Source organism: Thamnophis elegans, chromosome 2 (genome assembly GCF_009769535.1).
Source record: "Thamnophis elegans isolate rThaEle1 chromosome 2, rThaEle1.pri, whole genome shotgun sequence".
Classification (NCBI taxonomy): Eukaryota; Metazoa; Chordata; class Lepidosauria; order Squamata; family Colubridae; genus Thamnophis; species Thamnophis elegans.
The window spans coordinates 27,332,580-27,464,845 of record NC_045542.1 but is presented as its reverse complement, the minus strand read 5'-3'; the positions used below and the strand labels follow the sequence as shown (position 1 = coordinate 27,464,845).

The 132,266-nt window shown below is 39.6% G+C and overlaps 5 protein-coding genes across 7 annotated transcripts; 2 read left to right on the top strand and 3 right to left on the bottom strand.

Annotated features, from left to right (window-relative positions):
* The first annotated feature begins 1,712 nt into the window (after positions 1–1,712).
* On the top strand, positions 1,713–23,618 carry COQ10A (coenzyme Q10A). Its single transcript, XM_032209138.1, has 5 exons — positions 1,713–1,939; positions 9,768–9,929; positions 12,941–13,133; positions 13,610–13,711; positions 16,031–23,618. The coding sequence occupies exons 1-5, from the start codon at positions 1,860–1,862 to the stop codon at positions 16,196–16,198; spliced, it is 705 nt and encodes a 234-aa protein (XP_032065029.1). The 5' UTR covers positions 1,713–1,859; the 3' UTR covers positions 16,199–23,618.
* Positions 23,619–23,968: 350 nt separating this feature from the next.
* On the bottom strand, positions 23,969–59,661 carry CS (citrate synthase). The gene is made up of 11 exons (XM_032209137.1): positions 59,353–59,661; positions 42,448–42,495; positions 41,151–41,258; positions 36,695–36,760; positions 36,465–36,596; positions 36,104–36,292; positions 31,183–31,382; positions 27,960–28,089; positions 27,752–27,853; positions 26,291–26,500; positions 23,969–25,411 (listed from the first exon to the last, which is right to left on the bottom strand). Exons 1-11 carry the CDS (start codon positions 59,629–59,631, stop codon positions 25,241–25,243), a joined length of 1,635 nt encoding a protein of 544 aa, XP_032065028.1. The 5' UTR covers positions 59,632–59,661; the 3' UTR covers positions 23,969–25,240.
* Positions 59,662–62,718: 3,057 nt separating this feature from the next.
* Positions 62,719–79,216, bottom strand: CNPY2 (canopy FGF signaling regulator 2). Of its 2 annotated transcripts, none has more exons than XM_032211644.1 (6): positions 79,146–79,216; positions 77,073–77,183; positions 75,207–75,322; positions 74,414–74,611; positions 72,130–72,226; positions 62,719–63,875 (listed from the first exon to the last, which is right to left on the bottom strand). In XM_032211644.1, exons 2-6 carry the CDS (start codon positions 77,158–77,160, stop codon positions 63,832–63,834), a joined length of 543 nt encoding a protein of 180 aa, XP_032067535.1. In that variant the 5' UTR covers positions 77,161–77,183; positions 79,146–79,216; the 3' UTR covers positions 62,719–63,831. The 2 variants fall into 2 exon arrangements, with proteins under 2 accessions (XP_032067535.1, XP_032067534.1); XM_032211643.1 differs by lacking the exon at positions 79,146–79,216 and adding an exon at positions 78,872–78,977.
* A 1,542-nt stretch (positions 79,217–80,758) lies between these two features.
* Positions 80,759–95,850, bottom strand: NABP2 (nucleic acid binding protein 2). The gene is made up of 8 exons (XM_032211376.1): positions 95,732–95,850; positions 95,294–95,388; positions 93,739–93,843; positions 92,440–92,578; positions 90,974–91,045; positions 87,386–87,467; positions 84,965–85,028; positions 80,759–82,626 (listed from the first exon to the last, which is right to left on the bottom strand). The coding sequence occupies exons 3-8, from the start codon at positions 93,815–93,817 to the stop codon at positions 82,430–82,432; spliced, it is 633 nt and encodes a 210-aa protein (XP_032067267.1). The 5' UTR covers positions 93,818–93,843; positions 95,294–95,388; positions 95,732–95,850; the 3' UTR covers positions 80,759–82,429.
* A 5,406-nt stretch (positions 95,851–101,256) lies between these two features.
* RNF41 (ring finger protein 41) lies at positions 101,257–128,368 on the top strand. 2 transcript variants are annotated; one of them, XM_032210455.1, is made up of 7 exons: positions 101,257–101,351; positions 107,497–107,638; positions 113,886–113,998; positions 121,486–121,757; positions 122,405–122,540; positions 124,202–124,305; positions 127,075–128,368. In XM_032210455.1, the coding sequence occupies exons 3-7, from the start codon at positions 113,909–113,911 to the stop codon at positions 127,424–127,426; spliced, it is 954 nt and encodes a 317-aa protein (XP_032066346.1). In that variant the 5' UTR covers positions 101,257–101,351; positions 107,497–107,638; positions 113,886–113,908; the 3' UTR covers positions 127,427–128,368. The 2 variants fall into 2 exon arrangements, with proteins under 2 accessions (XP_032066346.1, XP_032066347.1); XM_032210456.1 differs by lacking the exon at positions 101,257–101,351 and adding an exon at positions 103,565–106,133.
* Positions 128,369–132,266: the final 3,898 nt, after the last annotated feature.

The following is a 132,266-nucleotide window of genomic DNA, read 5'->3' as shown; positions in this document are numbered from 1 at the left end:
AAATCACTTTTCCTGATAGGGTCTGTTCTGGGCCTCTTCCTGACAGTTGTACAACACTGACTTACATATATATACTGTATATACTCGAGTATAAGCCTAGTTTTTCAGCCCACTTTTTGGGCTGAAAAAAGCCGCCTCGGCTTATACTCGAGTCAGTGAAAAATTTGCCCGAAATGGAGGAGAAAAAGGGGCGGGGCCATGCCGCTGGGTGACACTCGTGAATGGCCCAGTGCCCCTGTGAGTTTCCCCTCCCTCTGTGTCAGTTTGCCGCGCAGCGCGCACTGCACCATCCCCCCTCCTCCCTCCTCACGTTCTAATGTAATGCAGGGCTGTCTTACGATTCCCCTTCCTCCCCCTCCTGCCGCTCTGCAACGATGTCCCACCTCCTCCTTGTTATGGCAAGCAGCCACATAGCGATGTCCCACCTCCTCTGGTACAGTGATCCAATGATAGGAATCACTGTGCCGTGTGTCATAGGAGGCGGGACATCGCTCCCGCGGCTGCACGGGACATCATCATCACAGCGGGACATCAGCATCATGAGGTGAGTGAAGTATTTCATTGAATACACCGCTAGTTTACTGTTTTTCTTTGAAATAAATATTCAAAAACATTATTGGTATCTATTTTTATTTTTGAAATTTACCGGTAGCTGCTGCATTTCCCACCCTAGGCTTATACTCGAGTCAATAACTTTTCCAGTTTTTTGTGGTAAAATTAGGTGCCTCGGCTTATATTCGGGTCGGCCTATACTCGAGTATATACGGGTATATATAATGTATTTAGTGTCACAACTCCTGGTATGCCCAAATATGGGAGGAAGCAAACTGCTTCCATTCTCTGTCTATCGGCTCGTCACAAGAGACCATCACAACAGAAAGTCATTATTTTTACTGTTGCCTTTGTTACATTTGTGTTGCATTTGTGCTGATAGTCTCCCTTTATTTATTTATCAGCACAAATGCAACACACACACACGCACACGCACACACACATTTCTTTAAGTTAACAGTAGTTCAGAAATGGTTTGCCATTATCTTTTCATATTTCCCCAGCTTAGGGTTAGTTCTCCCTCCCATTTTTTTCTCTCACTTTCCAATCTCCTCCATAGATCTGAGATGGCCTCCCATTCTAAACCCTAACATATGCAAGCTTTTGGAGAAAAAGGCGACTTTAAAGGGAACCTCTTCCTGCTTATGACTATAACTATGTTGCTTGTGTCTTTAAAATTTATATTGTTTTATTTGTTTCCTAGTATAATTTGATTGCTTATTCGTAACCTATGACTTTCGCTAAGTGTTGTATGTTATGATTCTTGATGAATGTATTCTATTTTAGTTTTCTTTATGTATATTGAGAGCCTATACACCAAAGACAAATTCCTTATGTGTCCAATCACACTTGGCCAATAAAGAATTCTATTCTATTCTATTCTATTCCTACTTTTATTCTATTCCTACTCCTACTCCTACTCTACTCTACTCTATTCTATTCTATTCTAAAATAAGTCAACGATCATCGTAAACAGCCCACGATTGGAAGCCGGCTGCCCTCAAAAGGAAGAGAAGCAGCAATTCGCATAATTCATGCGGGCGGATAACCTTTAGAACCACATCTCCCACAAAGCCTTGCGCTCGCTTCCTCTCCAGCCCTTTCCCCCCTCCCGCGCTGTGACATAGCCAGGGCGACGCAATGACATTGTGACGCGGACGGGGGAAGGTGGGGTGAAAGTTCACGCCGGTGCCTGTCTTATTTGCTGGCGGAATTGATACGGTCGAAAGAGAGAGAGCGAGAGAAAAAGAGAGAGAGATAGGGGCATTTCCACTTGGTCTACTCTTTCCCCCCCTGCCCCGCCCTCCATGGCGACTCGCTGGCTCCGGGAAATTTGGCAACTGGGAGTCCGGGGAGGGCTGAGACCGAGAGCGGCCGCGGCCGGCTGGTGAGCAGAGCAAAGGCAGAAGTAGCCGGGGGCTCGCTGGTTGGGGGGGCGGGGCACGGGACGAACACGACATTATGGGTTAGGAACCGGGGTGAAGAACCCTGGGAGGAAAGTGAGTCGTTGGTCAGCTCAGCCCCCCTTTCAAAAGAGAGGAGCAGAGCCCGGGTTGCCCCCTTTTCTTATTGGCCGGGCTTCCTTCTAGGCAGGGGGTTTTTCCCCAGGTGGATGGCGAGCAGATTCAGCGGGTGGATCTCCCGTTGCGTCTATAGGAAAAGGTCAACTCATTTCTCAATCGGGAAACGGGGGTGGGTGGGGAGTACCCTGGCTGTTTTGTTTTTTTTTTGAGATTTTTGGGGGTGTAAATAGCATGTGACGCCTGGAAAAATGGATGGAATTGAACAGGGGTCTGGGACAGCTTGTGAGTGGTTTTAGGCAAGGACGAGAGGGACCAGAAACACCTGTGCTCCTTGCTCTTGGTTCAGCGGGGGAAATTATTGGTAGAAGGGCATCGCAGAAGTAAATGGAGAGAGGCTTTTGGCGGGGGGGGGGGGGGAAGCGAAATAGAGGTTAAAATGGAAAAGGGAGGCTCCCGAGTTAGATTAGAAGAATCCTGCGGGACTTTATGGGGAGTTACTGGTGATAATGGTGATGAGAGCCCAGGGGCAATAAAAGCGGGACTATTACGTTATGAGATAGTATCTGTTGATCTACCGATTGTCTTTCCCTGGATGTTGTAAGACGTTTCTGTTAATGAATGTGTGTACCTGCAATGAAGGAAGTAAATGGAAAAGATTAAGCCTCCAGTAAGATAAGGGTTGGGATTTTTTTTATAAGCAAAGAGCAGTGTGTATAATGGTAACCTCTTTGCAGTTCAGGGCAATGGTGCTGTCTTCTAACATAACAGAAACCTATGTGCCATTGCAAATATACAATATATATATATATATATATATATATATATATATATATATATATATATATATATATATATATATATATATATACACACACACACACACACACACACACACACACACACACACACACACATACATACATACTCGTTTTTTATACTTCTGACAAATGTGGCTACTTTAGTAATGCTTTTCTGGCAGCTGTTTCAGTTTGTGTTCCTTTGATTTTTTTAATGCTAAATGTAAATCTAAGAGCATGTGATTTTTATGGAACAATTTATTTAAACAAGCCCCTGAGGTCTTGTTACATCTCTCGATAGAGAATTAAGTCTGTGGAAAGGAAGCAAACCAGGTAGCTGTTTTTTTTTTTCCAAACTGAATTCATGCTTTATTCATCCATCTCTGCTTGTGTGGGTGTATAAGAAAAATGTGTTTTGTATTGGTGAATAGTGGTATTGAGTTGTAGAAAGTAACTGGAAAGGGGTCTTTGTATCAGCTTTTGCTTGCCTTTGTGTGATTTGTAGTGTCTTGGCAGATGGTAGCAACTGACTCAGAAGCAAGGCTGAATTTGTTTGGTCTACTTGGGTGGGAGGCCATCAGAGAATCACAGAGCTGTAAACTACACTGGAAAAGTCTAAAACTTTGTAATAGAAAATGGTGACAAATCATTTCTGTACTATGGTCAAAGCAGCAAGATCATACCTTTTAATCTGTTAGTTTTATGTCTCACCTTTCTTCTGAAAGTTCAGAGCGATATATTTGTTTATTTATTATCTGTATATTTTTATGAGTTCAAGGTAGCATACATAACCCTCCACCCTCTATTTTCCCTCACAACAACAATCCTATGAGAGGTTTGGCTGAGAAACACTAACTGAACTAAAGTCAGTCAATCAGCTTCACTGCCTGAGGGTGGACTTGAAGCTGTGATTTCTCAGTCCTAATCCAACATCTTAACCATTGCACCACACATATACAGTAAGCATCAAGATCCATTTGAGAACATTTTCAACTGTGTCTAAAGTACTCTGTGAAACATATTGAAATGGGTTTTTTAATTCATGTAACACTGGTTTATTCAAAATAGTAAGAAAAGAGAACTCAGAATGTGCCTAGTTGTTTTTGTGCTGATCTATAATTTTTGTAAAGAAAATTACTTGGGGCTTTTAGACCGATGTTTGATTCCTGCTGGCTTGGTAAGTTAGTTCCAGCAGCAACTTTAAAAAGTTTCTAGAAAAGGGAGCTAACTGGTCAAGGCTGCATTTTGTTTTTTGTTTTTATCTGGGAAAAGTTTCTTAGCAAACACCTCAGGATGAAATGTTATAGAATTGAGGAAAAGCGGGTACCAACAGAGTCACTTCCATTATAGACACTAACATCTGTGCCCAAATGCTTGCACCTTTTGAACTTCTTCCTAATAATTGGCATTCTTTATTTCTGCGCTAAATGAGTTTCCAAAGAGGAAGCACACTGTATGCAACATATGTGTGACTGATCATGCTTTTCTGTAGTAGTACTAATGACTAGTCAGTACTATGCCAGAGCAAGGTTTTTATCATGCAGAGAGGTTACAGAGTCAATAATTACAAACTTTCATATTTAATCCATATGCATGTATGAATTAAATTATGAAGACCCCAGTAGCTTTTTTTAAGCCTTCTATGAATTAAAATGTGATGGTATAACCTAAGGAGAAGGGCCATTTTGTTTTAGGTATAATGGTCTTCAGTCACCATAAGGACAAGGCTCAGAGTACAGTATATGGCTTTCTAGATGTTGAACTACAGGTTTCAGCTCCCCATCTGTTTAAACCAATTTTAAAGGCATTGGGACGTTGTTGTTCTTCTAGGTTCATGTAATGAGTTAACAGGATTTTCAGGTGCATGACCTATGAGCTACATATCCTTAGTTCACGTCAACACTCAACTATACATTCAGCCTACAGCTTGATACAATTTGTGTGTTTGAGTTTGAATTTTTCTCTCTTATGGAAGGAAATTATTTTTTTTGTAAATTTCATAGGCCCTTTATACAGTAAGAGCTAATAAATTGAACAGATTCATGTCTTTTAGAGGAGGATTTTTAAAAAATCTTGATGGATATTTTAACATTTATTTACTATGTTGTCTCAGATCTGGAAATGAATGTTCCTTACCAGGACTCATTTGCTCCAGAAATATCCTTAAACCATTTTTTTAAAAATCTGAAAATGAATTGTCCAGTAACACTTTGAATACATAACCTTTTGATTGTACTGTTGCAACAATGTTTGCCAAAGGCTTCCAAACAGGATTTGATTTTGGATTTGGTTTCTCAGTGAGAACATACTCAAAGTACTATTTTTCCATATAACCTTTTAAACTGGAATTAGTTGTGCTTGAGAAGCCTTCCTAAATAATAGTGTAGTGTAGTGGGAGTGAGAAACTATATGCACGGCTCTTCTTCTTGGTTCCCCCTCCCCCTCTGAATACTACATGCAATTGTGTGTGGGGTTAGTTTGGAAGCACATTATGTGTGTCTAACCGGATGTGTTTGAAGAGATTTTAGATTTTTATTGGAACGATGTTAATATGTAGATATTTAAACTTGAAATTTTAAAAAAGTTGTAGGATGCTTTATTTGGGGAATTAATTCTACCTGGGATGTGGTGGAGGTGGGGGGCAGGACCTAGGGAGGTTAAAAAAAATGAACCAGCAAGTACCAGGTAAGATTATAAAGAAATAAGTTTTAAAATGGTCTTTTGAGATGGGCTAGATAAAAATACATTATTACTTAAGAATTCCAAGATGGTGACTTAAGTGCAAATGTTTTTTTAATTCACAATGTGGTTTGTTTATCTTTGGCTTAGCAAGGCGATGATTTCCAACCACAGTTATATATGAATCATAAATTACACCTTGGCAGGACGGATGAGCTAGGGTAATAACGGCTTATGCAACCAACTCAGACAAAATTACAGGCAGTCCTCGACTTCCAACAATTTGTTTAGTGGCTGTTCAAAGTTACAACGGCCCTGAAAAAAGTGACTTGTGACTGCTTTTCACGCTTATGACCGTTTCAACATCCCTAAAGTCATGTGATCAAATTTCAGACACTTGGCAACTGGTTCATATTTATGACGGTTGCAGTGTCCCAGGGTCACGCAATCCCCTTTTGTGACCTTCTGACAAGCAAAGTTAATGGGGGGAAGCCAGAGTCACTTAACAACCACGTTGCTAACATCACAACTGTGCTGATTCACTTAACAACTGTGATAAGAAAGATCGTAAAATGGGGCAAAACTCACTTAACAACTGTCTGGCTTAGCAACAGACATTTTGGTTTCGGTTGTAGTTGTAAGTCGAGGACTGTATGTCTTGGCATGATATGTGAGTCCAGTTTCTTAAATTAGAAACCTTACTTAGATGTGGTAGCTCCCTCCACATCACTTTTAGAGACATTTGAGCTATCCTCTGGCAGTGGCACCAAAGGCTTATGGGTATTAGAGTATGTGCTTAACAATTCCTGAATGTTTGTTACTCTGCAGCGTTCATGCCTTTCCCTCTGACTGTTTTGCTGGGCTATTGCACCGGGCCGAGGCATCACCTTCAGGCTTAGAGTCTGGTGAAACATCTTGACTGAGATAAGGATTCTGGATGCCCACAAGTTGCTGGTGCTGGTAGATGCAGCTTAGTGTTAGAGTGAACTTTGTGGGGAACAAACTGATGGCATTTAAAACTTCCTGCCTTCAAGTAATTATGGTAGATGAAGACATTCATCTGTGGTCTCTACAGGATTACTGTTGCTTTAACTTTTTTTTAACGTAATGTTCCTATTCACAATGGCTTGTTTGGCAATGTTCCTAAGTAAATGTCTTAGCTAACCTGCCGGGCAGCTATTCTGTAATTGCCATTCTTTCCGCATTCTTTTTGTCCTTGAATATGCTGCAATATACTCTTTGTACGTCTTCGAAGTTAAATTCCATGCCTCTTTTTGATCTTAGCTCTAGTGGCATCCATCATACTGTGGTATATTGCTACATTTTAATGTCCCCCCTCCTCTTTTTTTTATTTATGAAAAAAGGCATTAAGGCAGTTAATGCTAATCTCACTTTTAGCTCTAGATGTCTCAGGCTGCAAGCTTTATTATGCTCAGCCAGCATGTTGATGATAGAAATTGTAGTCCAATGCACCTCAAGGGCACCAGATTGGAGAAGGTTGTGCTAAAGGTTGTGATAAAGAAAACCCGACTGCTTTCTGATGCAAAAATTATCGCAGACCCATCTTGCTCATGATGACGTTTAGACTAAAGAGGGGACATTACAAGGACTTTCCTTTGAGGCATTGGCTTTAATAGCCTGCAAACTTGTCGATCCAAGCAAAAGGCATTTTTTTAAACCTCTAGTGACATTAACTCTGACAGGAAATCTGTCCCTCTTTTCATAGATAGCCTTTCCACTTGGCATCCTGAATATTTACTTGTTGAAAAAACAGCTTAGTTGCCTGCTGGGGGGAGGGCTCACTGGCAATAATTATGTAAGTTAAGCTAAGCTGGCCTGCAAACAAGATAGAAGCTGGCCAATATGGAAGGAAATGTAAAGCCTTTGCGTTAGCCTGGCTGCTCATTCCTCCCAACTGAATTTTAGGAAGCATCATAGAAAATTGAGGAGGAAAATTGCTATCTCTTCTTTAATTAATGTAAGTAAAGGTTCCCCTCACACATATGTGCTAGTCGTTCCTGACCCTAGGGGGCGATGCTCATCTCCCTTTCAAAGCCGAAGAGCCAGCACTGTCCGATGACGTCTCCGTGGTCATGTGGCAGGCATGATTAAATGCTGAAGGCGCACGGAACACTGTTACCTTCCCACCAAAGGTGGTCCCTATTTTTCTACTTGCATTTTTACATGTTTTTGAACTGCTAGGTTGGCAGAAGCTGAGAAAAGTAACGGGAGCTCACTCCGTTTCACAGCATTAGGGATTCGAACTGCTGAACTGCCGACTTTTCTAATCGACGAGCTCAGCATCTGAGCCACTGTGTCCCCCTTAATTAAAGTATTAATATAATTAATAGTTCCAGTTGGGAGTCAGCCACTGAATGTAGGGTTTTCTGGGCAGAAAGACCTTGCCATCCAAAACACAAAACAGTTAAAGAGGCCAACATCTAAGATCCTATCCTCAGTTGCATCTTACTGCAACACAACTATATCTCAGCAACATCTCTCCACCCCCCTATTGTGTCCTCACAATGTTGGCCTCATAGAGGCAAGTCATTCTTAAAGTAGTATTGTCCCTGTTATTTTGATACAAGTTTTGCCATGGATTCAATCAGGTGCACCATTTTTTCAGTGGTGCAAAGCGAGGATTTTTGGAGATGGGATCAGCCTAGCACCATTGGCCAATTCAGATTGGTCTGGCATAATTCTTTTACACTAGCTTCTACACTAAACGCTATCTTCTGGACTATTCTGCATTGGGTAGTAGACAATTCCATTTTTTTTCAGACAGGGTTTCTCCCTGTACCTCTCGGATTGCTGGGTCTGATCTTCTGTGGTCCGCCTGAATAGCAGGTGATCAGCAATGGCAACAGAGGTGGGGCTGCAAGGTGAAGTGAGAAGAAGAGAAATGACTCTTCATTAATTAATGACTTCCTTTCTGGACCTTTTAAGGCTGCTTTTGAAAACACATTTAGCCCTCTTCTTTAACAGCACTGAACTTGTATCTAAAATTGCTCTCTGACAAGTTGTAAAATAGGTGGGATGGAAGGCAGCAGCCAAGGATTTAGAGAAATGCACATGTGATCAGATTCACTCTTCCAATTTCTGCAGGAGTGAAGGACGGTATTTGATATATACAATTTATCCTGACATTTATGATGAAATTGAGATTGTAGTAACTGTTGAACAACTTGTACTTTGTGGAGAAGGGTAATGTTTGCCCAGTGCTATTAAGTTTAATTTTCACAAGTACAGATGATAATCCGAGGAATTGCAGATGCAGAGATACAAGAACTTCAGAACCAGAAATAGATAATCAGAGACCCTCTGAAATTCATAGACTATGACTTTTACAATCATAGTCTACCCCTCCTACATCTCAAGAGGAACAAGAGCATTTGCCTTTAGAAGTTAATTACCGTACTCCACAGTTGTATGTGTTGTGTGGATTTCATATGATTGTGAAAATCAACTGAAGATAAATCAGAACTTCCCTCCCCTTATTATTATATTATATTATATTATATTATATTATATTATATTATATTATATCAAATTATATTATATTATATTATATTATTATATTATTATATTATTATATTATATTATTATATTATTATATTATTATATTATATTATATTATATTATATTATATTATATTATATTATTATTATATTATATTATATTATATTATATTATATTATATTATATTATATTATATTATATTATATTATATTATATTATATTATATTATATTATATTATATTATATTATATAGCTGAGGTGGAGCAGTGGTTAAATGCAGCACTGCAGGCTACTTCAGCTGACTGCAGTTCTGCAGTTCGGCTGTTCAAATCTCACCGGCTCAGGGTTGACTCAGCCTTCCATCCTTCCGAGGTGGGTAAAATGAGGACCCAGATTGTTGTTGGGGGCAATATGCTGACTCTGTAAACCGCTTAGAGTGGGCTGAAAGCCCTATGAAGTGGTATATAAGTCTAACTGCTATTGCTATTATCTATGAAGATTTACCCACAATGTACATGTAGGTCTTCAGTCCAGGACACCATGCTAGGTCATGCTTGAAATATACTTTACTTGCAGTTTTCTGAATCAGTGGGTGATGCCTCTGTTAGGTTATTCAAGATCAAAAGATGTTGCATTTAGCCTCTGGGAAAGTTTGGTAGACTTCTATTCAGGCCAGCTAATCCTGAGGATCTTTCAGTTCCAGGTATATGCCATGCTGTGGAAATCTGGTGATCCGAGACCCTCATACTATCAGCAGTCTTGATTGGGATCTCAGTGGTCAGCACAGCCGGACATTTATCAGCTTTACAGGACCTTTCATCAACAAACGGAAGGAATATTCAGAGAGGAGGATCATTGGGTGAGCTAACATGGCTTGCAGGAGGGTGATTTTTTGAGGGAGGGAAAATGTGCACATCTCAAATGTCATTTTGCATGACCTACACAAGCCTCATTTCCTACTAAAATACTACCGTATTTTTCAGAGTATAAGACGCACCAAAATTTTGAAGAGGTAAATTAAAAAAAAAAGTTTTTGCACTCTGCAGACCTCCCAAACCCACTGCACACCTCATTTTTTATCAAAAACGGGGCATGCAGAGAGTTTGAGAAGCCTACAAAGTGCTCCTGGGGATTGAGGGGGGCAAAAACAAGCAAAATAATGGGCCATTTTTCACAAAAACTGGACCGTTTTGTGCAAAAAGAAGGGCATGCATAACCTTTAGGAGACTTATAGAATGCTCTTGGGGGCTCGGGGGAGGCAAAAACGAGCAAAAACCAGCCTGTTTTTTGCGAAAACGGGCCCGTTTTTTGCCCCCCCAAAGGGCATGCATAGCCTTTAGAAGACTTGTAGAGTGCTCCTGGGGGTCGGGGGGGGTGTCAGGAGCACTTTGCAGATCTCCCAAACCCTCTGACGTCCATTTTTATGAGGGGGGCAGGGTTTCCGGAGGCCAAAAATGCTGTATTCATGGTATAAGATGCACCCAGGTTTTCACCCTCTTTTTTGGGGGGGAAAGGTGCATCTTATACTCTGAAAAATACGGTATATAGAACTCTAGGCTTCTAAGGCTAGAAATTTCATTGTCCAAAGCCACTGAAGAAGACCTATTTCTAATGAAAGGGATAAAAGCACAAGGCAGAGATCTGTGGTATCCAAGTTATGGTCTGCCTTAATCCAGTGTCCTCTTTCCCACAGGGACCAACCAAATCTTACAGCAAGCTAAAGCAATACAGGTATCCCTTGACTTATAACAGTTGGTTCAGTGACTGTTTGAACTTACAACAGCACTTGAAAAAAATGACTTACGACCATTTTTTACACATGACCATTGTGGCATCCCCATGGTCATGTGATTTACATTCGGATGCTTGACAACTGGTTCATATTTATGACAGTTGCACTGTCCCCGGGCCATGCGATTTCCTTCTGTGACCACCTTCTGACAAGCAAAGTCTATGGGGAAGCCAGGTTTGCTTCACAACTGTGTTACTAACTTGACAACTGCCGTGATTCACTTATCAACTGTGGCAAGGAAGGTCGTAAAATGGGACAAAATTCACTTAACAAATGTCTCACTTGACATTTTGGGCTCCATTGTGGTTGTACATTGAGGACTACCTGTACTGTACATAATCAGCAAACTCTTGAGGAAACTGCAGGCTGCCTGCTTCAACATAACAGTACCACCAATCCCCTTGTATTCTCCAGAAGGTATTATCTTCCCATACGTATGCAGAGCTGGAGATGTACAATCAAGAGCTGATATGTGCAGATTTATCTAGACTGTTATTAGTTTAGATTATGCAACGAGGGATTAATTAGCTTAAATTCTTCTTTCCAGCTCATGGGAAGGGAAGAATTAACTTGGATAGCGCTATTGTTATTCTTCCCAGCTGTCTTGATATTTGGAATCTATAGATAACACAAAGTGATTGGCCAGTAGCCCTTTCTAGCCTTATCTTCTATGAATATTCTCCATTTAACCACATATTCATTCTGCCTAGCTTCCTCTTCAGCAGTTAGAAATGGGTTATCAACAAGAGAGCTGAACTTTGCTTGCAATTGATAAGTGATTTGGAAAGATGGATTTTATGGATTTCTTTATTTGTAGCAGGCTTCTGCACTGCTGCAATCCTATCCAAGATTGTGTGATCTTTTTTTGTTAGAGCTCTTCTGCAGTTTCATAAGTAGGGAAAATATTTGGGAGGATTTGCTGATCAAGAGAGAATCCCAATGACTTTCCCTCCTCCTGTTACCTTCCTCCTGCTCCATTTTTCCTGCCTCCTTTTCTCAGTTCTGTATCAAAGATCTTACTGCTTTTATATTTTTTTAATTTAAGTTTTTACCAGATTTTTAGAAAGTTAAGAATGCAGAGTAGAAAGAAAAAAAAAATTAGAGTAAAAAAGATTCTAGAAATAAGCTTTAGCCATACTTTTCTCCCCTTCCTTTCCATTTGTTTCCCAATAGCTAACCTAAATATTTCTACTTTTCCCATTGTTATGCTGTGGTTACTTCTTTGAATCTTAGTGTTGATTTTATCAGACATTTATTTTATTTGTTCCATTTCTGTGTCATATTTCAATAACCATTTATAGTTACAATAGTCCCAATAGATGATCTTGGGTTTGTATGAGTGCTCCAACTTCTGTATTTTTCTCAAGGTTCTTCCTCCTCTCTTGAAATAACTTTTTATCCTCCCAACAATCATAGTAAATTTGTACCCATGCTGAGCAGTTTTCTCTACCTCTTTAGTCTTTTTTCTGATTCTAGATGTACTGTACCATATGTGCATAAGTAATTAAACCTTTCTCACTGTTTAATAGTTGCTCTTGAAATAGGCATTTGAAAATAAAGCTAATGGTGAGATTGGCAGACTTATCTTTGGCTTTAGAAGATTCCACATTTTTAACAAACTTTGTCTTATGCTGTAATAAATTATTTCAAATTTCTTCTTTTTAATATAACCTATAAAGTAAAAAATGAATAAGATTCAGAGCTTTGCAAAACTTGGGAAGAGGAAGATGATACATTAAATAATTTACTGCCTGTCTTGAATATCAGAATGCATAAAAACTTCAAACAGCAAAACATATCAATCTCTTAGATACAATGGAATCTAAGGGAATAAGTAAATGAAACCTCCATCCTATTTTCTTCCATTCTCTTCTAAAACATAAGGATAATAATCCATAAACCTGGATTTGAGAAGAGAAGAAATGAAATTTTGAAAAAAAAAATCATTTTTTACAGTATGTTCCACAGCATAATAAATATTCCAACATCCTTTGAAGTGCATGTGCCTGTGTCACTGTGGACTTGTGCATCATTGTGGACATATCATATGTAACGAGTCACCCTCTCTTTATTTGCAGTTATTCCATGCAGGAAATGTATGGCGTTGTGGCCAATGTGAATGAATATAAGGAATTTGTTCCATGGTGTAAAAAATCAACTGTTGTCTCTAAGCGAGCCGGTCATGTGAAGGCCCAGCTGGAAGTTGGATTCCCTCCTGTTGTGGAACGTTACACCTCTATTGTGACATTGGTGCAACCCCACTTGGTAAAGGTGAGTTGTGTACCTATGGGCTAACCAAGCTGCTGCTACTTCAGTGTCGCAATGACAAAAAAATAATGAGTATTGCGTAATTAATAATTTTTCCTGGTGCCTCAGATAATTTGGAGGGAGGTTTGATGAATGTGGCGGCCCTGGCATTGAGAGAACACTTAATAGAAATTAAAAATATCAAAAGTACTCAACAGGAAGTCCTTTGCCATAAACGTGACACATGAGGCCACATACTCATGAGGCAGACATGAGATACCTGTTTCATATGCAGGTTGGTGGGTGAATCCTTATCCAGAGCTGCTGCTGTTGGGGTGGGCTGGGAAATCCTGCATTTTATTGGCCCTCTCCATTTTGCTGTCCTCCATGTTGAGAATTCTGGAAATTGTAGTCCAACATATCTGGACGGCATCAGTTTGGCTAATGCACAATGTGGGAGCTTTGCTGTCAACATGAACCTTTGCTGTTATTTTCCCCAGGCAGTCTGCACCGATGGGAAGCTTTTCAATCATCTGGAGACAAGCTGGCGTTTCAGTCCTGGCATTCCAGGCTATCCTCGCACGTGTACCCTGGACTTCGCAGTAAGCACACACAGGCTAATGGGATTCCTCACCAACTCATTAGTTTTGCATAAATGAGGAATGATGTGGGGGCCCTGAATCCATCAGGCTTTAAAGAAAGATGGACCTTCCATTACTATTGAGGAGAGTGTGAGATCCTAGTTGTGAAGGAGCTAGAATCATATTCTGCTGGCAGTGATGCTCCTGGTACTGAGCATTCCTACCACAGACCTCCTTTTCCTGGAGCTGTTCCTTGAAGCAGAGTAGGGAACTTCAAGATCACTGGAGCTGTTCCTTGAAGCAGAGTAGGGATCTTCAAGATCACTGAAGTATGTTACTTCTCTGGTCTCCAAGTTCCATACTTCCCAAAGGGAGTCCACCTAGTACAGGACTGTTAAACACGTGGCCCACAGGCCAGATGTGTCATGCACTGGCCATGTCCATGCCCAGTTTAAAGGGAAAGTCATGATGCTTCATGTGACAACGCGGGTTTGACACCCCTGACCTAGTAGATACCCCTGTGGCACCTCTAATCATGGGAGCTATAGTGTAGAAAGTGGATGTGATGGCTCAGTGGCTAAGACGCTGAGCTTGTTGGTCAGAAAGGTCGGCAGTTCACAAACCCAAAAAACACCTTGGAAAAAAAAAGGTCAGCGGTTCGCAAGAGTGAGCTCCCATTACTTGTCCCAGCTTCCGCCAACCTAGCAGTTTGAAAGCACGTAAAAAATACAAGTAGAAAAATAGGGACTATTTGGTGGGAAGGTAACAGCGTTCCGTACACTTTCAGTGTTTAGCCATGCCAGCCACATGACCACGGAGACGTATTCGGACAGCGCTGGCTCTTCGGCTTTGAAACGGAGATGAGCACCGCCCCCTAGAGTTGGGAACAACTAGCAAGGGGAACCTTTATCTTTGACCAATAGTGTATAAAAACAAGAAACCATCCCAACCATCCTAATACCTAGATGAGTATGGCAATCCTGTACCACACATCCCATTATGTTACAACCTTAGCTGTAAAGATCTCTTAGATCTTTAGAATGCAGCATTGCAGGCTAATTGCCAACTGCCAGCAGTTCGATCCTGACCTGCTCAAGGTTGACTTAGCCTTCCATCCATCCAAGGTCGGTAAATTTGAGGACCCAGATTGCTGGGGGCAATATGCTGACTTTGTAAACTGCTTAGAGAGGGCTGTAAAGCACTGTGAAGTGATATATAAGTCTTAAGTGCTAAGCATAGGTAAAGTATGAACAAGTCATCCATGTGCTGCATTTATGGCAGATGCTGACTTAGTTCTCTGGAAGTTCTGACTTAGTTAGAGAAAGTAGTATTTCTAATAGTCAACCTTTAGCTACATGTGTGCCATAAACAGGAACTCTTTGGAGTTCTCTATCATCCAACTGGATGCTATTGCTTTGTGCGTTGGGCCACTCTTGATGCCCAACTGAGACTAAGTTGTCCTTTCCTTCTGCTGCTGCCTGAAGACTCAACTACTGATGGATGGATCAGATGATGTCCGGTGGGCCATCCCAATTTATTTTCATAGTAATACACCCCTTGGCAATTTCTGTAGGGGGGAAAAAATATGGGAGCCTCATTAGTTTTCAACAAGTAGTTGTAGATACTGTATTTTTAGAGTATAAGATGCACCAAGATTTTGAAGAGGTAAATTTGAAAAAAAAAAAAAAGTTTTGCACTCTGCAGACCTCCCAAATCCTCTGCACGCCTCGCCACATTTTTTGTGAAAAACGGGGCATGCAGAGAGTTTGAGAGGCCTGCAAAGTGCTCCTGGGAGGTGGGGGGCAAAAATGAACAGAAAACAGCCTGTTTTTTACAAAAATGGGCCTGTTTTTTGCCCCCCAAAAGGGTATGCATAGTCTTTAGGAGGCTTGTAGAGTGCGTGGGAGGGGGCCAAAAACAAGCGAAAAATGACCCATTTTTCACTTGTTTATGCCCTCCCCAGCCCCCAGGAGCACTTTGCAGGCCTCCCAAACCCTCTGCATGTCCATTTTTGTGAAGGGGCGAGTTTTGGGAGGCCAAAAATACTGTATTCGGTATATAAGTCGCATCCAGATTTTCACCCTCTTTTTTTGGGGGGGGGGGGGGTAAAGGTGCGTCCTATACTCCCCAAAATATGGTAGTTTTTATAAGTGTATTTATTATTTCTGCTTTTCTCAAGAATGCTTTCTGCAGTCTCTCCCAATTTGTAATTTCAAAATTACTCATCCACAGCAAATCTTTTCCAGCCCTTCCTCTGGAGCTTTCTCGTTGTAAATGCCCTAGCTCCACTGTGGAAAAACGATCTTCACGGTAGTCCAATGTGCTGTTCTTTTTCCTCAGATCTCTTTTGAATTTCGTTCCCTGCTGCACTCGCAGTTGGCTACAGTTTTTTTCGATGAGGTAGTAAAGCAGATGGTGGCAGCCTTTGAGCGCCGGGCCGCGAAGACTTATGGCCCGGAGACCCACATTCCTCAAGAACTCATGTTCCACAAAGTCCATCAGACGTGAAGGGTGCCTGCTGCTTTGGTCACTCTGCGGACACTTGACATTGGACGTTTGCTTACAGCATCCCCAGCTGTTTGTTTTTATCTTATTTATTTGGTTTCTCCTGATATCCTGTTTAATTTATCCACTGGGCCTGGTGTGATGACCAAGACTTATTCCTAAGGAAAGGGTCAGAGTGCCACGTTACCTCTGGAGCAACGTCTCAGTCTTCACTTTTATTTTACCTGACCGGGCTTTTATGCTGGGTTCTTTTCTTTTTAGCATACTTTATTTGAAGCTTCTTTCTATGAAACATACCACTGTGGCTGCCTTAGGTTGTAGTTTGTGCTGTTCCTTGACTTCTTGAGAAAGAGGTAGCCAAAGCTCATTAAGTTCTCTCAGTGGGCTTAAGGAAGACCAGTTGAAAATTGTGCCTCTTAAATTGTGTTTTAAAGGAAAATAACAGTCCACTTCTTGATAAAAGAGAATGGCCTACAGTTGTGGCCCTGGGGGTGGCTTTGGCAGTCAGTGATACATTGGGTTCTTCCACCTTTCCTTTTCATCACTGGCTTAGGTCAGAAAGAAATGGCAGCCACTTAGCTGCTCTGCGAGTGCCTTTTTTGAGAGAATGATGGGGGCCAAGGAAAGGCTTTCTTTGGGGGTTTGGGATTATTTTAGAAAACAGATGTTGCTCTTAATGAAAGTATTTTGAGATAGGAAGGAATGTGAGGGACAAAAGAGTGGCCCTTCCTATTGCAGGACCACTGAAGCTTTCTTTAATGTCCAGCTTGTAATGTCCAGCCTTCCAAGACGATTTCATACCAGTTTCAAAACTCAAATGTTCCCCGACCAGCGGATATTTTGATGGCAAGCACTTCAGAAGTTCAGCAGCCGGGATATTTCGGGAGCAATTAAAACAGCAAAGCCACTCTATGACCTAACTTTTTCAGTTTACTCAGCTCCACCTCTTTATGCTGCTCTGCAAGAAGAGACTGGAACATGGTGTTAGCAGGCCGAGGGCTTCTGCTCTGAAGAAACAGTTCCTGACTCTTCAAAACCACGGTTTGTCTTCCATCACATATTTCTGTGCCATGAGTGGCTGTATCCATTGTGGGCTTATATCCCCATTGTGGGTATACCCCGAACCCTCCCTTTTCCCACTCCATTAACACTAATTTTGTGTTGCCCAGCTTGGTCTGAACCCTCCATCTCCTTTCTAGTTACCCAAGGAGTTTTTATTTTGGTTAAAAGCACTATTTGCACAAACCACATGGGTGTAGGATTGCCAAGGCTAGGAAGAGAGTGCCACTTTGGCTGTGTTTCTGTGGAGGGATTGAACAAACTCCTTCTAGTGTCTCCTTTACCCTGTAGACCTGTGTCATCCTGAGAGAGATGCTAAAAATTCTGGTGTGTGTGTGTGAATGTGCAGTTTGGTGAAGATGCAACTTTGGGGGAGGGCGAGAAAAATACTAGTGGATCAATATGTATATTTTTTTATGGAAAGGGCTGGGCATCAATGTAAACTCATAAAAATGAATAAATGTTTTCCTGGGGGTGGATGGGTGTAAAATAATCAGCCTAAAAGTTAGGCCCTGCTTCAATGTGCCACAAGTTAGCAAAAGGAATGGCTCAGTGGGGATATGTGACTACAACGATTTTCCTCAGAACTTTCTCCTTAGGGTCAGAATCTCCAGGCTTCATTTGTCATAGATAAAAAGCCTAACAGATTTGAGTAATGAGGAGTGAGCAATGCATAGATCCAGGGGGAGATTTGAGCATTACTTGGGATACATGAAGCAGATTCCTTTGATGTACAGATGGCGTAAATCTGCCTGGGCTGCTTCTGTCTGTGGACTGTAACTCTTGCCAAACTCTGGAAGGAATTGCTTGCTGCAAAGCAGCTTGGCTTTGAGGTGGTTCCCATGAATCAGTCAGCTGCCACTTACTATTCCTGGCTTTTGGAGTGTTGGCTCCATTGTCGTAGCCGAGCTGTATGGATTGGGCCCTAGAACGGCTACCTTTTTCTTAGCAAATTCCCAGCTATCATCATTCATATTTAAATATGCTTCTCTTCCTTCCATCCTCACAAACTCAACTGCTTCATTCCTGTAAAATGCTTTTGAGGTCCTTGACTTATCTTAGTTTTGATGTTGTGTGCTATGCATGGCAAGCTTCCACACAGAGGGCACAGACTGCAGTAGTCTTTTCTTAAGTCTCAGACTTAAGAAGGCAAGATTGTGTTTGTGTTTTTAAATTGCGCTGCCTGGAATGCTTGCCTGAAAAAGTATGTTCCCCTCCCCCTGTTTTTTTAAGAGTGGTGAAATCACTCATAGGAAACTTCAAATATCTAACTGTCTAACAAAATCTAAGTTATCATAGCATTCTATCTTCCTCAGCAGGCCATATCTTGGGTTATGATTTTAAAAAGAAAAAATCCAGCAAATTTATAGAGATCTTCCTGACTAGCTGCCCTTGTTATACAAGGATGACCAGTTGGGCCAATAGTAAATAGTAAGTTTCAGTGACACAGAATGGAGCCTTTGCATTTAAATCCAGTAATGCATGGCAGACTTTCACACTGAATGTATGAGCTGGAAGCAACACACTGAAAGATCTGAATACAGGATATATTTTAACGAAACTCAGTTATTGTCTGGGAGAATGGGGCACGTTCAAATCCCAGCTAACCCTTTTTTCAGCTGTGTAACTATACTACGAGGAATAAGCATTTTAAAACAGTTGATATACTGGTAATAATAATGCAACTTAAAGAACCAACACTTCCCCAAGGATTTTGAAATATATTCTCGGTCACCTTAATTGACCAAAGCTGCAAACCCTATTCATGCTTCCTTGAAATTCAATCCTGCTGAACATGGTTAGACTTCTGTATAATCACATTAAGGACTGCCCACGTTTAGAACAACTAGATAGCTGTGCAACTGTCCAAAAGAAAGATTAAGGGCAGTTGTGACAGCAGCAGGCTTACTCCTTTGATTACATGCCGCTATTGCTGTTCTCCAGGAGTAAAAACCAAATCAAACCAGAGCTTGATGTATGTAGAAATCAGTTTCCAAAGAAACCTAGTATTCTCTTTTTAAAAAGTTTCTAGTTGCTAGGAACGTTTATTAATCTCAGAAACAAGCCAGTCATCTTGCCGCTGCCTATCTGTAATTTCAAGATAAAATGAAGAATTATGCAATGTCCATATTGTTCAGTAATAGAAATCCTAGAATGCTAGTTTAGAATAACACTTGCCCTGGCATCAATTTGATTTCTGAATAACAGTACACTAGTGCCAGGATTGTCTGCCTTTTCTTTTTCATGCTGAGATCAGCTGTTGCTCTACAAAGCTGGTTTGTTGGTGAGTATAAGGTATACCTCACACAGTTGTTTTGTAATAATAGTCACTATGAAGAATGCTGACTTCACAGCGGCCCCTTTTAGCACAGGTGAATACCCTTAAAACTAAAAGATAATTTTGCATCCATTAATTTGCCAAGAGGGGACCAAATCTGGCTGTTAATGAAGGCATGGCGGCTATTTTTAGTCACTTACAGGCAAATTAATCTTGAAATATATTAGAACTTTTTTTCAAGGAGCAGGATTCAGAGTTGCAGCTGTTTACTTTAAATTATTCTAAATGAAATCCTTGAATCATTGGAGTAATTGTATTTGTGACCACCTCCACTGAAGTAGCTTTTATGCAGATCCAGATACTTGAACGAGAGTCCCTTGAAATCAGTTGGATGTTAAACTAGGCACGCAATTGAAATTGGGTGTTGTGGCATACTTAACCAATTTATAAAGTGAGATTAAGCAGGCTATCCTGCCTGGGTGCTTTTTTTTTTTTTACATTTTGTTCCTGAAGTTTCCTATCGGTTTTAGCATGTGGTGTTTTATTTGCTGCCATCTAATGAACCTGAAGAATATAAGTTTTTTTCAAGTCCATCTGTATTAAATGCCTAATTTTGCTGCTGTCCTTTGTCAAAACAGATGTCTTAAATTTGTGCCTTCTGTTTCTCCCTCTGCACATATTTTTTATTGAATTAGCTCTCTTATGTTCCTTAGCCTGTTACGTGCTACCTCACATTGTAAAGCAAGGATATGTTTGTAGACAAAAAGAGTAGACAGAATCATGCAGAATCAGTAAATGAAATTATTTTCCCTATCCTTTTTTCCTTATTTGATTATTAAAAACTGAACTGCATTTTTATAGAGACTAATAAAATATGTTTGTGAAAAGATGCAGTAATTCCCCGTCAGATGTTGTGGCTTATATGAGGGCAGGGATGTGTTGAAAGTCAGCAGAACATCTTATGGGTCATGGGACATTAGATTGCAGTTGCTAAATGCGGACAGCAAAATTCCCCTTCTAGTGTAGGCAAGTATCCGCCTACGTCAACCACTGCTATGCTCTGGAAGTACGGGAGGCCTCTCTGGGTGCTTGTACTCTCATGCCCTCAATTCTATGAGAAATGTGGAGCACTGAACTCTTTTACAAAACTGATAGCCACCCACTGCAGTGGAAGTGAGGCGAATTAGCACTGGCCTTACAAGAAGTGAACATTAAGCATTGATTTTGCGTAGAAGAGAGACAGCAAATACTGCGGAACTGTAGCAATAGCCAACTCTATCCAAGCTAAGACATGGTTATGGATATGTTAACACAGCCTATGCATCTCTAGAAGAATGGGATGTTTCAGATTGAGACTTCTGGAACTCATACAGGTTTCTGTACCTGAAGCCATGCTCACAACTTCTGGAGAAAATATTTGTTAATGTTGCCACTGGCCACCTCACTGCTTTGATTTATTCAGGGGGAAGTAATCTTCAATAGCTGAAGGATTGAGGGGGGGGGGATGTGTACCATTTCCCCAGAAGATGTCTTGCTGATTCATTAAGAATTCAAATTTTTGTTATGCATATTTAGATCAAAGCACTAGAAAGGTGTTGAAAGAAAAAAAATACTTCAGCTGAATGAAATTGGTCAGCCATTCGAAGAATATTAACATTTTGCCTGACTCCCAGTGATATGTGTGCACACACAGACAAGAATCCCGATAGCTTAAATTGTATTTTATAAAAACCTATGCCACATTTAGCTCCAGTGGTCCCTAGCATGTTGCAAAATTTCCAGTCAAAATCGGAGTTGGGTCTTTTGTTACTTGGCTTTCAGTAGAGAGTTGACAGTCATTTGATAGTGAGATGGGCAGCATATAAATTTAATAAATAATAAAGCAAAATCCCACCAGAGAATTCTTCCACTCGTTTGGATCCTCGAGATTTTATTTGTATGGACCCATTCATGTGGGATTGACAGCTCAGCTTTCCCCCCCCCCTTAACTCAGTATCTGAGAGCCATTATCTATGGTTTTATGTGTGGTGTGTGACCTAGTCTATAATTTTCAATCACATATATACACTTTTGCTTATTGAAATACCACTATTTTAGTGATATATGTCACTTTCTGGACACATAGAAAACATACTGCTGTACATTTCATAAAAAGTAGCTTTCAACTTTTAAGTGTCTCAATATTTCCCAAAGAAAACTTTTAAAACAGAAGCTGAATAGATTATTAAATGTGCATTTTAAAGTGCTTCCCATCTTGAACCCTGTCCGGTTAGTCAACCTAATCTCAGAATGAAATACACATCTTTGAGCTTATTAAACCAAAGCTCACAATGGAGGTTTCAAATTCAGCAATATATTTCTTTAAAGCAAAAAACATTCAAAATAGGATAGCCTGTACAGTAATGCAAAATGGTGCTATTCAGAGGAAACCTGTTATCAAATGCTTTTTTTCATTAATATGTTTACTTAACTCTATGATGATGCTGGATCAAACAAAAAACTATAGTGATTTGAATTTTCAAATATAGCCTCTGCTTTCTGGTGTGTCCACAAGAGACCTAAGGTTATTTATAGAATGTTTCTGGGAAGTTCATTCCAGCTGAATTTCATTCCCCACTATGGCACACATCCAACCAATCTACAGCAGATGTTGACTTCTTGCCAGTGTGCACTATGCACTTCAAGGACAAAAAAAAAGTTTGTTCCCAAGTTGAACTGAGTTTTTGACTGGAAGATCTAATGTCAACTTTTGTACTACATCTACAAGCCTGCAGCCAAAAGTCTACAACCACTATGTTTTTTTTGAGTTTGCAAGAAACAATGAATCAATTTACTGTAGGTTGTGCATCAACATTTTAGTTAATGTTTGAATACCGCATGTAAACGCAGAATATTGAATAAAATGCAGAATATTGAATAAAACAAATGAGTGCTGTATAGCATAGCAAATTATTGTATGTACAATTTGTCACAGAAAACAATGTATGATCTTGTACCCAAAACTACTTTGATGTACTTTCTTAAACATGGGAATATTTGCTTCTGGAACGTAGAGCACTTATCTATGAGTCCCTGAAATATTATGGCAAATGACCAAATTTTGGCAATACAATATTTCAAAAACAAAGATAGGACCACATATAAATTTAGATGTGGGAAACCCTGGTTCCCATTCACATTTTTAACTCTCTCCAACCAGCACAGAATTGCAAGTCAATACTGCCATCTCAAAGGAATTAAGGTAAAACCAAATCTAACACTTTGCATTATCTTTTCAGTTTGATGACAAGCAACTCTGCAAATATTCCGTTCAGGGAAATAAGAGCATCAGCCCAGACCTAATTTCATGAGGGTCAAGCAAGCACATACATGAATCCTTCTGATTGGCTGAATGAGCCAAATGAAAAAAGGGAAACCATTTGTGATTTAGCATTATATGATACACTATATTGCCAAAAGTATTCGCTCACCTGCCTTTACTCGCATATGAACTTATATTGGCTCCCAATAGATGTTCAGATGTAATTCAAGTTTCTTGGTTATTGCCTTCAAAGCTTTAGATACCATAGAACCGAGCTACTTGCAGGACTATCTGCTCCCCTCAACCTCTGCCTGCCCCAGGCATTCCCATATGGACAGTCCACATGCTCCAGATCTCTGCTGACTGATGTCTAATGGATGTTGGTACAAATTCTCTACCCAATACTCATATTAATACAGAACAGATAAAATCAGTCTGATAAAATCCAGACTAACTGTAATTAGCACAAAGAACAATGAAAAAAGTTATTAAGTTGGAGAAGTCACATTATAACTGATATGCATCTGTAGGATAATAAAAATGAATGAAGCATGGAGTAGACTAAGGAAATATCTAGCCACATTATGGGCACTAATGCAGTGTCAGTGACTCAACAATGAATCCAAAGGGGGAATAAAATACTAACAGCAATTCAGTCGGGAAGACATAATCACAGGTTAAATACTGTTAAGTTCACATGTGAGTAAAGGCAGGTGAGCGAATACTTTTGGCAATACAGTGTAAGATCCTTGATTAGCAAACGTGCTTTCTGATCCAGTCTTCTTCAGAGAGTAAAAAGATTTCAAGATGGAAGTACTGAGGAAATCAACAAGAAAGCATGATCAGTATTGCACATTTTCAGGATCTCACACATTACTGCATCCAAAGCAGGTAGATATGAAACGATGAAAGGAAAAACTGCACAGGCCAGCCCTTCTCCCTATCCAGTCATTCTCAGAGCTGCCCCATCTATCCACTGTTATTCCATTTAGTGCCTCACTGCAGTATTGCAAAGAAATAATATATTCTGGTCAAAATGAAAAAAGGGGGGGGGGGCAATGAGACCAATGGTAAAAAGCTCCAGAGGTAAAAACTACATGTTCTGCGGGGGAGGAAAAAAGGACATCACTGTAACTTGTTAATAAAAACATTTATTTTTCAGTTTATACAGAACCATCCAAAGTTTGCAACAGAAGCTGACACAGGCACTTACCCTGCATCTTCAGCTTAAGTGGAGGTTTTTTTTCTCTTGAGGTTATAGGACAAAGGATTTCCCACAAACACAGAAAAACAAACATTGGTAGGAGTGTATGAAGTCCTTTCAAGAGAGGAAAGGAGGCCTGGAGGCGGACTTTGTCTCAAATTGGTGGCAACTGATTTAATGCCACTTTGCAACATGTTCACAACTGCGATTATAGAAGCATTACCAATATTTTAGGCAACCTCCACTCCACCTTTTCAATTTCACCATTCTGACATGGAAGTTAATGGTGAGGGGGAAAGAAAATATCAAAGGTTTCCCACAAAAGGCGCCACTTTGTTCCTGCCTACAGCTATTGCTATAGCTCTGATTTGGGAAACAAAGCACCAACCCACACAAAATCAGGATCTTTGAGGAGGAAATGTCCAACTCGGGAAAAGAGTGTGTGCCCAAAGGGAACCCAGAGAATCAGGTATTGTGGTAGTTTGGGGGGGGGGGGAAGCAAACTGTCCCTCTTTGTTAGACAAAGAGGTAAGCAATATTTTTTCAGCACACTAATATGGTAGCTCAAGCCTCAGCTGTGCCAGCATCTTTATCCTTTTAAGAACATAAATCCATTGCTTCACACTATAACAGAATAAAAATAGCACAGAATGGGAAGAAGGCTGGACATCTTGAAGGAGAGGACCATCCCTCCCTCTCACCCACTGATAAAAAAGCAACACTCCAAGGAGGTTTAAAAAGGAGCACATTGTTCAAATGCAGAACACCCCATCCGTATGGAGAGATGGTTCAACACAGTGTGTGGTAATGACATGATTGTAGAAAGGGGCAGTGTGTCCTCTACTCCTGGTGGTACAATTTGGGGCAACGGAAATGAATCTGAACTGGAAAGGAGCACTTTCTCTACTTTGGGCATCAGCTCAAGTTGGGAAGAGCTGCCTGTGGAGAAAGGGGCATGGGAGGAAGGCCTTGCCCTTCTGAATCTAACTTTTGGTGACAAGGTAATGTGTGGAGGGGGTTGGGAGTGGGTAATAAGAATCTAGCTTTTATCTGCATTTATTTCATAAATAACCTGGAAAAAAGTGATGGCCAATGCCTCTAAGGAAGGATCTTTTCAAGGCCCTTTGAACAAACACAAAAAAAAATTGCATTGTCTCTATCATTCCCTCAATAGTTCTAAAACCCCTGCCGATTCCCTTGCTTTTAACCAGACTTTGCACCCACAAGCACCATCAGCCCATCTGTGCTCATGGATTTTGGTCTCTCCAGTGGGAAGCCCAGGGCCCGACTCCAGATGAGTTGCGACAGAACGCCAAGGGCCCGAGACACACCAAACAGCACAGTGTAGTAGTTCATCTCCTTCATGCCATAGTACTGCAGAGGGTGGGAAAAGAGTAATGGTTAGAAGGCAGCCTAGCAATATTTCCACATAAAACCCAAGCAAAAGGGAAAGGTATATTTCGTATGTTTTTCCTCCTAATTAAATTAAGACTGGCTGGGATGTTGGTTCTGCTGCGCATCTTTCAGAGTCTCCTCATACTCATTTTCATACCAAATGTCTGCTCAAAACAACATTATTTCCCACTAGCAAAATGTCTAATTCAAGTGAGCCTGCCTTTTGAAAGAATATGAAAGATGCAAACACATCCTCTACAGAGTGGATTTTGGCAACTGGGCAGAAAAGGATTTTGGTCATTTTAATTTCATTATAGTCTGATTTTATTGGGCAAGCTAGCACATCAATCTCAACATACGAAGAAGAAAATGACTTGCACATTTTCATGTTGCAAAAAAACCCTTTTATGAATTATTTCTCTGTCAGCATTTGGTGCAGTGGTTAAGGCACCAGGCATCAAATCAGGAGGCTATGGAGCTTCAAACTATTTATCTTCAAATGTTTGGAAATTAGCCATTAAGAAGGAAAAGAGCAACAAAATAGGTGGGGTAAACTAAATGCTGAGACAGTCTGATAGCATACAAAATTTTCCTTCAGCTATGGGTAAATTCACACTGGCTGAGGTTTCTGGATCAAATTTCCTTTGACTAATCAGTTAGTGCCCGAGAGGCTCCTCCACAAACTATTAGAATACAAGAATACCATTGCACTTTCTACAATACATTATCTGAAAATCATCCTTCGTGACCACAATTTCATTCAGCACCATCATTCATTTTAGTTTGCATCTGAATACATGAGTACAAGTCTTCCACCCCATCCTGCAAGAAGGAAAGATATTAGAACTAGCAACGCACCTGTAGCAGGACTCCACTATGTGCATCCACATTGGGCCAAGGATTTTTGGCCTTTCCCTGCTCCAGAAGCACATTAGGGACAATCTTGTATAACTGGGCTACTAGCCTGAAGAGAGGATCTTTGGGAAGATGCTTGAGAGCAAATTCTCTCTGGCAGGTGTAGCGGGGATCTGTCTTCCGCAGTACAGCATGTCCATAGCCAGGAACCACCTACAATATGAACATTGCTTAGAGTACAGAACAATGCAGGGAGGCCATGAACAACAGGTTCTTGTACTTCCTTTTCCAATGACTAATCACCAACAATCACAGCTCTCCAGAAGATCCGTACTACTAGCACAACTCTTTCTTTGCTTTAGAAAGGATAAACCTATTTCTGTGGAATCATACCTCAACTTTACATTGTATGACTAAGTATAAATATACTGCTCCAATCAACAGTGGGAGGAAGCAGCAGGTGAACATATTTCTAAATGAAATACCCAAATGCTGCCACCCATATTTGGGGGTATTCTTAAATTTTGAGGATGCCAGAGTTAACATTTGCAGAAGTCTGTCTGTCCATCCATTGTCTGCCTGCCTGCCATGAAACACAGAGGTGAATCACTGAAATATCTATTGAAATGAATAGATATTGACTAATTAAATCATAACAGTTTGCTTGGTGTAAACATAGCCATTATGGAGTTTTCTACAAACCATATTAAAACAAGCCATGATTTAGTGCAAAGTCTGAATCCAGCTATACCTTAAATTAGGGGCACTGATACTTCCATAATTTTGATTTCTTGTCCTAACAGCATATTTTAAAACACACCATAGAACACAATTTGTTAGGACATGTGTATATCATAATCAAGGCCACCATATCTCTCTCTTTTCTATTTCAGCTCTCCTTTCCTAATCGGTGTCTGGGAGAAAGATTTCATAGGATAAGCTGACCATGGCACCCAGTTATTTCTTTCCCACTGTCATTATCCCAAGCCTTTTTATCTGTCTACATGGGAAGCACAATAAAAGGGGAGTACATTCCCTTAAATTACAAAGGTGAATTATGCAAAATTTAGTGTTTCTAATGCATAACCCATGTCCTAGTGTTTTACCTTGGAAAATTAATGTTTTTCAGTTATGGGCTCCTAATTTGCTGGCTCAACCACTACCTTTTTGTGATATCCCTGTTGAATTTCCCTGAACAATTCAACCAGGCAAAGAACTATCTTGTAGAGTAGAAGTTCAGATTATCTGTCTGTATTTATCATCTGCCTAGGAATCTCCAATAATGTCTCAAGCAGAGAAGAGTTTTTCCCGTTCACAACTATTTAACCACTGCAAGAATTCTTTCACTAAAGAATTTCTTCTCCAACATCTAAATCAACCTCACTGGCAATTATTCTCTCAGACACTGGATTAAAGATAAATTTTCTTTGCACTTGCCTATTATGCAGAGATGTCAGCACTTACCCTGCCAGAGTTCAAAGTGTTCCAAATGAAGTCCCTCAGTTTTTCATCAGATACCTCCTCACCTAGTTCCTTCTGTAAGTTTGTCAACCACACCAGCACTTCCTGTATTAAAGTAGTGAGATTTGATCATAGTGTAAGAAAAAAAAGCAGTAGTTCCTCAAAAGCTCTGTCCACAGTGCAGATTGGCTTTTGAACCACATGTTCTTACCTGATTTGCGAGACCGTGAAGAGGCCCAGCCAGACCATTCATAGCTGCAGCAAAAGCTAGGTAGGGATCAGAGAGAGCACTGCCCACAAGATGACTAGTGTGAGCACTGACATTGCCACCCTCATGGTCACTGCAAAAGGAGAAGGTGGGGGGAGATAGAGAGATCAGCACTGGGCAAGCCATCTTACAGCTGTATCTACAGAGGTGGAAAGAATTTCATATGCATTTGGCCAAGTATAATAAATTAAATATTCACCATAATCTTCCCCCTGAAGAAGAATATTTGAGGTGGAGAACTGAAGCCTGCTTTTAGCCATTGTTCAATTCTCGGGGCAAAATTGCTTTTTTAATTAATTCAATTTTGGCAGCACCCAACTCCAGATTGACTTTTGTAAGCCTGGGTGGCACTTCAAAAAAGTAAGTGAGGCCAACATAAAAAATAAAAAAAAATCCCTCAATCTAATTAAATTTAAATAACAAACGCTACATGGGCAAACTGTAAAATAGGAAAACTTAGAGGAAAATATTCCCCTCCAGGTTTTTTAAAATTGATTTTTGGAGGAGGAATAATTAAAAGAAAACTGTAATAAAATATTTTTCTTCAGAATAGTGAATGCAGAAAGGCAAGATGTCTATATACTGCTATTCTTTATTCCATTCAATTTTTTTTTTCTATTACATCTAGTCCTAGTGGTCCCTGTCAGGCCACCCTTTATAGCTTCTACCAACCTACCTTCCTGCAACCCCTGCTGGCCCACCCATGCTCCTTAGCATGCATCTCCAGCATTAACCCACCTACGCATAGCTCTCATCCACTGACCTACTTGCCCAGGACTCTAGTTACATGACGTCCTCATCTTAATGGCCCACCAGCCTCTGGGTTAAAACACCAATTAAGACGAATGGAACTGTCATTGCTAAGGGAGGCCATGCTTTACCACTACATTGGTTAGTGACAGAAATTTCAGCCCTAATTGCCATCTTACAACCAAGGACCATCTGTATTTCATAATAGGAAATGTTTTATTGAAAATATCAGAACTTGACAGTACTTAGAGATCTAGCACTGCAGGAAAATTTTCCAAGGCAATAGCCAAATACTATCCTGTCTCCTGGAGGTGGCCATTACCACTGAAAAAAATTCAGTGTTTGATTTGCTTGAGGGCTTATCCAGTGCTAAATTTTGATCTGAATGTCAGTGGATCTGCTTTTGATGAGGCTTTCAAGAACAGAAGAAGCCCAGAGAAGTGCCAAAAGAAAATGTTTAAAACACTTTAAAGTGAATTCAATCAAACTATCAGACTAAATTGGAATTTTACAGCTACTAAATATACCCCATATGGTAAATGTATTAATAAACCAAAGTATACACATTATTTTATGTCCTTAAAATAGTAAAGCAGATTAGCAAAGTGGATTTCAATAAAAGATGGTATTAAAAAAATGCACATTTTTGTTCCCTCTTTCCCCTCAAAAAGGAGATTGGGAGGCTGATTTTCCCCCTCATGACTGTAAACTTCCTGGAATGTTTCTTTCTCATGTGCCATGTAGTCAGTAGGATTTAAATTCATCTCAGGGCTGTTTATTTTAAATCACACTAACAATCACTATATGTGATAACCTTTGGAGGAATTTTGAATTTACATTTGGCATAAAGACTCTAAATTGTCCACCTTTATTCTAAATTATGTGAAGGCCTTTACAATATTAATGCCGTTTAATATTTGACACTTCTTTGCAATCTTAGAGTACAGCAGACTTTAGTTTTTAAAAGCACCCTTACTGGCTGTCTGATAAAATTAACTAGGAATTATAGGCATCTCACCTCCCCAAGAGCCACGTTTGCAGATAAATCCCATAAGCAGCTGCTTAAAAATTAGATGAATTGTGATGCAAAACTAGATGACCTGTACGCACATCTGATGTCAGGATTAGAATGCAAAATTAGCATTTGTACCATGGCACACTTCAAACTTTTTTTTATCATGGTTGTTTGTACCAGACATATATGAATGTAACAATAATATTCAAACATTTGTATTGGGCAATTTTCTGCTGAAAAAAATGTTCTTTGCCACTAGGTGGAGTTATTCATGAACATCAGCAGCTTTAGCAAGTTTATTTAGATGAATATTGTTGGCAGTCTAACCAACGCAGCTTCCAGAAGTCCTTGCTAACCTAAGAGCTTTTAAAAAGTGAAACTATGCAGCGAACTGAACTCGGCAGCTTATGCTACAGTTGAAATCAGGCAGTTAAAATGTCATGCCTTTGGCTAACAATGTCCTCAAAGACACTGAAACACAGACCAGCTTCAAACATAACGCAATATCATAATGTGGATTATTTGATTTTGGCTTCCTCAGTTAATGTGGTTTATAAACCAAAATTTATGGCTAACTGCAATGAGTGAACCCAATCAACTATGGCTTACTTAAGTAACCATAACAAGAATATATGAACCCAGCCATAGTTAGTCCTCACTTACTGACCACCATTGGGACTGGCAACTCCATCACTAAGTAATGTAGTTGTTAACCTCATGATTGACTTATGACAGTTCCATTGTAGTTCCACTATAGTTGTTAATAGTATCACAGCTGGTCATTAAGACCGGCATCAATTTGTGACTTCCTGCTGATTTGCACATTGACTTTACTTAGACTAATCCAACTTTTTAATGTGTGCCAGAGTGCCCACAGGAAAAAAATGACAATAAAGGTTATCTTCTTATCTTGTGAAGGTCACAAATAGCAATCGTGATTGTGAGATGCTGTGACTGTTGTAAATGTACTCTAGTTGCGAAGCACCTCAGTTGTGACCACTGTGACACTGCGAGAGCCATACAACTAAGGACCGTTTGTAAACCTACTTTTTAAGTGCCATCATAACTTTGGTAGCTGAATAAGTGAGGATTATCTGTATTACCATTCATTGCTTAAATCTGCTCAGATACTTCCAAATTTAGCCACACTGGAAGTAGCCACTGGAAGAATTTGCATTACTCCTGTTAACAGCTCGTGCAATTCCCAGAACTGCAACTATAGCCTCTCTGTGCAATTTTGGTTGGTTGATTTCAACCACTTTCCTGCAGCTTTTTTTTTTGTGACAATTTGTCAACCAGCTGCCACCCAAGCTCTATCTTTCTCCACTGCTCAATTCAGCCTGTGGCTGTAGAAGTAGATGTACCCAGAGAATCTAGGACTTTCACATAGGCATGGCTTACCTGTGAATGGTGAGGTAGAGCCGCATAAGTTCAATAAACTGGGGGTCACTGTAGCCCAGCATGTTGGTGAAGTTGTAGGACCAATCTAAGGCGGGATCAATGGCGCCGATGCTGCTACCTTCACGGTAAAGATTGCGATAGATCTTTGCAGCAATACAAGGCAACTTGGCAATCAAGTCCATGGAGTCTTCATAGATAAACTACAAGACAAAACAAGAAGAGAAGAGGATCAGGAGGACTTGCTTACAAGGCTATTCTCCCAGCAGCAGGTGATCTGCTAAGCAGACCACCCCTCTGCAGAAGTTTCAGATAAGGTAAGTGCATATCTAGTTTTAAAAATGTTCTTCTTATAAGAATATATGCCTCTTGTAAGACTTTAAAGATTGGTTCCCACCCCCAAAAAACTTTGGAAAAAGATTAGATGATTTGGTTTTGCCCCCCAAAGCTTTGGAAAAAGAGCTAGTTTTCCCCCGAAGCTTTAGAAAAAGATTAGATGATGGCACATTACCACAATTTAGTTCATGGTTTTAATGGTTTTTCATGTTTTACGTTTTAACTGGCTGCGTTCATGTTTTTATGTTTTTTAATCTATGATTGGGAGCTGCCCAGAGTTGGCTGTAAGGTGGACAGCTATATCAATGTTTTAAACAAACAAACAAATATATAATCAGATCTTCCCTGCTGGAATTGTAAGACCATTATAAGATTATCATTAAGGGGCTGGAAGGCTCTTGTCTCTTACTTGCTTAAGCGCCTGAGTTTTCTAATAAACACTACTGCCAAGAGCCTTTGTAAAGACTAAAAAAGAAGCACCTATGGCAAAGGGTAGCAGTGAGTACCATTGCTACCCATCATCTCCAGGATTTGTTTTACATTCCCCATTTAGACTTTCGGTCCTTATTCCAACTCAGCATTAGTCAGTAGTCTGGTGGGATAAATGTGCCAATCCTCCTGGCCTTCTGCTGGTTGGCACAATCCATCTGCTCACTGCAAATTGAGGACACACCCAGAACTGAAAAACCACTTACTGTATTATCTGAACACTCCTCCCTCCCACCCTCTCTTCATATTCCAGCTGTATGTTTTGCAACTGTAGCATCACACAAGTGCCAGGTTACTTCTTACAGCAGCTGCCCTGATAAGAGTTCACAACGCTGGCGCAACCAGGTCAAGCAGGACAGATAAATCTGTCCAAATCTGTTCAAAATCTGATCCTATGGGAAGGGCACACGGGAAGGACATTATAGCAACCATGAAGCCAAAGCATAATTAGATTGAGAAGCAAAATGAATGTTGCCATTCCTGTACTCCTGGGATCTATAACATTGGAAAAGGAAGGGTAACTAAGGGGCCTGGCATGAGGGAAAAAATAGTTTAAGGCAAGGGAAGACAAAAAACAGCAGACTGATAAAGGAGTATGAACAGTTCAGAGAAGCTCTATGAGACATGGGGACAGACAAGGAAGCAGCAGAACAGCAAAGGCAACTCATCGGTTGAATGGAAATTAGAGGATAAATGGGCAAGAGGGCATTATTTAAGAAATGAAAGAAAAGATAATCTAGGATCAGATTCCAGCTACCTTTCCTTTTCCAAGGTTGTTCTGACAGAGATTTATATAAAGAGCACTTTTGAAACAGTAACTCATCATCACTTCTATCATAATGCAGTCCGTAATGAATATGTGGTTTAAATATTTTGCAAGGACTCAATGTGGACAGGAGTTGAAGACATGGCAAAAAGGAATGCCATTCGAAGCATTTATACTAACAATCAAATTGCCAGTATTGGTTACCTAAAAAAAAAAGCTCTGTCAAAAATATGGAGAATTCTGTAAAAGAACAAACTGAAAATGGTGTAGTCAGATGCTACTGCCAAATGAATACTATGTATATAATCATATATCATAAAGGGTTGCTAAGATGAAAACAGGACGGGGAAGAAACAACTGGCTGTTTAGAATGAAAAGTGTTGTATTTTCTTAGTAACACAATGATCACTAAGTTTGTGCAATGCTTTAGATTCAGAGCAAAAAGATGCTGCAATAATGTACACATTATTGCAGGTAAAGGTTCCCCTCCCACATATGCGCTAGTCATTCCTGACTCTAGGGGGCGGTGCTCATCTCCATTTCAAAGCCAAAGAGCCAGCGCTGTCCGAAAACACAGAAGGCACATGGAACACTGTTACTTTCTCACCAAAGGTGGTCCCTATTTTTTCTACTTGCATTTTTACATGCTTCAAACTGCTAGGTTGGCAGAAGCTGGGACAAGTAATGGGAACTCACTCTGTTATGCGGCACTAGGGATTCGAACTGCTGAACTGCTGATCTTTCTGATTGACAAGTTCAATATCTTATCCATTGAGCCAGCTATGTACACATAGTACCTGTTACCATCTCTTAAGACAAATCCGTCTTTCTGAGGATCATGCTTTAACTGCAGAAGGCACCCAGGCAATTCCAGGGAGACAGCTGCAGAAAGCTGCTATAGGAATAACCACATGTCTTTCGAGTATCTTTTTGCCTTCAAATTGGAAGGGTTTCACAGGGTCCAACAATCCATTTCCACTCCAGCTGCAGGAACAGGAAGTCATTTCAGGGCATGTTTCATCATAAGAGTTGGGGAATCTCTAATCAATGGAACTAATCCAGCATACCTAATTGGCCCATTCGCCCAGTGAGCATTTTAGAAACAGCCCTACCCAAACCTGCCCACATCTGATTACTTGATATATTTTTCCACATCATTATTTTCTCCACAATTGGAGAAGATGTGAAGTAGTGAAGTAATTTGGAGCCACGATGAGAAATAGTTAAAACAAGAGCCTGTCTCTGATGAGGAAGACTTCAGAGAGCTCAGCTTCCACTTGGCATTCCTGCAAGGATGGTGATATCATCTGTTGTCCCCCATAGGATGAGGTTAGGAGTACAGATAGTCCTCGACCTACGACCACAATTGAGCCCAACATCTTGTTGCTAAGTGAGACATCTGTTAAGTGATATTTTATGACCTTTCTTGCCACAGTTAACTGAATCACTGCAGGTATTAAATTAGTAACACGGTTGTTAAATGAATCTGGCTTCCCAATTGACTTTGCTTCTCAGAAAGTCGCAAAAGGAGAACACGTGACTCCAGGGACACTGCAACCATCATAAATATGAGTCAGTTGCCAAGCGTCTGAATTTTGATCACGTAACCAGGGAGAATGCTGCAATGGTCATGAGTTTGAAAAACAGTCATCAGTCACTTTTTTCAGCGTTGTTGTGACTTCAAATAGTCACTGACTGAACCGTTGTAAGTTGAGGACTACCTGTACTGATTTCACATTCTGTAGGAGCTGCTTTTGTTTTTGCAGAGTGAATGCTCTGGGAAGGAAGTTCTTCACTGACCAAGCAGCTGCTGAATCAGGCTGCTCTGTCCTGCATGCAGCTGTTTTCTATGAGCAGGAGGTGCAGGATTGTTTGATGCTCTCTCTCTCTCTCCCTCTTTCTCAAATACTTTGGCCACCTAATGAGAAGGAAGGACTCACTGGAGAAGAGCCTAATGCTGGGAGCGATTGAGGGCAAAGGAAGAAGGGGATGACAGAGAATGAGGTGGTGGGATGGAATCACTGAAGCAGTAGGCGTGAGCTTAAATGGACTCCAGAGGATGGTAGGAGACAGGAAGGCCTGGAGGAATGTTGTCCATGGGGTTTCAATGGGTTGGACACAACTTCGCAACTAACAACTCTCTCGTTCTCTATAGAAAACCGAAGAATGACAAGGCAGAGAAGGGAAACTGATTGCATCCTGAAAGTCCACAGGATCCCATTCTTCACCTCATTTCAAGACAAGACATCATCAATGACAAGAACAGATCCAAAGCCATCTTGGTTAGGAAACTATTCTCTTCTAACAAACTCCTCAGTTTCAAACCATATGCTGGAAAGATTACTGAGTGGGCAGCCAAAGCAAATTTAGCACCGTCTCTCCCCACCCCCTGTCATTTGCAAATCAGACAGCAACACCTCATGGCAGATAAAGATCTATACAGCCAGACCAAAGTCTCCTTGCTTCAGTTCAGGGGGCAGGTGTGCACACACAGTGTAAGTCAGGCCAGAGCACATGTCATTACGCTCAAGGTCTCATATTACCCGGACAGCCACAGTCGGAGCCCAGAGACTGAGAACCAAGGTCATATGCTAAGCTGACTTTTGTCATTTACTGTGTGCTAACTGGACAATCCTAGGGAAATTATGTCTACTTGGTCACAAAAACCCTGAAATGACTGAGCAGTAACAGGAGGATCATCAGGAGAGAAAAGTTAATGATGGGGCTAATTGAATGGTTAAAACCCATTCAGAATTTAGTAAAGTTAACTGGCTAGATTTCTTTCCTTTGCAGTTGCTGTTTCAGAGGTAAGCTTGCATCCCTATCAAAATCTTGACAAGTTAAGCAGCAAATCAGTCCTAGAATCAAATTTGTATTTAACAGCATTTAAATATATTGTACACAAAGTTCTCAAATGACAGGTGCAATAAAAAGATCGCAGAAACAATCTTCAGATTTTTCTGTGAATAGTTGTACTTTTAGTTAGATATGCAGAGCACGATAAAGCTTTGACCAACAAAAACTACCCAAAAGGTTTACTCCACTTTCTAAATTTTAACAGGTATAGTCTTATATTTTCAGCCTTAAAAAAAGAAGCTCGGTGAAAAGCAAGTGCACAGCCAAGACCATTCATGAACACATTTTGTATTTATACATACATGCATACAATTTCCAACATATAATTCTGGATTTTAATTCTTGATAACTCAATCAGATGGTGAAGAAAATCCCGACATGGTACAGGTACACACATTCATAACAGCGCCAAGCTTGAGGTCTCTTTTATGACCTTTCCTACCGACGCTTGTGGAAAGGTTGCTGCTTGTGGCTTACCTCCCAGTACTTGGTCCGGCTAATTCCCTCAGAGTAGGCGCGGGCAAAAGTGCTCTCGCTGTTGAGAGCTGTGACAGCAGCACTGAGTTGTGACATGGGATGAAGATTGGTGGGGAAGTTGTCAAGCATAGTCACTACATGGGAAGGCAGGGCTGCTCTCTTAGCCCACTCTCGAGACACCCAAGTCACCTGAGTAAAGAAAACCACAATGTTACACATCTATAGCTAGGCTAGGAAGAAAAGTGCTATCCAACACCAGCCTTCTATGGTCTTGGCTGTTCTCCTCATTACAATAGAGCTCTTATTGTTTAAATGGGATGAACATGATAGTCTCCCAGAAATCTTTGCCATGTCTTATTACCTGTTCTTGAGAAGGAATCTCTCCTGTCACCAGTAACCAAAAGAGCCCTTCAGGAAGGGGCTCTGCACCTCCAGGGGCTTTGGGTAGCAGCTTCTGGCACTCAGGAATGCTGTAGCCACGGAAACGAATGCCCTAAAAACCAATCCCAGAAACAGGATAAGAAACCACATTTTAAGTGGGATGCTAAGAGCTAATTACAAAAGTAATGTCACCAATTCTGCCCTCCTTACCTCATCAGGATCCAAGACAGAAGTCTCGTATATTAGTCCTTTCATACCTCTCATGCCACCGTAGACCTGGAGGACAAAGAGAGTTACTTAAAACAAGTAAAAATTTTCTAAAAATTCCCTTTTTCCGTTCAGTCTGAGGTGATTTAAGTCACACGTGTAGTTAGCTTGTTGATATACTTTTGCATATATTTCACTTTTTATATATCATAGAAAAATTGGAAGAGAATTTACCAAGTTTTGTTACACATTTTCCATCACTTTTAGCAATCTGAAACACAACAGTGATAAGTTTTAATAGTGTCTCTTGCTCCCTATTTCTCTTAATTCTTCCCCTTTCTATCCCCTTTTTGTCTACAGCTTCAATCAGGTCAAATAGAACAGCACTTTTTAACAAACAGTCAAGGCTAGCTTTCCAGCTGGCACTCAGAAAACCTACTATAGTTTTTCACATCCAGTGTGCCCTAGATTACACAGGACATCAATTTAAAAGCAACTAATGAGATGAATTGTAATTCAGAAAAAAACTTAGGCTGGGTGCAGCCTAGGAAGTTAGAAATCAAGAAAATTGCTTTGGCAGCTCCATACTTGAGAAAGAACTGGGTTACAAATAAAATCAGGGACATTGGTGCATTGCTTAATCATGACTAGGCTTTTCCAGACAAGTTAAACTTTTACATCCATTACTGTGCATAATGCCAGAAATGAAATGTACTTAACCTATCCCAAAGGTTTCTATCAATAACTTTCTCAAGCTGGTACTTTCTGGATGTTTTCAACTACAACTTTCTTTAAGCCAAACTGTCATGAATGTGCTTGGAGTGAATAATAGGAGATATAACTCTCCTCATTAGCATGGATTGGCTTGAGGAAAGCTGAACAAGAAAAACTAGAGTTTGAGGCAGTAATGTCAGCATTTATTTCTTTTATCTGTCAGTATTTCTGAACTTTTCTAATCACCAAGGACTCGGGTAATGAGTGAAACAGATTCAAATTAAAACAACAAATATCAGGAAAATATGAAGCTATCCTGGCATCCCCCATTCGGCTTAAGCTAAAGGAGACTTACCATTTTCTTTTCAACAGCAAAGGGTATAGGGGCTACATGTATTTATGGGGGCAGGGAATACAAAACCTTGCAATACCCAAAATGGGGGTAACTATCGAGATGGCCTCGTATCTTGTTCATACCTCATGCACCTTGGGGGACTTTTAGAAGACCTTCTGCACACGACTGTTCCAGATGGACAAATTCTGTTCTAGCAACCTGCTGCCTAATGTAATAGAGCCTGGGAGCGTCCTGGTAACCAGTATGTCAACTTTATTGAGATGTTACTGTAGATTTATGAGATTCTCCCACCGGCATTCTTGTCATTGTGTTTTGTTACTAGCTGCACTTCCGGGTCATTTCCAAAGGCGGCCCCACATAGAACGTATTAAGAGTATTCCAACTGAGTAGCAATCAAAGTGTAAGATATCCTCCCCAGGGAATACCCTCCCCTGATCTAAGTAGGATTGTTAAGTGGTGCATAAATTGGGTGAAAGCTCCCCTAGCCACTGCTTCCACCTGCTGCTTAATCAGAAACCAGAAATCCAATTGGCTTCCCTAGTCAAAGATCACCTCCTTCCCAAGCATGAACCCCACCTCCACCCCCCGAGTAAACCTGGGCTCAATCTTGGTATTGTGCTCTAATGTTTATGGGCAACAGCAACTCCATCTTGAAGGAGCATCCCATTCAGTTCCTCCCATTCAATTCCTCACAGATTCCAATCATCGAATCAGGACTTCTATAGTATCTCTGGCATAATCTGAGATGATGACAGTATGGCTGGATGTCTTCAGCATACTAATGGCATCACAGCACCAGATGTCCTCTTCCAGCAATGTTATGAAGATGTTAAATAGCATAGAGGAAAGGCTTGCGGCTTGTGGGATATCATACCGGAGGACACAAGGGCTTGAGCATTTTCTCCCCTAGCACCACTGACTAAAATTGTCCATTCAGAGGAGGGGAATCACCAAAATCGTGTCCTCAACTCTTATATATGGGCCAAACAAGATGTGTTTGATGGTGATACTGAATGCTGTGAAAAGATCTAATAGGATTAGATGAGAGGCATTCCACCCATCAAAGTCCCAGCAAAGGTCATGTACTAGAATGACCAATACAATTTCTGTCCTCTGACTGGGCCTGAATCCTAACTGAAAATAATTCAGATACTGTAGTATGTTTTCTCTAGAGCCCTCTCCCCACATTTTCACTTTTTTATCTCTCTCCTTCCCATGGCAGTTTTGGGAGAGGAAGAGGAACACTACAAGAAGTAATTATTCCTCTTTGGCATGGGATTACAAGCTTTTGGAAGTTTGACAGTATGCCACCAAGGGGGCATGGGAGGAGAGGATAAGCATGCTAATTCCGAAAAAAAAATTATAAAAGCCAAACAAATGTAGACTCAAAGTCATTTTCTTAAATATATTTTTCTTTTAACTTAAAAACATAATTTACTGATTCATTTACTGAATCAGAAAAACACAAGCTGGTCAAGACAGAACTGGGAACTGAGCCCCAAATGTCAAATCTCACCCATCTCTCCATAAAGCACAACAAAGCACCCACCTCAGAAAAAGCTAAGAAAAGACATACACAAGCCAATCAATGATCAGTCATATATGAACAATTTTCAAGAAACAGAAACGAGACAAAATGCAAAACTAACAAACACTACCCTGTTTTTCATCATGGCTTCCTGTCTTCAGATCATTCCTCCTCTCTACCAGTATAATCCTACCAATTTATTTTTTCATTTTTTTTATATGAAGAACTCATCAGTTTTATCTGGTGTCCACATGAACGCAGAAACTTACACAGACATTTACACTAAAGGCTGTTGCCCCTTCTCAACCTAAAGTGATTTTTGTAACGAGACAAGATGAGGAAAAAGCCTGTCTAGAGATGAGGAATAGTAAACTAGGTGCCTGCTAGCAAAATGCATCATGCAGAAAACATGCTCCCCCTTGACTGCCATGAGATTCAAATTTCGGCATAGAGTACCTAATGGGCTCCAGTTTGACAGGACCAAAACTGGGAACATTTTGGTTGCTTCAGACTTTGGTCAAAACAAAATTTGGAGATGTCTTACCAGATGATTAGAGAAAGGCTTTTGAACCTCATTCTCATGGTCCTCCTGCACCTAGCCTGGATGCTAGCCTGCCTGCTAATCTTCCCAGTGCCTTCTTTTTCCTATTCGCTTAGCCACTAATGCTGATGTCCTAAGTTTTTTCCTGATCCTCTGAGCTGCCTCTTCCTGGAACATATGTGCTTTGGTCCAGACATAGATCATTAAAATTAGCTACTTTGTGCATAGAACAGTCTGTAAATCCCCTAAGGATTGCAACTTTATCTGAAGGCTCAGGCCTAGTAGATAAACAACCCTAAGATATGCAACCAAAATGAACGCACATGAGTGTATCCAACAAGGAGAAAATGCAATTTATTACATGAAATTGGAATTCATGGGCTAGGAAGTAACATTTGATTTGATATTTAGATGTTAAGAAGTACCAGCTATTACTGGTTGAATCTTGAGCTAAAACAGGAAATTAAAACCAAAGCTGAAACAGTCACTACAACCAATATCTGTGATTTAAGGTGATACTAAGCTTCTAGTTTATTATCGGTATGACCTAGCTGTGAGCATACAGACATTTAGAACTGTAGATATATGATGAAAAGTACACGTGAATAGAAGCTTTAAAAGACAGAGAGGTGACTAAGATTTCCAGGAATTGAAGATTGGGTAGTGGTAGTTACTTCCCTAATAAGCAGAAGCAGTATTATCAAAGTAGTGCATGTTTCCGAATAAATTAGGGAAGATATATTAAGCAATTGCTTTAATTTGTCAAATGTATGCAGGTTGCAGATTCTGAACTGCTTGATATAATTTTCTGTTCAGAATCGAATCTTTTGGGGGGGTTTCTCTGAAAAAAGAGGTGAACACATCTTTAATTAAAATCAATTCAGCAGAGCAGCAGCAGATTCCAAGTGAAGAACCTCAGTCTATTCTAGGACACATGAAGAATTGTTCCCATTCAAACATAAAGAAAATAGTTTCTACGTAACGCAGACCAATGAGAAACAAATACTAAGCAGTTCTCCAAGATCCCAGAGAGAGGTTAATTCTAGTCCTGATTCTTGCCAGCTTTTCACTCGAGACATGCAAGCTGAATCTGGAGCTCTTATGTAATCTACAATTGGATCTGAATCTTCTTCCTTTTTTTCCCACACACTCAAACATTTTCTGATTTTTTTTATCCAGACCTGATACTAATGTCTGGTACACAGAGTAGGTGTCTAGCAACGTACCATCATAACAATTTCATTTCCTGCAGAGTACAGAAGCCAGACTAATTGCACACTGATGTCTTCTCCACTCTTGCTTGTATAGCAATGCAACTTACCATATCTACAGTGATTTGTCCAATGACAGTACTGCCATGTTGTTGTCTGAAGCTTTTAAGTCTTGCTTGTTCTTTGGGTATCATATTTGCAAGAACATCTTTCAGATTCTGAAAATAAAATAATGTCTAATGTTATACATAACAAATCAACTATTGTCGATGGTAGAAAACCAACCTACAAAAATGGTACATGAGAGAAAAAGAAGTCAATGTTATGAAATAAAACGTTGCTCATATTTGTTTTATATTTATTTTACAGTAGTCCTGGGTACAATCTACACCAAGAGAAGTTTTGTCCTAATATCATGACCTCTGGTTCACCAGGTAGATTCCCCTTTGTTATTTCTATACTTTTTCCCCCTTCAGATCACATTTTCAAATTTTTCACATTTACAATTTTGTGTTATCGACTTGCCTGTGCTTTAATCTAGTGGTTTCATATTTTTGCTGATAAAAGCGATTACAAAAACCTTCATTAATTTTTTTAAAGATTTAGTGGTTTTGTACCATTTTCGCTCATCATCTTGTTTCACATGAGCACAAAACAATGAGATGAGATTGGAGACTATGTTCTATTCACACAGTTATAAGTAATCTGATCCTTTTTTTCTTTTTCCATTGGTTTTCTTGCATGTAAATTAAAAAGGCATGGACTATCAATGGTATCATATGTTAAAACCATTGGTATATCATTTCAATGGAAATACAAAACTTTATAAACAAAACTACATTTTTGCCTAGCTATCAGAATGCTTCTGAACTCTTCCTAACTTAAAAATCAACTTGAAAAACTATCACCTCTTCCTTTTCCAGTAACTACAACGCTGTATTTATGGTTATACTATGAATTCTCATCATAAACATAAATAGTGAAATATGTTATGCTTTTGCAAACTATTCTATCTCCTGAAATTTATTGACAAATGTGACGAATTACTAAATTTGAAAAGAATATATACTGACACCAAGTATGTGTCTGGTGCCAATAATGCAGTCACCAACCTCTGTGGGCATGTGAGCCGTCTCCCCAGTTCAGTTCTGCCACGCATGTGCGGGTGCCTCCCGCAGTCTCTGCTGTGCATGTGCGGGGGGCGGGAAGGTGTGTGGGTGGTGGCCGTGTGTGCATTGCATGTTGGCAGTTTGGGCACAGACACTTGTATTTGCACACTTTGGGCACTCAGTCCGGAAGAGGTTAGCCATCACTGACCTAGAGTGATCTTGGGTATAGTCAAGACTCAAATAGTCAACCAACAGGTTTTGTACATCAACAAGAAGTGGAAAAAAAAGCACAACTTACACTAGAAGCACTTGCATGTCTGGCAGCAAAAATGATACATGATGAATTCTGTAAAGAGAAAGAAGTAGCATATTAAACATTAATTCTACAATAATAATCCTCCATGCTCTATAATGCACCTTTAGCACACTTTGTCCCATGTAACTCCAGTTACCGTTTACTGCTACATGAAGAAATGTACAGTACTGACTCAATAATTTAAGATGGGCCAGTGGCTACCATACTCAAGCACCCAAATTCATTTCAGTTTAGAACCTCTTGAACATCTTTCATGATTTAAATTCTTACCACTCAAGTCTTCTGTTTTTAATATACCTATTAGCATTCCCATTAGTTGTTAATCCCAAATATGCATTTGGTTTACTACAGATTTCTGTTAAAATGTTTAGTCAGTATCTAGAAATCCAAAGGAAGGGCATGAGGAAAGAATGAGATTAGCAGCTGGCCTCCCCTTTAAGCTGTAGTGGCACTGGCACCATTAACACAACCTCAGTATTAGGGAAACAACTTCGGTATTAGGGAAGCTAGCAACTGTACTGTACTACAACAGTTTTCTCATTCTGGCTTTAGCCCCAGCACCCGACTTACTTCCAGGAAGTCAATAAAGTTAGAGGAGGCTCAACCTGGATAACACTTGGATTGTTGTTGTTTTTTCCTCTTTAAACTTGTTTCTAGAAACAACACACAATGCTGCACCTCTGTTTAGCAGTTGTAACGCAACCTCATCTTCATATTCATCTTAATGCCACACCTGGGGCATGAACAAGTTTCCTACAATCTTAATCACAAAACAGGCTAAAACTAAGAGTTAATGTTGGGAAAACTTAACTTTCAAAAGATGGCTAATATTCATTAATAGGTATTATCTTCTCATCATCAGCCCATGTTCTCTATTTTGCACCAACTTACTCATATGGTCCTTTTATATGTTTTGGAATTCTACAAACCACATCCAGTATAAATAGAAGAGACTATATTAGCTCAGGATTGAACTGTGGAGTCCTGATGCTGTCTGAGCTTGATACAGAGTGACTCCCACTCCCTTCTAGCACTGAATGCATTACTTTGTTAGGTAGTGAAACATCTGCAAGCAAACAATCAAACTCAGAAAGATCCAAGGACTCCACATCTCATCTAGTATGGTCAATGGTCAGACTTCCTATGAATTATAATCCAAATATCTAGAGAACGGAAATATTTGGACAATTGTTTTTATAGTATTTTTGTAAACTGTCTGGAGCTGTTAGGGGGTAGGTAGTAATATGTTTGATGAAATCAACAAATCTGAGTGCCTGGTTCATACCACACCCTGAATCAAACCAAAGAATGCACATACTGCTTTAAGGCAATGAAAAACAGTTTAAAAAAACAGAATCAATCCACTTATGGAGTTACAGAATACCTTTTGCCTGCAGGAAAATATAGCTTGGTAGGACCATCTGTCCTACCTACTAAGCTTATGCCATCAAGTTGGAGACTTGTTAAAACTGATTGCTTCTTAAGTAGATCTGATTTTATCTAATCACAGCACAGAAATAAGCCACAGTGACAGTGAAAGGGCTCTGCTGATGATTTAATGAAAGATACTGAACGTATGAAGTTGCTGCCCCCACAACACAACTAGTCTGCCTTGCCTGCCAGCAACTTTCAAGGTTTCAAGACTGCAGTATTTGCCAGCCTTTCCTACAGAGATTGAACTTTCTGCATGGAAAAATGTGTGCTATAAAAACTGAGCTACACCTCTTAACAACAAGAGTATTTTGCATATAATTCTTCAGATTGATACTCTTGTCTAGACCCAAGGCACCAATAAATTATGTGAGTTACATCCCACTACATCGAATCAAACCTCTGCAAAACCTTTGCCAAGATAAAGCTACTTTGCCCCCATTAAGTAGTAATAGTAATCAGTGCTTTCTAGAACTCAGCCGAATTATAAAATGCTCGTTTCTTAATCAGTAATTTCACAAACATTGCTGACAATTTCTTGCCTACTTCCAGCTGACTTTCAGCTTCCTTGCAGAAACTTCTCAGCATCCTTGAACTGGTGTTTGTTAATGTCTCTCTTTATCTGCTTACCTCTTCAACAGCTTTCCTTCTAATGCCCTCTGAGGAGCACATAGATGGAGGCTTTCGTTCTTGGGCAGCCCACGTAGCAAGTGAGCAATCTGGCTTGACACGTACATTGCTCTGACTGGCAAAAAATGTCCCACTACAGACACTGCTATGAGCTGAGCCCATTAAAAATATTGGGGCATCATCAAACTCTTTCAGAAAATGTTATTGCTGTTTCCACAAAGCCATTCCACTAAATAAAAAGCAGAGAAAGCCGGCTGTAGCCAGAAATAGTGACTTTCAATTTTAAGACTATTAAATATTCAATTATACTGCCAAAACTGGAAGTTCAACATTAAAAAAACAGCAGCGTACTGTAGCTTAGCTTTAGCTTGCACCAGAAAGCTGTTTTACTCCTAGATCAGATCAGAAAGAGGAAGAAAAAAATCTCAGACACTGCTCAAACGAATGAAGGAGGCTTAAGGACAAGTGGTACGGCTCCTAGAGCTGTATCTAAGCAACTTTTACTTCTTCTTTACTCTGGACTTAAGAGAACTATTCTGGGGCATCTCCCCAAGGAAGGTTGTAGAAAAACAATATTAATTGGATGATACACAAAGTATGGTTATTTCAAATCACTTTTTGGCCAAGTGATTGAATTTCCTACCGATATTTGAATCATGTCTATACAGATAGTCCTCGACAAGTGCAATTTTACCTAATCCCAACACTTGGCAATCCTGACGCTCTCTGAGCTGCACTGATTGCCAGTTTGCTTTTGGGTACAATTCAAGGTGCCGGTTATCACTTCTAAAGCTCTGCATGGCATGGGTCCATGTTACTTGAGGAAGAATTTTATCCCACCGAGACTGGTCCACCCCATCCGTGCCAACAAGAGGGGGCATACTGCAGATCCCATCATTCAAGGAATTTCGGCTGCGGGGATCCAGGAGGAGAGCCATGATTTCTGCATTTTGGAACATCTCCCCCCCTCCCCCCCAGATGAGATCAGTTCCCTCATTTCTGATCTTTCACAAGAGCCTTAAGACCTGGCTCAGCCAGATGGCTTCGAGCCCCAAATGGGAAGCAGCATCATACTTAGAGTGGTTGATGGATTCAGAAAACCCCCACCCCCTGTGTAGTTCCTCCTTCCCCATCTTATGACCACAATTTTACCTTGATAGTATTGCCACTTATTGGGTTAGAAATATTTGTTGTTGTTAAATTTTAAGGTTTTTATGCTATAAGCTGCCTAGCATCTCTTCAAAATGAGATGGGCGTAGAGATGAGAAGGCCTGGGGGAAAAAACTGGAAAAAGCCATTTGGGGAAAAAAGGGGGGGGGGAGCTGGTCCCCCCCAATTTTTTTTCCATGCCTCCCCATCTCTACCAAACGTGGTAAATAAATTTAATAACTAAATTAAAAAAATCCCAATCCTATTGCTGTTGATAACCAAATTCCACCGGTCGATAGCCAAGGACCCTTCTCAATCTAAGCCATTCCTAGCTAGGTCCTTCCTAGTCCTAAACCAAAGAGACTATCTATACCCCCCCATCTCTGCCCTTTTGGCCACCCTGCAGCCTGCCTTCTGGGACAGGAAAGAGCTCCAGAACTGTGGTTCTAGGCCTACTTGCCATGCTGCGGCTCTGGCGTCTACTTGCCAGGAAGCGGTGGATGTCCCCGAACGCCTTTGACATTTGAGCCTGGCTCAGCAGTGAGGCACAAAGGAGCTTCTTGGTATGCCGTATCTCTGGGGCTGAAAGAAAGCCCCTGGGCTACAGTTCAAAGCTCTTCATAGTGCAAAGCCCACCCCCAGCTTACTCCAGCCCAGCAGTGTAGCGCAAAGCCCCAGCTGCCCTAGGAAACCCCAGCCCAGTTCCAATTGCAGTTACCCTTGCTAGGCCACAGCTCGCAGCCTGTTGCCCTGTGCTCTGCAGCCCCAGCTGTCATTCATCATCTTATTGCTCACGCTGCTGGCTATGTGAAGCCGTCTTCCCCAGATCTCGCAAGGAAATCATCATGCACAACCTAAGAAAGAGAAGCCTCATGCAGCCAGCACTTCTTTGGAAAGGGCCAGGTCGGGCATGCTTGGTCAGTAGTAGAGCAAGAAGACAACAGTCAGCTAAGGTGGGGGGGGGGATTTCCTGTATGGCAAGGGGTCAAAAGGGCATGTGGGGGGGGAGAAAGGGGGGGGATAGGAGGAGTTTAAATGTCTCTACGGTCTTAAGTACAAGCAGGTTACCAAGCGGCCAAATTTTGATCATATGTCCCTGGGGATGCTGTAACAGCCATAACTGTTCATCTTTTCATTCAGTGTTGCCAACATTTCTAATGGTCAATGGTCATAACTTGAGGACTACCTATATTCCCAACTAGCACTGTTCTAAAGACACCATTTGGAAGATCAGCAACACTACCACTGCAATTATTCCACCATAGCATTTAACTATGTGTTAAAAGTATGGAATACTTGAACTATTGTTTAATATGGAATATAAAAATAATTTGTATAAATCCTAAAGGCTTTGGAATTTAATCAGATTTAGAAAAAAATTACTTGTATTTATTATTTTGAGCTGTGAGTTATTAGGTATTTGGACAGATGGGCTAGGTGGGTTAGCAATTTAGAAGCTTTTTCTGTTTTTGCAAGACTCAATAAAAGTATTAAGAGGCAACATGGAGATTACAAGCTGAGGATCTCACTGTGTCCTTGAAGAACCAAAAATCTTGCTTTACCAAAAATCTAGATACGCAATTACCCTGTAAATCTGTAATTCTTTGGATTGTATCAGATATTGTTTGAATGTAACCTACTGATACTCAAGACAAAAGAAAGCCATGAAGCAGTTAAAAAGCTAATTTGGGCACATTAAGACTTATATTAAGAGCAATAATATTATTATAAAGCAATTCATTTTGTGCATAGTTATAAAAAGTTAACTTGCATGTACAAATAGGTGAAATATGTAATGGACTGTATAATAATAAACAAACTGCAATACCTGGAGACCAAAGAATAGAAAGAAATGAAGTGAAGAAAATCACAAAATATAAAGATTTGCAAATAGAAGTACAACAACTGTAGCAAAAGAAAACAAAGATACTACTAATGGTAATATTGGGCACAATTCCAAAACATTTGGAGGAGCACCACTTGAACTTCATCAGCATTGACAAAATCACAATCAGTCAATTTTGCAAAAAGCAGCTGTGCTTGAAACAGCTATCAACGCCGATATCTTTAATATCATTAGACAACATCTGCCTATCCCAAGTCCTTGGAAAGGATTCAGAAAAGCCAAATCCAGTTTAAAACATCTGGCTGTGTGACCAACTATAATGTAAGCACAAGCAGTCTCATTTAATGACTGCTCATTTAGTGACTGTTCAAAGTCACGACACACCACCCCCAGAGCTTCTTATGAACTTTTCCAAAATTCCAATCCCCCCCCCCCCCCGCTCAGGTCATATAATTGCATTTTGGGTGCTTAGCCACCAGCTCTCATTTATAACTATTTGTAGGGTCTCATGATCACATGAGGGTGATTTCTGGCATTTCCTCCCTTTCCAGCATTTTATTTTGGCTTCCGGCAAAAAATGTCCATTGGGGAAACCTGAATCACTTAACAGCTGTAGAGGTCACCTAATGACCACGCTGTTTGCCCAACTATTGCTATCAACAAGATTGTAAAATCAGATGTGGTCACACGGTGACCTGCTTAAAACTGCCATGACTTACGTCTGTATTTCCAGGCTCAATTATGGTCATAAGTCTAGGACTACCTACATTTGTATTACTGAATTGAATGTAAGCCAACTATACAATTCAAAAAAAGCCTTGTGAGTTATTTACATTTCTGGAATGAAAATGGTAGTTAGGTGTTCCTGTTACTAGTATAAATAATTTGCTGTGTCCATTTGGATTACTTTATCTCCTATGCAACTAGCCACAAAGCAAAGAACTGAAACCTAGCAGCACCTATCATGCAAACAGTATGTTAGCATGCACCAATTGCATGTGCCCCCAAATGTTAAATGCTTCTAACCACTTCAACATTTGCACTGCTTTTCTTTCATAACATTCCCCCCCCCCCCCGTCCATTTATTACCCCACTCATATTTTGTAATAGTAGGTGTAATTTCTGCAGCTGATTGGGGCAGTTTAAAAACAAATGAAAATTAAAAGAAATCTTCTCTCTGTGCTTTCTGTTATGGAAAAAAGGAGTAATTATTTGTTACAAAATTTATTAAATAAAGATCATAAGGTTTAAAACATGTTGGCTGTATTGTACTATAAATACCCCTATTTCTTTTTAAGATTGTCTGTTGGCTTTCAGCTCACAAATATGGAAAGCAAGCTAAATATGAATGAAGTACTATTACACAGTATAACTTTGGATAAGTCAATTATTAACCATTATTCTCAAGCCTAAGCTTATGCCCATGCTAAATACATTGCTAAACTCTGCTATGAATTCCTACACACTAATAATGTCACTAGCAAAGTTGAACTTCAACTGAGAACCCAGCAAGCTATCAAATCTGCTTTACTTTAACTTGTCAACCGAGCCACATCCCTTCACATTTATAGGAGTGTGCTTTGGATGCTTGGGAATAAGCTTGCATTTACAACCAACTACAATGTTCCATGGTAATGATTGCAATTTGTGACATTTTTGCCCGTTTCCAGGAAAAAAATGCCCATTCAGGAGAAGGGATTTGCTTAACAACCACGTGAATTGTTTAATGACCACAGCCACTCATTTATGACAAACATAAAAGTGATCATAAAATCGAATCCGATCATATGAGGCCTCCATTTACAACTGCAAAAATTTATGACTGAAATTCTGGGCTCCATTATGGTTGCAACTTGAAAACTATTTGTATTTTGTTTGATTCTGTTTGGTTTAGCTTAGCGTGCTCTGTGGAATGTCTAGGTTACTCAGATCTACAATACCTCTCATACTTTATCTGATCCAGGGCAGAAGAGAGGCAGAAAAGCATTTAGGTTAGCAACATAAATAAACTTCCAAGATTCAGGGAAGAATGGGAATAATCCCTAACTATGTTATGTTGACACATATATTGGGTTTCCAATAAAAGAGAGTATGTACAGCTTATGCTTGAATTGTGCAGTTCTTGGTGCTCTGAGTTTAGCTGTTTGGTTTGAACCATTTCATTACCCTACTAGGCACTGGTGACGTTACCTAGTTGACTAATAAGACATCTGTGAGCAAACAACAAAACTCAGAGAGCACAAGAGACAACAGAGTTTTAAAAAGGGAGACTCAAAAGTCTCAAAAGACAATAAAAAAGCTAAGCTAAGGAGGAAACAAAAAGATCAAAATATATCTCCTTCAGCAGCCAAAAAGCAGATTAACACAATCAAGCAGAAAGTATTTTAATCAAGAAACTACCATGGAGAAAACCACACCCCCACCAACACTGGCAGAACAAGCTATTGTATAAAAATCCCACACTTACTAGCATTGATATTATCTAGTTGGGTAATGAAACATCTGCAAGCAAATAACCATGTTCAGAGAGCACCAAGGACTCCACATTTCAACTCTGAGCTACTGTACATTGAAATTTGCTTTAATAGACTTAACAGGGAATCTAAATGATATAATTTGCTAATAGAAACAAAACTGTGGAGGGTTGGTGGTTTCTGGCAAACTTTTCTTGCCAGGACCCCCCCCCCCCAAAAAAAAACCCTCTAGAAAACCTATATGCACACCCACAATTTATTTTTCAAGTGTCCTTCATTAATCAATCAACAACACAAAATGCTTTGTTTTTATATAGAATTCAGAGATTCTAAATCTGCTTTCCAGGATTCAACTTTCCTTCCACCTGCTCTCTCAATTTCATATGCCTCTCAAAACAGCACAGAGTTGCCCTACTGAAAACCACTGCAGAAAGTATCAAGCACTTGAAGTAGAAAGACATTCCTAGGACCTAGTCAGTGATTTTAAAAAAAAAACCTGCTTCAGACATTAGACCCACCCACTACTTAAAGGGGCACTGCTATTTAACTTTCTCATATTAGTACTTCTCATACAGTTCAGAACCACCCTGCCCCAAAGCAGTTGGTGAGAATTCTATGACTCGTTCTCATTTCTTCAATTAAACTTTCCTTTTACTGAAGAACATCTATGAAATAAAGCTTCCATGTGATATAAATATTCACCACAATACCATTATTATAGGATTCATGTAATCCTTAGCAATGGGGTTATCTAATAAGAAAATCAGGAATTTCAACTGATTGTTTTAGCCTTCCTAGCAAATTAGCAACTTGAATGTCAGCTGAGTATTTCAAGAGCTGCAGCCCCAACATATCATGAATATATCAGGCTGGGGATAGATAAGTAGACTAGTTTACATGATCTCTATTTCCGTGTTCACCAGATTAGATATTTAATGTCAAACCAATTTTTACTTCATGGGCAAGACCACCAGAAACAATATGGTTTCAGTAAGTATCCTTGTAATGTGTCCTATATTACAGTAGGAATTCCTTTTAAAATCCAAAGCCTTTTTTCCATGCTCTGCAGGTCCAGGCCTTCAAGTACGCAGAATGCACAAGAGGAAAACCAAAAAATGTCTCAACATGCTTCAATGGTGAGCTCAGGTCACTATGTATATATGCATGGAATTTGTTTGCCACCTATATCAATACAGTTTAGAGTATTTTTTTACTTCTTTGAGAAGACAAGTTTAATGGATGAATGTGTTGTCGGAACAGCTAGGGCTCAACTGGCTTATTTTAATAACAGCACTTATTTGAATTTGAACAGAGGAGACTAGTATTTGAGCACTGGCAGTCAACGGTTGTACCTAGTAGGTCTTATGTACATTTGTTGTTGTTGTTTGTGAAGTTGTGTCCAACCCATCACAACTCCATGGACAACGTTCCTCCAGGCCCGTGATGGCGAACCTGTGGCATGCAGAGCCATATTTGCCAGTATGGCAGCCCTCAGCTCCAGCATGGACTGATTTTCGGTCTTTCAGAGGGCTGTGGGAGACCGTTTTCGCCCTCCCCAGGCGTCAGGAAAGTCTCTGGAGCCTGGAAAGGGCAAAAAACAGGCCCAACAGGCCAACCGAAACTTCATTCCCGCATGCACTTGCGCCCATGCACGCGCAATAGCATGCGCACACACAATTCTGGCACACCTTTAGAAAAAGGTTAGGCATCACTGCTCCAGGCCTTCCTGTCCTCTATCATCCTCTGGAATCTATTTAAGCTCTTGTCAACTGACTTGGTGACACCATTCAGCCACCTCATTCTCTGGTGTTCCCATCTTCTTTTGCCCTCAGTCTTTCCCAGCATTAGGCTCTTCTCCAGTGAGTCCTTCCTTCTCATTAGGTGGCCAAAGTATTTAAGTTTCATCTTCAGGATCTGGCCTTCTAAACAGCAGTCACGGATGATCTCCTCTAGGACTGACTGGTTTGACCGCTTTGCAGTCCAAGAGACTCACAGGAGTTTTCTCCAGCACCAGAGTTCAAAGGCCTCAATTCTTTTGCCCTCAGTCTTTCTTATGGTCCAACCTTCACAATCATACAACTGGGAAAACCATAGCTTTGACTACACACACTTTTGTTGGCAGGGTGATGTCTCTGCTTTTTAGTATGCTGTCTAGATCTGCCATAGCTTTCCTCCCCAGGAGCAAGCATCTTTTAATTTCTTGGCTGCATTCCCCATCTGCAGTGATCTTGGAGCCCAGGAAAATAAAATAACTACCTCCATTTCTTCCCCATCTATTTGCCAGGAATTAAGAGTGCCGGATGCCATGGTCTTAGTTTTCTTAATGTTGAGTTTCAAGTCAACTTTTGCACTCTCTTTTTTCACCCGCATCAAGATGCTCTGTACATTTAGCTCAGTATAACCAAGCTTGTTTATTATTAGGGTGAGAGACCACCAGGGAATTTCAGGACTGCAAGGTACAGTGGAAAGATTAAAACAAGCATCCTGAAAAATAGCATCCAGAAATCATTTTTGTCTTGTTGGCAAAAAAAAAAAAAAAACCTTGCAAGCTTGTGCCGATGTAGTTCAATCCTGATTCAATATTTTTATTTTATATATTTTTAAGTGAAACAGAACCAAGGAAAAGGTTTAACAGAAAAAAGAAAGAGAAAACATGTTCTACATCCATGCTGGAAACTAAGCAGGTTGTCAAATTTTGGAACTTTCCTTCTTCGTAGCTAGCATAGCAATGTTCTTTGTTAGACAACCATTAACAGGTTCAGAGATCCCCTGATAAACAAACAATGACAAAGTTTACTGTACTACAACCTTCCTTTATTTTTCAGACCTGCGAAGGTCGTAAATGCAAGGTCTGATCACAAAGCTACCTTTTCATCAAGGTTGTAACTGCAAATGTTCACTATACAAGGCAATCTCTAATCAAGGAGTAATAAATTCTTTCATTTATATAGGTAATGATCCCTGCACAAAATTTGCCCTCATTTCCAGAAAGCACAGATTAGAAGAGCTACTCTCAATGATAGAGCTTGGTACTACAGTTATCAGAAGAAATCTGGGTTTCATTCCCTCCAATGTTGTTTCACAAAATGCTAGGTAGGTAGCAGCATTTAGTTGACCTCGTTTTCTTTGGAATCAGTCAAGCAGGACTGGCCCTGTTTAGTGCTTAGATGTGAGACAACTACAAAATCCCAGGGCAACAAGTTAGGCTGAGAAGTAAACAAACAAACCAGAAGCCTGCTTTAGTCTGTACCTTTCAGCCAACCCTTGCCACATGTTTGTACACCTCTCAGAGCTTCAGAGAGACCAAGAAACTAACTTGTGTCCGGAATCTGCATTTCATGGCACATACTTACCCATGTGTACATATACAAGGCTAAAACTTGCTTCAGTCATTATACATTAACAAGCACCAATATGTGAAAGAAGGATTTCCAAATTCCAAATCAATCCTTTCCATGGATTTGGCTTTATAATATGCAGCTTTGATATAGCTGAAGTATATATGCAAAGGAGGAAGGCATTCATTGGTTAAAATTTTTTTTAGGTCTGGAAGGGAAAATATGCTAGCAAACTACATATACTATGCTAGCAGACTAATATACATTAACATATATATTGCACTACACATAAACAAAAAGATTGAAAATCAAGTCCTCACATATCCTGTCCTTCTAAATAGAGTCAGGAATAATAGATATAGAGCCCTATCCAGGACACTATTTTCTTTCTACAGAAGACAACTTTTTATTTGTCAAGTGTTTATGGAATACTTACATAAATCTACTCAGGTAGCAGAAGACAGGATATGCTAAGTCTCTTAAACAGAGACATGCAACTATAGTTTTATTTTTCCCAAATCTAGCAGGAGTAATTAAAGATTATCAGGCTTGATCTGCTTGGCTTCCTAATGTTGACACTGAAACTACATACATTTACAGAAAAATAGAATGCTATTCCCATTTTCAGATCCCCACATTATTTAGAGGACTATCATAATAAATCCCAATAACCATACAACTCTCAATATTTAGCACCATGAGCTGACACCCTATGCACCATTGAGTACAATTAAGGTGAAACAAGGCCAGCCAAGGGCCTTTGTGTCATTTTAACTTGGTTATCAGCACCTGAATGATGCAATCTTACCAATGTATCTGAGCATGGCTGTTAATTCACTACCACCCCAACTGGTTAAGCAAGAACCTCTGGCTCTTCTTGTTCTTTTCACTAAGATGATGCCAATTGAAAATAAGGTTCAGCAGTGCCAATTAGTCTTTCTTTTTCTCTTCACAGCTTTCAACTGTATCCAAGAGGAAGAGTAAAAGTGGCCCCAATAACACTATGGCTCAAAACTAATATGACAACACAAAGCAAAGCTGTTGAAGCAACCTGCCAAGAGAAAAGAGCTATTATCTAAACAGTTTGGCGTGTCTTACAAGATATAATCAAGCACCTTTCCTTATCTGAAGTTGACACAATAGGGTTGCCAAATATGTGTATTGCATTTGTTTATTAAAAAATAGTGTTATTTGCTTTCAGTTTTGGTGGGGGGGAGAAGTGTTGTTTCGTTTTAAATACAACAAAAACTAAACTTGAGAAACTCCAGAGATCAGAACTTGGCTAATTTAAGAATCAACGAGTATTAAAATTTACTTCTTAGGACCAACAATATATGTTCCTAACTTCAAATAAAGGTTATAAAGGAAGTAAAGCTGAATTTGTTTCATTCATCCATTCCAATAAGTACATGTTTTGTCAGCATAAGCATATATGTGCCTCAAGGGTGGGTTGCTGCCGGCATAACTGCTATTTCGGTGTGCTTGCGATTTGCATATGTGCACTTGCGATCTGCGCACCTGATGCACGCTCCAAGTGGGTGCGCAGTTGCCTATAAATAGGACTCTGCATGCGCAGGACATTAAAAAAGGCCAAAAGGACATGCCGTGGGTACCGGTTCGGGGACATGGCAAGCCTGCCATCCCTACCGTTTCGGTGACCCAGTCACAAGTTCCACTACCGGTTCACCCGAACCAGTGCAAACCAGTAGCAACCCACCTCTGATGTGCATCAAAAAGACCTTTTTACATTTTGAGAATTAAAGCAAGCTATATGTTTAACTGGCTAAACATATAGTAAATCTTTACATGACTACTGAGTGAAAATTTTGTAATTTTTATTTTTATTTTTGAATATGTATTAATTCATTCTTGAGAGTCCATGTTTTAATCTAAGTTTAGGTAATACTGAACAAGCAATACATTTTAATGCTTCTATAATGCTTTTTAATGCTTCTATAATGCTTTATTCAAACAACAACAAATAAGTGTTTCTGGATTTGGCCTACTTGTTGTATAACAAGCATATCTATCTATCTATCTATCTATCTATCTATCTATCTATCTATCTATCTATCTATCATCTATCTATCTATCTATCCATCCATCCATCCATCCATCCATCCATCCATCCATCCATCCATTCATCCATCCATAATCTCTTATTTTATATAATGCTCTTGACAAAGGTGTCCATTCAAAATGGCCTAAGCCTGATTAATAAAGTTTTTACTTTGCTGACATTTAGGACCCATCCTCTTTTCACTACCCCTCTTTTCCTCATTTAATATACAATTATATCTATAACTGCAGAAAGAATATAATCTCACATCTTTATTTTCAGAACATATCAGAAATAAAGACTTTGCTCATTGGTGGGATTCAGTCAGCTTGTACCTATTTGGGAGAACCTGTTGTTAACTTTCTAAACAGTTTGGAGAACCGGTTGTTGGAAGAAAACTCATTTGTTTTTTTCCACTTTACGGTGCTAATTCTTTAAGGAAGACAGGAAGGCAACATTCTGGTGTTGTTTCTAGCCTAATCTTTATTGCCCTGCTTATAGAAACTGCCTCTCCGGTTAACCCTTATTACATTGTCACAGCTAAGGCGAAGCGTCCATCGACCTGAATGATGTTGAGTTGGCCATGCCCACCCAGTCACATGACCACTGAGCTACACCTACACAGCTGGTCATTAGGGTAGAGAACAGGTTGTTAAATTATTTGAATCCTACCACTGAATTTGGCTGTTAAAAAAATATCCAACATGCTTTTAACAGAAATTTAGGGCAAAGCTAAGTTTCTAATCAACCTCTCTGTGCATAGAAAGTGGGCACACACCTGGTCCACTGATTATAGTAGGATAGGTAAGTAAATACATTTGCATCTAATTGCACAACAATAATCCAATCATAATTACAGCTTTTCCCAAATTCTTAAGCACCAGGGATTCATACTTCCACCTTTAAAGTTTCACACTTTACATAGAATATACCAGACTTAAAATCATGAAGCCAATCACTGGATTCATTATTTTCCCCAACATGTAACTATTCCCAACATGTTTGTTTCCCTAACAATGAAATGAATGCATTAAAAAACCCTGTCATTCCAATTACAATATATTCCACCCACAAATATATTTAATTATCCTTTATAGGCACTTCTAAATAATTATCAAGACAATGTCGGTGGGCATATAAATATATCAGCCATTAGGCCACACTAAAAATGCAACTCTGTCTTTCTTTTGCTTGTCAACCTCCCATACATTTGCTCTTGAACATAGTCCATATTCCAAAGAAAGTACTTACCAAAGTATCAAGGGTTCTGGAAGATCATGTATCATAAATCCTGCTAAGTATCTGAACTTCAGACTATTAACAATGTCTCTTGCTCCTGGACCTGGAATACCTGCTGCTATTTATAAAAACTAATATAGGAGAATCATATGTTCATAGAAATTTCTAATTCTACAGTAGAGCGAATGGTGGGTTTCTATTTTTTTGACTACTGGTTCGTGCATGAGCAGAAGTGTCCAGGTGGGTGGGCGGGGCCTCCCACCGCCGCCACTACCAGTTCGCCTGATCCAGGTCAAACTGGGAGCAACCCACCTCTGAGTAGAGCCCAAGAACATGTTACATATCCTATTCCTAGAAAATACTACTTCCAACTTCCATCTAATAAACTGAAAAGCGGTAGAAATACAATTATTCAGAAGATAATAAAATATACAAATATAAAGGCAAATAAACCAAGCAGAAAAAAAAACCAAGTCAAAAGTAAAAAGGGATTAAGAACATAAAGACCAGCAGTTTATGCAGGTTATTATAACTGCAGTTTATCTACTTTTTATCCTAATCTTCACTATCCATGTTTCTTGTACATGAAAGCACCACATCACTGTTCCACCCAGAATTGGCTCAGATTAAACTTTTTGGGGGGGGAAATGCTGAGTACAGCAACAGGGCGGGGGTGGGTGGACCAGGAATGGTAAATAAATCTAAAAATAAGTGCACTGGAATCAGCATTTGAATCTATTTGCTAGGGAATTTAGTAGGTCTGGAGGCCAGATTAAAAAAAGAGAATCTGTTTACCCTATAAACAGATCATGGGCAGACTTCCCTGGCAAGACAAGAGCAAACAGACTATTGAACTTTCTGTAAAAGTCAGATAATGGGATTGTATGCCAAAAGAGAATATTACCAAAAATGTTCAAAGAGGGAAATTACCATCTTCAAGAACTTGTTCCCATAAATTACTATTACCTATCATACTATATTGAGATATAATTGAGTGTTCCAATATATTCATTAGCTTTAAAAATTTCAAGTTTGCACCAAAAAATTGAATTACTCATCCCCTTCAATGTATTTGATTACCACAATCACATTAAGAAATCAGCAACAATAAATAATCCAATGTTAAGAGGTTAACTTTAAGAGACTACTACTCCAAACTATACAAAAGAAAAAGCACAGGCCTAATCCTCTCTTCAGATGTAACACTAATAGTTTGTCCAAGGAACAGCTAGTCTCAAGTGGTTTATGTACAAACCAAAATATGCATGTTTCGATTTTCTTTCCAGATACAGCTCTAAACAGCTGTTTTATTGTGGGCATGGGTTGAAAGTTGTTCAAATGGTACCCTTTCAGCTCCTAAAATTGTGTGGTTTCCTTTGCTGCTATCTAATAGTCATCCAGATTTTAATAGCCCCCAAATGCTCAATCAGAATCCTACTGCTATCCATAGACAGAACATCAAGAAGTGTTTCAGGTGTTTCTTCTATTGAAACAAAGAACAGTAAAAATATTTCAGCTTTTGTTTCTACCAAACTGCACTCAGTCAAAAAAAAAAAGCCAAAATAATTTTGGAGGATGAAATCTTTTGTTTCATGTTTGAAACAAAACTCATGTATTTTATTTTTTTGTGGCCCTCCCTAGAAACTGACAAAGAAAAAGCTCACTTTAACGGTGGACTTCACTGCCTTCTTCCAGCTGACAGTTTCTGCAAATTATCAGATTATTTAATATAGAAGGAAGATCAGAAAGAGGGGGAGGGGGAGAGGAAGGGAGGAAGAGAGACACATTTTCCAAGCTGTTCTTTCCACCAGAGCTCAAGCAGTCTGGCCGTATCATTTTCAGGCCTTACAAAGGAACACGCATATACCCAGCATGCACCTTTCCCCTAAATACCAACTTAAAACTGTATTCGAGTATATTGTACATAAATTGAACATGACAGAGAGGCAAGAAGAGCTTTCCCTTCAGAGGTCACGTGGGGGAAGAGAGTGAGCCCTCCCGCCAAAGGCCTGAAAAATACCAGATGGTCAAAAACTTCGCAATATTGAGGAGGGGAAGTGAGTGGGTGGGTCGGTGGGACAGAAAAGGGCGACCTTGACGATGTTTGTTTGTATGTATGTTTGTTCGTTGTCTTTAGGAGACAGATCTCCAACTACCAATCTCTCTCCAGTTTCTGGAAGCACCCCGGGGACAGAAGCTTTTAAAATACTAATACTACTAATGATAATGATTATCTCTTTGCGAGAGTGGGGGACAAGAAAGGAGAATAAAGAGTGAGGATGAAGAACATTTTGAACGTTACTCTCTCTCCTCCTGGCAGCTGCTGGAGAGGGAGAGAGCGGAGGGGGGGCAATATAGTCCGCCTCAACCCAAGGACAATATACATGCCGAGCGTCCTTAGGACTGGCATTTCCAAGGTGCGGGGGGGGGGGGGAGGCAGGCAAGGCACCCTTTCCCGAGTTGCACTTCGGGCTGCCTCTGCAAGCTTGACGTGGAGAAGGGAAGCGCCGAGAACTTCCACGCGGAGAGACCGCCCTGCGGGGTGACAGCTTGCAGCCCTTTCTCTCTCTCTCTCCTCCACCCGTGCCCGGTCATGGCGCTTGGAAGAACAGCCACCCCACCCATTATCCACCACCACCCACCCACCGAAAAAAAAGGGGAAGGAGCAGAACGGAGAGGGGGGAGGAGAGGGAGGGGGGAGGGAAAAAAAACCATCTTCACCTTGGCTCCCAAGAGGCGCGCGGCCGCCCTGCTACCGGCAGTCAACAAGGTCATGGCGAGCACCGACCAAAGTGGAGTGGCGGCGAAAGGGAAAGCAGAAGCCGCCCTCGAGAGAAGGGGGGGGGACAGGGCAGGTCTCGGAGGCGGGCAGAAAAGCAGGCGGCGGAGACCGGGAAGAGGGGAGGGAGGGTGGCGCAAGGGAAGAAGACGAGGAGCGGGGCTGGGGGTTCTGGCAGCGTCTGGGCGGAGCAAGGCTGGGAAGAAGGCCCGAAGCGGCATTCACAGAGTTTGCTCGCTCTCGGGCCCCCGAAGAGCCGCGCCTCTTTTCCGGCGGCGGCGGGGGAAGCGCTGCGATTGGCTGCCAGGAGGTGTACGAACATGGCTTCGCTGCGCGCGGAAGGGCGGGGGGCGGAACGTTGAGCGAGGCGTCTGAGGGAAGTGGCTTTAAGCGCGCGCCGTGCGCGTTCCCGCTCGTCTTGAAGTTCGGCGGCGTTGGCTGAAGTGAGGATTCGGCTTCCCGTTTTGCCTGAGTGTGAGTGTGTGTGTGTGAAACGGTTCTGTCCTCAGTAGACGTTAATATATGTATCTCAGGATTAAAATTGTGGAGTCCCCTTTGTGGTGTAGGAAGTTAAAACCCACCCCTTTACTAGAAAGTGGAATATTTTAGGATATATTAAAATACAGAATATTTTCTCTAAATGGGAGACAGAAATTCAGCTCCCCATCCCCACCTTTGTCAATGAGCCATTAAGGCCTGAGCCAGTTTATTCTACATAACAAAGATCTCCCGCTTCAGCTCCAGGGTGATGGGATTAAGGCATGATAGTATTAGCCCTTTACCCATCTCACCATAGGGCACCTGAGAAGAAGCAATGCTCAACCAAACCTGGACTCACAACACAGCCTACAGAGTTGCCCCTGCATGACCAATCAGAATACAAGCTTAAATTCAAAGCTCAGAGAGGGCATAAAACTAGAGACTTTCAGCATCTCCCTTTTTGCTTCTTCACTCAATATCTTGCAGCACATGATCAACTTTTCCCCCAGGACCTCAAACCATGTCATCCTGTTCACCATTAAACCATCTTTCCAAGCAGCCTTCATGTTTCCAGTGTCTTTTTCCCCACTTGGAACTGAACCCAGAAGGACATTTCTTCCAACAGTGGTTTCTGGTTAGTTTGCAGATATTCCATTTACCCAACTATGTAACACCATCAGTGGTGGGCTAGTGTGAGGTTTGCATCCTATTTTTATACAGCAGCTACGGGTAAAAAAGTCTGGAGCCAATTGCCAAATAAAAATGCTGAAATTCTTCAGCAAAATGGCCATACCCCACCTCCGTGATTAAAACAATAAAAATATTCTGTAACTTGTCCCATACTCAAGCACATCTTACCAGATGACACGAACACACCCTGTGCTCCTCAGAAGTTACTGTAACTTTTTAACAATTTGCTCATTATTGATTTTGTACAATTGGAATCCAGCCAACCTGAGACATAGCTTAATGCAATGTATAAATCGGGATAGTTTTAAAGGATATACTTACCGTACTTTATAAAGCAAATGGAAAGCAACTGCAAGGTGGAGGAGGAACCATGTGCCACAGGGCCCTGTTTTGCCTCTCAGCAAACATACTAAATTTTCTAGTGTTTAAAGTACAATTAAATTAATCCAGTTAGCAAGAGAAGACACCATCTTGTCTTTTATCTCAAGTAAAAGAATAGGCTAAGCCCAAGTCTTGAAGCAATTTATAAAGGCTATGCATTCAGCTTTTGACAAAGGACTCTGTCAGCAGTTTGCCTTTCAATGCAGTACTGTAAGTGCAACATCACTCAGTATTGACATATTGCAGATCGGAAGAGTGTGGGAAGAGCGATAAGGCAAGAGATATTGCAGGACAAAGGCCTTTCCTTAGCTGGTGGGTTAGTCTATGGATGGCTATGCCTCTTGCTCCATTTGGCTGAGTGCCTTACCTATTGCATACCCTCCTGAAACCTGCAAAGTTCCAAATACACATTCTGCCTTTAGCCTGTGTTCTCACACAGCAGCTAGATGACAGTGCAGAGTCCTCAGACTGAACCAAAATGTCATTTAGCATTCCTTTTTGAAACTGCAAGGGATTCTTTTTGTCTATGGGTAATTCAAGATATAAATATCCCCTTTCTATATAGAGAATTCTCTTTTATATAAATTTCTATGCAGTGCAAGTGGAAGAGGGACACCACCATCTTAGCAAGACAACCATTTTTGGACGCAACTGTTTAATAAGACTTTTTTCCATGCTGATGCAACACACACAAATTTGACCCTGAGAGTGAAAGTTGTTTCTTATAGAAACATAACCTCAGTATTTCCAAGATCACATGGTGGTTTTTTTCAGGTTGCCACAAATTAACAGAGATGCATACCTGTTTTAGAAAGGTCCACAGAAGTCATGACAACTATGGAAGTAGAGATAACTCAGGGTAATTTCTCTTTCAGGAGACTAAATAAGCCTTTGAAAAAATGCTTGGAATTTTTTTAGAATGCAGCAACCAATTCTATAGTCCAGCCATTCTGCTTTTAGAATCCCAGTGCTGTTATCATCTACACTTAGTTGCCAGTCTGCTTCTGAGCACAATTCAATGTGCTGGTCTTAACTTTGAGCATGCCTTCACTGCTTTTCTTGCCCTTGGTAAATAATTTAAAATGCAAATTACCTGATCATTTTCTGCCTAATGAAAAAAATGTTTCCACAAAGGCAGAAAATGCAACCAATTGCTGATTAGCTTCACTGCTTTCCAATGAAAATTGAAAATATATGGAAGACACCAATCTGGCTCATATTATACTGAACCATAGTTTAACAATTATTTACTAAACCTCAGCTGGCCATGTTTGTACAATATAGTAAGTCCAAACAAATCAATTTATGGCTAAGCACTGTATGAGAGCCCTACAAAATCATTTTATAGTAACTATGTGAATTTTTTTACATCCGCATAACAATGGCTAATTAGCTCCCATGTAAGAGGGTAGAGGATGGTATTCTTTGTCTTAGTTTAGTAATCTTTTTCACCATCCCAGAAGACAGGCCAGCAGTATTTCATATTAGATACAGTAGGTAGTTAAAGTTGAAGGACATAATGGAAGCAAATCAAAGGCTTGTAATATGATTTGTGTGATTTTGGCTTAATATGACGTGAATCCAGCATGGTTCTGGACATTGTCTGAATAAATTTGGGAGGCTACATGTCTGATGAGGCAAGTGACTGAACTCCCAGCTGGAAGGTGAAAAAATATAATATTGTTGTTATAGCAGTAAAGTCAATATGCTCTATAATGCTCTAATATTCTTTTCAATTAAAAATGGGAAATCCATTAGCCAATTCAATTTATTTATTATCAATTTATTATCTCACTATCACGGAATGTATTTTATCCTCTCATGAAAACATGGGTTCAAAGAAACTGTTATAAAACATGTAAAAAAGCCCTTTAAAGAGTACAACACCTTCCCCATTCTCCAAGTGTCTGATGCCCCTAATAATCCTGAATCTCATTCACATCTCACAGCAAGGGAGCAGCCATTTTATGTAATAATTTAAAAGACAAACAAAAGACTGTTGTAAGATTATTACTCCACATATAGACTGGCTTGCTATCTGACCTGAATGTTTTGTACAGAATCTCTGTAATATGGCCAAACATTCCTAGAGGCCACTTAGCTCTTCACACAAAAATATTGAACCATGTAATAACCAACTGGGTACGTTCTACAAATATTCCATCTACAGTATGGAACAATCCCTGCACAGTAACAATGTTATGTGGCCTCCATATGGCCATCACAACCATGGTTCAGAGTTGTGTTGAAGACCAGGAAGGTGCTATACAATGGTCCCCTCTTTGGCTTTATAATGAGGGCATCTCTATAGGTTCTATTTATCTTTCCCATTCAGATAAGGCTTTTACAAATGGCTGTCCTGCCCCAGATCTTTCAATAAGATAGGTTCAAAAGTGAGAATAATTCATAAGATTCTTCTGCTCAAATTCTATTTTGGAAGTGAATGTGGAAGTTGTATTGCTGGTTGTTTGAGACAATCTGCAATTCAGTTTGCATACAGCCACAAAGCATTTTTTTTCTTTAAAAATTAGAACACACTAACAATGTCAATGCTATTGCAAAGTGGATTTTGATCATGATAAAAATCTCTTTCCTTTTACAAAACAATCTACTTAGTGTGTGCTTAAAAAAGTCAAAATGTTGGATCTGTCATCTTCTGTTTGCTTCATAAAATGCTATAAAGAAGCTTGTCTTGGGATATATTATTTTTTGCTCTCCTCTGATACAGTCTTCAGTTTCTAGGATGTCTTGTACTTTCCCCAAAATTGAAAAATAACTCCTGGGACAATAATTATAGACGCTTGTAAAAGGGGGTGTTGTCTACAAAGAATTAGGCAAAGTCTTCTATCAGGTCAGTCAGCCTTTACCCTTCACAGTTCATCACGTGGGAGATGTAAGGCATGGTCACAGAGATCTATTAAAAAAAAATCAGTTCTCATTATTACAAGAACTAAAACTTCCAGATAGCCAGCATGGCTAGTTTACACTTACCCAATATAATATCAGTAACAGTTCCAAAGAGCATAATTACTATTGTCATACATGCCTCTATAAATAGAAGCTTTTGAATTTGAATTACTTCCCTAGTGGGCTAATGCCAGGGAATTCTGGGAGTTGAAGGCTATCCATCTTTAAGTTATCAAGACTGAGAAACACTGTTCTAACTCTAATGTAGCTTGTTTCACTTCGCTAAGCCTATTTACAAACAAAATCATTATGATTGGTAAAATATGTATTATTTACCTTTTCAACAAAGCCATATGGGGTTTATTCAATCACACAGTTTTAAAAAACACAACTTGCAATCAATTATTGTTGGAATCCTAATTATTTTGAATAATTATGTACGCATATTTAGATTTTGCTTTGATTAAACATGCCAGGAAACTCCAAAAAAAAAAGCACTTAAGATGAAATTATTCAATTTGTGCCTTTTCTTAGATCTAATCATGCTTATGCCTGCCTTCCTTCCCTGCATCTTAAGATTCTGCTAATTGTAAATCAACCTGTTTAAAGTTTATCTCCAAATTCTAATCACCACTCAAATTATTGTTTTTGGGCAAGAGGAAAACTCATCAAAAATATGTAATATTCTCATTCTAATTAATCATTGGTTCCCTAAGCCTGCAAAATTTATGACCCAGAAATCTTTCTGCATACCTGTCAGTCCTATTATTTTTTCCTGAAAGTCTGGTCTAGCTTAAGAGAACTACTTACAATTTTTATCTGCAATCTTCATTTCCTCTTTCATATTAAAAGCTAGAGATCACTGATGATTCAAAGATTGGTAGAGGAACAGAATTTACTGTATTTTTTATCAGCATGAATAGTCATGAATCTAATCATGACATGCAATTCTAAGGGTTCTGGCAAACTGATTGTATGAACAGATCATCAGGTGACCAGGCAATTGATTTCATTCCACGTCAGTCATTAAGGACACTCCTTCAAGCCAATCTAGCTGCACTTAAAAGCATGATATGACTCTTAAGAATGTAATTTTCCATAGACTTTTTCCTTTCACAGGTTTTAACATAGAAATAAGGATTTGTATTTTCTTAGCCAGCTGCTACAAAAGACTTATGAAATTGAAATCACAGCCAACAGGAGTTACTACACCATGCTTTAATGGTCAGAAAACAGTTGCTGTTTGGCTGTAGCACCATGGTAAGTTTCCACTTCTGAAACACATGAGGGCAAAGGTCAGGTGGAAACAAGCACAGCCAGATACATAATCCAAAAATAAGTCAATGTTGCAAAAAAAATCAGTTTTATAAATGGCGTCTTGGCAACTGGATATTTGTCATCTCTCTCCTAGCCAGGGAAAATACACTGAAGGAAAGAAGATAAAATAATTTTCTTCTACCAGTTTGAGCTATATAGCATACAGTTATAAAAGACAGCAGTTTTCAATATCCTCCAAATTCAGAAAAAGGTCATTTGAGTTTCTAGGGCAAACTTCCATTTTATAAAATATGTGAGGGAGGACCAAGTGGAGGGTAGAAAACCTGGTGTACTTTTATACTGTTCTCTTGATGTTCCAAGATTCTTCTCCATAGTCAAAATCATACAGACTAGAGTTGCTGGTAAGGCTCCCCAACCCTTATTGTGCATAACTGATTTTTTTTTCTTAGCCTTATTCCAGAATCAGCAATCTTATGGGAAAAATATTTTCCTTTCTATCTAATATAGTTGCATGTTTTCAGCAATAAAGTTAGTTTTAATCACAACATGCCAGACTCCTCATAAAATATTATAGCTTGGTTGGTTAGACCAGAATTTAGAATCAGCCAATTAAAAATAGAAATGCAAGAGAGAAAAACAGAAAAAAGATTTTAAAAGTATATTCTTTTCTTGCTTTGTTTTTTTCTAATCATAATTGTATTAAAGAATATAATTACAACAGTAACAACTAATACAAACTGGAAAAAGTAAAGGAATAAAAAAGTAGAAAGTGCAGAAAAAAGGGAAAAGAGAGAAACGGAAAGAACAGATAAGAATATAGTAAAGAAAAATAAAATATATAAAGAACTGACTTCCCAATTCATCACAAGTATAAACAATTGTAGTAACTTATTACTTTCTCTTAAAATACAGCAAATGATCTCTTCTTCCCATAATAATCTTGATATTTAATTCTTTCAAATGTGATAGAACTTGATTTCATTTTTTTTTCTCAATTTTTACAAAATTCTTCAAAACATTAACATGTTTTTTTATAAACCCAATATAGCAAAAATATCCAAGTTATTCTCTTGGTTTGTTATTTGTGTATCTCTTTTAATTATCAAGACATCAGCTGATTTCTTTTGTATGTTCAGAGTAATATCTTTTACCATGTCATTCTTATAGCCTGTCATTTAAAAAATCCTGTTCAAGTCATTCTTCATCTTGCTCTGAATGAGTAGACAGCTTTCAATAATTTCTCGCTAGACAAGGAGAGGACTTGAGCTGGCTTGGCCCGGAGGGAGGAGTCCCCCTCATAGAGATGTGCCCAGAAGGCTTTCAGGTGCTTCATCAGTCAAGAGCCCAGGGAAGGGGTGGAGGTGTGGCGATTGTTATCCGAGAGTCTTTAGCACCTCGTAGGATCCCTGCTCCGGAGCTTGTCGGGTGTGAGTCCCTGTTGGTGAAGTTGGACCTCAAGGGTCAAGTGGGTTTGCTGTTAACGTACCTGCCTCCCAACAGCGTTGCAGCAGCCCTCCCCTCGCTCCTCGAGTCAGTAGCCGAGCTGGCGGTTGAGTTCCCCAGGCTTATGGTTCTGGGGGACTTCAATTTGCCTTCGCTCGGTGAACACTCTGATGGAGCGCAGGAGTTCATGGCTTCCATGACAGCCATGGGCTTGACCCAGGTAATTCGGGGCCCAACTCATTCAGCGGGTCACACACTCGACCTCGTATTCCTCTCGGAGCAGTGGACTTGTGAACTTGGTCTGAGGGGTAGTGAGATCATACCCCTGTCGTGGTCAGACCATTGCCTACTGAGGCTTGACTTTTGGAGGCCAAACCTCCACTGTAGGGAGGAGGAACCGACCAGGTGGTTCCGCCCCAGGCGACTTATGGACCCCTTGAGGTTCCAGACAGAGCTTGGGGTTATTCCTGATACTCTCGCCCACAGTCCAGTGGAGACTCTGGTTGCTGCCTGGAACTCGGCAGTGACGGAGTCTCTTGACCGGATTGCGCCACTATGGCCACTCCGAGGCAGTGGATCCAGGAGGCCCCCTTGGTTCACCAAGGAACTCCGGGAGAGGAAGCGCCGGAAGAGATGCCTAGAGCACTTGTGGAGATCCAACAGATCCGAATCGAACTGAGCACTTTTAACATCGTGCATCAAGGAGTACATCAGGGCAATTAGGACGGCAAAAAGATCTTACATTGCCACCTTGATCGCCTCCGCTGAGTCCCGCCCAGCCGCCCTGTTTAGGATAACCCATTCCCTCCTAAATAGGAGGGATACGGGGGATCCCCTGCAGGGTAGGGCTGAGGAGTACGTCCAGTTCTTAGCGGACAAAGTTGCTCGGTTTCGGTCGGAGTTGGACTCCGATTCTGCAGATCCAGTCGAGGCACAGGGGGATAATCTGGTTGACCATCGCTGGGTTGAGTTTCAGGATGTTGCCCCAAGGGACGTGGACAAGGCCATGAGAGCTGTGAGTGCCTCCACATGTGTACTGGACCCGTGCCCCTCCTGGCTGGTTGCTAACAGCAGGGAGGTGACATGGGGCTGGATCCAGGCGGTTGTTACCGCCTCGCTTTGGGAGGGGGTCTTCCCCCCCCGCACTCAAAGCGGCGGTGGTGAGGCCCCTCCTGAAGAAACCATCTCTGGATCCAGCCGTTCTTAACAATTATCGTCCAGTCTCCAACCTCCCCTTTGTGGGGAAGGTTGTTGAGAAGGTGGTGGCCTTTCAGCTCCAGCGGTCCTTGGAGGAAGCTAGCTATCTTGACCCATTCCAGTCCGGCTTCAGGCCTGGCTACAGCACAGAAACTGCTTTGGTCGCATTGACCGATGATCTCTGGAGAGCCAGGGACGGAGGCCACGCCTCCATTCTGGTTCTCCTTGACCTCTCAGCGGCTTTCGATACCATCGACCATGGTATCCTTCTGCGATGACTGCGGGAGGTGGGGGTGGGAGGCACCATTTTGCAGTGGTTCTCCTCTTACCTCTCGGACAGGTCGCAGTCAGTGTTAGTTGGAGGGCAGAGATCGACCCCTAGGCCCCTAACATATGGGGTGCCGCAGGGTTCGGTCCTGTCCCCCCTACTTTTCAACATCTACATGAAACCGCTGGGTGAGATCATTCGGCGGCACAGGATAAAATACCATCAATATGCGGACGATACTCAGTTGTATCTGTCTGCCCCGTGCCAACTCAATGAAGCGGTGGACGTGATGAACCAGGGACTAGAAGCCGTTAGGGACTGGATGAGGGTCAACAAACTCGTGCTCAACCCAGTGGCTGTTGTGTTTCCCTCCCGCCAATTTGGCAAGTATTCCATCTCTCAGGCTGGGGGGGTCAAACATTACACCCCTCAGACAGGGTCCGCAACTTGGGAGTCCTCCTGGACCCACAGCTGACTTTTGAACACCATTTATCAGCTGTGTCCAGGGGGGCATTTGCCCAGGTTCGCCTGGTGCACCAGTTGCGCCCCTACCTGAACCGGGAGGCTCTCACAACAGTCACTCGTGCCCTTGTGACCTCTAGACTGGAATACTGCAACGTGCTCTACATGGGGCTGCCCTTGAGGAGTATTCGGCGACTTCAGCTAGTCCAGAATGCAGCCGCGCGAGCGATTGTGGGTGCACCTCGTTTCACCCACATAACACCTATCCTCCGCGAGCTGCACTGGCTACCTGTCGATCTCCGGATACGCTTCAAGGTGCTACTTGTCACTCATAAAGCCCTCCATGGTAGTGGATCTGGGTACTTGAGAGACCGCCTACTGCCAATTACCTCCACATGACCTATTAGATCTCACCGATTGGGCCTCCTCCGGGTTCCATCTGCGGGTCAATGCCGACTGGCGGCCACGCGGAGGAGGGCCTTCTCGGTGGCAGCTCCGACCCTATGGAACGATCTCCCCGTGGAGATTCGTACCCTCACCACTCTCCAGACCTTCCGCACAGCCATTAGAACCTGGCTATCCCGCCAGGCCTGGGGCTAAGATTGTACCCTCCCGAATGGTATGAATGTTGTGTTTTCTTTTAATTATGTGTTGTCGTATATGTAAAAGTCTGTTTCCCCTTTCCCTTTCGGATGTGAGCCGCCCTGAGTCCCCCCAGGGAAAAGGGCGGCATACAAATAAACTCCTGAATCCTGAATCCCACAAGTGGTCCAGACAGCAAGTCTCCAGAAGGTTTAGAACTATGACTGAAGAGGTAATAAACCTCGGTTTAGTATCATGATTGGTACCTCTGAAAGGATATTAAGTTCACATACTTCATTTTCTAATCACTGTCAAAAATTGCCTATTAACTGCTTTTCAAGTATTAGGAACCTTTCGATTGCGAGGCACTGAGTTTCCTTCAATCCTTAATGAAAGAAGCTTTAATTACAGGTTTACGAACACAAAAAAATGGAATAAGCAGCAGTAGGGTGATTAAACTTTGGTTTTTAGAAAATTACAAACAGGCAAAAGGTCCAGATAAATTTGAAAGAAGATTTTTGGAATTAATTTTAAAAAATCCTTTTCATGGGAAAATACTTTTTTAAAAAAAATATAGGACTTTAAACACTGGACACTAGAGGGAATTAAAAGGACCTAAATATCACAATTACAGAAGAGCACTCAATCTTAATTTACAAGTGCAGAATGAAGCAAAATATTTTAACATTGGACATATCGAAACATATTTTTGAACAACAGACACAGAGGTTAATGTTAAGAGTGTCCTTTCTTGGCTTGTCATATTCTTTTGTGTGCTATTACTTCTCTAAGGAGCTCAGTATCGTATAGATCAGTGATGGCTAACCTTTTTCTAAAGGTGTGCCAAAATTGGGTGCGTACGTGCTATATCGCGAGCACACTTGCCCACCCACTTGCGCAGGCTTGCATAAAACCCTTAAGCATGCACACAGAAACCCCTCCGTGCATGCGCACATGACCCCCCACATGGGTTTTTTTTTTGCCCTCCCCAGGCTCCGGAGGCTTTCCTGAAACCTGGGGAGGGTGAAAAAAGGGGGCCGGGGGAGGCTGTTTTCCCCCTCCCCAGGCTTATGAACTTCCGGTTGGACCGTTGGGCCTGTTTTTCACCCTCCCCAGGGTCTGGAGGCTTTCCTGAAGGCTGGTCAGGGAAAAAAAAGGCTTCCCCCTGCCCCCTGACACATGCATGCCGTAGCTGAGGGCTGCCGTGCTGGCAAACATGGCTCCGCGTGCCACCTGTGGCACATATGCCATAGTTTCGCCATCACGGGTATAGATCAAGGATGTGAAACTTGATTGCACTGAGGGTTGCATTAGAGTTGTGTTTGACCATGAGGGGCTGGAGTGGGCATGGCCAGCTCACTGTCACTTGTGTCGAGGGCGCCTGTGGTAGCCCGAGTGCTCTGCTAGAAAAAACAGGCTCCCGAGACCATCCTGTGATGGTCTCCTGCAACCCTCCCAAGCTCCGTTTTCAATGGCAGAGACACTGTGGGCCAGTCCTTTGCTGTTTCCAAGGTGGGACAGATCTAAGCACCCCATAGGCTGGATTTGGCTCCTGGCCTTGAGTTTGATCTCCCTGGTATAGATGAATTCTTTCTACCTCAACTCTTTATAAGAGGCAAATCAGGCTGAAAAGAAAATCACTAGCTCAAAGCTACAAGAGCTATTATCAGGCCAAAAAGGGTTTTAATTATTACTTCACCCCAACAAAGAGCTGGTCCCCAGTCCATTGAAAGCTAGAATTATGACCTGCATTTGAAATTATTACTATTGTTGTGATATCTGAAATAAAATACAGGGGGTACAATCACAATATCAAGAAGAGGGACCTTTTTTTTTATACTAAGGGATGTCTTCTATCAGGAGTGCCACATCTGGATTAAAAGCCAGATTCAAAACTAAGCAAAGCCAACATTTTTCCTTTCTTTCTACCGTCATTATTTTACCTCTTTCTTTATATAACATATTTGTATTATTACATATTTGTTGGTTTACAGAGAACATACAGTGACCAAGCTTGAATTATTTTTGCATTCAGCAAGCATCAAAATGCAGCATAAGTGTTCACTACTAAGGAAGTACATTCAGATGATTTGATCACAGAGAAAATGAATGTGGATTCAATTAGAAAAAGAATGAAAGATTGGATTAGTTGAATGGGAGGGAAAGACAGGAAACTCATGGAGTTGATGGTATCATTGAAAAGAGAGAAGTTTAAATAACAAACACATAACACATGAAGCAGTGTATGTATGTGGTGATAACAGAAGAGGTGTTTTCATTTTATACACACCTAAATACCTACAGACAGTAATTTGTTGTAAACTGCACAGTCTTTTTCGTGAGTTGTGTGATTAAATAAATAAAAAAAGACATCAGAACTCTTCTGGAAAAGAGAGAAGTGTCTTCCTAGCAGCTTAAGTATTTTTCAAGTATTTTTATAATATTTTAAAATTATAAGTCAGTTGACCAATAATGAACATTCCATTTGATGAATATTGCATTTTTCATCCAAGAACTCAAGGCATGGATACAGAGGAGCCCCTCTTTTTAATTCCTCTACAATGACCACCCTATGAGGTAAAATGAGCTGAGAAAATGATGGCCAAAGTCACCCAGGAAGCTTTCAGGGTTGAGTATGAACTGCCCCAGTGGTGAAATTCATTTTTTTTTTACTACTGGTTCTGTGGGTGTGGCTGGGGAAGGATACTGCAAAATCTCCATTCCCTCCCTACTCCTGGGGGAAGGATATTGTAAAATCCCCATTCCCATCCCACTCTGGGGCCAGCCAGAGGTGGCATTTGCCAGTTCTCTGAACTACTCAAAATTTCCGCTACCGGTTCTCCAGAACCTGTCAGAACCGGCTGAATTTCGCCCCTGGACTGCACCCTTTTTTATATCAATTAGCATGCTTTTAATTTACCAATCAGCGAAAGACTACAGATCGGTTTCTACCTTATTTGCCCCATAGTTGGTAAAGCCATGACAGACCATATCTTTTTAAACTCAACGGTGCTACCAATTCTGTACTTACCTGTTCGTTTGCTGCACAGTCGGTCTTTGACATTTTCTACCTCATGGGAAAAGAATTCTATGAGTTCGTCTTCGTACTCTTCAGCTATTTTCTCACACTGTGGGGAGAATCAGGGAATTCAGCTGAGCAGCTTTTTCATACTTCTACTTCTTATTCTCTCAGGTCTATTGGCTAAGCCAATTTTAAAGCCCAGCCAGCCTAGACCAACTTAACCCAAGGCAATGGGCACAACTCTCTCCTTCAGTCAAACTGCACTAGTCCATTGGGAAGAAGGGGAGATGGTTAATTTGCATAATACAACCTGTTCTTTTCAGAAGCCACGAACAGCTTATTTTTTTAATATTTTTATTTTATTTTTGTTACATAGACAACATATACACACAATAGAAAAAGAAAAACAAAAAAGAAAAAAACACACATACACACACACACAAAAAACAAAGCCCATCATCACATACAGTATGTCGTTTGGTTACAGGTGTTTTAACATTTATCATTCTTATACATTTATTATTTCATTTAATAGGTTATAATTTAGTATCATTTCTTATTCCCCTACCTGTGACAATCCATCCCAACTACATTTCCCCACACACACACACCCCGTATCTCTCTGTTATATATTTAATACACACAATAAAATAAAAATAAAAAAAACAACAGGAAAAACCATCATCACATACAGCATGTCGTTTCGTTACAAGTGTTTTAACATCCACATCCTCGAATAATATTTACCATCTCAGACTTTTCATCTAGTATAACTAAAAACCTCATTTTCATTCTACAATATAGAACAGCTTATTTTGACTTCTTTCTCAATGCAATCCCATTAACTATATGTGGAAGTCAAATATGTATGTCTTCACATCTCTCCCAATTTCCCTCGACAATCAAAACAATCATAGAACACACGGGTAATAAGATTATGGATGCTTAGAAAATGATTTGGAAAAGTGAGTACAGTACTTCCTTAAAGAAGCTGTATCTTTTTTTAAGCTTACACACAGAAGTTGCATCAAGGACACAAGCACCTTAATGAATTGGTTCATTAAAGCAGCTACATAATTTTCAACCTTGCATTGGAGCCCCTAAAATTATATGACCAGGTTAAAGCAGTGTTATGCTCTTACATTTTTTGAACCAACTTTCTTGAAGCAGGTAGAGCTCCTCTTTTGCTGACTTGCTACTTGAGAAACATCAATGCTGAGAAAAAGGCCATCATGTAGCTCTTGATTTATGCAAGGAAAAAATTCCGAAGGTTTTAGAGGCAGAAGGAAAAGGAAGATGGCCCTGTCATTTTTCTAAAGCTCCCCCTAAGACAGGGGTGTCAAACTCATGTCATCACTGTGGCATCATGTGACGTATCAGGACTTTTATCCCCTTCGCTAAACTGGGCATGGGTGTGGTCAGCGCATGATGCATCTGGCCTGCGGGCTGGGAGTTTGACAGCCCTGCCCTAAGATATACTTGTATTTTCATAGGGCTACTCTGCATGTGAACCACTAATAAAGAGTTCAGCAATGTCTCTGAAATCAATGCTGTCTTTTATCCTTTGTTGTATCTCTTTTATTGTGTAATGCTTGTAAGGCAGTCATTGGTGTAAAGTTTTGCTTCCTAAATCTATTTTTTACAGAATGCAACCACAATTTGGTGTAACCATAAAGTTATAAGTAGCATGTCAGCTGTTTGTCACCATAACCCTGCACTATTAAGGTCTCATAAGAGGAAATGGTTAGTCTATGGTGACAGAAAATCAGAAAGAGACTGATTTTCCAACTAACAAATTTTATTAAAAGGCATAAGCTTTCATAAATTGCACTCACTTCACCAGATGCATAAATAGCTAGACTGTTTTAAAATATAAACTGGGATGAAATGGGAAATGGTTATGCAGCTTATACGTGAGACAGATTACAAGTAAAGTAATCAAATAAAGAAAGGCAGAGAGTTAAAAATCCACTGTGTCTCTTGAGATCTTCTGAAATGTTATGTATGCATGTTCAACAATTTCTCGCTAACCTGTGAAGCTTGTCTTTCAATAGCAGTTGCTGGTAAAGTTAAGGAGAACTAGTGGATTGTATTGAATAACTACTACAAGAGAATGTTTGCATTTATGTCTTACTTATAAGCTTCTATAGGTATCTGGTTGTCTACTCCAAGAACAGAATAATGAGCTAAAAATGCCTCTTCCAATCTAGTGTGTGGCTCTTATATTCTACAGACAGCAATACATAATAATTAGGAGCATCTAAAAGAAAGGACATCCTTTTGGATCACTTACTGCAAACTTCAAGCTTGATGTCACATCACCATCAAATTTGGTTTCAGAAAGATCCATCTTGGTCCCATCAAAGGAGACCACTCTGACATAATTCTTCCTGTGAGTTGAAGGATCCACCTTCTCACCATAGTTATTCATGTTTTCACAGATGTTCTCCAGCAGCTCTGTCAAGTGAGCCTCAGATCTGGCATAGGGCACCTAAGAGCAAATGAATATTTCTGTTAAACAGATGGCAGAAATTCTCCTTGTCTATCAGAGACAACTGCAAATCCTTCTTCAGTCTGGCACAGGAGATTCAAAGTATGATCTGTAAATATTAGAAAACTCTCACAAATGCTATAGAATTAATTATTATGTACTAATATATGTATTAATCATTATGTACTTAGTAAGTAAAATCATTTCTTAACTTACTTGTTACTATTTTTGCAGCTGTAATTGTTTTCAGTAGACAAGGGACCACTGAATTTTAATCCACTATGTTTTGACTGTTACTATATGTTTACAGTATAATATAATCTTCTGACTACAATTATTGGATGGTGCTCCAACTTTTTCAGCAATATTGAAATAAAAAAGAAAAGCTCTTAATTATATTGCTCACAATATATTAGGTATGACATTGATAGGGGGAAACAGGATTAAAACAAATCTCTAAATATTTAATCTCTTTCATCAGAAATTTAAAATCTTCCCCCAGCTTTTAAACCATTTCATGGTTTGCCCATTTCAGCAATTGTAATGGAAGTTTTCAAAGATTCAACTAATCTATGTCAAGTACAGAATGTATTACCTCTACTATGGACTGGCTTCCATCAGGATTAATGCGGAAGGAGCCTACTTGGATAGTTTTTTTCGGATCTATTCGAGATATTTCCCATTCCAGCTCATCCACCAGAGCCCGACATACTAAAAGCAAACATCACTTAGGAATCAATACTAATGAGATGTTTATTTATCAAGAACAATACAGTAATATATAGAACAGTTAAGGGCAATTTTGATTTCCCACACTTTCACAACTTATTTCCATTTTTCCTGGTGCTGGATTGAGTCACCAGATCTTTTACAAACCTATAATCATAGCTGAAGATCTCAGCAAATGAACAAAGGAGAGTAAATTAGTATTAGCAAACTCGGATTAAACTAAATTTCAGAGCAGCTTTTCCTTCTCACTAATTGTCAGTCCAGTGGCCATCCCTCCCATTTTAACCTTCCTTTCTTTTTCTTGTTTCTAGCTAGCCATCACTCAAGAATTAACCCCATGATTTCCCTCTCATGCTAAGAACACTCTTCAGCATTTAGCAGCTGAACAAATGCATTATTTATAACACAGCATGCTGCAGATGGAACCATACCAAGGAACTGTGTCTATGCCTAGTAACAAATGCATTTAGTACCCGAGTAAGCTCAGCAGATAATTTACAGTCTATGTCAGAAAAGGAGATATAAACAGCAAGAAAGGGGTTAGATAGCCAAATTCTTCTTTGTCTTAAATACCAATTGCAATGTTGTTGTTATTGTTGTTACTGTTATATTTTTATCAATATATATATAGTCTGGTTAACTCAAGGCAGTAAACATATCTAATAGCCCAACATCCTGTTTTCCCCAAAACAACAATACCTTTGTGAGGTGGGTTAGACTGAGTGTTTCATGACTAAGGGTGGGGGGGGTGCCTTGTTTCTAGAAAATTCTGGGCCAGCATCTTAATCACTAGATGAAGCAAGTTCCTTTTCCTACTCTTTTTTTTTTACTCTACTAATAAGCAAGCAGAATCACAACAGGTAATGCTTTAAATCAGGAGCTAGGATGCGAAACAAAATAACAGGAAAAAAATGTTGTTAATATGATCCCTTCCTGAAGATATTTTCTGTGATAGGTCTAATAATCTCACTTCTCAAGTTAAAAAAAAACTTCTGCACATAAGTAGAACTAAGCAACCTACAGCTCTCCAAATATTGCAGAACATCAGTTCCCAGTTACAGCTTGCCTAGTTAAGAGGAAAATATGTTTCAAATGGCATAAAATATCCAGTGTGCAACCACCTACGGGAAATGACATGCAGTTCTGTTGTTAAGTGCCATCATTGGTACTGTTTTAGTTTTGACCTCAGTTATTTGGAAGCCAGTTTTCAGCAATCTTTTTACATATGCCATGCAGAATTTGAATGAAAGCCAGTTGCTTAATCAACAATGAAAAATGGTGAAATACTTCTGCAATTAGATGGGAGACCATTGTCTGAGGGAAGTATTAGGCTTTGGTGAAGGAGAATTTATCTAAGAGAAAGCTGGCAAGGACTGAAAAGTAAATTCTACTAGGCCTGCCAAGTAAATTCATTCTAGCATAAGTGAAGAAATAAGGCGCAAGGCTTTTTAACCCTTTTCTGTCAGTAAATTGCAACAAGGTTGTGGTTTAATGTAGTATGCTAACTATTCAAGCATAAATATAGACAAAATATTTTTAATAATGCATTTGTTCAACTATCTCAGTTGCTAGTCCATGTGCATGCTTGTATAAGCAGAGGGGTACATTTTTCTGCAAAGTAACATGCATATCAAATAACAGGTTTTTTTAGGCAAAAGGAGAACTCCAGGGACTAGATGAAAATGCGTAAGTACTTTATCAACTCATTAATTTTAAAAATAGCTTAGTTTACCTCCACAGCGGAGATCTTGGCTCTTCTGGGTACAAACACTACTCAATAATAATAAGAAGCAGACGATCCTTGAAATCCAGCCATTCATCTTCCTAGGTGTGGACAAGCAACCTGCAAAGTCAGATGTTAAGTTCAAGATGCATGAATGTTCTTTGGGGGGGGGCGGGGATGACCTAAAACCCAAAAGCAAGCTTCTGCAAGGCTTCAGAATCTCATTATCTTACAAAATACAGGTATATGCATGAGTTAAAATACCAGCAGATCAATGCCCAAACTCAGCCAGACTGTAGTACCATTTATTATACAAAGCTACATTGTGAAAGGTAGCAGATAATTATTGAGTTCAGGTGTAGAATACAAAGTACCTTTTTGTGCAAAAGGCCAAAGGCAGCAATTGAGAACTGCAGGTTTCCAGTTATTTGCTTATTTTTAACTACAGTAGTCAGAACTGTAAAATGTTTGCTAGCATGCTATGCTTTCTATAGAGAATCTAATTAAAAGTAATCTCTCTTTTTGGAATATGCCTAACATATAAAAATAAAGGACAGCCTGTCAGATGTCTGATAGACGATCATCTAAACAGATAACGCGACCAGGAACTCGGGGGGGGGGGGGCAGCTCTGTTAAGCTGCTACCATCAGCAAGGTCCCGCCCAGGAAGTCCTCAAATGAAATCTTCAATTTATATTTTTCTGATTTATTCAGATTTCTTGGATCTTCCCATTTTTCAGTTGCCATGATCTACTTTGTAGAACCTAATCACCAAACTTTCTGAACCTCATAATAGCCTACACCCCAAAAACTAGTTTCATCATAGAACTACACCAGTTCAGATGTACATGCATTTTTACAATGTGGAGGAAAGAAGCATATCACAGAGACAGTAAGCTTTCTTAGGTATTTTATTTCTACACGCAGAAATTATTTTTTAATTGGGGATGCTGGAAAGTGCAGTCTGACATGTAACTTGGTGAGTCCTAAACCTCAAAGCTGTTACTTGCAGTTTTGACTTCTACTATTTATTTTGATAAAAAATGCCTGAGTTAAAGGCAGAGTTGAATCATACATGTAGCTTGACTGGCACACAAAGGAAAATTAAATTCTCACCACCAAGCTTGATAATCTAGCATATATTTTATTAGTAAAATGAGGAAAGATAGGATTGCAGGCAACTAGGTAATTATGACATTCAAGGACAGATTATGCTATCAAAACATTACTAATTTGCCATTTTTGGTCTTCACAGTAATTCTATCTTTAACCCCACCCCCACCCACCCCCAACGCTGAAAATATTACTTCTACTCATGATTCTAGGGGAGCTACCCAGTATCAGTGTTTTTGCCAGAGACTTTCTCCAGACTTTGGATAACTGACAATCCCTGTTATTCGTTTCAACCAGCACGTCCAAGAGTCAGGGTGAAACTTGCAAGCTTTATCTCTCTCTCGAAATTCGAGTCGACAATTCAGCGCTATGTTTATAACAGAAGCGCTGCTTATATACGTATTCTGACTACTTTGCATATATTATTTCAATGATCTTTAGTACAACATCTCTTAAGGACAGGCCACTATTATTCGTCCCCACTGTGCAAAAATCGGGAGAAAAACTTCAGAGCCCCATTGCCACCAAAGGCATTTGGTGCCCTGCGTGGCAGAGCCGAATCCGGACCCAGAAACTTCCCAGCTCTTATTCCTACTCGCTTCATTACTCCGACTTGTAAGTGGTTCCCCCCTATTACTTCTCCCTAAATTAGATGCCCCGTTTCCAAGCTCATCGCTCCCGCTGCTTAGCTCTCACCGGCATCCCCCACAGCGGACCCTCGCGCTCCCTCCGATTCCCCCACTCAGTGCCGGTTAGAGGCGCTTTCCCGAGTCTTCTTCTTTCTCGAAGGTGGCTAACATCCGCCTGTCTTTCTTTTTTTCTTCACGAACTAAATTTCATTTCCTTGGTCGCGGTTGGAAACGACTCCTAAACTCTGCTCCGTTTTTCTTCTTTTAACACCCATTTGTCAGACACCACCCCACCTTGAGAGCAGGCTCTTTTAACCGCAGGCACTTCTAAGCCGACTCACCTTTTTTTTCAAAAAGACCCCGCAAGGCCCCCCCAAGCCCACGTGGCGAGCAAAGCGGCAAGGTGGCAGTGATAGGCGGGGAAAGGTTGGAAGGCGGCTGGGGGTTGAAGGGCGGCTGGAGGCGTGGCCAGATCTCCCTAAAGCATGGACCTAAGGAAGCTCAGCCTCCTTAACTATTAACTTCTCTCGCCCGTAAAAATAGGAAAGATGACTTAGGCACTACTTATCCACCGGTCTGTAATTGCATGAGTCAGATTATAACCTGTTTGCCATCAGGTGGAGAAAGCTGGTGCGATGATATCTAACCTAACCCTAACCCTTACTGCACTCGTAGTCATCTGTGTGACTGTAATAGCAATTCAAATCATGATCAATAAATAAGGTCTACAAAATTTGGAATGGAAACAGCACCCCCCCCCAAAAAAAAAATCTGAAACAATAATTAGAAAAGGATCTCAGAAGCTTCTGCTGCAGACCACAGTTATTACTAAAAACTTGACAAGCTTTATTGATATTTCCAAGTAAGGAAATTTAGGAAGATTGCAATGTTGATCAGAGAGAAAAATCAACATTTCTGATAATTGGGTGTGTGTGCCAGGCACATTGATGGGGACATTAGGCAGTGTAGCAATAGGTAGATGACTCAACTTCTGTATTTGAACAAATTGTTGTATAAGAACAGTATATTTCCCTAGTTTTCATAGTACTACCAATTTGAGCCAAGGCTAAAAAAAATCTTGCCTTGATTTGTATATTTTAAAACTACTTTAGAAACTTAGTTTTAACAAAATTTATTCAGCTAGTTATTCCAATGGATGGGGTGAATATTTTACATATAAACCCCAAAGATTTATTTTCCTCATATACATCAAGTGTTAAATAAATTTATCACATTTTTCTGCAGATAAGGCAATATACTCTTATATTTTCTTTTTACAGGACAATATCATAGTACGGTATTAAATTCTACAGTAACTATGTTGAAACCCTAAAATATTCCACATTTCTACAACTTGCTATTTCTTCCAGCTCAAAGAAAAATGGAGAAGTACTCAAGTATTAACTTACCAAAAATTATACTGCCACTCTCCCAATTTCAAAATTCAGTAATTTTCATTTACTATGGTAGTAATAATCTTACATTTATAATTAGTTTTCCAATAACCAAATCATGGCTTTTCTTCAGACCACTTGCACAATATATTTTCATCTGAAAAGGAAACACCAATCTGATATTTCAAACCTTGAGAGCAGAGGAAAACCATTTTGGTACAATGATATCAGTAGATTTACTTCAGATGGGACAAGAGAACTGAGATATTATCCCCAATGTCCCCATTCTTTCCATAATACGAAGGGAGTCACCCACAAACAAAAACAGGGACTACACCAGACTCACATTTATCTTGAGTAATCTGTTAAATTAGCTGTGGTCTGTGTGTGTGTGTATGTATGTGGTTTATAAAAATTAAGCCCTCCTGTAAGCCATAGTTTCATCTCATTAAGCATTTGCACTTCATGGAGATGTTCAAAAGATAAGATTAAAATTTATTCCCCAAATATTCATAGATGTTATTGTTCATTTAGTACATTCAATAACCACACCACACTACTGTAAACAATGAAATTCTTTTAAGAATTAAGTCAAGCAATTATTTTGGAAAGGGCAACAATGAAAAAGAGCAAAAAGGTGGGGCAGGAGCCAAACAACTATATAACAAAGCATTTCAAAACATATTTAAATGTTTAAGCAGCTGCATTCATTCATAATTACAAGCAAAAAGTAAGACATTTCTTTTGATGTTTTATTGGCATTACAATGGTTGTAACTTTGGCAACAGTTTCAGGGTAAATACCTCCCTCTTCCTTTTAAAATGCTTAGATCTGTTTGTGATGAAGGCTGATGCTCGTACTTCTTCAAATAAGTGAGAGTCAGACAATATATAGCTCCCAGAATTTTGGCTTAGGAAAGCCCCTTATGTTTTCTAATTATGATATGGGAAAGAGGTATTAAATTAAAATATACATGACAAACACTCTTACAATATCAGAAGATTCTGACTGGCTTTTTTTTAGTTTGTGTAGGTCTTCTACTTCAAAGATAGACAGACACGATCTTTCACTTTCTGCATGAAGACCCAAAATACACAGTGACTGTAGTCAGGAAGCTCAATCTATATAGCCTCTCATAGACAGTTTCCTGCTTGAGCAGGAGATTGGACTAGAAGACCTCCAAGGTCCCCTCAAATCCCCTCAAATTCTATTCTATGTTCTACTGGAATGTAAAAAAAAATATCAATAACTCCGGACAATAATCAATGTTTGCAGTAGTGACGAATATCTGTATCTGAATAATTAATGTTTAAAAACCATTAACTTTCCTAACAATTAAAAGCTAGGATTTTAAAACAAAAATTAATTTCTTGTCAGTTTTGCTGTACTTTTACCACGTTTTTCAGAAACCTCTCTAAAGTTTGCTGTAAATTATAGTGTCACTTATGGGGAAATAGCTGTAGCAATAGCAATAACAATAGCAACAGTGCTTAGAGTTTACAACACTCTCTGGGAAGTTTATAACATCAGAATATTGCCCCCAACAATCTGGGTCCTCATTTTACTGACCTTGGAAGGATGGAAGGCTAAGTCAACCTTGAGGATTGAACTCCAGACTGAATAGAGTTAGCTTGCAATACTGCATTCTAACCACTACCAGGGCTCTTGGACATGACAAGGCTTTGTTATTGGCCAGTCCTAAGGTTGTTTGGGAAAGCATGGCATCAGTTTTCGTGGCCCAACTGCACTTTCTTGAGAAGTTATGAACCATATTCATTCCAATTCATAGATTTAAAAAAGTAAGTAAAGAGCTTTAAGAAGCACAGACCTAAATGCAAAAATTCATACCCAACTCACAGGAGCCTATTCTCTGGGAAGATAATGGACAGGAACAAAATACTATCAGGTAGAGAGATGGCAGGTCAATTGTTATTGATTTCTAGCAAAAAAAATGAGTGCAACTTACAATATTTGAGGATTCCTAAAAGGCAAGTCGAGCCTTTCAGTAAAAACACTGAAGACTGTTATCTCTTACCCAATCACAACACCCCATGTTTAAAGTACATTTCAGTGGTTAAACGTTATGTTGTTCCCATAGTCTCTACTCCAGCCTAGTGTATCCATGATTTCTCCTCAGCAGCAGCTGTTTTGCCTCAGAAGGAGGCACAAAGTAGTATTGCAGGCAGTGGAGGAAAGAGGTATCCAAAACTTTCCTGAACCTACAGCCCCTGCTATCTTTTGCTACTTCTCCGTGTCTCTTTGCCATTGCTGACTGGGTTTGAAGAGGACCCTATGCTTGATGAGCTTCCACCTTGATGGTTGGGTTGACTCCTAGTAATGCGACTGGTGGTTGGATGGGTTGAGATGCTGGGTTGGTGCAAAGCACCACCAGAGGGGATCAACCCATTGCCATTCTGGTTCTCTGCAGCTGAAGCCAAATAACATAAAGGAACATGGAAAAAGATATGAGTGAAACAAGATTCAATGAAGCTACAAAAAATTCAGTATAATCTTGAAAAATCAGAGTTATTGTGAAAGATTTGTCCCTACATTAAAAAAAATCCTGTACTGCATTCTCAGACAAGGACCCGTAAAGGAGGCCAAAGGAGTATGAGCAAGAAAATGATTCCCTCCTCACCTGACCCCCCCCTCCCCAAATAGGTGAAAAGCAGTGGTGGGTTGCTGCCAGTTTGGCCCGGATCAGCCAAACCGGTAGTAGTGGCGGTGGGAGGCTCTGCCCACCCTGCTAGACGCTTCTGTGCATGTACAGAAGCATTGTGCACACACGCTAGAGTGCGCCCAAACCGGTAGTACAAAAAATAGCAACCCACTTCTGGTGAAAAGGTAAAGAAGCCAAAGGGGGACACATTTGCTTGTTGGTTTCTAGATTGTGGCAACTTGATTTTGGACCTGGATTTCATTTCTTTGATTACAGTACAAATGCTAGATCCTCTGGCAGATGATTCTCCAAGTTCTCCAGGTTTGCAGTAAGTTACCAGGCAATGAGACCATGGCCTCTAGGCCACAGCTCTGGATGTGTCCTGCCAATCAAATAGAGACTAGCCCAGAAGCTGAGATTGACATCACACTAAGCAGGGTTAGCAGCCTTCTCAGGGGCAGTTTTCCAAGGAGATACAATAATTGAAGGGGGGATGGGCACAGGAAGCTTCATGAAAGTAAAGTGCTCTAAGTCTACCACAGGAAAAAAGTCCCAACAGCCAAGAATCCTACCCATCTTTTAATGGCCCGGTTTCAGTTCACTTTTGGGGAGTTTGGGAGAAGTCTCAGGTGAAGGTGGAAGGCCTCCCGCTCCCTTCTCCACCCTCACCGTACTTTCAAATCCCCACATAAATATTGTACCAGTGAAGACTGCCTTCTCCGATACTAAATCCTGAGATGCTTGGGAGAACTCATGTGGCCTCCTGACTAGTGCATTGATGTACGGCTTGTTGACCATGCAAAGCACTAATGTTATTCATATGTAACATTGTCATAAATCAGCGATGGCGAACCTTTTTTGGCTCACATGCCAAAAATGGGGGGAACGCAGGGGGGGTTGTGTGTAGGCGTGCCGCACCCATAATGCAATGTGTGACCCCCCCCCCCCAGTGTGCATGTGCGCACTACAGGCGCTTCCCCCCCATTTTTTGCATGCTTTTTTCGCCCTCCCCAGGCTCCAGAGGCTTTCTAGGAGCCTGGAGAGGGCGAAAAAAGCCTCTCTGCCCCCCCCCCCCCCCCGGAAGCCCTCCGGAGGCTTCAGGGACATTCAGGAGGCTTCCCTGAAGCCTTTGGAGCAGTCAAAACAACCTTCTGAGCAAACCAGAAGTCACTTTGCCCATAGGGCCGTTTTTTTGCGCTCCAGAGGCTTCAGGGAAGCTCATGAAACCTCCGGAGGGCCTCGGGGGGGGGGGGCAGGGGAGGCTCTTTTCGCCCTCCCCAGGCTCCTATAAAGCCTCTGGATCCTGGGGAGGGCGAAAAATGGCTTTTAAAAAGGGTGAACTCAGCTGACAGGGCAGCGCCTCACATGCACTGACAAATGGCTCCGTGTGCCACCTGTGGCACGCATGCCATAGGTTCACCATCACTTTCATAAATCATGGTTTATAAACCACAGTATCTAAATTAATAAAGGTAGGCCTCGACTTACAACCATTTAGTGACTGTTCGATGTTACAACAGAACTAAAAAAAAGTGATTTAGGTACATTTTCAAATTTACGACTGTTACAAGTGTACTCAGGGTCACGCAATCAAAATTTGGGTGCTTGGCAACTGGCACAGATTTACGACAGTTGCATTGTTCCAGGATAATGTGATCACCATTTATAACCTTCCCAGCTGTATTCTGACAAGCAAAGTCAATGGGGGAAGCCAGATTTGCTTAAGGACTGCATGATTCACTTAATAATTGCATTGATTTACTTAACAACTGTCAAAAAAAGGTTGTAAAATGAGGCATAATTCATTTAACTGCATTGCATAGCAACCAAAATCTTGGGCTCAGTTATGATTGTAAGTCAAGGACTACCTCTATGTCACGTTAAGCTAAAACCAAATAAATCATAATTAACATGTGTGCAAACCTATCAAAATGAATGAACAGAAGGAATATGATATAATAATCTATGCAAACCTAGCTGCATGTTTATGCGCGAGCCAGCCAATTAATTAGCCCTCCCTATTTATAAATCTATAAATCAGATTGTCAGAATGTCATCAAGGCAAGAGCAGACCTTACTGTCACTAGCTTGGATCCAGGTGTATTACCTGCTGATGTAGAAGGTCCTGATGTAGTTTGAGGGGCTGTAGGGGCTGCATTATCATTCGGTGTCTATAAGACAGAACCAAAACAACTATTTTAACCTATGCAGAAATTTTAGATGTAAAAGACATCTAGGCTTAGAGGACAGGGAGGAAACCAATCCAACTATCCATCCAGAATTTTTAAATGTGGGTTCAGAATGGGTGAAGGAGAGGAGGCATAAACTAGGTGGATGTTGTTAATCGCGAAGTCATGTCCGATCCATCGCGGCCCCATGGACAGCATTCCTCCAGGCCTTCCTATCCTCTACCATGCCCCAGAGTCTATTCAATCTCAAGCCTACTGCTTCAGTAACTCCATTCAGCCACCTCATTCTCTGTCATCCCCTTCTTCTATTGCTCTCAATTGTTCCCAGCATTAGGCTCTTCTAAAGCATAAACTATACCATATTAGAAAACAAAATCCTCTTTCACAACAAGACAACAAGATCTGGCTGGCATGATACTATCTGCTAAGATGTTGTGTGGAAAATATTACTGAGAGATGAGTCCAGCCAACTAGCCAGTAAATTTGTTCCCATTTTAAGTCCGACTCATACTGTTGAGTTCGATCCATTCAGGCATCCAATAAATTTGCCAAATCCATATCCTGAGATTTTGTATTGTTATTTATTAGATTAGATTCCCATATTTTCTCAGGAAACTCAAGGCTGGAAATATGGGGATTTTGTTCCCATAACTCAATGAGGCATGTTTGGCTGAGATTGTATATAAATCCACCTGGTGAATCTACATGACTGAGGATGGACTTCAATCAGTGCAATCCAAGCAGTGGTGCGTTCCGGATCCTGTGTCCACCACATGAACGCACACAGCACACACGCACGCGCCCTTACCTCCTGCGATTCTCCACTACACCTCCGCGATGCTCCACTATGCCTCTGCGATGTTCCAGCTGCTCAGAGGAGCATCACACAGGCGCTGTGCGCATGTGCGGAAGCACCAAAGAGCTCAAATACAGGTAAGGACAGCGGGTGGCCCTCCGGAGCAGCATACCGGAACGGTACTCGGTACTCCCAGCAGGCACCGATATGCCCGTACCAGGGCATACCACCTGCAACCATCACTGAATCCAATGCATTAACCACTACACCACTCTTTTAAAAATTGTGCAGGAGAACCCCCCTCAGCTTCTGCTTCTGCATTCATATATCATCAAAGTGGCTCTTAAATATGCAAGAACTCTCTCAGGTTACAGAACTGAAAAGTTTATTATCCTCCCCTTTTTAAAAGGAAAGCCAGGATAGGCTACCCCAGCTTTGGGTGTCCATGAGAAGTGTCAATTTCTTCACTGTGACTGGTGTAATTAGATAACTGAAGCTGTGACTCTTTTTAATGGCTACCACATGTATTGCTTGCACATAAAAGGAGTGGGAGTTGTAACCCTGCTCTTGCCCGACACTTGAGATCCATGACACCTTCTGTGGTCATGATCTGAATCCACAGACCTTGGTTGGGACTAGCAGAGGGTGAAGCCCAAAACATCGGGCTCACTTGTCCTGCACTAGATTGTGTAATTAGGTTGTGTATGCTCCCTCAGTTGAGATTGACTTCTGAACACTTTATGGAGGCAACCATATACTGTATATGTCACTGTCAATAGAACTAAAATGGTCTTTCTCATTTCTTTTTCAAGAATGTTTCCCCCCACCCATTTTTCAACTTCCTGGCTCAATCAATATCTTCAATAGTGGTTGTTGGAATCCTATCCATGTAATAAGCAAGTCTCCTTTAGTTCAGCTTCTGAGTCCAAGTTGGGCCAATACTGCCACCTGCTGAAACTTTCTCTTGATGGGCATATGTAAAACATCTAAAACAAGCATGGGATTTTAAAAGAGAAGAAATGCAATAGTGTGGTTATCACAAGAGACATATTTTTAAAGGATTCTTCTTCAGCAAAAAGAAATGGCAAAAAAAGTACCAGTCACCATGTAACTGGGAAATGGTTCTTAGGCTTATTAAATCCATCATTAAACATTTATTTCACACCTCAACATCAGTTCAGACAAAGATCCTTGCATTTTTCTTAATTTATAAGAAAAGTATGTATGTGTACATACATACACATACATACACATACATACGTGTATGCGTGTTTGTTCGTTTTTATGTTTACATATACACAAACGTGTGTGTGTGTTTGTTTGTTTTTATGTTTACATATACACAAACATGTGTTTGTTTGTTTGTTTTTATGTTTACATATACACAAACGTGTGTGTGTGTGTGTGTTTAGAAGCAATCTATTACTCTACGTATCCCATCATTCATAGTTCAGTTTTAAAGATTATGTCCAAACTACACTATCTCTGAGTCATATAAATCACTAATTGAGAACAACCAAACTAAGGCAATTCTTATACTTACATTCTTGTTTTGTGACTGCTGGGCAACATAGTCAGGATTTGGCTCACTGAAATTTGGCACTTCTGAATAAATCATACAAAACCTAGAGAGCAGAAGATGCAACTGTCATTCCACTGATGGTTTTTTTTCTTTGTTCTTTTTAATTCCCTCTCTTCAATAATGCATACTGCCCAATGCTGGAAACAAAGTAATATTCTCACAGTTGAATTAGTGATTCAGAAAATTTTAGATTGTGCAGAAATGGACAAGTTAACATTAAGATTAAAAGACAAAGAAGAGTCTGACTACTATGAAATTTGGGATAACTGGTATAAATGGTTGCATAACAGGAATAAAGTTAATTCAGCTGAGAAACAATAGAGAAATGTATAGAACTGTAGATGAATGTATATAAATATAGAAGCGATATAAGATTGATAGATACAGGTATGATGACATAACAATGTTAATGTGATGATTGTAAGATGTTATAGAGGGAAAAAACAATTAAAAATCTGCTTTAATAATGTACACTGTCCTGTCGTAATAAAACTGGAATATATCCTATAGTGGCTTAGAGCTCCTTTGAAAAAGAAATCCCGAGTCTTACAATCAAAGTGGCTTGAGAACAAAAGAACAGAAGAAGGAAAACAAAATGAGGCACCACTGAAATTATAACTGGGATGGAACTCCATCTGGTAGCCTAAGGGTTATTGCTAAGCTTCCTTTGAAGATAAACTGAAGACTGCCACCCCTCCCCTGCAAACAGGTGCTAGAATGTCCCTTTTCTCCCCTCTAATGCAGCAAGATGGCATAGCAATGCAAAACAATCCTGAACTACCTTTAAATTTTCTCTGGCAAACACAAACTTTTAAAAGCTCCGCTCTTCCAAACAATGAACTTTCAAGGGAGGTGGGTGAAAAGAATAAAGGTAGGAAAATATTAACTCAAGTTATTGAAATTAACACTTGACCAGCCAACAGTGGCAATCTGTTGTTAATGTTCATATTGTTAATAAATGAAAGAGATCCAGAGGTAGATACTAACAGTGAGGCAAGATTATTCAGAGTCAGCTCCTGTTAAAGATCAAAGGAGGCGGGGGTGGAGTGTAGCTGTGTCTCAGACATCAACTAGGAAATGCTTTATTTGACCTTCTAGTACTTGGACAAACTTGTTTTATTACTCCATACTCTTTATGTGCATGACTGCATTCCCACTCACACTAGTAATACTATTACCAAATTTGCAGATGATACTACAGTGGTGGGACTCATCTCAGGGGGGGGTGAGCCTGCCTATCGAGATCCTGTGGGCCGGTTGCTTTCGTGGTGTGGAGACAAAAACTTGGTCCTTAACACCAATAAGACCAAGGCGCGTATAGTGGACTACAGAAGGAATAGAACAGACATCCAGCCCTTGCTTATCAATGGAGACCGAGTGGAGTTTTAAATTTCTGGATGTTATCATAACCTGGGGGTGCTCACATTGCAGCACTGGTAAAAGGGCCCAGCAAACATTATACTACCTGAGACTTCTCAGGAAACAACAATTGAATGAAAAACTGCTGGTGACCTTCTTCCGCTGCACCATAGAGAGTATTTTAACTTACTGCACCTGTGTATGGTTTGCCAATTGCACAGTGGCAGATAGGAGAGCGTTCCAGAGAATCAACATCATTGCCCAGATGATCATTGGTTGCCCTCTCCCCTCTTTGGAAGAGCTTTATAGCTCCCGCTGCCTTAAGAAAGTTCAAAATATTCTTAAAGATCCATCTCATCTTGGGCACCCTTTTTTTGAACTATTGCCATCTGGCAAATGGTACAGGATAATAAAACAAGGACAAATAGGCTGAATAACAGCTTCTATCCCAGGGCAGTAACTATATTGAATTTTACTGTATAGTGCAATATTAATGCAATATCAGGTTTTCAATTTCAACTATATAGCACGTGAAGGATGTGTGTTTGTGTTTTTATTTTTATAGTTATAATGCACACTGAAGATGGCATTTAATTTCGTTGTACAATGTGCAATGGCAATAAAGTAAAGTAAACTAAATTTATCTGGGCATTTAAGACCACTTCATGGTTAGTGGAATAAATACATCAAGATCATTCTAACATTAAAACTGAGCTTTGAGATATTGAGAGATCCAGCTTTAAAATGGGAGAAATCAAGTGAATTAAGAGGGTACACATAGCACCTGCTGGCAGTTCCTTAAATCAAACACATCTTTCCAAAGAATGCGAGGTAGCATCTGTACAATCCCAGAAAAGATGCAGCTTCTTCATGAAATTGAAATTTTATGAAATGAAAGAGCCAGTTTGGTTTACTGGTTAAGGCATCAAGCTAGAAACTAGAAGACTATGAATTCTTAATCCTGCTTTGGGGCATTAAAGCTGGCTGAGTGATTTTGGGGCAGTCACTCTCTCTCAGTCCAAAGCATTTTGTAAGACTGTTGTTGTGGGGAAAATATGAGGAAGGTGTATTAGATATGTTTGCTGCCTTAATTATGTATAAAGATAATAAAGGCAGGATTAAAATAAAATAAATTTTCAAGAGGAATTACATGATCACTCCCATGCATTCTGAATTACCTTTTCCTCTTTGACCTGCACATACTTAATATTTTTCCTTGTCCTTTTCCACTACATTTTTCTTCCAAGGCATGTCTTTTTAGCCTAAGGATAGGGAACCTCTATAGCTCTATAAATTGATGTACGAATGGCTAATACATGGCAATACATAAGCAGTTTAATAAAAATCATAACAAATCTTTACCAGCACAAATAACTGCAATAATTCAGTGTGAGATTTCTCAAAGAAATATTGCTGGGAAAACTAGAGGTTCACTATAAGACAAAACATAAAATGTATCTTGATACAAAGTGAAATGTAAATTAAATATAGCATAGGATGGAAACATTTATCCTAGGGCAGTGTTGGCGAACTTTTTCGGCATTGAATGCCAAAACAGGAGCATGTGTGAGTGCACGTGCTGGAAACCAGAAGGGCAGCCGCCTGGTGCGCATGCACGCGCCAGGAAAACAATCTTCTGGTTTCCGGAGCATGCATGTGCACCAGCCACCTGGTCTTCCAGTTTCTGGCATCCATGCATGCACAAAGACCAGCTGGCCGATGCACCTGTGCATGCAGAAAACCAGAAGATCATCTTCCCAGCGCGCGAATCCACACTGGCGGCTGCTCCTGTGTGCATGAAGACCAGCTGGCCGGTGCAGAACCGGAAGAGCAACTGGCAACAGCTCACATGTCCAGAGAGATGGCTCTGCATGCCACTTGTGGCACGCGTGCCATAGGTTTGCCATCACTGTCCTAGGGAATTAAGAAGTGGTGGCATGATAGTTAGAGCTGTGAATCAAGCAGTGATTTCCTAATGACAGATGGATTGTTATGTGTAACGAGAAATATGGCAATGCGTTACCAATACCTTTCAACCTAGAAACAAAAGAAGATGTTTTCCATGGTTTCAGATACTTTACATCTTCTAGAACAGAACTATTCTTTAGCAAAAAATCTGTCTTTGAACAACATCTACCTAACCATCCCCTAATCCTAGAAAGATCCATTGAAATAAACTGTGATCCTTACTCTCCTACTTTCTGCAGATCTCCTCCACGTCCAGTGTACAGTGTCAAGCAGCCTTTGAAAATCGATGAGTACCTGATAAAGAAAAGACTTATGATTAAAAAGCAGCAGACAATTCCTAGTTTTTTCTCAAAAATAAATCTGTCTTTTTGGTGCATCACATGAAACTCTACCTGTATACTATCTGTATAGTGCTTGTTTGTCCTTCACTGAAATAAACCAACCTTCCACACAAAAATAGTATTTGGTGCAAGAAAGGAGATTATATGTTCTTAAATCTCATTGACACCAGTGATACCTTGAATTCAACAGATTAATTTCAACCAAGTACCCTTGAATTAAAAAAACTTACTTCCAAGGAGCCATGTATGGGAACATGCTTTGAAGTTTTCTAGATTTGTTCCAATTATTGGAATTTAACAGAAATGTTTAGTTAGTTGGGCTGACTGCAGAGTATGGCAAACGTAGTATGTTGGGTCTTTGGTAGCATGTTCATTCATATTTGTACAGAACATCAAAAAAGGTCAGAGCAATCTTACAGGGTGCTCTGCCTGTATACAGGTAGTTCTTGTTTAGTGACTGTCTCATTTAGCAATTGTTCAGTATTATAACAGTGATAAAAACTTTACCACCAATTCTCATATTCTCAAGCCTTGTAGGTCTCTAAACCAGAGGAAAGCTGAAGTAAAATCATAAGATCACAGCAATGGTTTCAGTTAGCAACTGCTTCTCTTAACAACCAAGTTGCCAGTCCCGACTGTAGCCATTAAAAATAGACTACCTGTACACCACTTTTAATAAGCAGATTCATGTGTTCTGTGTTTGGTTAACTATCATTTACTGAATAAGCAAAATTGGATGGGTTCAAATTACATACTGAGCCATAAATCATGATTTATAAACCACAATAGCTGGGTTCAACTCCACATACTAAGCCAAAATTAAGCAAACTAAATTATGACCAAGGACAATGCATAAAGTAAGCTTAAGTCTGCCTTTGTGTAAATAAGAGGAAAGTAAATCTTAAAAACAGCATGTACATTTGCCAAAGAAAATATGTACAAGATAAGTCTAAGAATTAGGTTAAACGTTACAGATCAGACTGATCCCAAGAATTATACAGTCTTTAAATTAGAGTTGATGAAAGCTCGTTCTGCTGGATCTAAAATATCTGGTAGTCCAAGAGTGCATGGCCAATGATGAGGATTGTTGGTAGATAATAGTTCAGCAATATCTAGAAATCTCAGATTCCCCTTCCCCCACCACTTCCTTAAACGTTCCTAACAAAATTTAGAAAAGTGGTGTGAAACACGTTAAATAACTAATTTGTATAAAGTGATATGAGCACATTCCACAAAACAGCCAAGTCATACTTGCTGCTCTCTTAATATAGGGTTTAGCCATACTCTAAAAAATAACTCTTCCCTCAGCTTCTCCCAAGCTGTTCCTCTTGGAAAAATCCCCCATACCCTTTGGTGAGTCGGATGATATCGCCCGGCTGGATTAGATTTCCAACATCATCCCATACAGAGATGTTTATGCTGCCTGTTTTGTCAGCTACTTTACAGGTCCGTACTTCATGACCATCCTTTGTCTTGGTCACCCGGCCTAGTGATAGAACAAGAACCACAATTCAAGACAATTGCAAAGATTTGTTATCATGAGTGAAGTAGAGGTTTTATCCGTCACTACTTCACTCCAAGTACATCCCACCTTCACCTGCATATTCCTTTAAGCCCAGAAGTTTAAACACTGAGTCTCTCTCTCTCTCTCTCTCTCTCTCTCTCTCTCTCTCTCTCTCTCTCTCTCTCTCTCTCTCTCTCTCTCTCTCCCTCCCTCCCTCCCTCCCTCTCTCTATGTATGTGTGTGTGTGTGTGTGTGTGTGTAAAAATTCAAGTAAATTGTTTAGGTTATCTAAAAATCCTTTTTGCTGAGAGAGTTCAGTGTGCTTCTCCTTATCATAGAAACGTCTTCATGCTCAGCAGCAGTAATCATGCCATACAGGTAGTCCTTGCTTAACAAAGATAATTGGCACCAGGATTTCCATCACTAAGTGATGCAGTCATACAATGCAACCTCACAACTCTATTGCTAGCAACAGCAATTTTGGCATTCCTTGTAGCTATCTTTAAGCAACTCTTGTGGTAAGGTTGAACAGTCACTGAATGAATGATCATTAAACAAGACCTGTATTACCTTCCTCCTCATCTAAGACTGCAGTTTTAAACCCACTTAGATATACTGTAAGTAGATATCACTGAGTTCCTTAAGATGTAATTTATATTAAACTTTGTAAAGTATTTTTTAAACTTACAAGCCAATAGGTACTACAAATTTTTTGGAGTACAAAGAGGGAAATCAGAAATTAAATATTATGTATATTATTCTTAAGGATGTTGTTTTTTCTTCTTTTTTAGCATTATAAATAATACTTTAGTGGAGATTTTGGCATTAAGCTCAAAAATTATTTTAAGCATTAAAACTTCAGTAACTATCTGTCCATTTATATAAAGTATCTTTTAAAAAATACAATTTTGTTTTAAATGCATTTTTTAGTCTGGTCAATAATCAACATTTTTTGGAATAAGACAGCAATTAGTTAATCAGTGAAGAAAAGGAATCATTACAACGCAATTACAAAAAAAAGGCAATCAAATATTTTATCCAGAATTTAAGCATTCTAGTGAAATAAGCATGTAGCTTGGTCTCCCAACTGCTTATATAGTGATTTAAAAAAACAAACCTGTCGTCTCTTCCATGTGACTTACCTGTTTCCAGCACAATGAATATAAGATTTAGATTTTTCATGCCTGGTTTAATATCCTTCATCAACGTTTCTGTTGTCATGTTAAGTGGCTTCTGATTTCCAATACCTGGCAAATAATTTTAAGTAGTCTTATATGCATAGATAGAACAAGTAAGAAAATGTTGATTGTAGTAGTTCTATTCTACTTTAATTTTGAAGATATTACTTATATACTCTTCTACTGATAGAAAACACAGCCTGAGTCTAAATATGCAAGACTATAAAGACAGATATACAAAATGTTTAAGTTAAATTTATTCCTCCCATTATCACATTCTTCCTTCTGCTACAATTACTTACAAGAAGTTGATATATCTTGTGCCCAATACCAAAAGAGAAAGTGAACAAGACTCACTTTTAAACAAAAAAGATGCTTCTAAAGTACAGTAATGTGCAGACATCCTCACATCTGCACTTTTAGGAGCATCTTTCTGTTTACAAGTTGTTCACTTTCTCTCTTGAATATTAGCCTATAATGTTTAAAAACAAATAATGTAAAATATGTTCTGCAAGTGCTTTGTGATTGTGGATTGTGGATTCGGTTGCAGAAGCTTTTCCAGTTTGTCAAAATCACAAGAGTCTAAACTCAGGTATTGAGCAAAATAGTATCAACTTCTTGTATCAAGTAATTGTAGAAGAAGGCAGAAAGTAGGGTTTAAAACAAATACATTTTAACATACAAGGGCTGGATTGAACTAGCATATTAAGATATACAGTAATTTGATATTTTTCCTTAATATGTTGCATGTGAATCCAATCAAAGGTGATTTGGTAAGCAAATTAATGGCTTAATATATAAACCCAACCAATATTATCCAAACCAGCTGCCTAATTTGGAAAATAAGCTTTGAAAAATCCAAAATAAAAAACAACAGCAAAAGGAGTTAAAGTACATATGCAAGAAATCAATTTCTACAATATTTGTCTATCAAGAAAAAAGATTTTTACTGGAAATATGTGCAGGAATATGGGATGAATTCTGTATACCATCCCCAGGCACACGCATCTATCCCAAGCATACCTTAATTTCCATGATCATAAAACACACATCTCTACTTTTTTGCCAAACTTCCTTGACAGGGATTTCAAATGCAAATGTTTTACACACAACTTCTATAAGCTACACAGAAAATCACTAGAGTTTTAATCAACTCACTACAAAATGCAGCGCAAGAGCTTTCACTGATTACAACCTTAGAATCACATTTTTAAAAATAGATTTCTTGTTTCCCTATTGCTAACAGAAGCTTTCTGACACTCCTTGGTAAATTATAAAGAAAATTACTCTCTCCAGTACACTCTTGACTGTAATCAATCCAAGTATCTAAAAGGATGACTATAAAATATACCCTCCCCCCCCCATATCCACCCCCAAATTCCATCCATGTTTAAACTGCTGTTGCCGATTTTTTCTTTTTTTTCTTTTCAAATTATGAGCTCGTTCTGGTATTTTATAAAAGCTAGTAATGCAGTTTTATCAGCTTTTGGCTGCCACTGATCATTGTTACAATACCTACTTTGAACAAAACTTAATAATTTTTCAGCACATGTAAAAAGCCAGTTTCAAGGTAGGTTGTGTAGCATCCTTGATCTGGTCAGAGGTTTCATTCCACTGTGAAAAAGAAAAAGAAATAAAGTACTTTCCATTGTTTCTTAGGGAATCATTTATCCTCCTCCTGATCAAGTTACATCTTCTAGCAGTTTTTTGCTATGGGATTCCTCTCCCTATGAAGCAGATACTGTTGCTCTTAAATAATATGCTTGCATTGCAATAATACAATTAAATGAAACATAGTTCAAAAGTTCAATAGAACAACTTTAGTCAATATGCTAGTGAGCAGACTCGTTCCTACTGAACATGGATTCTGCTGGCCCTGCCTGCAACATGTCCACGTTTTTGTGCTATGTCCAAAGCAACAAACAGTCTGCCGAAATCGCATATCCTTCTTACTTACAATCTCATGGCTATTAATTACATCTTCCATAAAAGAAAGTCCCCATCCCCACTTTCTCAGTGAAACAGCCAGATGAACGTCCACTTGCAGACATTCCAGGAAGTATCCTGCAGCGTCCAGTCCAGCCAATCACAGCACCAGACAATCCTTCGACATGTAGGAATGTTCCAATCTTCCAGCCAATTGCAAGCTGGATAAAACGTTAAAGTGACAGTACCAACAACTGTGGATATTGTAGGGAGAGATCCGCGATTGTCTATGGTAGCCAGAAAAGAGAGTCTGGTCTGGAGCATCTTTTTAACAGACTTTATTGCAAGCCGTAGGCTAGAGTTTCATGAAGTGCAGCTCGTTTTATCAGACGCGTGGAGTAGGTCGTCTGTTGTACGGTTTAGATAGGTACTGTACTTTCAGATGAAGGAGGGAGAGGAAGACTGTGGATGCACAGATGAAAGTTGCATTGGAACAAATTACAAATTGCTTATCAATTAACAGTTTTAACGTCTTCAAAATTTATTGTGTTTGTTAAGATCTTCTGAAATAGCCTGAAACGTATTGATGGAAGTATTAGCTATCTCAATTTTTGACTGCCAACAACTGATTACAAGGAAGAGTGTTTTCTACCCCGAAAAATAATTTGCAATTTATTCAAATCTTGATATTCAAGATCTTAGCTAGTGGACTCAAGACATTCAACTTCAATCAGTTTTGAAGTTAGGACATCATTGAATGTCTTCCTTTTGGGTTTCGTTCAAATATGGGCACAAGCTGGATTACAAAAAATTAGAAAAAAAACAGTACAATGAATGGACATCTTTGTAACGTGCCACAAAATATCCCTGATTTATTGAATGCATTTTCTGTTAAAAGTTAGATTTAGATTAATATGTATTTTCTATTGATTATATTTACAGCTTTTGCATTTAATAAAAATATGCATACATTTACCTATTTTCAGTTAAATAAGATTATCTTTGCATTGATGTGACATCATTATTCAAAGGCCCGGGAGATGTTAGCTATATTCTAATTACTGAGATCTGTCTAGCTGAAGGTGAAGAGTCTCCTTCATGGAGATCTATCCAGCGAGGTGTTTTATTCTGCATCATTTGCAACCCAAAGACAGGATTGGCAGAGTGTGGCAACCAGTTGCCACAAGATTCTAACTGTTGTGGAGTGCCATTCTGCAGGTGGTCGGTTGTTGTTACATTCCATGCTGAAGGGATCATTGTGGCTTTCCTCAGCCTCTTACTACTAGATGATTTCAACCTCCTTTCCATGGGATCTGAGAAAAGCTTGGGAATTCATAACAAAACATTCACTGTGTAGTAATATGTCAATTATACAGTTCTTGGAAACTTTCCCATCAATCCATTGTCACAAGCAGCTCACTTCTTTTTTATTTACTAAATTTGTATGTCACCTGACTCCCAGCAAGTGTGCACAGTTTAGAAATTGTAAAAAAAAATCAAGCCTAGAAAACAATGAGCAAAAATGGCAGAGATAACAAGTTCAGATTGGAACAATGAGAAAGAAGAAAAGAGGACTTTAAGCATGCTTGCCAAAGGCCTGGGCAAAGAGTTAGGTCTTCAGGGCCCTTCAAAACACCAATCAGGTGGAGGAGGCCAACTTTTGCAGGGAGGAGGGACCTATTAAGAGGATTTGCCCCAAATGTATGGTGAATCCATTTGTTGATAGCAATAGCATTAGCACTTATATACCGCTTCACAGTACTTTACAGCCCTCTCTAAGCAGTTTACAGAGTCAGCATATTGCCCCCAACAATCTAGGTCCTCATTTTAGCCACTTTGGAATGAAGGAAGTCTGAGTCAATCCTGAGCTGGTCAGAATCGAACTGCAGCCAGGAGTCAGCAAAAGTAGCCTGCAGTAATGCATTCTAACCACTGTGCCACCTTGGCTCGCTGTGATGGCATTTGAGGAGTTCCCCAGCAATTGGATGCTGCTGTTTTCAGGTGCTTTGTTGATCTTTAGAATACAGAGGCAATACAGTTAGTTCTCGACTTACGATGATAATTGAGCCCAACATTTCTGTTCCAAAGCAAGGTGGTTATTAAGTGAATTTTGCCCCATTTTATGACCTTTCTTTCCACAGTTCCACAGTGAATCATTGCTTTTATTTAAGTTAGTAACACAGTTGTTAAGCGAGTCTGGCTTCTCCATTAATTTTATTTGTCAGAAGCTTGCAAATGGGGATCACATGACCCTTGGACCCTGCAACTATCATAAATGTGAACCAGTTGCCAACCATCTGAATTTTGATCACATGCTGATCATGGGGATGTGTGAAAAGTAGCCCCAAATCCCCCTTTGTTTGGTGTCATTGCAACTTCAAACAATCCCATCTTTTGTTTATTTATCTTTTTACAAGAATTCTTATTTCATTTCTTTTCACAATTCCTCTTAACTCCCTACTAATTGAGTTGTGGATTTCAAAGTGATTCCTGATGATGTCCTTGAAAACTGAGTTTTTGAAATTGGATTGCTGGAAATTGGTAAGTCATTCTCGTGCTTCATTTCTGTTTCCTAGGCTATGTAATCCACTATGTTTTTCTCTTTATTGGGTTTTTTTTTTTTTTGCATTCTATTCTCCAACCACAAGAAGCACATCTTGCTTATAAATTGATTACAGATTGAATTTGATCAGAAAATTCCTCAATCCCTTTTCCACAATCATCAGTGGTTAAAAGCAACAGTGTTACTACTTTTTTGTCTGTGTTACACAGTACTGTATGAACTTCTGACCACATATCAGAACACCAATCCATTTCAGCTTTCTGATGCCCAAGATGTTAATGTGCAGTTGATCAGTTTAATCTTTCACATATTCAGCTTTGCCATGTTCATGTTTCTTATATCCTGCTGCTCATTGTAATCCTGCCTTTGTAGCTTTGGATTTTCCTTTCCTGCATGACATCAGCAGCTAGATATTAGAGATGTTTTTAATCTAGCTGCATCATAAACAGCATAAGTACACTACTCTAAAACAGTTTAATTTTTTAAAAAAATTAACTCTGTGCCTATATTGACTATATATAAAGTAATTTTCCCACGGCACACCTTACACTATGTCACGGCACACTAGTGTGCCACGGCACAGTGGTTGAAAAACACTGCTCTAAAAGATCCTCAGCTGTTCCACAATAGCATGTTGGGTACTATTCCTCTAGAAAGCTCATCATCTGGCCTTATTTTGTAAATCTTTGTCTTGTCTATCCATATGGTTTTCTTGGTAAAATACAGAAATGGTTTAGTATTGCCTACACAGCATGAAATTATATCTTTGTCATTTCTCTTGAAGTGTTCATCCATTTTCAACATCTTCCTGTGTCAGTGCTGTCCAATATAGATGCCTGCTTGCCTTAGCTAAGCAGCTGGGATGACCTTTAGGCCTCAAATGATCTTGCTGGGAGTATAAACTCTTGGCATACATTCCTGGTGTTCTTCCTTCATTCCTCCAGGAAAATAAATGCCATGAGGCAGCAGAGCAGGACGTGAGGGGGAGGTTAATAGTCAACATTCATATATAATACATTATTTCCAAATGTATACTGCTAATCTGAATAATTAGAATATGTAGTATCCTTTGACCTAGTGGTCATCCATATTTTTACAAACTACTTTTGGGGAAAAAAATCTGCTGGAAATATGGAGGCAGGTTGCAGGAAAGGAAGACTGTTTATTTGGTAGCCAGAAACTAATGACAGCAGCATGTTTCTGGGATGGGTGACAAAATGGGGGTTGAGAGTAGGTGGGCTTTTATATATTTTTTGTGATTGAGATGTCTGATCCTTGTGAAATGTACTTTGACCTGTGCTTGAGTGTGCCCTTTTTGGTATTCTAATTATTGTTGTCTGACTCTAATCATGGCTGGGAGGTCATGCCCTGTCCTTGGAGCTGGGTGGGGAATGTAGATTTTAGGAGTCTTGGTTTCTCTGCTTTTAATCCCATCAGTTCCGCCTGTTGTGGGAACTGTAGCTGAAGATGCTTTATGAATGGAGCTGTGTGGCTTTCTGTAAATGGATACTGAATGGAATGGTCCAGTTTTCTAAATAAATAAAGTATATCATTCATAAAACAATTGTTGGAGGCACTGCCTGGAGTGCTTTCCTGGTAGTGGAGAGAAGTGAATGATTTGATCCTAGGAAAGCCTCCTTTCAGGGGAGGGGGATTTGTTTCTCTCTCTCTCTCTCTCTCCCTCTCCCCTTCTCTGGATTCAATGGGACTTTTAGAAAATCCCCACTCCTGCTCTCTCTCTCTCTCTCTCTCTCCCTCCCCTCCTCTGGATTCAATGGGACTTTTAGAAAATCCCCACTCCTGCTCTCTCTCTCTCTCTCTCTCTCCCTCCCCTCCTCTGGATTCAATGGGACTTTTAGAAAATCCCCACTCCTGCGTGCTCTCTCTCTCTCTCTCTCTCTCCCCTTCTCTGGATTCAATGGGACTTTTAGAAAATCCCCACTCCTGCTCGCTCTCTCTCTCTCTCTCTCCCCTCCTCTGGATTCAATGGGACTTTTAGAAAATCCCCACTCCTGCTCTCTCTCTCTCTCTCTCTCTCTCTCTCTCTCCCCTCCTCTGGATTCAATGGGACTTTTAGAAAATCCCCACTCCTGCTCTCTCTCTCTCTCTCTCTCTCCCCTCCTCTGGATTCAATGGGACTTTTAGAAAATCCCCACTCCTGCTCTCTCTCTCTCTCTCCCCTTCTCTGGATTCAATGGGACTTTTAGAAAATCCCCACTCCTGTGCCGGTTTGCTGAATCCGGCGTGGCTTCAGAGAAAGGAGGCGTGCGAGAAAGCCCCCCCCCCCATCCCATCCCCGCTGCCTGAACGTTTGAATGAAGGAGGCTGCAGGCTCCTTTGTCCTCGGCTATGCAATTTTCTTTCGTTCTCTGCTGCCCCAACGAGTGAATTAGGCAGAGGGAGAATGAAAGGAGATTGCGTCCCTTCTGTCTCCCCGTTGCTCAGAAAAGCAACTCCGGGAAGGTCCTTTGGTGGTGGCAGGCGTCCTAGAACCTGCCTGCTAGCAAAGGACTTCCCAGAGTTGCTTTTCTGAACAAAGGGGAGACAGAAGGGACAAAATACCGGCCGGCTGGGACAGGTTAACCCGGTTCTCTTTTAAAAAAACAAAACACCACCACCACCACCACCAGCATTACTTGAAGATCAGGTATTGTGATGTCTTGGGAAGAGAGAGGATTCATGAAGTGAGATGATCGATTGTGTGAATGCACGCGTGTTTGGAGTGCCTGGGGAATCACACCGCATCCCCGTAAAGGAGGCAGCAACACAATAGGCGGCAGGCAGGCAGGCAGCCCTCCCAGCTTCGCGCTAGATCAGCAGCTCATCCTCTGACCTCTTTGTTTGGCTTAGCGCGAGGAGCGAAGCTGACCCCGCCCGTCCGCCAGCAAAAGAAACCATAAAAACCACCCCGGTGGCTAGAGCGGGCCACATTCAGCCCTGCCCCAGCGTTTCCTGCTGCCCGAGGAGGGTGGATTCCCTGCATCCGTATTGAGGTTGGCGTGTTTCCGGTGGCGCTCTGGGAGGAGGGGGAATGATGGAGGGGAGGACGGCGGCGCGGCGGCCGGTGCCTAGAGCGGAGCCAAAAGAGGTCCGTGACGGTGGCTCGGAGGCGAACGGGGAAAAAAGGCTGCAGGCCTGGGGAGCGGGAGGAGCGCTGGTGGTTTGTTTTTGGGGTGGGGGGCGCGACGGGGGTGGCTGCGCGGAGAGGCTCAGAGGCGGATACGCCTGGCAGTCGGTGGGGACGGTGCCGTGAGGGGCTTGCGCTGGGAAAGGGCGGCGTGCGGTGGACCATGCAAGCTCTCTCCCTCCGTTTTGGTGGAAGGACAGCGGTGGCGGGGAGGCATTTTGTTCCGAGAACGGGCTGCTCGGCTAGAGGAAAGGGGGCTCCCTGGGAAGCGAGAGCAGCGAAGGGGTGGTGCAGTCGCAGAATTCCCCGACACTCGCTTTTTGTTTTTTTTAACCCAGCCTACCTCGTAGGGTTGTTGTTACGGGGCTAGACTAGGAAAGGCAGCCTCTCTCCCGTTTTCGAGAAAAAGTAAGGATGTCCATCTGGTAGAACAACCACCTGTGCAATTTGGTGGGGATCCGCGAACGTTCAAGCCATATAATGCGTGGGAAGGCTTTTGGGAAGGCAAAAAAATTTGCCCTTCTTCTCAACCCCCTCTTTCGTGCACAGGCTGAATCGAAACCTTGGCAGGAAGCTCTATTTTGCTGTAGAAAAGAGAAGGCACATTTAAAATAAAAAAGTAAATAAAATCAAACCTCCCAGAACTTATAACTCCACCTCCGTTTTTTGTCCCCCTCTCCGGACTGTATTACTTTTTTTAATGGTACGTAGTTATCTTTATAACTATAACCATTTATCTTGGATAAATGTTGCCCTGCCTCCTGTTACAGTCAAACGTCATTTTTTAAAAATTTATTGACTTTACATGCCAACTCACTGGTAAGTCAACTTTGGGCAACTTAACAAACAATAACAAGATAAATATAGAAACAATTTTAAAACATCTATAAGAAACTAGATCCAATGAGACACACAGGGATGAGATCTTCTAACCCCTTCCTCCAGCAGGGAACCAGAAGCGTGGGAGTAGTTGCACCTCTGGATCACAGTGGAAAAGGCTCTTCTTGATCCCACCCATCAGGATTCCTTAGCAGATGGCATCTGCCAATGGCCCCTTCCACTGGAGCTAGTGGGGCAAGCTAGGTCCATTAGGATGAGATAATTCCACAGACACCTTGGATGTATGTCATTATAGGGCCTTAAATGTAATACCTTGAATTGGACCCAGAAGCAAACTGGCACACATGCACCTAATGTAACAGCAATCTTAAATGTGCCACCCTAGGGCGCCCCCAGGACTCTCTGCGCCTCTGCATTGGCTGTAGCTTCTGAATAATCTTCAAGCATAGCCTCATGCAGAACACATTGCAGCAATCTAACTGTGAGACTATCAAGGCAGGAGTGACTATGCGCAGGAGGGTCTCACAGTTCCAATACAGGCGGAACTGGTGTAAACATGAAGCGGTGCAAAAGCCCACCTAGCCACAACTACTGCCTGCATTTGAGCCTTAATAAACTAAACCATTTTGTTCTTCATCTTAATGGTATAATTGAATGAGATTTGGGAGTAGGTTATTTCCAAGACGTATGGTTGGGCTGGTGAAGAAAGTGTGAGGCTCAAGAGCTAACATAAAAAAAACCAGGGCCATATTTTCCTGGCAAGATTCTTGCAAAATTTACTTGCAAAATTGTAGAAAGATTCCTTATGTGAAGATTTTAAAAAGGTGAACTGGACCTCTATTAGGGAGGGGAGTAGAAGATCAGAGGTAACCATTTGGATCCCTTTTCAAAAGGGAATAAATATTATCAGCAGTTTGGTTAGTAAATTGTAGTTAACAGCACGTTGGCTTGAAAAGTGGTCTTTAGATTAGAGATTGCATCTTGCATAGAATAAAGTTAGCATACTTGAAGTGAAATAGGCTTTGGTTATGTTTAGGTTGCATTAGCTAAAATGTGCCAATATCGTCCTTGTTAGTAAGAATTGTCATGTTAGAAGAATGACTAAGGCTGACAGCCTAATCTACTCTGTGTTAAATAAATAAAATGGATGGATGGAAATGAAAGAATACAGAAAAGGTTGGTGAGGCATTTAGTGACCTATGGATGAGAATGGTGGCTGTTTAGTAAGTTTAGAAAATCTGTTTGGAATGTGCATATATATTCATATGTGGCCATAGCAAAATAATAAATAGAAATAAAAAAGCATGATTGATTTTTGCTGTTTTTGATGAAAGTGAGAGGATTAGTGAAGGCTGCAGTGATGAAAAATCTTGAATGTAGAACATCCAGTATTTGAGTCAAGATTGGATCTCAAGAAAAAAACGGACAGGTAAGAAATGGGAATGAAAGTATGAGCCCTTTATGAAAAAGCGTTAGAAGATTCATCATCTAACAGAATAAATGGAAACCTAGTATAGAGAAAGAGAATGGGTAAAATGTTTTGAACAGAATGGAAACAGTTATATGTGCCACAGAAGTGTATGGTGTGTCATTCTAGTTTAGGAAGAATGAAAAAGGATGTTTGGGGGATTGAATGTAATACATCCAAGAGAATGATTGCTGCAAAAAATAAGGATGAGGTAAAGGTGCAATATAACTATATAAACTAAAAGAGATATTTACAAAGAATGTAAATACAAAGAAAAAGGCATAGTTACAATTCAAAGAGGCAGAGAAAATGCAAAGTGGTTTTTATGGAAATTAAACATCAAACAGTGCTTTGGAAAAGGTAAATGAGCTTCCAGAAGATTGGATGAGAATTTTAAAAAGTGACATTGGAAATGCTGGAAGGAGTATTTTAGATATTTGTATGGAAATATATTGAAACTATTAGAGTAAAAACAAAATAAAGTTTAAATATTAGTGTCCAAAAATGGATGAAAGAGCAGTAGTAAGTGCAATCAGAATATTTAAAAATGGTAGTGCTGCAGGATTAGTACAAACTGGGAAAGTGTGGATATGGTTTGCTTATGGAATGGTTGTACAACTTTTACACGTGTGAGAAGTATATCTTTTTCTTTTGGTTGTTGAATAAGTGCCAACCCATGATGTGACCCACCTGATTTTATGATTTTTTTGTGTGTGGTGTTCATTAAATGAACTCATTGTCCACAAGGGGAGGGTTTTTTCTCCCCCAGAAATTGAAAACAAATGCTGGTTTCCGGCAAAAACATCGTAAACCAAAGTCACATAACAGGACAATGCAAACAGCTGTAAATGTTGGTTGGTTGCTAAGAGCCCAAAATGCAGGATGAGGGAGCCACCAGAACTTTGCATTTGGGTCATATTCAAACTGTTGCTAAGCAACTGGTCATAAATCGAGGACTATTGGTAGGGAAGGATAAGAAGAGGAACTGCAAAAACTACAAGATAATTACTTTACCAAATGAACCTGGGAAAGTGTTTGATAGTGATGAACAAAATCTGGAAAATGTAGTGTGACTATAGTAAGCAAGAGATATGTGGATCAGATATTGCATAGATTATAAGATCCCCCCTCAAAAAAGAATACTTTTCAAAAACAAAAGGAAATAATGTGACATAGCATCTGAATGTTTTAGAAATGAATCTTTTGAGGAAAGAAAGATATCAAGAGATGCTTGTGTAATTAGTTTTAATAATCTTCTCTTTTTGTTATATCATGCCTTAATTTCTTTGAATTAGGTCTCTGTGCTCCATTTAGTGTTGCTTACCCAGAAAGGGAGTAATGTAATGTAATAATAATGTACGTACATGTACAACTGTACAACTATACATGTACAACTCTATAGTTTTCAGTTTAAATGCTGCTTTTAATTTTTTTAACCGAATGACCTCCGAAGAGATTAGAGTATTTAATAAAAGGACAAAGCAACCTACATAGAATGAAATCATTACTAATGAGAGAGATTAGTAGTGTTTTGGGGGAGAGGATAAATTTGTAATTGAAATGTGTTTGCAAACAATCCAACACATTGAAGCCAGTTGCAACTTAATAATAATCAAATTTGTAATAAATTAATCATCATGGTGGTTTCTTGCTGATGTTTCATGGTTGCAGATTTTTAGAAAGGAAACTGATTAGATTTGGGAAAATGGAATAGATTTGGGGAAAAGAGAAACAAGCTCCCACCTACGTCCAAAGGCTGACAGAGAGGATCATCCTTAAATTAATACTGCCTTCGAAATCCAGATGACCTAGGAAATTAGAGCCAAGATGAATTGCCAACAAAAAAACTTAGCATTTTTCATAAACATGGGTCAATTCAAGATGTGGATTTGAATGAACACATGAATTATAACAAACAGTATTATCCTGATTTGATGTTTGGACGGTGTAAGCTTTGGGTGGGTACAGTAACAAATTTATGAGAGAAAAAGTATTACGGTAGGGATGCTCAGTGGTTAAGATGGTTTTGAAATGAGCTTTGATGATATTGAGGGAATTATAGTCAAAGTAAAGAAGAGCAAATTTGATTAAAGGCTGGAAATCAAGAGAGAAATCAAAGCCTATCTTTTGTGGGGGGATTAATTCAATAGCCAGCTTGGAAGAATCCAAATAAATTATGTTGTGGAGATTTGAGTATTCTTGGCAGGTGTTTCTGTTTCCCTTCCATTCTAAGGTTCTGGAGGTTAAATTTCTGTTGAATAACAGAGTGCTGTGGGGGTGGTTTGGAAAATTAAGCTAAGGTAGCAGCTGAAGGTATAATGCTTGGACATGTATGGTGAACTGAAACAGAGAAGTGGCAAAAAAATATTTTAAGAGCCTTTTTGATGAAACAACATCTGAGGAAGAATCTTGTAACAACAAAGTCCTTGGTTAAGGTGGGTAACAACTTTGGTAAAGTATAGCAGATAATCTGGAGAGCATTTCCTCTAAAATTTCAAGGCATGTTCATACTTCGGTTCAGGAGCCTATGTTAGCAGAGAACAAATCTTGTTTATGAGAGTAAAACAGGTTGTTGCTACTTTTGTTCAGTTGCGCAGTTTGCAACCAGGGGATTTGTGTTTTAGGGCCCAGGCTATTTTCCAAACCAAAGAAACAAGATCATATTTCATATAATAAGGTTCTGATTGCATATTATTCTCTTGGCTTAATTAGAGCTATTATGATCACATATAGTGAACAGGGATTGTGAGGCAACTGTGATAAAAATCTGTTTGAAAGTAAGTAGTCTGATATACATGCTGAATAGCTCTGTTCTAAAAATTAAACTGTTTCTGGTAATAGCTTCAAAATGATAGGCTGACTGATCTAATGCCTGCTCTTGACTGTTGTGATGCAAGTCTGCTTGCAGTGTCTTACATGAAACAGGTGACAAACAGTTGTTTCTCATCTCTTATTTGTTTCTTTGCTCCTCATTTGTGTACATTTATATGTACATTTTGTATATATTTATATTTATACATGTGTTCATAATAGAATCTGTAGGCTCCTTCATATGTTGTATGAAGCATCCGGTTTTAGCTGTTCCCAGCACAGTGGGATAATAGATTTCTAGGGGGGGAATTATAAAATTATAAAATGCCAGTGTCTGTTCTTAGTCTTATGTTCTGAACCTTCTGTGTAGTTGGACCCAAGAATGGCATTGCAGGTTTCACCTAAAAATAAAACCTCTTATAATATATATGATTTCAATTTTTGGTAAAAAATGGTAGATGACTATTTAAATCAAATGGGTAAATATCTGTTGATCTGAAATGAGGCGTTATTAGTATTTGAAAAAGAACATTATAAAATAAAAACGCATATGATGAATATTGAATGCTTTTTTTTTGAGCATCTTTAATCTTCTTCCTATTTGCTATTGCCACTAAATAAGCACCAAGTATTATTTTTAGGGTATGCTCTGAGCAAAGCTAGACATGAAGCATCTTCTCACTGTAAACTACTTAGAATTGGGAGAATTACGTGTCAGAGAAGGCTGAAAATATATGCTGTTGTGAAATATTTCAAATAAGTCAGATATAATAAATTTGCTGCAAATAATATGCTTTGCCTAAGGGTGTGGAAATGAGCTGCATATTAATTCTTGCATTCTGTGTATAGAGCAAATGATGAAGAGAATGTACATCATTTTGTGTACTGTACTGCTCTGCTGTTACTAAAAATAGTAGGCATTAATGCGACATGCTATACTGGTATAATTTTTTTAAAAAAATTAAAATTATCCTCTTATGACCACAGATTCTGGCTATTAAGATAAACGATGACTTAATCTGAACAAGAAGAGAGAGAAAAATGGGCCATGGTGAGAGTTCAATTCAGAAGAGGAACGCAACATCAGCATTGTCTTGTTGCTATTCAGGAAGAAATTCTGCTGCAGAAGGTAAAATAATTGTTTCTTCCAGAAGTCAATACACTGTTTGCTTTTATAGGTATATCTCATTTTCTGTTGAAATCTGGTGTTTAACTGAACAGATTCATTATGTGCCCATCCTGGAAAAGTGGGTGCTACTGGTAAGTCTCAGCAGATAGATGTCCACGTTTAGCTACTCTTATGTGGGTTCAGATCTTATTCAAACTTGGATCTAGTTATATAAATTGCCAAAGAATATTATCTCTGTAACCTAATATTGAATTTAAAAAATTCCAGAAGAAAGCAAATGACAAACTATTGTCTTTTTGCTGGCAAGACAATTACAGAGACATTTCTATGAGGGTGCTGGGAACTGAACTTGTAATAGAAGAGGTAACTTAAGGTTGAACTGATTGTAATTTAATGTTGAACTGTGACGTTCTTAGTGTGGTCTGAGCTTGATTGTCTGCTTGCAGATGTCTCATTACCCAATTAGGTAACATCATCAGTGCTGGTGAGTGTGGGGTTTGTTCCCTATTTATAAACAGCAGCTTGCCTTGTCAGTATTGGTGGGAGTGTAGTTTTCACCTTGGTTGCTCCTTGATTAGGGTATTGTTTTCTGCTTGATTATCTGGTGTTAATCCCTGCTTATCTGGGTGTTTGTTGCTTTAGGATATCTTCTGGTTTTTTATTTCCTTCTTAGCTTTGTATTATTTCTTCTGAATGATGTATAACAGTGATTTATTTCAATGTGTTGATAAACTATGATATATTTTTCTGCTTTTCAGCTCTTACAATTGATCTGACAGCCCCACATTGAGAAATATAAATGCTAATTGAGATTAATTACAATTGCTAAATTTTTAAATGCCAGATGTTAGAGTGAATTAGAGGTTATTGGATTGTCCAGAGGAATACCATCTTCATTTTGTAGTAATTCTAAAGGCCAGTTTAGGTGGATGACAGCAGGTTGAATATAAATATTGATGTAGATTAAAATATGGATGTTATTTTCAAAGTAATGTTTTATTTATATATGTTGTGATTTCTATGTGATTAATCATTTGTAGTTTGCAAGTAGTCATTTGAAGTAATAATATACATGCAATTATAATATTGCATTATGCACCTATACCGTAGGTAGACTAAACAGTTGAAATTAACGTTCTATGAAGTACAGAATATTTCAGTAGAAAATAATTAAAAGGTGACTAGATCTCTGCATTGTACTAAGAGAAGAAGCATGCAGTTTTAATCCATTTCGATCTTTTTGACCAGATTAAAAAGCTTCATACAGCTGTGGTAGCTTTTTGTTAACAGCCAGTTATAGCCACATGATATAATTTGATATCTGAAAACAGATCTAATGCAATTTATAGTAGGTTGTGGATTTGTCTTACTCATAAATTAGCCCAAACAGCTTAAAATTTCGGACAAGCCTTTCATTTCAAGGCCAAGAAACTGATTTTATATGAAAGAATAATTATGTCATATTTAATTTTTAGTTTGACATATAAAAAAGTTGCAACTGGTTATAAATTGCAGCTGGAAAGTCAGCTTGGACATTGAGATCTAGAATTGTTTTCCAGATTTATCTTACTAAAATATCTCTTAGGAATACATTTCAATATAAAACCCATCAATATCTTGAAATATAATGTATTTTGAAATCCACCAGCTGTAATTCTCAATTTTAATTATTTAAATGTATTGACCATCCAACTCCATTGGACAGTCTCTAAATTGACATGTCACATGTTTTCTTGCTGATCCTACTTGTGGTTATTTAAATTACTTTGCATTTGCAATACTTGTGACATATTGTGTTTTCTAGTACCATAATAAAATTAAATCATCTAATTACTTAAGTCTGGAGGGGTCTGCTAAGTAATTTTGATTTCCCTACATATTGAACTAAAAGATTGCAAGCATTGCTTTAAGATCAGAATGTGTTAGTCTTTTGCACTAATGGGGATTGGTTTAGTGTTTTCCTTAAGTTCAAGTTAAAAACAATATGGCTTTTATGGTTAAAGGCCTTTTTTCTTTATCTTACTTGAACCTCAAATCATGTATGTTTTCACTGGGCCAATCAATGTCTGGCTAATTACTGAATTAGACCCCAGAACTTTTACCAAATCACCTTATAAGAGTTTTGTCAAGTTTCTTTCTGTTTTGCCTGCAGAATATGTTGACAGTTTATGATTATTACTAGATTTTGAATAATTTTGGTGTTTGGGTGTATTAAATACAGAAGAAAAGATAAATTAAAAAATTGAATCTGCACTAAAAATGAGACAGAAATGACAAATCAAGAGATTAAAAAAGATATAGAAAATGTGATACTATTGAATTTAAAAGAGAATGAAGGCTGCTTGAGACTGAGAAGAACTACAGTATAATTTAGTGAAGGAGAGGATTGTTAAAATCCTAAAAATATTTTTAAAATAGGAGGAAGTAGGCATCAATGGATGCTGAAGTGGACAAGCTGTACAGAATTAACACAATAAATGAAAAGTTAAGAAATTTATTAAGGAACATACTTGTGCATCTTATCAGAAAGAATGTTAAGACAACACTTAGCTAAAGTTTAAAAATAACTGTTGTAAAGTTCTCTGCAAAAGAAAATAGTGTAGATAAAAGAAAACTGCCTTGCTTGATCAGGGATAAGTACTTTTATAAAACACTGGAATCCTTTGTGGACTTTTTATTGAAAATGAACAGGAATAAATTGATAATTTCTCGATTTGTCAGTCGAAAAGGGTTGAAATATGGTAAGAAGTGAACTAAGTAATCTGATCTTAAAGTATCAAGATAGCGTGATACTAAGCTTGTTTGTAACTGCTGTAATAAAGATCGGAAGTTATTTCTTTAAATATATTTTCTTTTTTCTACATTTTTCTTCTCTTATTTCCTTCTTAATTTCATTTCTATATTGTTTCATGTTTAAATTTGATCCATTTAAAAATCTCTAATAAAAAGCATATTTAAAAAAAAAAGAATTTGTACTAGTATGAAAGAAAGTCCTCTCTTTGAACCATAAGGGCAGTTTCATTTTCTGCAAGGTGACAGGTGTTCCTTTCTTAGCAATGATAATTTGGACTGGAATTTCCATTGTTAAACAGTGCAGTTGTAAAGGGCGATATTATGACCATATCATTTAGTGACAGCAATTCCAGCAGTCCCTGGTTACTGTCATTAAGCAAGGACCTCCTTGAAATTTCCTTGTGAGCCAAGGTGGTGCAGTGGTTAGAGTGTAGTACTTCTGACTGTCAGCTGCCAACAATTTGGCAGTTCAAATCTCACCAGGCTCAAGGTTGGCTAAGCCTTCCAAGGTGGGTAAAATGAAGACCCAGATAGTTGGGGGCAATATGCTGACTCTATAAAGAACTTAGAGAGAGGGCTGTAAAGCACTGTGAAGCGGTATATAAGTCTTAAATGCTAGTGCTTCTGACTTCCAATAAGCGAAGTCAGTAGGGATGCTAGCAGAAAGTTGCAAATCCTGAGTGACTTGCAAGCAGGCCAGTAGGTTGATAAGTGGCTCCTACAGCACAAGCATGGTGGGGAAGGGGTGGCTTCTGCCAGATGTAGGAGAGCATGCTGATGGGTGGCAGGGAACAAGTACAGCATGGCAGGGCCTGATTGTGCCTTTATAGAGTTCCAATAGTTAATATCGGAACATTTTTAAATTGAGATTTGGTCTTGATTATAGGCTTGCAGTTCAGTAAAAAAAAATCCATAGGTGTCCTTTTCCTTTCAAACATGATTCATCTACGTTCTTTGCAAAACTTGTGAGTATTGAGTCATTTGAATGGCTGCTGTCCTCTGTTCAAGCAGATTGTTCTAGACAGAATAGACTGACTTATGATTTGTATATTCTATAGTAGAGCTTAGTGGTGTTGCTGATTGTACATGTCTTTTTCTCTATTTTCCATTCAAAGTGACCATCCTGGCTGGTTTTTTTTTCCAACTTTTTTCTTTTTTGCTGAGTAAAATAATGAGTGAAAAGTATTCCAAGTATTGATGAGTAACATTTTTTTATTCAATAGGAAGGTAAGCAGGATTTAAGATAACCTTCACACAAGCAAAAAAGAAGACTGGCAGGAAAAATTAAAAACATAATACTATGCAATGTCTATCTTCCCAATCTTAACTGTGTGGGGTTGTCTGTGTCACATGACATATCTCGACTTTTTCGCTAAACCAGGCCGGCCCCTTCGCTAAACCAGGCCGGGCCGTGGCCAGCATGTGACTCATCCGGCCTGCAAATAGCAAAGGACCAGCCAGCGGCAACCAAAGCAGGGCACAGAGGGACTGTGTGCAGCTCCTGCAGACACCCCTGCCTCATTTTTGGCCTGGACAGCCTCCTACATCTCTGGCAGCAAAAACAGGGTGCAGGGGCCACGTGCAGCTCCCCCGCGCCCCTTTTTGGCTAGCAAATCAAGATAGACTATATATGTAAGTGTATGCAATATGCACACACATGCATGCACACACACACACACGTATGTATGTATGTATATATGTGTATATGTGTATATTTCAAACACTTTCATACACTTTTTTAAAAAAAATATGACACTTTTTGATAATTCCAAAAATTAAGAGCAAGAAAGAAGAGTCCTGGAAATTTCTCTTCCCCACAAACATTTGCATATGACCTGTGTATATATATGCTGGTCTTGTTGTATTTGGGTCTTTTCCCGTGTAAGCCAAAAACACCAGCCTGAAGATGGCGAGTGAGACCTTGCCGAAATGTTGCCAGGACAATCTCAATCTTACAGGAGAAAAGACACAAATAGTAGCAGATTAAAATTAGTTACCTATAAATCAATAAATATTGTTCTGCTATTGAGTTCTGCTTCTTTGGGACCTCTTGGCTCTCATTTCTGCAGGCATTGCTAAAGTGAAAGTTAAAATACGCCTTTTAAAAACTGACTAATCAGGTACCTGCAAATAGGTAAATGCACAGTCTTCCAGCAGACATAGAAAAAAAGAAGGGGGAAAAAGGCTCAATGAATAACACAGGGAAAGGAAGGAAAGAGAAAGGTGAGGACAGCAGAGATGAAGGGAAGAGGTGGCTGAACAGAGAAAGATATATCCTGTTGCGGTGTTAGAAAAAAAGGATTAAATGAATAATCCCAAGCTTTTTAAAAATATTCCAAATTCTAGTAAAAAATGTCTGCAGATTGTTGTGCCAAGTTAGACCTAAGAGAACAAGGAAAGTTTACTTCTAATGTACTCTTGCAAACTCTTCCGGATAGCATTCTGGGGAAAGATTTATGCTGTGTTATACAATTGAGAAGTAGTATCTCCTGAGCAAAGATGTATATTTCACTCTCTGACATTAGGAGTAACTTGATTGAATTCTTTTTCCAGCGAGGTGATATCAAGAAATACCTTGATCTACCATTAAATGCTTAGTTTCAGATTTCCAGACGACCTCTCCCTTCAGTATATGCAGTCATGGGTTCTAAGCTGTGGACTAGATGCCTATATATTTTGGTTGCTGCAGAAGTAGAAAAGGATGTGGAATAAGGCAGTCCTCAACTTAAAATCACAGTTGGACTCAAAATTTCCATTACTAAGCAAGATAGTTATTAAGTGAGTTTTGCCCCATTTTATGATCTTTCTTGCCACAGTTAAGTGAATCACTGCAGTTGTTTTTTAATAGACTTTTTTGTTTTTTTCCATCTATAACAACTTTCAATCATCACATCAACATTGTTGTATCATCATACCCATATATATCGATCTTATATCGCTTCTATATTTATATACATTCATTTACAGTTCTATATATTTCTCTATTGCTTCTTGGCTAAATTAACTTTATTTCTGTTATACAACCATTTATATCAATTATCCAAATTACATATTATTCAGACTTCTTTGTCCTTTAAGGTTAATGTTAATTTATCAATTTCTGCGCAATCTAGAATTTTTTGAATCACTAATTCATCTGGGGGAATATTACTCTGTTTTCAACATTGGGCAAAGGTTATTCTGGCTATAGTCAAAAAGTGTATTAATATATATTTAATTTTCTTTCTATATTTCCCCTTGGTTATTCACTGCAGTTGTTAAATTGGTAACACAGTTGTTAAGTGAATCTGGCTTCCCCATTGACTTTGCTTGCCAGAAGGTGATTGCGTGACTCAGGCCTTCATAAATACATTCCATTTGCATAATAACATTTTCAAAATACATGCTTAGAGCTTCTTGTCATGAAAATTCAAATTCATAATTTTTCTTCCTCCTGCTTTTTTTCCCTCCCTAGCGTTTTGGCATCGGTGATGAGAAATGGGGTATGATGTAGCACGTTTTCAAGGGGATGTTGATGAAGATCTTATTTGCCCCATCTGCAGTGGGGTTTTGGAGGAGCCAGTGCAGGTAGGTGGTAAAAAATAACTTCATTAATATGTATTTTGCATACAGGTTTTCTAAAGCAATTATGTATTAAGTCCTTCTTACTCATACAGAGAAACGTAGCACAGTGTAGTGATTAAGATATTGTGTCAGTAATAGGGAGATCCAAGTTGTAGCCCACTCTTAGCCACTGAAACACACTGTGAAACTTTGAGCTAGTTTTGCCTGTGCCCAATTTGTGGCCACAAGCTGTTCGTTTTGGGGGGAATAGGAGGTGGGTGCATTTATATGCTGCTTGAGGTTCTGGATTAAAGGTAGAATATAAATGTAATAATACATATATTGTACTTTAAAGTTAATTTAAGCACTCTTATATTATTATCTTCTATTTCAGTTCAACTGCTTCAACTAAGTGTCCAGGTTTAAACTTTTTGTTTAGGAAAAAAAATTAAAAAAAAAATTCAGCACAATATGCTAATAATTGTGAAGTTTATTTAAATTAACAGCACTAGTTTTCCAAGCAAAATATAAAACTGTTAGTTAATATAAGAGAGAGAGAGAGAGAGAGAATATTTGTCTATTCTTGAAAAGTTTTGGTATATGTTTGTGCATGTATATTTAAAATTAAGTACCCACATTTTTCAGAGTATAGGACGCATCTTTCCCCCTCCCCTAAAAGTGGGATAAAATGTAGGTGCATCTTATAGACTGAATATGGGCATTTTTGGCCTCCCGAACACTCCGCATGTCACATTTTTGGCCTCCCTGGCCCCCAGAAGCATTCTGCAGTGCTCCGCATGGCCTGTTTTCACCAAAAACAGGCTTTTTGGACTCCCAAGCCCTCCAGGCATCATGTTTTCGCCCTCCCCAGGCCCCCAGAAGCACTCTGCAGGCCAAAAACAGGTGCATTTTGGATGAAAATGGGCACTTTTTTTGCAAAAACAGGCCATGCCGGGGCCTGGGAGATCAAAAACACAACATACGGAGGCAGGGGTGAAATCAACTTACCTTCACTATTGGTTTGCAAATGTGAGCTACTCGCTTCGCTTGCATGTGCCACCTCCACACATGTGCAGGACCTTCCACGCACGCATAGAGTGTCAAAAATGGGACGTGATTATGTCCGGGTGGGTGGATAGAACTGGCTGAATTGCACCACTTCGCAGAGGGCTTGGGAGCCCAAAAACGGATCCATTTTTGGTGAAAACGGGCTGAGATTGAAAACGCAATGCGCAGAGGCCAAAAACTTTTTTGTTTTGTTTTCCTCCTGTAAATTTAGGTGCATTTTCTAAGTTGAGGTACGACAATCCAGGCAGAAAAACAGTATGGTGTTTGCTGTTTCAGACAGGTTGTCTTAACTGCTTTCCCCAAATTAATTTGCCTTTATAATGAGAAAGTTATATTTAGTTAGCTAAGAAGAAAATAACAGATGCAAACAATGAGGTTGTACGTGTTGTGCTTTAGGTGTGTGTCTTAAATGCAGTATTGCTTTCCTTTTGGGCAAATTTGAATAAAACTGTCTTTCTATATATCAATTTTGTCTCTGTAAGAGGCTACTTTCCTTCCTGTCAAGTACATTGTATTATATTTAGAAGTTCAGAAATAAAATAGTTATTCAAAGCAATTTCTAAACCACTCCAGTAATCTAAAGGCATGTGATTTTGCAAGACTGAATTGGTTAATACCGGTAGTAATTGATCTGAAAGGATTAAAAAAACAAGCCGTTTTGTATAGAATGACTTTGTGATTTGACTAGTTTTTCCACTAGTCAAATCACACTTTCTTCAGAAGCAATCTTATTTCTAGAATAGATGGAAAAATACATCATAAATTATGTACATGATAAATGTACATGATAAACCTTAAGTACTGCAGTTAAAGGTGCTGAGTTTGTTGGCTGAAAAGGTGACAGGCCAGATTTGAGATCTGAGCGTCGTGCAATGGGGTGAACTCCTGTTCCTTGCCCAGGGTCCTGCCAACTAGCACTTCAAAAGTGTGCAGATGCGAGTAGATTAATAGGTACCACTTCGGTAGGGAAGGTAACAGTGTTCCGTGCACCTTTGGCATATAGCAGTGATGGCTAATCTTTTTTTCCTCGGGTGCCAAAAGTGCATGCACTCCCACACCCATAATGCAATGCTCCTCCCATGTGCCCCGTCTACATGCACATGTGACCCTCCGCACTCCCTTCACCACCACATCCTGAGACAGTGCTGGGAGGGGGGAAAAGCCTTGAATCCCAAAACAGGGCTGGGGGGGGAGGTAGAAAAGCGTTGTGTCCCAAAACAGCACTGAAGCGAATTCTGCAGAGATCTGGGAAGACACAGGCGGCAGAAAGTGAGGAGAAAGGTAGGGCACCCCCTGCATGCATGTGTGACTGTGACACCCCCCCATGCATGCACGTGGGTCTCCTGTGTGCAGGGCAGAGACCTGAAAATCAGCTGAGCTGCAGGAGGCACGCACTCATGCGCAATGGAACATGTGTGGCCCACGTGCCATAGGATCACCATCATGGGCATATTGCCATGTTGGCCACATAACCATGGAAAATATCTTCGAACAACACTGGCTCTCTTGTCCAAGAAATAGAGATGAGCCCTTGAGTTGGACATGACTAGACAGGGGAAACCTTTACCTTTTTTACTATATAGCTTAGTACTGTTTTTTTATCAATAGTTTAGCAATTGATTGCTTCCTTTATTTTGGCAGGGGGGACGGGAAGGGCAAGGTTTCTTTGAAAAGATGGATTTAGCTAAATGGTTTTGAATAGCTTGCTTGCCTTGCAGATTTAAAAATGACATTTGTTGGCAGAACTTCGACCACATATACAGTAATTTGTAAGGCTTAGTGAGTATGAATAAACTTGCTGACTCCTCCTCCCTCACCCTTCCACATAGTACAGCTATAGAAACACCCATATATTGTTTATAATTAAGCAACTTCTTTAAAATAGGGTGTACAGTACTTCTAGCCATAGCTGCATCTATCTTGTTAGCACAATAATTTAACAGCAAGCAAACCGCAGACAGCTGGTTTGATAACTGTGGTGCCCTACTGTGGTGCCCTAGAAAAAAGTGTTTGTGGGCATACTTGTGCTAACCAGGCCTTGTGGATTACCACACTGGGTTAGTATGACCATTGTGTGGCTGCAATAATATTCAAACTTAATTCAACCAAAATACAATGATCTTATAGATATTGTACAGGTAGTCTTGGATTTATGACCATAATAGAGCCCAACATTTTTGTTGCTAAGCAAGACAGTTGCTAAGTGAAGTTTGTCTCATTATATGATCTTTTTGCCATAGTTAGGTGAAACACTAAATTAGTAACACAATTATTAAGGGAATCTAGCTTCCCCGTTGAATTTGCTTATCAGAAGCTTGAAAAAGGGGATCACATGATCCCAGGACATTGCAACCCTCAAAAACGTGAGTCAGTGGCCAAGCATCTGAATTTTCATCAGATGACCACGGGGATGCCGCAACGGTCATAAGTCACTTTTTTCAGTGCTTTTGTAACTTTGAATGGTCACTAAATGAACTGTTGTAAATTGAGGACTACCTGTACTTGCATAACAGGCTTTATTGATATTTCTTTCTCCATCAGGGAACTGCCAGGGACTATTCTTTATCCCGCTTGGTCTCTTGACATACATAACTTCTGCATGAGAAAGAATTGGCCAAGCAATGTGCTTTAGGTGGCTTTTTGGAAGAGGTAGGGCTAAAAACATTGGCCTCTTCTTTGTGTTGTGTCGTAAAATAAAAGCATTAAGCCTATTTTGCTTGAGGTTTTTTTGTTTTACACCTGGACAATTACATTTTTAAATTTTGTAGAGGTTGCAGCCAAATACTGAAAGTGGGAGCAAAAGACTGTGGCACCAGTCTGGAGCTGATCTGGAGACTACATATAGCCAACAAGCTACAGGTTACCTATCCTCGTGGTTTTAGAGTGAGGCTATATAGCAATTATCTACATTGCACAACTGTCTAAAATTACTTATTTTGTGGGTCTCTTCAGTAGAAGGCAAGCCAAAACAAAATGACTTTCGCAAAGCTGCACCAAGTACCCATCCCCGCAGAACAGATCTATTTGCCTTTTTCCACTGAATGTGCTTGAATGCTCTGGTGGCATCTGCAGACACAGGCAGTTCTATTTCCACTAGAAGTTGGCTTCAAAGAAGTACGAGCCAAAATGGTGCTCAGGCAGAAAGCCTGCAGGCAAATAGTCTCATCCATGGGTGGATATATTAGTTAAACTCATAGATTATGTTAATGTCTTTCAGACCGCCTTTGAGGTTATTACTGGTGTAAATATTCTATGTAATATCAAGGATGCTCAGTGCCCAAAGAGCTAGATTGTGTTTGAGTATTTTTCATGGAGATTTTCTAACACAATCAAGCCGTTTTCTACGTGTTACACCCGTGTAACTGATTGAAGTGCCTTTAACACGTAGTTCAAAATACAGGATGAAATATGGTGTAGGAGCTTAATAATTGTAGGAGTAAAAATTATTACATTCTTTGATCATTATTTTAAAGATTTAGTGGTTTTAAGCTAGTATCCATTTTAAAAAGTAATTTTTCAGCATTTCAATATATTACGAAAACCAGACATATCAGGCTTGAACTGTATAAGGCCTATTTTCGGATCATCATTAAGGGACAACCTGCCTATTGAACCTTTATAGCCTTTATTCTCTTTTTTATAAGAAGTAGAAATCATACTGATTTGCATTGAAGGGTGAGGTGCTTCCTTCTACTTGTAGCAGCTAAGAATTTAACTCTATCTTTAGGATCATTTTCCATGAATGAGTCATTTTTTTTTTCTTAGATACATTCCTGGGTTATTGCAGTCTTATGCACTCTAACCTATACTTCAAAATCTGTTCATTCAGTACATGTTAGAAAGTCTTGTGCTGTAAGGTTAATGGAAATAATATAGTGAGTGGTATGAGACAGCTTTGGCTTCTTGGCCTTTTGGCTAAGATCAAGTGTGACACAACAAAAGTTTCCATTGCCGTAAGCATAGAATTGAACATACCAGCATAATTTATTAGCAATATGGCATTCCTGTCTGGGAGTTGTAATTATATATTAATCTTTGCTTCTGGCTATCATCAGCTTAATGCCATATGAACCATCTTTTTCCTTAGTATGCAAGATAAATCATTGGGTGCCAAATAATGAAGTCATAAAGGTAAATAGATTTTTAATAACATTAATTTTGCTTTGCCGAAGTAAAAAAAAAACTATCTTATATGGTAAATTAAAAATAATTAAATGGCTGAAGTTCAATCATTGGTAGCTTTTATAAGAAGTATTTAGGATCATAAGGAAAGCTGAATTGTTAATAAATTCTCCACAGAAAGGGGACTTAAATGTAAATATTTATTTATTTCTAAATTTATTGGCCACCCATCTTACCATAAGGTAACCCTGGGTGACTTACAATCTTAAAAAACTTAAAAACTATATAAAATAGTATGTTATTTTCTACTGTAAACTTGATCTGATTCTTTTTACTATCTTATGGTGCTTTCTGTATCATTATTTACTTTTTTTTTTGCTTAGGAATTTTACAACAGTGCTGTAAAATGAACTGTGAAGCCATAATTCAAGACCTACATAGTGCAAGTATAATAATGTAATTTGATCATAATTAGTAGATGACAGCATTAGTAGATGACAGCATCCTCCATTTAGCAAGTATTAAACAATGTTAGTGGGAGGATGTAGAATTTCACAGATATATACATAAACACATACACACACATATATATACTTCTACTACTTAGTAATTCTACTAAGTTCTTCAGTACCATTCATACCATGAAAAACAAATGTTAAAAATGTCCTAAGCATATCTAGGTTAAATAACCAGAATATTTTTCAGAATATATATATATATATATATATTACCACACTGGGAACTTAGTAGAATTTTATCCAATTCATAGAAACACAGGATGCTGTTTTCTCTTCTTCATCATATTATGAAACCTGATGTCTTGTCTTTTCTCTTGGAGCTCTTCCTCATAGCGACCATCTTGAGTAGCAGGTTGGCATGAAAACAGCAATTAGCTTTGTTGCTACATTGTTGTAAATATTCAATTATATTCAAAATTACTCTAATATTAACATTTAATTGTCTTTTAAGTAACAAGCCACACTGGTCTTCATGTATATAATCCTTTAAAACATTTAAGTCTTTCAGCTAAAATAGATGTAAAGAATTTGTAGTCATTATTAAGGAAAGAGAGATTGGCCTGTAATTCTTCACAGAAGTTAAATCTGGTCCATCTTTGAGTATTAAAGAAATGCAGGCATCCTTCCAAGAATCTGATATAAGATTCCCATGTAAGATAGAATTAATTAAGTGCTTCATCGGAAGAAGTAATTGATCTTCAAACATTTTATAGAATCCGCTTGGTAGGCCATCTGGTCCCAAAAGCTTTGCCTGATTTAGCTCTTTTGGAAATTGATCTTCATTTCTTCCAAACAACAGTACTTGGAAATAGAGCTGTGAGACAAAGAACTAAATTTATAAAGCATATTATCTTATCATGTGAATAAATTATACTTGGAAAAAGAGCTGGAATGGCAGCCGTGCCATATTTAGAGGCTTCACTTAATGCTATCTGTTTTGGGATGTACATTTGGGGTGCTCATATCAAATCATTTTTCAGTACTTTGAAAGTATATTCTAATACTATACAAGGAAGTAACTACCGTATTTTTTTGGACTATAAGATTCACCTCCCCCCCAAAAAGAGCGTGGAAATATTGGTGTATCTTATATACCAAATACAGCCATTTTTAGCCTCCTGAAGCCCTGTCCCGCATCCCATTTTTGCTAAAAATGGGCTGTTTTTCACAAAAATTGAGGCATTTTCCCCTTCCTCTAGCCCCCAGAAGCATTCCGCAGGCTTCAGCAGGGCTGGGGAAAGGGGAAATGCCCCTGTTTTTGTGAAAAATGGCCCATTTTTCACCTATTTTTTGCAAAAATGGGGGCATTTTTCCCTTCTCACAGCCCTGCTGAAGCCTGCAGAGTGCTCCTGGGGGCCGGGGAAAACAAAAACTTTTTTTTTCTTACTTACCTCTTTGAAATCTTGGTGTGTCTTATAGTCCGAAAAATACAGTATATATCTTTTCTCATACTTATTTATACTAATCCAGAATTGGAACAAAACATGCTAATCTGTAATATAGTGTCCATGTGAAGGACAGAAATTAACACTTGGTGGGGAATAATTATGCTGGGTGATTTTTATATTTTTTCCCTGATAGGTTCTTACTACGACAAGCAGAATGAACGGATGTTTTCATATGCCCTTGATAGCTTGGTTACATTAATTGATCGATGGATGTTCTGTCCTGCAGTATTTCCAATTCTGTTAGTGAGAAGCATTGAGTGAAGGAAGCTGCATGGAAAGCTAAGAGCCCCCGTCAACTTGAGCAGCAAACTTGATGTAATCTAAACTGGCATGCTTGGTTCTGTTCTCTACACAGGCACCTCATTGTGAGCACGCTTTTTGCAATGCCTGTATCACCCAGTGGTTCTCCCAACAGCAGACGTGCCCCGTCGATCGAAGCGTCGTGACTGTGGCTCACCTGCGCCCTGTTCCCCGGATCATGCGTAATATGCTATCTAAGCTGCAAATCACGTGTGACAACGCTGTTTTTGGTTGCACTGCTGTAGTGCGGCTTGACAACCTGATGTCTCACCTCAATGACTGCGAACACAATCCAAAGCGGCCTGTGACCTGTGAACAGGGATGCGGGTGAGTATTTGCCAAATTTGGGTATGCCTGTCTGATCACAACCCAGCAGGGTCATAATTCTCTGCTGGCCTGATGATAAAAGATCACACATGACAGCATGATCCGGAAACATTAGTGAGGGCAGCAATCATTGTGCCTGTAGGAATATAATTCTAACGGCTGGGTTGGCAATATATAAATCATGTAACAATGTTGTACCTGTTTCTTTAAATCATGCTGTAAATGTGATTGGGTGCTGTTTCCTCAGTCAACCATAAGAGGGAGCCAGAATGCCTGTTAGCTCTCTCTCTCTGTTCGTTAGATGGTGGGCTGATCTGATCTGATCTGAGTGCCGTGAGCTATTGTAAGTTTTGCAATTGTTAGCAAACCTTGATTACTGGACTGATTATATGTTACTGGACTATGTTATTTGGATTATCCCTTAACTGAAAGATGTTGATGACTGACTGTCTTTGTCAATGTGACAACGGCTTTGATGATGCATCAGGTATAACCAAATTGCACAGTATTGGCAGCCGGTAGCTTGGGAGTTGTTATTTTCAGGCTCAAGTTTTCTTAGAGTAGAGTCTTTTACCTCTGTTCTTGCTTGCTTATCCACCTAAACAGTTTTCTTCTAGGCATTCAATTGTAGTTACTTCTCTGTGCAGCTTGGAAATGCCCAAAGACGAATTGCCGAATCATAACTGTATAAAACATTTACGGTCAGTAGTGCAGCAGCAACAGACAAGAATAGCTGAATTGGAAAAGACGTCTGCAGAACATAAGCATCAATTAGCAGAGCAGGTATTGCATTTTCTTTCCTTTGTCAAACAGCCAGGTGGCTTAAAGGATCCACTGACCTTTTTTAAAGAAGGGGAATGAGAAGGGGACTGTATTTTTAGAAAGTTACTTTGTACATCTTGTACTGAAGTGAAAGTGTGTTGTAATTGTGAATACAGGGAGTCCTCGACTTATGACCCCCAAATTTCCATTGGCTAAGCAAGACAGTTGTTAACTAAGTTTTGTCCCATTTAACAATCATTCTTGCTGCAGTTGTTAAATGAATCACTGCAGTTATTAAGTTAGTAGAATGGTTGTTAGATGAATCTGGATTCCCCGTTGTCAGAAGGTTGCAGAAGATGATCACATGACCCCCCAGGACACGGCAACCGTCATAAATACATGCCAGTGCCAAACACCTGAATTTTGATCACAACCACAGGGATGCTTCAACAGTCGCTAAGGGTGAAAACCAGTTATGTCACTTTTTTCAGTGCTGCTGTAACTTTGAATGGTCACCAAACAAATGGTTGCAACTTGAAAGATACGTATTCAGATAATCCTTGACTTACAACCACAATTGTTCCATTGTTTAGAATTTCCATGGTTAAGCAAGGCAGTTGTTAAATGAGTTGCCACCCAGTTTTACAATCTTTTTTTGCCACAATTAAGGAAATCACTGCAGTTGTTAAGTGTATTAGGTGGTTGTTAAATGAATCAGGCTTACCCCAATGACTTCGCTTGCTGTGAAAGATGGCTTGCAAGATCACAAACGGCAATTGTGTGACTCAAAGGCATTGCAACTGTCATCAATACATGCCAGCTGCCAAATTTTTGATCGCATGACCATGGGGATACTGCACTGGTTGCAAGTGCAAGGACCAGTTGTAAGTCACTTTTTTGTGTTGTTGTAACTTTAAACAGAGGGACGCAGTGGCTCAGTGGCTAAGGCACTGAGCTTGTCGATCAGAAAGGTCGGCAGTTCGAATCCCTAGCGCCGCATAACAGAGTGAGCTCCCGTTACTTGTCCCAGCTTCTGCCAACATAGCAGTTCAAAAGGAACCACCTTTTGTGGAAAGGTAACAGCAATCCGTGTGCCTTTGGCATTTAGTGATGCCAGCCACATGACCACGGTGACATCTTCAGACAGCACTGGCTCTTCAGCTTTGAAACGGGAGATGAGCACCGCCCCCTAGAGTCGGGAACGACTAGCACATATATGCGAGGGAAACTTTTACCTTTTTTAACTTTAAACAATCACTAAACAAATAATTGCAAGTCAGGGACGACCTGTATTCCATGGACGTGTATATTAGCTTCGTGCAACATTCCAGACTCAAACATGATTTAATTTTTTGGGAGGAAGTCGCATAGAACCCACCTGCAACTTTTTGAATCAAAATATGCCTTCTCCTGGACCCCAAAATCCAAGTCTGGGAAAAGAGGCAACTTTGTTCAAAGAGTTGCTGATAGGACACCCAGTTGCAGTTCAAATCTCCCTTTCTTCTTTGAATCTGCATTGCTGCACACTGTTAATGTGTAAAGCGTTGAGCATTAATACATGTTTGTGATAACAACTACGGTAGTAAATTATGTTGTGTGCAATATATTATGGATTTTTTTTTACTGATGCAGGTAACCTCTGGGTCCTATTAGTTAAATTAATGTATAATCCATTTTTGCAGAAACGGGACATACAGTTGTTAAAAGCATACATGCGAGCGATACGTAGTGTCAATCCCAACCTGCAGAATTTGGAGGAAACTATTGAATATAATGAAATCCTTGAGTAAGTACTAATTCCTTACACATCAACCTACAACCAACTTATGAACCCCTCAGAATTCAAATCAACCACACAGCCAACCAGAGATGGCACCAACCATCAACCAACCCATGTAACACCCCCCCCCAGCACTTCATGTCCAAATGACCCTCACCTGACATGATCCCCATCACAAGACCTATCGCAAGGCGCATCACAAGGCCCTCACTTGACACAAGCCACACCTGATGTGACCTCACCATCACAAGATCCACTGGCGACACAAAGCTCTTATGAGCAGAAGAACATGGGCACTGACCTCCCCTAAATTCCACTGAAGATGTTACCTAGCCTGATAAAGAAATATTTGGAAACCAATCCATAGCTCAGAGAATAGCAATAGCAATAGCAGTAGACTTATATACCACTTCATAGGGCTTTCAGCCCTCTCTAAGCGGTTTACAGAGAGTCAGCATATTGCCCCCAACAATCTGGGTCCTCATTTTATCCACCTCGGAAGGATGGAAGGCTGAGTCAACCCTGAGCGGGTGAGATTTGAACCGCTGAACTGCTGATCTAGCAGTAGCCTGCAGTGCTGCATTTAACCACTGCGCCACCTTGGCTCTTCAAACAAACCTCCACCCTCACTTCCCATTATGCTAGCTAAGAATGGGTTATCTTTTTCCAGTTCTGGAAATTGTTTCTCAGGATAATAGTAGCTTTAAAGAAGTAACTCCAAATATTCAATGAGCTAATAACCTGTTGAGATAATTAATTCAGGAATCATAAGCAGGTAACATGGTTTCTCTTTATTTCCTGAGCCATACAGCAGCTTGACGACTAACTGAATAGAATAGAATAGAATAGAATAGAATAGAATGCTTTATTGGCCAAGTGCGATTGGCATACAAAGAATCTGTCTTTGATGCATATGCTCTCAGTGTACGTAAGAAAAGAAAAATAAAATAGAATACATTCATCAAAAATCATAAGAGATAACACTTGGTGATAGTCATAGGTTACTAATAAGCAATCAAATCATACTAGGAGACAAAACAATGTAAATTGTAAAGATACAAGCAACATGGTTATAGTCATAAGTGGGAAGAGATAGGTACTAGGAAGGATGAGAAGAATAATAGTAATACAGTCTTAGTAGGTAATTTGACAGTGTTGTGGGAATTAGTTGTTTAGCAGAGAGATGGCATTTGAGAAAAAAACTCTCCTTGTGTCTAGTTGTTCTAGTATGCAATTGCCCTATTGCATCATTTTGAGGGTAGAAGTTGAAAACAATTTATGTCCAGGATGTGAGGGGTCTGTAGATATTTTCACAACCCTCTTTTGGACTCATGCTGTATACAGGTCCTGAATGGAAGGCAGGTTGGTAGAAATGTTTTTTCTGCAATTCTAATTATCCTCTGAAATCTGTCTTGTTTGGTTGCAAAGCCAAACCAGACAATTATAGAGGTGCAGATGATGACTTAACAATTCCTCCGTAGAACAGAATCAGCAGCTTTCGGCAGTTTAAGATGGTTGCTGTTCTATCAATATAATAAACGAGATAAATTGGGACTGATTTAAGATTAATTACAAATGTCAAGGTGACTTGTTCAGATTTTATTTTTGAAGCATTGATCTCTTACCATCTTGAAATTACAGATCTTAAGAGTTCTAAGTTCTAATTGGTGGAGACAAAGAATGTTAAGAATGCAAAAGATACTGAACAAAGGTAGATATTTTAAATGTTAAAAATAGTCAAAGGAGTGGAGATCTTGTTCAGTGCCAAAGAACATGTCTGGATTACCAATGGAGACCACTTAATTATTGTTAGAATAATGAAGCTTTGAGGCTTCATAGTTCTCATTTCAAAAGGGCCCGATTGTGTAAACCACCCTGGGAATGGGGAATGGGTGGTATGCAAGTAACTATGTAGATAAAAATATATTCCCAAACGAATTAGGTCAAATAGAATTGGGAGCAATGCTAGGAGGATTCATAATGTCACAGACTTAAGAGTAAACCTCAGAAGCTGTGATTTCGGGATAAGTCCTGGTGCATCATCCTACACAATGTAGAGCCACAGGAATGAGATATTGTTCTAGAGAGATCACATCTTATGAGGTTCAACAGGAGGTCCAATAAATCAACTTTCTCATCTGTGGCTATGCAGGCTAGATTTACTAGGGAATCAAGAGTGTTTGGATGAATCCAGATTCTTCATAGCTTCCACAAAGAAAAGAAGCTTCAAAACATTTCAAAGATCACTGTATGAAGTTTGGAGGAAATAGTTTTTTAGTGAAAAGTTTGAAATATCTGTCCGGTGGCTTTCTGTTTCCCTAGACGTTGTTAATTTTATGTTAGAAATAATACCATGTTTTCCCGAAAATAAGATAGGGTCTTATTTTCTTTTGACCCATGAAATAAGCGCTTGGCCTTTTTTTTGAGGGGGGAGATTTCTTATTTTTTGGGGGGTGCAGGAAGTGGCGAGCGTGGTCACCTCATGGCTGCTGCTGTGTTGCAATATTTTTGGGGAGGGCTTATTTTAGCACATGCGTTCAAACGCCTGATTGGGGTTATTATCCGGGAAGGCCTTATTTTCGGGGAAACAGGGTACTTTGTACTTAATACACAGAGTAGTCCAAATAAACTTGAGCTTTACTCATCATGATTGTTTGGCAGGGAACCGTCATCCACTTGATCAGAAATACCATAAAAGGAATCTTGCTCTCTAGTGCTATTAGTTTCATCTGTTTTCCTTTCCTTGTTGCGTGACTCTTTTCACTTGACTCCTAGGTGGGTGAATTCCTTGCAGCCAGCCCGGGTAACCCGATGGGGTGGTATGATCTCTACACCAGATGCTGTACTCCAAGCTGTAATCAAGCGTTCCTTGGTGGAAAGCGGCTGCCCCACATCCATCATCAATGAATTGATTGAAAATGCCCATGAACGGAACTGGCCCCAAGGCTTGGCCACCCTAGAAACTCGCCAGATGAACCGACGCTATTATGAAAACTATGTGGCCAAACGCATCCCAGGCAAACAAGCTGTGGTTGTGATGGCCTGTGAGAATCAGCACATGGGAGAGGAGATGGTGCTAGAGCCAGGCCTGGTGATGATATTTGCACATGGAGTGGAGGAAATTTAAAGACTCGAGAGAGATTATAAAACTGTGCTTGAATAAGCCCATTGATTCTGTTGTGCTGTATCAGGGCATCATTCCTCTCTTCGTTGAATAAAATGCTATTCCCTAATTATACTGGGCATGAGCCCAGGAATTTATGCAAAATGCCATGCTGCACTCCCTTCTCCTTATGGTCATTAATCCTGGCCTGATGTTGACAAAGATTTCCAAATGTCTACCAAGGAGCACAACAAATCCCTCCCTGTTCCAGAAAGAGCTGAGTCTTCAGTCATATAAAGTCTTTTGAACTACTGATATGACTGCATTGGCCTGGATAGCCTGGTTTGGGATCTGTAAACCCTGACTTCAGATTTTGAGAAGCCAAAAGTTATTCTGAAGAATTTTAGCCCACCCCTTCCACGTCCATTTGGCTTTTCTCGTCTAAGGCATCTGTCTGAAATAATGGGATTTACACAGTACTTTTAAGATACGTTTTTAGCTTTTATGTGGAGAGGGATTGTGAGTAAAACATGAGAATGCAGATGCCAAGTCAGAGTTGTAAGTAATGCCAAATGTATACATCAGTTGATCCTTCAATGTAAACTGTCTCGTGGAGCCAAAAAGCCGCGTCATTTGGAGAACAATCCGCAACTCATTTTGGATGTGTTTACATTGTATAAGAAGTGGTCCTTTCCTATTGTGGCTTGGTTTTCAAAGGAAGTCACATTCTTTAGCTTTGTAGCATTGTTACCATCACCACAGGATGAAAAGTGAGTCTCTGAAGCCTAGAGCTCAGTTTTCTCCATGCTCTTGAAAGGTTGCGGAAGCATCTTGGATGCTTTGCGGACTTCTCCTTTCTGATAAGAAGCAAGCCTTCAATCGTACACATCACTCCCACCTGATCAGAAATGGTCCCTCTAAATTGCATGTGCCATTTAAAGTTGTATCAACTTTCATAACCTTTTGAAAAAAAAAATACAAGGAGAATGGACTCAGATTTATCTAGTCTTGTCACATTTGCCTATTTTGAAAAATCATCTGTATTTATTTTCTTTTTTTCACATTTTGATGATTGTGTTTAGTCTTTTGTATTATTTTTGTGTTTGTATATTTTCCTTTTATTTTTAAAATACAGTAGCTAGGAATGTCTTCAAATTTAGTTTTACCTGTCGAATTTAATTTATTTGCCATCTTTGGCATTTTGAGTGGCTTTCATATGTTACACTGGCTAAATATTCTTCTCTGACTAGGAACATTTAAACCAGGCTTGACTTTTCTTCTAGTGTTTAATAAGATTTTCTTAATGCTCTGATATCAAAGGTTTGCAATGGTGCAGAATTTGGATCATGTCATATAAATAGTTGCTTCTTCAAATGTCTGGGATAAAATAAAATAAAAATTGCTCCAGAAATCCTCAGTGGGAACAATGGCTTGAGAAGACCTCCTTGTGCTCTCACCAGAAGCAGCATGGGAAATTTTCTCATTATGTGCAATAGTAAGCGGCCTAATATTATATGATGAGCCTATGATGGAGAATCCATGTTATAGCAATACGGTTCTCATCGGTTACTGGCAACCTCGTCTTCTATGGCAGAGAAGAGAGAGGAGACCCTGGAGGAAGATACAGTAGTTCAACTTCAGTCACCTAACAAAAGCAACGCCTTTCCTTCCATCATTTGTACAAATAAAGATTGTGAATAATTCTCAACATTTGCCAGGCAGATGCTGTTTCGGATTTTCTTCTGTGGGAAATGCCTGTGCTTTTGAAGACTCAGTTTGGTGGCCTTTACTTCTTTGCAAATCTGACGGATAGGTTTTGCATCATTTTTCAGCTCATTTCCCGCAATCTTTCATTTTAATCTTTGCTGACATAACTGCTTAATGCTCTTCCTCTCTCTTCTTCCTCGTCCACACCCCTTTGATGGTAGAGTTTTGTTTTAGAAACCAAGTCTGTCTCTGATAACTGTTTCTAGTGCTGTGAGTTATTACTTATAAGTATTTTAAAAATTCCTTGAATAGTACTTCTCTTTGTAAGTCATGTTAAAATACTTGGACTGTGCATCAAAAATCAGGTCAGTTTTAGGGGTGGAATGGGTTGTGTTCATGTCTGTAATATGGCATGTTTTGAAAGGGGATTTATTTGTTGAAGATTACTTCTAACCAAGAGTCCCTGTTGCTCAGGAATTTGAAAAAAAAAGCTGCTAAATCCAACCTAATAACTGCATCTTGAGCTAACTGCATCTCTTAATGTTGTTCTCCTAACACACCTTGTCTTTCTCCTCAATGTCCTGCTGTCGCTCTTCCTTGTGCTCTAAAACATCCAATAGAAATTGTCTTGTCTTCTGCCAGTATCCAAATCATTGGTTGCATTTTTGTGTTTTATTGTTCAATTGTGCTGACTGCACTAATAAATTGCTTTTTTTCCCCTTGACTCCTTTATATATATATATTGTATTTCGTTCATATTATATAGAATGTTGCATCTTGCATGACACATCTGCAAAACTGCTTGATTTCTTTTGGATTAACCTCCTGCAAAGTTGCTTGGTTCCTTATTAGTAGTGGTACCCCTCCCTCTTTGCCACCATTTTTCCTCCCTAATTCCTACAACAAAGGCTTTCCAGGTGACCCAAAATTGATTTCTATTTGGTGTGGGATCAGTAGCCTCCATTCATAATTACTGATTCAGATTTAGCTTGCCCCATTTTCTTGTCTTCTACCTAAGCTTGTAGTACAAATTGGTTCTTAACTCTTAGAGAAATTAGATTGTCAGAGATATTTAGTTTCCAATTTTTCTCAATGGCTAAACTAAAAACAAGAAAGAAGGACCAAAGGGTCACTTGACTTAAGCAATTGCAATAATGAAACTTGCTGGCAAGAAGCAGATACTACCTGCCCTTCAGAAGATGGTAGTTTTTATATGGGAATAGTTTTCCTTTGCATTTCCAGGGTACAACTAGGAGAAATCAGAGGTTTCTCATTCAAGCTTGGCTATTGAATACAGTATGTTGAGATTTCCTAAACTATTTATTAGATTTATATCAGACTTGTCTATCTGTACAAGCATTCAAGGCATCTTGACATTATGGTGATGTTATAGGCAGGAGGAAAAAAGAGCCTAGGCTAGCATATATTAAAAGTGTGCTAGAGATGCCATGAACATAAGGCCTCTTCTATGCTACATTTGTTTCTAGATGCTTCTTTTTAGAAATGTCCATTTAGATATGAACCAAATTAAAATCCTATCAAATATTCTGTGCCTATTATCAAGTCAACTGATTTAAATTTACTCAAGAACATAAATAAACCAAACTGAGTCCCTTAGAGCTTGTTCTATTTTCTGTTACATACCTTACTGATACGCTATAGATGGAATAGGTCCTACATTTAATCATTACATCTTGTTACGGGAGGCCATTTTTTTACAAGTTCTGCCTATTTATCTGCTGTTTTTTCCTCTTTTCTTTACATTTGATACAGTCACCTGAATTCTTTGTTTAGCCTGTCCCAACCCAACATCACAATTTTTACACAGAAGTTAAATCTAAAATAATGTATTTAGGCTATTCTTCCTGAAGCGATTTGTTCTGGAAATCATGCTTTCTAACCTGTTATGCAATAAGAACTGAATAAAAGTGTATTCCAGATCACTGCCAAGTGAAATGCCAGGCCCTTGAAATCTATAAACTGAACAGTAAACATGGAGAGAAACGTTAGGTTGCTTTCCTCCTAATTCACTTTCAGAATCTAAGCAAAGCACTCAAACTCTTACTGAGGAAAAAATACACCGCCCCAATTATGTTTTAGTGATATTATTTTCTAAATCCTCTTCCCCACCCGTTAATTGTTGATATTGCTTATGTAGCCAAACCTGCTACTCAAGTGTGTAAATGGGATTTCAAGAAACTAGATAATCCCACAGCATATCTATATTTATGAATCCAAGATATTCAGTACAATATTGATTTTTCTGACAGATGCATGCTAATGGCATTTTTATTGTTTCACTTTGTTGCAGTAATATTTTTCTAACTATAATAATATTTTCAGGTGTAATGTTGCCCAGATAGGATGGTTAAGTGCTTGATCCTTAGTTTACTGGGAAAACTGGAGCATATATAGTACTATAATAAAATTAGGGAAGCATTTTTCAAATTAGCAATAGCAATAGCAGTAGACTTATATACCGCTTCATAGGCCTTTCAGGCCTCTCTAAGCGGTTTACAGAGAGTCAGCATATTGCCCCCAACAATCTGGGTCCTCATTTTACCCACCTCGGAAGGATGGAAGGCTGAGTCAACCCTGAGCGGGTGAGATTTGAACCGCTGAACTGCTGATCTAGCAGTAGCCTGCAGTGCTGCATTTAACCACTGCGCCACCTTGGCTCTTAGGAGTAATGCACTCTGGGTACACACTTTTGAAGATCATACCTGTAACTAGTAACTTCAATAATTGCTTATTGGCCATATTCATTTGAAGTTTATGTAGTCCAAATCATCTGGAGGAGGAGAATTAAATTCTGAATTAGATTACCCTCAATTGCAAGAATGTCTGCTATTTTGGAGAAGTGATGATGATCAAATGACAATGTATTGTCATTCTTTAGGATTTTTTTATCTGAGTTGCAGAAATTCAGATGGCCATTTGATAGCCTCAAGGAGATAGTGAAAACTACTCTTAGTGTTATAAATTTAGGCTACTCAGATATAGTTAACCTTTCTGTTCATTGGAATGGTTAAAGGTACAATTCCCATTTGTATTATTCGAACTAAAATAATATACATGAAATTGCATTTTTGACTATATTAACCATCTTCAATAGGACGACTTCTCCTGCATATGTGTAAATATTCTTACTTATATA

What these genes read in the sequence shown, in the direction of transcription:
- COQ10A (XM_032209138.1), top strand. Translation starts at nt 1,860, where the DNA reads ATGGCGACTCGCTGGCTCCGGGAAATTTGGCAACTGGGAGTCCGGGGA. An exon ending in AGAGCGGCCGCGGCCGGCTG is followed by an intron (nt 1,940 to 9,767) that starts GTGAGCAGAGCA and finishes AGGATCTTTCAG; the next exon opens with TTCCAGGTATATGCCATGCT. An exon ending in CGTGTACCCTGGACTTCGCA is followed by an intron (nt 13,712 to 16,030) that starts GTAAGCACACAC and finishes CTTTTTCCTCAG; the next exon opens with ATCTCTTTTGAATTTCGTTC.
- CS (XM_032209137.1), bottom strand. Translation starts at nt 59,631, where the DNA reads ATGCCGCTTCGGGCCTTCTTCCCAGCCTTGCTCCGCCCAGACGCTGCC. An exon ending in GACATGCAAGTGCTTCTAGT is followed by an intron (nt 41,259 to 42,447) that starts GTAAGTTGTGCT and finishes TTTTATTTTCAG; the next exon opens with AATCTGAAAGATGTTCTTGC. An exon ending in CTGTCTTGGATCCTGATGAG is followed by an intron (nt 36,597 to 36,694) that starts GTAAGGAGGGCA and finishes ATTGGTTTTTAG; the next exon opens with GGCATTCGTTTCCGTGGCTA.
- CNPY2 (XM_032211644.1), bottom strand. Translation starts at nt 77,160, where the DNA reads ATGAATGGCTGGATTTCAAGGATCGTCTGCTTCTTATTATTATTGAGT. An exon ending in GAAGCCAGTCCATAGTAGAG is followed by an intron (nt 74,612 to 75,206) that starts GTAATACATTCT and finishes ATTTGCTCTTAG; the next exon opens with GTGCCCTATGCCAGATCTGA. An exon ending in CATCAAGCTTGAAGTTTGCA is followed by an intron (nt 72,227 to 74,413) that starts GTAAGTGATCCA and finishes TTCTCCCCACAG; the next exon opens with TGTGAGAAAATAGCTGAAGA.
- NABP2 (XM_032211376.1), bottom strand. Translation starts at nt 93,817, where the DNA reads ATGACAACAGAAACGTTGATGAAGGATATTAAACCAGGCATGAAAAAT. An exon ending in AGCAGTCACAAAACAAGAAT is followed by an intron (nt 85,029 to 87,385) that starts GTAAGTATAAGA and finishes TCTGTCTTATAG; the next exon opens with ACACCGAATGATAATGCAGC. An exon ending in AGGACCTTCTACATCAGCAG is followed by an intron (nt 82,627 to 84,964) that starts GTAATACACCTG and finishes ATTTGGCTTCAG; the next exon opens with CTGCAGAGAACCAGAATGGC.
- RNF41 (XM_032210455.1), top strand. Translation starts at nt 113,909, where the DNA reads ATGGGGTATGATGTAGCACGTTTTCAAGGGGATGTTGATGAAGATCTT. An exon ending in ACCTGTGAACAGGGATGCGG is followed by an intron (nt 121,758 to 122,404) that starts GTGAGTATTTGC and finishes TTCTCTGTGCAG; the next exon opens with CTTGGAAATGCCCAAAGACG. An exon ending in GAATATAATGAAATCCTTGA is followed by an intron (nt 124,306 to 127,074) that starts GTAAGTACTAAT and finishes CTTGACTCCTAG; the next exon opens with GTGGGTGAATTCCTTGCAGC.